Source organism: Electrophorus electricus, chromosome 4 (assembly GCF_013358815.1).
Source record: "Electrophorus electricus isolate fEleEle1 chromosome 4, fEleEle1.pri, whole genome shotgun sequence".
Lineage (NCBI taxonomy): Eukaryota > Metazoa > Chordata > Actinopteri > Gymnotiformes > Gymnotidae > Electrophorus > Electrophorus electricus.
The window spans coordinates 19,686,706-19,830,884 of record NC_049538.1 but is presented as its reverse complement, the minus strand read 5'-3'; the positions used below and the strand labels follow the sequence as shown (position 1 = coordinate 19,830,884).

Below are 144,179 nucleotides of genomic sequence, written 5' to 3'. Positions count from 1 at the left end.
GCCATACTGTGCTCTGCTCCCCGACCTCTGCAGGCTAGTTTACAGTGCTGGTCATTACACATTCTAAATGGAAGCTGTTCACTGTACGACTTGGTGAAATACACATAAGGTGTTTTTCAACCCTAGGAAATGAAGGAGTTAGTGCCCATAGCAACAACTATAGCACTCGGTCAATACACAAGGTCAATACACAAGGTCAATACACAAGGCGCTACAGCTTCGGGGAAGTTCTAAGCTCCATCGATTCAAATAATAAAAGACAAAAACAAATTTTTACCCCAAACCAGTTACTGCTTGAGTAATCTTCATCTTTAGCATGAGTTTTAAATCTGTGTGATCTGTTAATGCATGCACATGTGTGTGTGTGCGTGCACGCGCACGCACACACACACACACACACACACACACACACACACACACACACACACACACACACACACACACACCTAAAAGTTCTGCTAGCCGCTGCCAAAAGTTCAACCAGCCGTACTTGCATCAGCCAGAGCTCCCTTCATGCCATAATCAAAGGATATGTGAAAATATAAACACATAATCCACATATAGTAATAACAAAGTTTGTGTCAGCAAAAAATACATTTCAGCCATAAATTGCATCAGTCAAATATGCACACAGACCCACATAAATATATAGAACAATACATATTTTATGCAAAATTCAACAGGACCCTAAAGCAGAACCTTAGCAGAGGCTTAATTAAATATTTTCATTCTAATAAAAAACCCTTTATGCAGTGCATATATGTGTTCATAAAAACAGCAGCAAAATTACAACAGTTATTACAGAAACTGAATGCTCTGTGAAAAGCCAACTTTGAAAATGCACCACACATACATAACATCTTAATTAATTCAGGCATACAGATAATATTTTTTTTTCCAAATTTAATCATTTATTTCTCAAATGCAAACACAAACCTAAAAGTGACCATATCAAATGTTATTTGAATTTTTAAAGGTGTGTCTTTCCAAGTGTTCCTGATTGTGCATTCTGAAAAAAAAAGTGTCATAATTTTCCATAACAAGCAGAGCAGGAGGCTGACCAGCTAATCAGGGCAGATTAGAGGCTTACGGCTGATGCAGTTAGACAGGTAGACAGCGGAGCTGGAAGAACTGATCAGGAGTGGTTCAGAATGAGAGATGGATGGCCTACCTTCACTGCAGGTGTCCGTCAGTCTGTGCTGTCACCTCCGTTTGTCAGGCCTGGCTAACAGCGGTGTGTCTGGGAGGGGAGGCTGTGTTCCTTTCTGAAACTTCTCTGGAGCCCCCTGAGAGTCTCCTGCCAGAGCTACTCTCACGCCTGCACAGCACAGCACATCTGGGCTCACATAAATGTTAGCCCAAGGGTTTTCAATGCACTCCTCAACAACCCTCCCATTACCACCACCATCACCACCCTGCGATTTGTGTTACATTCTGTTTACTAAAAGACTTGAATTAGATCCGTCTGCCGTCTTTGATTACCTGACTGAGTTAGCCAGTACTCATGGCCAACCAGCCATTTGTTAGTTTCAAGCTGACAATTCATCTTCAAGCTGTAATGGTTTCATCTTCAGTGCAATCATATTTTAACTGTGAAATTTGTCACTGTGCACAGCCATTAGTTGTTCAGAGCTTCCAGCTTCTGCTGGTCAATACGCCCTGGTGAGGGAGCCACACTGCTCTACCCAGCAGAGCAGCTGGAAGCGGCCAGTGAGGAATCCATAAAGGTTGCTCACATCCTGATGACAAATGTGTCTGGCTGACAAAGTAAACATCAACAGAAGCTGTGAGCCTTGTGAGCAAGGGAATGCAATTCCTGATGACATCAGAGAGCGAGGGCCGGTAGTGATCAGACACCGTGTTGCCCTTCCAACACACTGGCAGTAGGAGAGAAAGAATACCTGAAGCTTTTAACATCAAGGCCTGCTGCTTCTAACTTGTGTTCTTGTGAATATATGTCCAGCAGAAACACTTGGATGAATGCCTGGTTACGTAAAACACCTCTCCCTTTTGAGACAGAAGTTTTACATAACCAGGCATTCGTCCAAGTGTTTAAGTAGAACACATATTCATGAGGACAAAGGTTTGAAGCTGCAGACCTTGGCTGAAAAGGGTTCTGGGAATTCTCTCGCTCTGTTTCTCCCTCTTTTTCTCTCCCTCTCTCTAATTCTGTCTCTGTCTTTGCCAGCACATTGACTCAGCGGGGTTCCAGCTCGTCTCTTGTGTTTAGGTGAGTGCATCAGAGATCCCGGCGTGCAAAGATGTGACACACGGCACATCACAGGCTTGAACCTAAGTTAAAAGCATGGGGCAAGGGTGGAGCGTCAGTGGATTTATAGCACTTGGAACTCATCCAACCCTTTTAAAGACTGGTGCCCTTGTGTTTCAGTCTCAATCTCCTCGCCAACGCGCCCCCTGCCCTCTCGCTTCCCCGCCCCCTCCTTTGAATCATCTACAAAAATAGACAAGGCACACAAGTGCCCCTGGGCAGATGTCCTGTGACTCAGTGTTTGCTCCCTGGCATGGCCAAGCCACTTCGTTCAGTGCAAACGCTTGTGACTTGGATGCACATGCACTGGGGTATTGTTGACCCAGAGCCTCAGCTCTGCATGTGCTGAGTATCACTTTGGCTAAGACAAGACAAGCACTGTTTGTGACCTTGTTCTCTTTTTTGGTAGCGCAGTGACGAGAACAGGAGGAGGCGGGGGGCAGCTACCGACGACTCCCTGCCGGTCCCGACTGACGCCCCTGCCAGGAGAATGAAAATGCATTAAAAATACATGTCCCGGAGGAGGACGCCAGGCTCGGACAGCACACAAAGGTGGCCATAAATCAATACCTGAGGGCTGTGATTTCTTCATCATCACTTTTCCCCTCAGCATTAAGCTGAATGGACGGTGAAAAGAGTGACTGACCAGACGCTTCTATTTCTGCTAAAGCTGAAGACTAAGTACTATTCACAAAATATTCTGCAGGGCTGAAGAGGGAAAAATCCGTTTTGCTCCTTGCAGTATTTGTGTGGCTCATACTTCTTTCAACAGTCTGTGACTGGTTTTCTAGGGCATCTTTTTGTCTCAGGTTGTTTGCTTATTTCTTCTCTCTTTGACTGTTCTGCCAGGGCAAAATAAAAGGACAACATCCATAAAGCAAGTTTTCTGACATCAAGTGTATATTCTCATCATCTTTGGGTTTTTTTTATAAGATAGCACTATTTTTGTTGTAACCATCTGCTTTGCATTTAAATCAAAGTCCTGTACCTTGTTCACAGAAGTACATTATAATACATTTTGATTAGCATTTAGAACGGACAGTCAATCTGAGCCCTTTAAGGACGTTTGCAGTTGAGGCTCTCTTTCCCAGCAGTGTTGCAGTGCTAATCAAGGCATTCTATCACCGATATTGACTTCCGTCTTCTGCCATGCAAAGTGAAGTTCATTAGCATATTCATAAGTCCCAGATTTCATCCCATCATGTGAAATGTGTGACAGAGGCCCTGCATTCAGCCATCGTTGGTGGCAACAAATAGCTTCTGACGTGAAGAAAACGAAATGCGAAAGAAACCAAGGAGCTCAAAGACACGACGAGAAACAACCTTCCTCCTGAGACAACCTTGGTGAACAAGGGTGGAGTGGGAGGGGGGCATGCTTGCATCTCTCTCGATTCTGCTGCCGCCGTCATGATCCTCATCACTAGCTGCAGCCTAAGAACAAGTGATGCCATATTGCAAAAATTTTACATTTGCATTAACGATGGATTATTGTTGGTCCATTAAGGCCAGTGCACCTGCTGCTCTGGAATAAAGCCCACCGAACTGCACCTGAGGGACATCCACAGTCTACCTGGTGGGGGTGACGTCTCTTGTTAAAGTGGTCGACTCGTGTCTGTTCACATTCCTCCAAAACACAATGGAGAGTCTGGATGAACTGGAGCATCCACTTCTGGCTGACAGCCCCAACCACTCGAACCGAATGGGAAATGGCACCTGTGGCGGTGGACTCTTTAAGGGAATTTTAGTAAGGTGCGAGGAGGAAAAGAGGGCACCCTCTCTGGGGTGGAGGAATTACTGCACTTCTGCAGATATGCGTCATCAGCAGCTGCTGGATCCGTGTTCCCTGCCCAGCACGCTGGAATCCTTTTACCCTACGGCTCCAATATGGAGTCCTGCTGAGCCTCTGGGCCTCCATGCCAAGGAGTACCTGGAAACCACATTTGTGGACATCAGGCCTGGCTCATCCCTGGAGCGGAAGCTGCTGGCAGAAACCAGAGACGTCCACAGCGTGTCTTACAGCATAGAGGATGAGGACGACCTCCTGCCAGACTTTGAGGTGAGGGGTATAGATCTGTCTCCAATTTGTCTCATGTACACCTCTCCCTTTTCTCCTACACACATGCAATCACATACCATTGGGTCACATGGCACTGACAGGCTTGCTGTTATCTCTTGAGCCAGGCTCGCCAAAATGCAAAATCGAACAAGGTTCAGTCGTGTATGTCGGCACAACATGAGCACAAGGCAGCCTGCGGCCCAACACGGCTCAGCCCATTTCCTTCCCTGGCCTGCCCTCTTCTTGTTTGTCATGCTCGCATCATGAAAGAATGGGGTGAAGCAATGTTAGGTAACCCACTATTTTGAAGAAACTCCAAGAGTTGTTGCAGTTCCGAGACACAAGGGAGAAGAGGATGGCAAAGGATGAAGTTTTTAAATTGAAAATTCAAAAACCATGAATAGAAGATGGACAGGCAAGCTTGGACAGCCACAAACACATCCAGAACAATTAAGCTCAGTTCCAACTGGGTTGTAGATAATAACACGTCAGCACTAACAGGACCCATGCCAACTTCTATTTCATACACCAGTACACAAGGTCTGGCAGAGTAAAATAGTGACTCAGATGTTGAATTCATCTTTCAGTTTATCAACAAACATGTTAAGACAGAAAGATGTGACCAGTTTTGGCCTGCTTTGGAAAGTAGCAACAGAGGGTAAGCAAAACCCCATTATGCACCTGACTCACATTTTGCTTCTGACGCATCAAGCAGTTCGAACAGACACACAGCAACACTTGAGTGTCTACATCTGGAAAAGAAAAGAACTCATCACAGTGTCAGTCAGTAAAATTATCCAGTCCTTTACACAGCTGTGAACACAGCTGGTTCTTCCTGTCACTGTACATTACACATGCCAGCAGTGATACTTACTTGGACATCAAGGGTAAAACTGCTCTAGAAATGTGGGCAGGACATGGACAACATAACAGAGAGCAGAGAGAGTGTAGTGGTCTTTCTCAAACAGTGGGTCTTTATTTTATACCTGAGATACATTCCCAGTATTCCCTTCTTTAATCTCTGTGACTTATTCTCCATATCCATATACTTGTATGACGTTTACCCTGCACCAAGAATGAGCCAGAGGTGGATACTTCAGGTTCATAAGGTAGAAGTTCTCCCCAGAACCTTAATTGTTGCATGCATGTGGCTTTGCTAATTAGCTCAAGTCAGTAGGTAGCATTATTTAGTGAAATGTGCTGGGATACACCATCATGGCACAGGCAGTTTAACATCCGCAGGTAAAGTAGACTACGTGCTCCTCTTTGAAGTGCTTGTCATGACAACTCAATGTGGTTCTTTTTTTTAGTTTTCTTCTCTATTTAATTTAGTTGCATCTAATAGAAATGCCTTCACAGAGATAAAATTAACAACATGTGTAAGGTGCGGTAAATGAAACATAAGGCACATATGCTAGAAATTAAGATTAGCTCTTAGAGAGGCTAAAACAGGAAGAACTTTCAGATGAGGTCAGAGTGGAAGAGACAGAGTGAAAATGCAGCTCCTTCTGAAAGAAAATTGAGTCATGATTCACCAGCAGGCAAGCTCAGGAGGTGCACATTTGGCATAACCCCATTCCATCACATTACCCAAGAGCTACCAGAGGAAGTTTGTTCTTCGTTCCGGCAGAGGCTTTTTTAAGAAATGACGGCAAATATATGTAGTCTGCTTCACCAGGAGTCAGTAAAACACAACCAAAGTTAATCTAATTTTTTTTTTAATTACCAAGAAGATGCTGAGAAGTGAAGACTACGGCTGGTCTATTTAAAATATTTTTAAATTACATTATACAGATTGTATCTGTTAAAAAATACATTATATTTCCAAATTTGTTAAAACACGTTACTGCCATTTTAGCCCACATTTCATCCTGATTTATCAAAGTTGTGATGCTGTAGACTCAACTGATTCATGTGACTATCTCTGTCCACCAGGACTCCTCCAGTGACGACTTCAGTGACATAGACAGTGAAAACAACTTTCCATTAATGATCCCACAGGATTACCTGGGCCTTGCCTTCTTCTCCATGCTCTGTTGCTTCTGGCCTCTGGGTATTGCAGCCTTTTACCTGTCTCAGAAGGTAAGAACCCCTTTGCACCACGTCAGCGGTGCCCAACCCCACTCCTGCAGAGTTGGACTCCAGTACACTTTAGTGACTTCAATGTTATAGCAGGGAATTTCCAGTTATAACCCTATTATATGCTGTTACAGCATTTTGGGCAACTCTGCTCTGTATAGTCTCACTGTCTTTACATTTCTCAGAGTATTTTTAGCAGAATAAATACCTTTCAGTGTGTGGCTAATTTGTGTGGATAATATTTGTATGGATAATATTTGCAGTTAGTAATGGATGTGTATGGATCTGAATCTAGACCTCCTATGTACATATAGTCACACTGATGCTAGTCTTGCAGTAGTAGGTCACATATAAGTGACTACAAGTACAAACTGCTTTATCTTTTAGAGTCTGTGCTCTGGATCACCAAGGACATTAAAAACTCTCAAGTGGTTCTGTTTTCCAATAAAATATTACACAAATTTGAGACTACACAAGCGCAATGAACTAAAATGTCAAAAATAAATGAGAGTCAAAAATAGAGGGAGAGTCATAAACTATGGTTTAGGAGAGCGTCTTCTATTGCACTTTTCATTCTTCAGTACAAAGGATTATTGTGACTTCAATAAAACAGAAACATATTCATATAAAATTAAATATATTTTTTATTATAATACATTATTCTATATATTATTACATGAATGACAAATTATTTGTATTTCTATCTAGAGAACAAATAACTCAAAAAGTTAACACTAAGTTATCACTGTTAGGAGTGATCAGTCACCATCCGAATGCAGTTTTGAACCATTTTGTTTTAAATATCTCTGAGCATATGACATTATCCTCATTCTTTTAACCTATCCGGAAAGCTGAGTGGCAATTTGCCGTGGCATTTAGGGCAACAGGTGATCTTTTTAGAAAAGTACTACACCTGTGTCTTAAAACAGGATTACATCAAAATTAGCAGGATTACGCCACCAGACAATCTGTATGATGCATGATGATCTAAATCAACACCAGTCCACAAATGAAATGTCAGACTAGATTTTCTGGTTAATGTAGTGGGATGGTGAAAGGAGATCACAGGAATGGTACTTACTGCCCACTGTAAGGCTTGATTTAAGTTACAGAGTGACAGTCAATTTAGCTTTTCCATCAAATCTCCTTCTAGCTAGTTTTGTAGGGAAAATCTAAAACTAATAGCTCACACTTGTGGTAGAGGATGACAATCGTGCGTAATCTGCTCATACCCTGTGTTCTGGCTCGTCATGTTTGATGGCAACACACCGAGGTCTGTGGTGAATTTTCCATTACTAGCCTCGTGGGCTTGAATAGCAGCATGACAGCAGCCCGGTGTTTCGGTCAGTGAAATTCATTAAGGTTTTAATTAAATCCATAACGAGTCAGCCTCTGTTATGGATTTCCATTAGAGGATGAGAGGCTGTCAGACATGACAAGTATTCTAAAGAGCAATGGGGTTACAAATAAAAAATCTGATAGAAAAGGAGCCATAATCCCCCCCACCTCCCAAACCCTCTCCATAGAACTGTATAAAATGGATGTTACTGACACGGTAGCTTTGGTCGGATGACAAAATGCCATATATAAGGATTGAGATACAGATGCCGAGAGATAGATCACTTGTAATAACTGATGCCTGTACTAATCTTAACTTTTCATTGTTTCTTTCCTGCTCTCCACTGGGCGGTCATGGTCAGACGAACAAGGCATGGGCCCAGGGCGACTTCCAGGCAGCTAGCGCTGCATCTCGCCAGGCTCTCTGGCTATCCATCCTCGCCATTGTGCTGGGCATCATCACCTACGCTTGTGCTGTTGCCGCACTTATCTCCTACCTGTCTGGGAAGCCACCTTAAGGCAGTACTGAGCATCAGGCCCCTCCCCTCTTATACCACATTCCCCACCTCTTGGACCACATGCTTCCCCAAATCCACACCTTGTGACAACTGGCTTTTATTGCTACTAAGAAGTGCTTGTAGGTTTTCCTTAAGCTTCCTGAAAATATATGTGCATCCAAATAGTCTGGACTTTTTCATATCTTGAGGGATGGACACCAATAAGTCTGGTGGGAATGGAGCTCAACACAAATATTACAAATAGATAGATATAAGCTTATGAAAAGGACAAAAGAAAATACCTATTCTGGCCAAAACACAGCACTGCACCAGTGACATTACACCACTTAGCAGAAATGCTTGCATAGGTAAGAGAGCTCTGTGCCCCCAAATGAACTGATGAGTTTGAGAGCTTGTTTGAAGGGTAGAAAAAGGACAGGAAATGCAAAACTTTGCGATGGACTTCAGCTTGGAACATCAAGACAATCCTCTCCCTCTCCTGTAAACATTGGCACAGTTCTACATAGTTGCAGTGTCTCACAACCCCGTTAGGCCCCTTCTGGCACCACAGAAAAGCTGTAGTTTAAAACTAGTTTTATTAAACAGTCACAGTTATTTCTACCCTCTTCTCAAAAAGATGTGCCATTTTTTTTTAGGTTTACCTTTCCAAATGTCCATAAACAACAAAGGGAACACTACACTGCCAGCAAATGTAGGAACCAGCATGCCTCACTGCACGGTCAAAGTAAAAAAAACAGGGATGGAAAGGCTGAAATGTGGCAGGGACACACACACACACACACCCACCCAGTGTGACTTCCACTATGAGTCATACCATTAAGATACGCCTCTCCCGCGGGTATCTTTCTGCCATGCAGATCTCCACTTTCCCATCTAATAACACCACTTACTCAGCAGACCACTGCAGCAGGTGTCACCTCACATAGCTTAGCCCAACAACTTGCCCAAAATGAGTGGAAACATTTTCCACATTCAAACGAAACCCTTCCCCTATTGTGTAAGCTTTGGAGCATTTAGGAATACTTGCTGGTTGGGTAGCTGTTGACCTTGAGGTGCATCCATTTGGTTGTAGGCATGCGCTGAGCTTATGGAAATGGGAATTCTAAGCAGGATGTCCAGAAACAGCACAGTCACCATTGATACCCAATGTCGTGATCACTATGTGGGAGTCAGAGACTCTACAGTGCACCTTTAATATGTCTGTCTGCATGGAGATTACACACTGGGGACAATTTCAGAAAAAGTTCAGAAAAAGCCACACCTCAGCATAAAGCCCTCAGGGGATGTGGGCTTTTGGTTTGCCTTGATAAGCTGTATTATGTTAGTCACCCAGTATGTATCGCATAAACAACAGATAAGAGAAGTCTGACTGTGATCTCCAGTAAAGGGAATCACTGAGTACAACCATGCTAAAAACTGTTCCATTATAGTAGTATAGAATTAACTGTTACTATGTTTTGTGGTTTGACTAACTCCCATATTGTATCATTTTTGTTTGTATCAGTTCTTCATGAAAGCTGCTTTTTCTTTACAGCTCAAAGAAACAACTCATGTCAGATTTTTTGTGTATAAACATGTCTCATTATCCTTAGTGCAGCTCTGCTGGAGGAGCCCTGAAGATATGTAATTAAATGAAGTAAAAATAGGAAAGTCAATATATTTTGCTGGCTATAGACCCCATCTGTCGACCTGATACGTGCCATCATGCCCCACTCAAACGCATTTCAGTCATGTACAATCCATGTCACACAACACTTAAAAACCCTTGTTCATATTGTCTCCTCCCATTTATTCATAGACCAAAGTGGATTTATCAGGCAAAATAAATGACAGTACATAGATTTCACCTAGTTTCACCTGGTCTGTGAGTCAGGAAAGTGCATGTATCCTTAACAGGCACACCTGTTTTTTACTCAGTTTTTATCCCATTAAAGACAATAAGAGAAAAAAAACCAAAACCGATGAAGTACAATTTATAGGTGGAAAAACAAACTTTTTGTGCTTGTTAATGTTAGTGTCGGTAAGTTTTCACTTATGTCGAATGCTGACTTAAAGGTTAAAATGTCAACTGCTGAAACAGATTAGAGACAATAAGCAGTGGTCAAGCAAAACATTTCTGTCAGGTACCTTCAGAGCGCCCTGCTCCCACCCCTGCCCAGAAACCCCCGCCAGCAGCAAGGAACTGGGTCATGTCACGGCAGGGGAGAAGCCTCCACACCAGCCAGACCGGTTGCTGCTGGATAAGCAAGATAAGACAGCCTTCCGTAACATTCTCCTCCCCGTGTTAAAGTGGAGAGCATGACAAACACATACATCACACATGATATGCACATGCAGCGTGCCAGTAAACAGGTCGAGGTGCTCTGTGCACAGCTCAGCTAGTGAGTAGACAAACCCTCCATGATGAGCCTCTGGTGAGAGGCCCAGAGCCAGGAGCGGACTCCATTCTATTCATCTATTGGATCTGTTTTACAAACCTTGTGTAAATGTTTATGTATATAATTAAGATTCATGGATCTAAACCAATAAATGCACTTGGCTTAACAGGTTTGTGTATTGTTAGGACTTGTAAGTATAATATTATAGACAAAACTGGGGTACTTTAATCACTAATTATTTATCTTCATTATCTGATTATCTTCGAATGATATAATTCAAAGTATGCCTCAAGTGAAGACCAGCGAGTGCTAATGTATGCTAATATTGCAGTTTGTCTAGTGATTCAACCTGAGCAGCCTTAAGGAATGCTTCTCTATTTTAATGACTTTACTTCCCATGGTCATATCTTTTTGGACAGAGAAAATTATACCAGCAGTCCTAGATTATGTTCATATGCATCAGTAAACATGTAAATATATCTGTTTCTTATACCAGTTAACAGTATACAAAATGCTTTACACACCGCTTTCCCTATTTGAGAGACAGTATGCACACTAAGGTTACACTTTCAGCAGGATCTGATGGGAAATAATCTTAATGAAAATGTTTGGAATATACATACATATGCACCATCTGAATTATTTTTGAATAAAAGAGAACATGTTGAACCATAAAGAATTACATTTAATATGAAAACAAGAAACAGAAATAATATCATAGTATCTTGGAGTATCTCCGTTTCACAGAATCCCTATAAAACTGGAAGATGTGCTCAGAAGCCTTCTGGCTGACTGCTATACACTGCTGCAGCTGTGTGGAAGACAATAAAATCCGATATTAATCCAGTAAAAACAAAAAGAATTATTCACCATGAAGCACAGAATTAATTATACACACATACTTCAGTGCACATCTAAAACCTCAGAAGGTTTTTTGTCAAAAGCTGTAGTGAAATCTGCCCAAAAACACCACCAAATGACATTGCCTCATACTACCTTACCTCTTTGGCTGAGAAAGAACCTTTTGTTGATGACATCATGACATTCCTCTCTTTACTGTCAATTGCAAAGGTCATTAGCGCACGACTCTCCTATAAAAAAGCAAAACAAAATGCTTAGGGTTCTGGGTAACCAGCCAAAACTACATTTAAACAGTGAAGCAAAATGCATTGTACAGCAAAAAGAGACCCATGGGAGAGGCATCTCTTAATGGCATGACTCATAGTGTGTGTGTTTGTGTGTGTGTGTGTGTGTGTGTGTATGTATGTGTATGCAAGCGTGAGACACTAATAACCTTTGCTTGACTCACACACACACACACACACACACACACACACACACACACACACACACACACACACACACACACACACTTGAAACAAGGACACAGGATCTGTGTATTCTGCTCTTGGATAAAGGCACATTTACATTTACAGCAGTTGGTACTAGTCCTTGTCAAGAACGATTTACAGAAGTGAAGGCACCTCACCTTCTCCTGTTGAGCCGTGGGGTCAGCAATGATGAAGCCCTCTGAGTCAATAGCACAAGTCACACCGCAGAAGAGGTGTCCCATGGGCAGCCCAGCGTCCAGCAGTGCCATGCAGGCAGCATTTAGGCAGCACGACAACAGCTGAGAACCAGATAAGGACTCAACCAGTGAGAAGCAGAGACCCTGCCTATTACAGTCATATCCAAGTGCAACTCACACAAACAAAGACAAACAAAGAACAGCTCATCTTAGGAATGGTTTTGGTCTCGAAGGATACTGAGCCATCATCATGCACCACTTGAAGGACGAGTGTGAGAGAGGAACGAGGATGAAGGGTGGAGAGCAGAGTGGCCTCACATGTCTCCCGCACACACTGCTCCCTTGCGCGCTCCCTGACACCTAATGAACCAGGTCAGGAGAATTGTCTGAGGACGTCCAACGGGCGAACACAGAATTTTGCCTTTATGTGACTGCCACCTTGTGGTGAGAAGAGGTACTACAAGATTCAGTGCAAAGTCAAACAAATATTCATTCTGCTTCTTTATAATGTAACGAGTAGCTGTTAAAATCATTTAAAATATACTGACATTTGGCTGTCTAACTCAGGTCACGAAAGACCAGCCTTGTAAAGACCAGCCTTGTAAAGACCAGCCTTGTAAAGACCAGCCTTGTAAAGACCAGCCTTGATAAAAACAAAAATACAGGACAAACAATCAAAAATGTATTAACTGGCCTTTAATTTCATGGAGTTTGGCCAATAGGTTAAGTAGGAGCAATTTCAGCATACACTGTAAAACTGCATTCCACCGTTATTTTCTTAATCTAAAATCTACTACTGCTTTCTTTATCACAGCAGCCACACTACCATCTATTATGTAGCTACATGCATCATCAGTTTTTTATAAATAGCTAATCAGGATTTTTAAATACTTGAATTCTAATTCAGTACAAGTCTTTGAAACAGATGCAACTCCACGGACATCTGTCACAGTCTGTATTGCAATTTTTTTTTTTTCCTTTTCTTACATACCAGTTTCCACTTACTGAATTGTTGGTAATTATTTGACGTGTTGAATTAGCCATATTACAAAGGTAAGTGTCTATAGTGCAGTGCAGCTAGTGATCTAAGTTAGGTCTGGGACCTGTGTATTTCTGACATCATATTTCTTTTATTTAGCTTGCACTAGTAGATGGTTAGATGGCAGGATTAAATTGTCCGCACTTGCACTGAATACTTGATGACTGTAATTATTTTCTAAATAATATATATATATTAAAAAAAAAATAAAATAAAAACATACTTGTCACCCCCACTTTGGGATGGATGAGAACCTCCAAAGTTGCCCGATCATAGATCTCCTTACTAACTTTTACTTCAGCTGGCCCATATACTCCTGCACACACACTGGTGTCCCCTGAAAACACATTTTCACTTTACGGCCGACATAACTAAAACCAACAGAATTGTAGTTAGATAGACAGATAGACAGATAGACAGATAGATAGATAGATAGATAGATAGATAGATAGCCAAGATACATTTAAGACCTAGCAAGTAGCTATCAGTCATAACTAGTTAAATAGCACTGGGTTTCTGGCCTTATTTTTAACTCTAATTTTAATTATTCTAATGCACTGAGAAACAGTATAATACATACCTTGAACAAATGTGGCTGAACCGTCTGGCTTGGATAACAAATTCTGCTCACTGCCAAATTCCCTCAAAACTTGACTACTAACATTTGGATCCATCGTGGTTTGTCCATTGACTAATTGTTTGTCGCATTTTCAATCGTCATTATTTCTAGCGCTCACTGATGACGAAAGAACAGAAAATTGGTCCAAATTCTGGTTGGGGTCTCTACGACTTTTATTTCAATTGTTCATCTGTGGCACTGCTTAAAGACTAATAATAATTTTTAAAACGTTTAAAAAGTCATTAAAGAAATAATAAACGTTTTTTCTGAAAAAACACTATTTAATTTTGAGGAATTAAATTTGGCTAATCTTCTCATACAGTCACCCCTTAACGAGGTGGTGGGGATGATCTTAAAGATGGCGGCTGTGAGGAGGATGATGAAATTGTATGGACTCGGTTTCCATGCAATTCGTCAACAAACATCTCTGAGAGCATCCAGAGTCCCCCAGCAAAGGGCATTCCACGTCAATGTAAGACCAGTTCTTAACTCGCGTGCAATGAGGGATTTTTGACATTTGTATATTTCTTTTCATGTGCATTAATTTACAATAACTAACGTTCGCTATCTAGCTAACTAGCTAGATAACGTTAGTGCGGTTCTTTTAGCAACACAGTACATACTGGTTATCTTATTTTGTTGTTTTATAGAGTGGATATGATATCTAGCTGTGTAGGTACGTAGCCTGTGTGTATGGTTAAATTCGGGAAAGTGTGGATGGTTCGGGGAATGAATCTATCCCTAGCTAGCTGTCCTTGTACCGGTTGTTTTGGGAGGTTTTGGACAACCAGCAGTGAAGGGACGTTGTATTTGTGGTTGTTGTTATATCTTTGATATTTCTAATTCATGAATTATATTACTATGAACTTGCCACGAAGGTTATAGCTACAGAATTCAGAGGATTTGTTTCTGTGTAAACAAATATATGCGTATCATGTTTGCCGATAGCCAAGTCGTGCATTTCAACCTTGACGAGGCGCTGCCATTTCCATAAGCGCTGATTGGTCAATTTTAGAGGGTGTGGAAAATAAGACTGCTTAACTACTGACTGTGTAGGAATGTATTTCTGGCACAATAAGTAAGGTATTGCTTCTCAGGCTTTTTTCTTCTTTTTTAAAAATGTACAACTCTTCTTTTATTAGTGTTTTAGCAGAAAAAATCGAATTTGTGGCTGTTTATAGTAAATGTGATCACTCTCTTTTTCCATAAATGGTACAATTGTGTCTTGTAAGTTTAGAGGTAACCAGCATTTATATGGAGCCTGTAGTCTATTTATTTACATCTTTCTATGAATATATGTTAAACAATAAGCACAGGAAGTGAATTATGAATTGGAAAATTATTTAATATTACTAGTTGCTGATTAGTCGTGGCATGTGCATGTTTGGATAGTGTATGTCATTCTACCTTTACTTAACATTATAAAATGAGTACAAAGTGTGAATCCACAACAATTCAAATGTGAAACTAACGTAACAATGGTCGTACATATACATGGTGCAAATATCACCTTAAGTAAGTATCTGTTATTAATTTCATTAATTTCATTCCTTAATGTTCATTAATTTAGAGTCTCCCTGGTAGCCTGACCTCTAAATATTTTAGTATATCCTTTGTTGCTATTTACCTTAAATAAACCTTTAATTTTGAAGGTAAACAGCAACAAATGATATACTGCAATTCTTCCACAGATATTATATTCATAAAAGCTAACCTTAAATAACTCGTGTTTATTATATTCAAACAAACAAGCAAATAAATAAATAACCATCCATTTACTGTTTTGCAAGCCTACATATAGGGCCATGTGTTCAGTTTCAGGTGTCACAGTCAAATGTCTCCTTGAGGACATAGGTAGTTTGTCAGCCAGCTTTTACCCCATTCATCACTGGTCTGTTTTACACACCAGGATCAAATGTTATTTGGGTTGCTTACCATAGCAACTGGAGTATGATTAATGCTAAAAACTAGAAGTCTTTGAAAAGATACTGAATTTTTAAAGAATAAAGCCAGACAACCTCTCACATATAAAGAATATATAATCAAAGACTATGATTTTGCAAATACTGGGGATCTTGCAGGGTCGCTGTTCGCTAGACTGCAGTAAGATTCCTTTTCAGATTATTTCCCATCATGCTTTTGTTGGAAATTTACAAGAAGAAAAACTCCTGAATAAATTATCAGAAAGAGAAACCGGTTGTGTGTGCACAGTGGTTTGTTCTGAAAAAACAAAATACAAGGAAAAATAAATAAATACAAGAAGCATAGCTTCCAAGGCCTCCCTGGAGTCTCCTCCATGTCTCATGTCTCATCTTTCTGTACCTGCTTTGCTGCTTCCTGTTTAGTGCACGGAGTGAGCGCTCCTATTGATTGTTGACAATGTCGCACCACTGTTTGCATGAGCCAAGACACAACTTGTGATATTGCACATGGTTGATTTTCTCAGTACCTCAAGACAGGGAAAAGACATGCCAAAAACAGCTATCCTGATTTACTCACCCGCTTAAGTTAAAAGATTGATGACTGGAGCGCAGCACAACTCTCTCAAAACTCTCATGATTTTATTCCAACATTCAGACTTGTCTGTGACTTGAAAAGTCATTTGGTGTAAGGCCAGCATAACGCAAGCTGTTTCCCTCAATGCTGTAATTTTCTGCTGTATAGAACATAATATGCCTTTGTGTATGTGTAAAATAGAATTAGGTATTGGCAGCTTTATTTATTATATTAAAATGCTACATTTAGCAAAATTTCTTTTAGTTATTCACTGTAGTATGTAAGATGAAAAAGCAATACCAAATTATTGTTATTCTCATAAAAATAGTCATTCCTCTGCCGGTGTATCAGTGTACTGTTGGACAAATTGCCTGAATTTGTAGTTGGATTCTATAGTTCCATTTTCTTCTTTTTTCGTGGCTATGTGAAGAGCAGCTAGAGGTCTATGGTATTTTTAAACATGCACAAGTCCTGATTGGTCAGTTGACATTCCTGGGTGGGGCATTGTCCTGTGCCAGGGAGCCCAGCGACAGCAGCCGTTTGATTCGTCGGTGGAGAAGCCTCAGTTCCCTGGGGCCTCTGCTGAGTTTGTTGATCAGCTCGAGTTCATCAAGCCCAATGTGATCTCGGGAATCCCAATCTACAGAGTCATGGACAGACAGGGACAGATCATCAGGCCCACAGAAGATCCGCAGGTAATGAGTTTAAGTGCACCCCACCATATGAATATAGGTAGACTTGAGTTAAAATACGTATTTTGCCCAGTGTGTAAGGATAAAACGAAAATTTTAGTGCAGACTGAATTGTGGAACAAATTTTACAAAGCTATTACTAATAGGTTGTGTTAAGGTGCTTTACAAAAGTTTGTGTGTGCTTGTTTCACCTCATTTATTTTATTTTATATTCCATGTACTTTTCTATACTCCTGTTGCTTCTTAGCTTTCAAAAGATACAGTGCTAAATTTCTATCAGAAGATGACACTCCTCAACACAATGGATCGCATTCTGTATGAGTCCCAGCGGCAGGTAAGAGCTGACCTGACCTGCTCCGATCCCAGGTTTCATTTTCTTTCCTCAAAACCTTTGATTGGAGCACAGTGGGGAGTTAGGACTCCCAACGTGCACTTGATTAATGTCTTTTTCTGGTTTCCAGGGTCGCATCTCATTTTACATGACGAACTATGGTGAGGAAGGCACACACATAGGAAGTGCTGCAGCTCTCAACCCCAACGACTTAGTCTTTGGGCAGTATCGAGAAGCAGGTGAGGCTCAGCTTGACAAAATCTATGCCTTCTGTATCTCTGAAATCTGGTTTGTCCTTTGGCTTAGCAATTCATGGTCAGCACAATGAGGCAGTAAATGGAATTGTAATTATTTCTATCTCTGAGAGAACAGTTGATGAAATGTCTGTAATAAAGATTTTTTATTACAGGAAATGGTAAAATGAACTATGCAGTTAATGGTGCTCTCTGCTATGCTTTCTCTGTATTGTAGGAGTGCTGATGTTCCGAGGTTTTCCGCTGGATCTGTTTATGGCTCAGTGCTACGCCAATGCAGATGACCTTGGCAAGGGCCGACAGATGCCCGTCCATTACGGCTCCAGAGATCTTAACTTTGTCACCATCTCTTCACCTCTTGCCACTCAGCTCCCCCAAGGTAAGACTCAACAACAGTGCAACACTTTTACAATCTAAAATATAGTCTCTAGCAACTAATGACTGCACACTGTTGAGCAGAAAGCGCCTAGAGTAGAATGTTGTAATTAGGCACACATCTTATACCATGGAATTTCAGGAAGCACAGATTTAATGAGAATTTTTAAGCTGGAGAAATGATATAGGCCCATTCCAAATGCTTGTTTTTGTTTTTTTTTCTGCATGAGCAATATCCCCATGGAAACAAAGTGACTTTGACTATGACTCCTGTTTTTTTGTTTTTGTTTTTGTTTTTTTTTTAAACCCAAATTTTGTTTTCCACTGTTTTTTTGCCTTGCTGCAATGATTTATTAAGCATGCATCATCCTACACATTCCACATTACACTCAGTAATTATGCTTTTGCACGGATCTAACATCTATTATGTAGCTACACACATCAGTAATTTCTAAATTGCTAATCAGGAGCCAGTGTCCCTAAAACATTGAAGCATAAGATCATAGAGAGTGTTCACTTTAAAGCCAATGCTACCATTTACCCATGATCTTTTGGCTACAGTTATTTTGGGAAACCTGCCCAGTGTTGTCTGCCCTACTGCCAGACATGAATGCGTTTAAAGCTCAACATTTATTTTAAAATTCAAAGTCAAAATAACTGACTGCAGAAGTGACAGACTGATGCCAGGTCTTGCACAGATCACAGAGAAAAACAACTTAGCTAGTTTGCCAGTCTGGTATAACGGCCATTAATAACTACCTTTCACATCATTCAGTAATTTGAGAGAAGCCTTTCCCCACCATGAACAACAATCAGTGGATGGCGAATTTACCTCGAGTTACTTAATAGAATGTCAGTACCGGTACTTGGTACTTTATTTAAGTCTTTTCCAGGGTGTTATCCTTGATGTTCAATCCCTTTGGCTTGCAGAACTGACATGAGTGAATATTCTCAGAACACTGTAGATACATGATCAACTGATCACTCCATTTTTAAAGGAGCACACAGTTGAGTCTGGCATCTAAAACTACACACCCTAACTACAGCTTTAATTAGAGAGCTCTAGAACTCAATCAGATGCAGGAATCAGTAACTGGTTATAAAATCCACAACACCCATGGATTGAACCAGTAGTTACATAGCTGGGAAAAAAAGATCTACCCTGGCTAAAAGTAAAGGGAGTAAATGAATCCTTGTGTACTTGTCCACATGTATTGTAGCTGCGGGAGCGGCGTATGCTCTGAAGCGGGAGAACTCGAACCGAGCCGTGATCTGCTACTTCGGCGAGGGTGCAGCCAGCGAGGGCGATGCCCACGCTGGGTTCAACTTCGCCGCAACTCTCGAGTGCCCCCTCATCTTCTTCTGCCGTAACAACGGCTACGCCATCTCCACCCCCACCAACGAACAGTACAGGGGTGATGGAATCGGTAAGCCAGGCTCCACCCTATCACGCACAGCCTGCTGTTAGCACCTGCTGTTCGTGACGTCCACTTCAGTTCTGCTAAGTTAATTGTTCTTTTGTGACCTCTTGAGCTGGCGCTGATCTCCAAGATGCACTGTAGACCTCATACGAGGGCTATAGGGGATTGGGCCTCACAGTGTCCTAGGCATATTTAAGCGCATGTTCTTCTTTCCCTGCTTATAGCTGCTCGAGGCCCAGGTTACGGTATGATGTCAATCCGCGTGGACGGTAATGATGTGTTTGCCGTGTACAACGCCACTAAGGAAGCACGACGGAGAGCAGTGGCCGAGAACCAGCCTTTCCTCATCGAAGCAATGACCTACAGGTATGACTGCTTTCTTATATAGCTCATAAGCTCTGGAACAGTCAGCAATCCAGGATATAAAGATGTTGTTAAAATCGAAATGTATTGTAGGCTGGCTTACACTTATTTTATTGGATCCTTTTATATTTTATTGCATTATTAATTTTTATTTTAGAATAAATATTTGTCAAACTTCACTCTAATGTAAAGCACTTTGACCTTTTGGAACTAAAATGAAAAGTGCTTTATAAATTCTTACAAGATTATTAATAATAATAATAATATAAATATTATTATTATTATTATTATTATTAAATAAGCTGTACATGCTCACCCAGCTCCATTACCATCCCTCCTTCGCCTTATTCTTGGTGCCTTTTCCACTGCCCCTAGGATCGGCCACCACAGCACCAGTGATGACAGCTCGGCCTACCGCTCCGTGGATGAGGTGAACTACTGGGACAAGCAGGACCACCCCATCTCCCGCCTGCGCCACTACATGACTGCGCACGGCTGGTGGGGCGAGGATGAGGAGCGCGCCTGGAGGAAGCAGTCCCGCAAGCTGGTCATGGAGGCTTTCGAGAGGGCAGAACGGAGGCTCAAGCCTCACCCGGACCTGATGTTCACTGACGTGTACGAGGAGATGAACCCCGGCCTGCAGAAGCAGAAGGAGTCCATGTGGAGGCACATCCAGCAGTATAAGGAGCACTATCCGCTGGACCTCTACGACAAGTAAACTGCAGAGGAGGAAGGGAGAGAGGGAATCCAGACAGGATCTGGTCCCATTCAAAATGAAAATGAAGAGCCCTACTACCCATGGCCTTTTCTTTTTTTGGGAACACCATTTAGGTGATGCAGGGGTGAACGGATATCACTTTTATGAGTTTGTAACTTTTGATAGCTGCTGCTGGTGAATGAAGCCACATGTTTTCAGAAACGCCCGACACTAAGAGTAGTTACAGTTAATGATGCATGTTGCTCTGTCCTGCCATCTGTGCAGAGTGCTGAGCGGTAGAGAACGTGGGAGGTGAGGGTATGTAGGGGATTTCTGTTTTCTTTTGGCTTGGGATCAGCTCAGACAGTGAGAAGGTGCAAGGAAGCAATGGGATATGACAGTTGCACGGGGGGGAATTATTATGCATTAGGTTTTTAGTAATTAAGTCATTCACGTAAAGCTGGGATGTGTGTAAAGATGGATGTATTTTGTTGTTGGCAGTAGGGGGCACCCTATTGTACTTTTGAATTATAGACTAATGTGGTGTCCGAGGTAAGATATTTGGAGCTCTGTGATACAGTGTGCTTCAGCTGAGAATCTACCACTACAATTGAAGGTATTAACTGTGTGTTGACTTTGATCTGTGTAAATCTGGTAAAAATGCCCATAATCCTTGTTTTTAAAGATGATCATCACATTTAACAATCACATCTGATTCAAATAAATTGAATTGTATTCATACTTAATTTAAACCATATTTTGAAAGGCTGTAGAACTACGGTGATAATACATCTGTATATTCATGTTTTCGGCTTGGGTATGATGTATAAGTCTCTTTCTAAATCCGTTTGAGTGTTTTGTGAAGTAAAATAAAAAGGCTCCTGTGTCTTCTGACAACTCTGCTGTTTCAGAGGGAGGTTTGGTATTATTTTATTCAGATTTTTTTGTTTGTCTTTTGTTGGTAACTTGTTTGTTTTTATTGCCATCCAGATTGCTGATGATAATTTTGGTTTCTGATGAAAGATGAACATACTGCTGCTCTTCCAGATTTCGTTAACTGTTACATTTGTTTAGGATAATTGAATGATTGGTGTGTGAGGGTGGGAGAGTAAAGATTGAAACATCAATAAAATGTTTGTGAAACATGGTCATGCCTTTGACTGTGTGCTTTAACATACGTCCATGAGACTGTTTGTTTGGCTTTACTCTGTAATAACCACTATACTCACAGTAGGCTTGAACTATTACTTGTAAGTTAGAAAATATCTGAACTATCTGTATCTAACAAAATTAATACTGCAGCTAATTTGTTTCCATTGATCCAGAAATATTTACTCAGATGTAGGTGTCCTTGATGTAATGTGCACATTGGAAAGCTGTAACACAAGATCATTAAAAATGAGTGAATCATTTAAGAAAGAAAGCATCAGATCATTGACAATAACAAGTTGGGGTATTTTGAATTAATATACCATCAAACTAAGAGTGTGTGTATAATATTTTCATTGTGCCCTGGTGAATCATCTTGCTCATTGCTTATGATCCTTAGCAGATATGTAGTATTTTCCAGCCGTGCCACTGCTTGTTGAGTTGAATGGGACTGAATAAATGTTCCCATGCACTTGGAAGTTCCTGCTTGCTTAAAATGGGAGTGTTAGTGGGTTAAAAATGTCTCAGCATTTTTACAATAGTTTTTTACTGTGCAAACTATTGTTCCACCATTAAACCCTAGCTAACAAAGTTGTAAACATAATTTGATCTAATGTCTGCTATAATTAAACAGCAAATGTATCAGGGTCTTATATTAATCTGCTCCCCAAGTGGGACTAGTGCTTGTATTTGGAGCAGGAGACAGATCAAGTCGTCTGTTGATGGGTAACTCATTTAATGCTGAATTTATTTCTTATGGTGCCTTGGTTGTTTTTTTTTCCTTGTTCTTAATAGGACAAAATCATGTTTCTCCTTCACTGCCCCTCTTCTACCTGCCAGAGAAACAGGCTCCCCTGAGGAGCTAATCAAGTAAGGGCTTTTCTCTAGCTGCTCAATTGTTTTTCATTATCTCAATGCCCCTGATTCAATTTGAATCTGAAATTACGTGTGTCACAATGTATTTATTTGTTACAGAGGCAATGGGCCATTAATCAGAATGGTAAAGGGGCTTGTTTTGAAGAGGGTACAAATGGGGAAATTGGGATTAATACAGAATGACATGGAGTCTTTAAAACTGTAGTCTAACTAAAAAAAAAGGGCTGTTTGATAAATGATATAAGATGTTGCCTTTGTAAAGCCTAGTGACAAATCCAGCCTCACAGATCTTTCTGATTGACTTCAAGGGATGAGTCTGAGTTCCTAGTTGAGGCATAGTATTTTGAAACCGATTCTACCACCTTCACTGGGTCATGGGCTTTAGGTGCACACACTTGCTCCTCAGGTGGACTAAAATATAAAAAAACTAATAAAAAATGTGTAGCTTGCTGACTGCATACATGTCCCATGACATTTTAATCTAAGAGTAGCATAATCTGATTATGCAGTTTAAGTGCACACTATGGATTTTTGTTGTGTATATAAGGCTTGAGGCATCTGATCAGCTAATTAATACCAGAGGGTCCTAATCCTTCATGGTCTTTGAACTTGTAAGAAAGAGCACCAGACTGATGAGAATAAATAAGGATCCTAGATAGACAGGTCAGTTGAGTCAGCATCAGAACAATAATAGTTCATTTAGCAATTTCACTTTACATTTGGGGCCTGCAAGTAGCCTTAATTAGATCTACATTGTGTTTAATATGTATGTATGAACAGTTATTAGTGTGCTAATAGTATGTTATACATGAAATTAATTAAGTCAATGTATTACAGTTATGAAAATCGTATATATTGGAATATTAAGCCTATGATCTCACACATCACAGAAAGGTAATTAACAAGAAACTCATTTTGTGTCATTCAACAACAAAAAAGTAATTTAATGTACCACAGCAAAAATGTAGTATGTGTTCAACTTTCTAAGTCAGAGAATTGCAATTTTAAAAGATATGACTTTTGTGTAACTTTGATCGTTCCACTCAATTAAGTAGAAAGCAGTTTTTGTTATGGTAGATCACTCACAGCTGTGTGATCATCAATCCATGGTGGCAAATGAACCACTGAATGACCATGCAGTCCAAAGCTTTTTTAGAAATACTGGACATATTTGCAAACTTTTAAGACTTCTTTGGGTTAGAAATTGCTAGCACATCTTTTTGAACATGAGAGTAGCTCAGCATCATGTGCTCATGTGCAGATTTGATTGATTGGTACATCATCTGGGACAAGGGAAGTAATGTGGAGGCTTCTGTTCTTCTCAGTAGGAAAGGTTCTAAATGGGATTATATGGGGAGTTGACTTTAGGTTGTCATTCTTTTCTGAAAACATTTCCTTGGTTTCTATAGGAAATAATGTTGAAAGCAGACCTATAAAGAGGAGGGCAGACGATGCTGTTGAAGTACCACTTCTGGTATTACACAAATTACAAAAGCCCAACTAAGGTAGGTCTTTGTAGACTAGCAGTGCATATGGTTTTGCTTATGTAGTGTAGAATTGCCATAGAGCCTTGTATACATCACAGTGGCACCACATTGACAATTACTGTGCAACTGTGCTTTTCTGGCCATTGTACTGTAAGTGTAGTAATTCAATTGTACATTAGGGGGAGGTATAACATTTTTGCTTTTCTGCGCTTGACCTCTGGCTTTGCTTGACCATAAACCACTCATTCCTTCTCACTTGATAGAGACATGGGAAGAACAAAGCTTATCGCTCTTATATTGTACCTAGGTCGTCTACAGTTTAACATTAGATTTTACAGTGTGCTCTAAAATGTGTCCATGTTTCAGACAGAAGTCTCATGATCAAGGTCTGCTGTTTTCCCAGTAAAATCCTTGTCTTCAGAGTTTGTTTCCCAATTCCCACTGAATCTTTTATTCACTCTGCCTTTTTCCTTGTAACACACAACACAATACTGCAAGTCAATGTAATCATTTCCTCATAATAAACTCACCTTTTTTGTTTAAAAAAAAAAAAAACGGTTTCCACTCACCTTTGTGATGTCTGAGACTGCTGTCACAAAGCCCATCGACATGAGCAGGCATGGTGCCCAGGCCACGTCTTCCAGTGTCTCTGATGGAATATCTTTGAGATTAGGATGCCACATTATCCCAGTGAAGGGATTTACAGCAGTGAGTGCTGTCTTCTGACAAATCCATTCACCTTCTTTCACAGTAAGAGCTGTTGGAGGCGGAATGCAAATCGCTTTTGTGCCTTGCCTCTTTGGCATACTGCTGATCATGTTGGCCCTTTGAGGAAAAACAGTGTTGCTGCTCGGCTGTGGCAGAGACTGTTACAGCCGATCAATGGCTGTTAGGGGGTCAGTAATAGTGCAACATGTATTTTGATATTATTAGTGGAAATTCACTTTAGACTTACAAGAGTTCAAGCAAAGTATGATGACCAGAAAAGAGTCATCTGAGCCTCTTTTGTAAAGGAGTGACCAAAGTCATCTAAAGTCTCTGGAATGACTATGTAATAGTATATCTAGTTTTTTTAAACAGACTATTCTAACTGAATTGCAGACTGAATTTGGACTCTGCCAATAAACCGCACTGCATTCTAGGTTACTTGTTATTGAGCCAGGGGAACATTTCAGTCCTCTACTAACACTGCTTACTACTTTCCCCTCTCTTCTGTTGCTTTGCACAGGAATACATGTGATCCCATTAAAAATCACCAATGGAATTCAGGTAAAGGGATACACATAATACATTAGGTCATTCTGCAACTGGAGTGTAGAAGGCAGTACATGTGGAATGTTCTCTCTGCTCCTATTCAAGAGTGTTTACACCTTATATCTGACTAGCCTAATGCATCTTCTTCCAAATCTCAGTATATATTTATTTCACTTTCTCTTTAAATAACATGGCTTGAGGACTTGTTCTTCTCTAATGATGTAAGACTGTAGAGCCTTAAAACAGTGTTTTGTTAAGCCTTTACCACAGCCTAAAAATTCAGCAGTGACTTCACAGTACAATGATCAAAAAAGCTGAAATTGAGGTAGAAAAAAAGGTCCAGTCTAAAACTGATGTCTGATTGAAATGGCTCATACATAGAAAGCATTTTTGCAGTCTGAACCAGGCCAATAAGGTCTTATGACTGAAAAATGAATGCAAAACTACTGAACATCAAACTTGAAGACTGCAGTGTAAAAATTATATTGACTGTATAACAGTAGGCAGATTGTAAGAAAAGGAAAATAACTACAAATGTATTTTTAAAATATAAGAATGCAAAAAGGGCATTGAGTGTTTATAAATGCACCACTTGCAATAGATCTGAAAATTTGAGTTCTGATTAGACTGGTCACACAACCTATTCTGTAACAGCACATACACTACACTTAAGTGTAGTTTTACTATCACTCATCAAACCTGTTGTCAGAAGGCTATTAAATACTATTAAATACTATAAATGACACAATTCTCTTGAAATGTTTATTGTTTTCTGTCACTTTATTGTCTTTCTCTCTGAAATGAGCCATGGTGTATAAAAAGAACATTTACAAGAGTAACATGCAAAAATGCTTCGTGTTGTGTTTAAAACAGGAGAAATTTGGACGTGTTGTATGTATATGATAACGCCCACAAAGGATACTCTGCATTAGTGAGATGTTGCAATATACTGTGCATTTAATGTCAGTGACCACACCAAACATCTTTTTTTTTTCTTTAAGTAATATAATGGCTTGTCGTTGGTTAATAATTGTATACTACCAATACAGGGAGTGTGAAAAGCTTCAAAGCAAGAGGTGGTGGAAAAAAAATCAAAAATCAAAGTAACAACAAAGCACCTCACAGCAAGGCAAGTGCTACATGGCCTTAAAGAACCTGGTGATTCCTTACCTGACTCACCCACAGACCTGTACAGATGTACCATCTCAAAATCTCAAATTCTTTATTTATAGTAGAACCATTTCAGGAAGAAAGCATCTTACCTAACCAGTTCCACAAGCACTGTGTGATCATTCCAAAGAAATGTATGGATTAAAGCATCAGAACTGAGCTGAGATCACGCAAATACTTGAGTGAGGAGATTTCCATGTAAAATAAATACAATAAATAAATATATCAATATAGAATAAATACAAAAACCTTACATGGCATTTTTTTTTACAGTGTACTAAACAAACAGGGGTTGTTGCACCATCTCAGTCAAACTGGATTTTGCCGTGCAACATAACTTGGGTCAAGAAAGCTGCAATATGAGGAACATACCCTTCATTCTAAAGCGTCCTTGTAACTGTAAAACCTAGTTTCAAGTGTTTTTTCTGTTATTTTATATGAACCAGTGAGGTTTGTCTTGCAGAAGATGACATTGAAGAGATATGTGTTTTTGTTCCTAGTAACAGTTACCAGGCAATTGGCTAACGCATTTCTAATTTCATTGCTGTGTAGGCAACTCACACAGAACACTGCAGCCTCTATGCTGCCCAAAATGTAGGACAAAAACCTGCACCAGAAACGCAAATATTATGTGCTAATGAGGTGAAGGCAGACAGCTGAAAATAAGCAGATCACTTACTGTAGATAAATAAGCTTCAGGAGCTTACTGCAAGTAATTTGTATAAAGTTATCTCAAGCCTATTCCAAGTTGCTAATGCCACAGACAAAGGAGGTACCAAAAATGATCAATTGAGTGTGAAGTCAAATTAATACTATGTCAAGTGTCAAATGAAAAGAATTTTTTTTTTACAAGGTTCTCAACTTCTCATCTATTCTTTCATGAGCGGAAATGTTTCATCATGCAGGTAGATGGATGTGCTATTGAAGCAGTAAAGCAAGGCTGAGTGTTTGACACACCTGTGAAGATTGTTTTTTTTTTCTCCTGCTTGCCTGCAGCTCTCTCACGTTGTTCATTAGTCTGCTGGAACAGATGCTTTGTGAGGAGTGCTCGGGAGCTCTCCATCAGCTCGAGAGCCTTTTGAAATGCAGCAGGACTGCAGAGCTTTATCAGGACTGGAGGAAAGTGCAGAAGACTGAACTGGATGTGGGTTCAGTCAAATCCCTTGATTCCTCAACAACTGAGACTCTTATAGGAGGATGTCTTATTTCAGTAGTCCCATGGCAACTCACATGGAAAATGAGTTGTATGCTATATTGTTGAGGCCTAATTTAATGAAGCCTTGTGACTGAACACTCAACACATAACTTGGCCTTTATGTTTAAAATTATATACAGTGTATAAATGAGCATTTTTTTAAAAAGAAAAAGCTTACTGGTGTCCTTGGAGATGAACCTTGATGCTGCATTGAAACAACATTGATGATGTGTTGTAAGTATGAGGGACTAACCATGTTTTTGCCTCACAATTTTTACAAGATCAGAATCTGTTGTGCTTGAATAACTGTTTTGCTCGGTACTGCTGATAGTAGTCAGAAATTGTGCAACAGAACTGACTTTTACCTGTAAAAATTGGTTCCAATCAGGACAGCAAAGGGAGAGGAGCTTCTGTCACATGCATGTAATATGAAACTTATTGAATGTTGTACTTGTGAAGACTAAAGGACACTGATGCTTAAGCATTTGGTTCTGAGTTCTGTTCTTGACACTATGACATACATGTGCCATTTTTTTTTTTTTTTTTTACAATCTAGAGATGTGACCATTTCCTGTTAATTATGCTAATTTAATACCAAAAAATCACCCATTACATAAGCTATAAACTACAGTGCGAGTAAATTTCCTCACATTGTAAGAATCTCCCTAGCAATAATCCTTCAGACATTTATTGCAGACCCCCATGACCTGCTGCTAGTCTAATATTAGCTTTACATCTTCTCCTGACAGGCCTCTGGTGAAGACTCAGAGTCCATGGCTTTCATCTGATACATGAGATACAGCTGATATTTACCGGCGTGCTTTTCATCAAAACATCTCCTCCTCTCCACTACCACCTTATTTAACCATGGCGAGGCCATGTGTTGTTGTACCGTCCGGAACCTCCCCGCACCCGCCTGTCCCTCACCCTCACTGTGCATGTGCAAAGTCTTATGCTGTAGTATGTGGATGTCCTAGCAAATTATTCTTCAGTCTTAACTCTACACTGAATTATAAATACAGTAGTTACAATGCTTGCTTGGTTTACTGCTAGACCATCTCAAAGCCTAGGATTGTTCACTTTTAAGTATTTACAATGCAGCATCCACACTGGAACACTGGACATGACATTTAAGTGTTGTTTGTATTCATTTAGAATGTAGTCATAAGGAGAGTGTTATATACTCACTCAGTGCCAGATTTAACATAGCTGCTAGGCTCAGTATGTGAGTAATATCGCAATGACGCTTCAAAAACACTTTGAGAACCTGTATTTCAGTTGAGGCAACAAGAATCCAGAACCAATTCAACACTTCTGAGCTAGCAAGACAGCGAACGCAAACAACATATGAACATTAAATTAAGAGCAGACATTGTGTTACGTTAAAAAAAGAAAGACATTCCCTTCTAAATATGCGCTAATCTCTGAAGAGTCTAATCCGAGAGATTATTTATTTGAAGTTCCATTTGTCGGTTACCAAAACTGAACATCAGCAGTGAAGGAGACGCCTGAATCTGTGTCCCTTGGACAACTCCCAACCCTATGGGTATGCTCAAGTCAATGTGGACTCCTGCACTGCTCGTCCAGGCACATAACCATGCGCTGGGCAAGGTCTTAGACCATCAGCCGGGTGTGCGGTTTCTCCCTGGTTCCTCACTGTGCTGTCTCCTGTGAGCAGACGATAAGGCCATCGCACAGAGGTGCCATGGTTTCCTTTTCTTGTTTTTGTGACAAGCCCGCTTTTCATGACTGCTCTTAAAAAATATTGCCTTGTTTATCCAATCTGTGCTTTGAAAGATACGCTGTAGTATTAAGATTAGTTATAGTTACTAGCGACAAGAATTCTTATCTCAAGGTTTGTTTCTGAGGTACGCTTTCTGTATATTCCCCTTGGACCTCAGCTTAGTCAAGTGCCTGAAAGACATATTAGTACAGCCAGTGAACAAACACACATTTAAAGACCTATCAAAATAATAAACTAGCTTTACTCACATGACTTCAGTAAATCTAGTGCTAATAAGCATATACTTGTAATGAATGTGAATTAGACATACTTTAACAATAGGCAAACTCAAAAACTGTGTGACTAAGTTACCACTTAAGCAGCATCAGTGAATGTCTGTGATAAACTTTGTCACTGTGGATTTAGCTGGAACTGGACACTGCAGCAGGTTCAAAGTGAGCCTCTGACTGAGTGAAAGTGGCTAGCCATAAACAGTGTTATGTGATTTCTTGCTTGTTTACCAGTGTTAAGGTGGACATCAAATCTCCACATTTGGGTCTGTGAAGCCTTTCTTGCCTTCATTCACCAGGACAGGCTTTTCCGTCCTTGTGTGCCACACAAGAATCTGCCAGGTATGAGAAAACTTTAACCACAATTTGTAGAAAATCGAGAACATAATTTCCTTTAGTTTCTTTGTGCACTGTAGTGTAAACACTCACGGATTCACAGGTGTAAATTAATGATGCTTTTGTGTGGGAATTGTTTTCTAACCCTCACCCCATACCACGAAATTCTAAAGTACTATAGTGTTGTGGGACGCACTTATTCAAACACACACATAAAATGTCATACACACACATGCATGCACACACATGCGGGCAAACACTCACTCACTCTCTCTCTCTCTCTCTCTCTCTCTCTCTCTTGTTCTCTCGTTCTCTCTCTCTCTCAGAGCTCTCTGCAGAGGTGCACCAGAGAAATCAATGTGTGAAATCACCATGTAGTTTATTTGGTGTGTCTGTGTTTTCATCTTATATAGGAACAAATCTCTCAAGAGAGATTTGGCACATAATAATTAACTACCTGCTTATGAATGCTAGATTTCAATACCTCAAGCCTTTGATTGGAGAGTGTTCAGAAATAATGATGATATATGTGCATCATTGCGCTTCCTCGTAACTCCTGAACGCTTGTTATTGTTCTGCATAGCAAGTTGCACAGCAGCTGCAGTGTTTGGGTCATGGAAGTCACCAATAGCAACTGCTCCTCTGGAGACAGCTCTTCATACAAATTATTCCTAAAGGATGAGATAACCCTCATCTTTCCTCCCTCAGCTCTTTCTTTTCTCAAAGTACCACTGCAATCACTGGCTGCCTCCCCCTTCTTTCTCACTGTTCCTCATGAATAATGCATACATATGTGCGATCTGGGTCCATGCCCACTTAACCAGGTAGAATAGGCTAACTGAAGGCATTTGGCTTCTGAGAAGTGGATAATTGTGTGTATATGTGTTCCCTTTCTAGTTAAATGACATCTCAGAACTTAGTAAAAGAAAAATGACAGTGCCCATAACACTATTTGAAATAACAGAATTTTAGGTAGCTACAGTACTATCGTAAAGTCTGCCAAAGCATTCTCCTTGTATTGGCACCACTTGCAGATGAAAACGCAAGTTTTCTTACCTTAGTGCAATTGGCTGCTTTAGGCTCTAGGTCATTCAGAGTGACAAGCTCTTTGAGCAGGCTGCTCTCCTGGTAACCCCCTTTAACCCCACGCAGTTTGAAGTAGGCCTGGGGTTTGAACAGGATGAGGCGCAGGTTGATGGCAAAACCTGCCATGTCAATGGCGAAGGGCCGGTGAGGGTCAAAGACTGTTTTCCAGCCATACACCTTGCCCGCAGCATTGACCTTGGGTGACTCGTACCGCAACCCTCCAACAAACGCTACAGGCCACACGGACACCTTGCGGGTGGAGCGCATCTGCAGAGCAACAGAAAGGGACGAGGAGTGGGTGTTAAAAAGGCTGAACATTTTAATCATTTGTAGTTTTGATATATATGTTTCTCTACTGAAGAAGGTAAATACTTGAGGTTTTCCCCCCACATTTTTGCTTTGTATTTTAGTAGACCACACAATAATTAGCAACCTTAATAACTCCTAATGTGACATTGCAATTGCTGTTAATATTTTTTTAGACACCAAAACCAACTATCTGTACTTTGTGGTGAGCTCTCCCCCTCTAAAATGTTGTCTACCTAATGGCTAAAGTGGATGGCTTGTGAACAGAACCCATTAGGAACACCCAGGAGGTGCATGTGCCCTGCGCTCAGAGGAGAGGTGACAGCCCTTACGGAAGAACAGAGCGGCAAGATCGAATGTAAGCAGGTCGTCTGAGGAAATCCAACTGTGAGGGGGGGGGGGGGGGGGGGGGGGGGGGGGGGCAAAGGACTCTTTAATCTTCCTGCTTCAAACACTCCCTCCCTGCATCCAAGCTTTTTGTGCGCTACTGAACACAAGCGGTCCACATCATAAAAGGAAATTGATTAATGAATGGTAAAGGGGGTTTGGTTGTGGTCTGAGGGATGCTGTTGTCACTCTCCTTGTACCTAATGCACCAGCCAGTGGTACCAAGCAATTTTCTAAAGGACTCCCATTTTTATGTCTTCCCACCTTTACCATGTCTTCCAGATAATCTTTCTCCAAAGTATTTTTATTTTGCAACAAATGATACTGATTTTCTTTTCATTCCAGAAAGAAGGACCTAAATTTCCCATTGCCTTAATAAACATATATGTAGTCTATGCATACAGCTCTCTGTGGTTCCTGGCTTGAGCGAGCAGTGTAAAGGGAGTGCTAACAGTGGCAGCCTGGCCTAGTTTACTGTACAGCCGGCTGCTTTCTTCTCTTGCCTCCCATTGCCTAAGCTGAAAGCTGTTCTTTCTGTTCTGTTTTGCTGCAGCAAGAGAGGAGAGCCAGAGCTGCACTTCTGAAGTCGGGGCCACAACAAGAGAGATGAACCTGCATAGTCTGAGGGAAGATTGACATTTGGCAAATGTAAAAGGGTGAGGCCAAAGAAACAAAGAGGCAGTGAATTGCTAAAATGACCAGTAATCAACAAGAGACATGTATAAAGGGTCAGCTGAGCTTCCAGAATTATGACATAACCAGAATAACTGAGTCCTGATCCTGTTTACATTTGCATTGTTTGTGGAGATGAGGAATGACTGGATCTACTGGTTCACCACCTGAAGAAAGTATTGCTTTAGGGCCTAGGTTGATTCAAGAAAGACCAATTGGCCCATGGACGTTTTATTCAAGTGGTGCACTGGTGAAAATGACCAGAAAACAGAGCAACCTAGGCAGTGTGACATGCCATCTATGGGATAAAGTTCTGAATTTGGCACTACTCAAACATTTACTACTGCTTTTACAGAATAATGTACTGATTCAGTTAGATATGTAATTCTGCTTGTCATGTACCCCTTCTCCAAGCATGATGAGACAGTCAGCAGAAATGCAGAAGACCATTGACCTCCTGTGTTCTGTATCCTGTGAGAAGTGGGTTATTATCATATGATGTGGGGAGAGCACTGAATGAGCACTGAAAATGACATTTAGGTGAAATGTACAAGCACATAAATATAGGTTAAAAATTATCTCTTTGTACAGAGGCATGCTGTACCCCAGTGCTGAAGGAGAGGGTAAAAATAGATAAGTTCTGTAAATAAGGCCTGCTGCAAACCATTGCCTACATAAGCAGTTTTATTAAAAGCTCTGTAATTAATACACCTATCCCAGTAGTACTGTTTCAAACAGAAACTAATGCATATTTCATAAGAGAAACAGTGAGAGAGACAAAGAGTAAGCGATAGAGAGAGTGAGCGAGATATTCTCCTGTCTGCGCTGTTATTTCTCTAGTTCAAATTGCATGTCAAACAGACTTGTGATATTAGTGTTTTCAAAAAAGGTTAGGATGTTCAGGCACTGGTTAAACTGTAATATATGGTAAACAATTAATACTAGATTGACCTCAGAAAAACCACTATAGAGGTAATATATCAGAACAAAGAACAGCTGCAGTAATTAATGATATAACATGCCAATGTACCTTTAATTATTCTGAAGGCAGGAAATATAACCTATGCAGGATACAAGTTACTGATACAAGATACAGATAAGGAGAAATATTGTAGCACAACTACGTTCACAACCATGTTATTAGAAATATTAATTAGAAAGATATTGTTGATGCATAGTTAGAGACAATATCCCATCTGCTGCCCTGCACAGCTTGTTCTTGTCTTTAATAGTAAATTTCTGACTATAGGACCTGGAGTGGTTCGATATGTTGGATAAGTAGTGGCACACTACTCTTAACACAGCAGTAACACTGACATGTAAAACCCCCAGCAACACCGCTGTGTCTGACACACTCATACCAGCAAAAAACCCACTACGATGCTAGTGCCATCACTGCTGTGTTGAGAAAAGTCTGAGTCAGCATTGGTCAGAAACTGACTAGTGATGTATGGGGTAAAGGTAAGGCTGAAAAATTGTACATGGCAAGAAAGATGCTTTAGTCATTTCAATTGAAACTGTACTACCTAAATGAAAACTTTATTTTAAAGGAACATTTTTCTTGTTCTTGTTCTTAACTCAAAAAATGCCAAATTAGATTCTTATAAATGTACAATTTTTTCACTATGCATTAAGCTTGTTACTATGCATTAATGACCTATATCAGTACATAATGTATGGTCTGCTGTGTAACAACAACGAATAATTGCATTATTAATGGCAACAATGCAGAATGTTAGAACCTTGTTATATAACCTCTTGAACATAAATAAATAATCTAAATTCAAATAGTTATATCTGGCAACATGTTTTTCCTATATTCTAGGAAGCAAAAGACTGGATTCGATTGATTTAGTGTTAATAAGAGTTTAGTAATGAACTAAGTTCCATAAAATTTGTAATAAATCAACTTGCATTCAATAATACCTTATCAGTATTTCATACACAGGGATTAACTGAATTACTTGGAAAATAATAAACATTTTAAAGAAAATATTCTTATTTCATGTAAACATAAATACATGTCTTCTTGATATCACTTATTTTTTATCCAAAAAGAGCAGACCTCAAGGAATGAAGGCTATTTTCATTCTGATTATGTAGTATCAATGTGATCATGCTATCAAAAGATTGGATGCACATACTTTTTTTCTACATTTTAGAAAATAACAATAACAGTCAAAACAATAAAATAACACGTGACCATGCTGTGAGAAACAAATATTGACTGTGTGAGATGTTAGATTCTTCAAAATAGCCACTCTTTACTGTGATGACATCTTTGCATGCGCTTGTGTTCCCTTAAGCCTCTGAAGTCTGAGGGCATTTTCTCTGTTTTGGTATATTTTTAAAAATTCACTTCAAGGGTCTTACTTATAGAACAATACCCATATGTTTCATATAAACATTTTCTGAATAATCTCAGCTCTCTTCCTAATGAGGTACCATTTCATCTAGAGTACTGCATAAAGAAATAATATGGCCGTAAACATGAAAATATGAGGTCCAATTTTAGAAAGCTATCATATTTCATGTGAAAACATGTATACGCTGTCTTATTGCAAATATATTAATAAAAACATTGCGAAACATTGACGCCAATGCGCCATTGCGGGTGTTGACTACAACAGGTTATCCAGCTAAGGCAGCCACATATGATGATTTTCCATCAGTCTGATATATACTGAGCACTTGCACAATGAGATTTGAATTCATTTATGAAAAAAACAGATTAAAATGCCTTTACGACTACGAAAACCATATATTCAGTCACATTTTCAAACTTCTAACTGTAATGGATAAAACATTTTTACAGACATGAAATAAATTCAAGCAATTTTATTATGCTGTTAGAGGTATATTCAATTTTGGAAAGGACAAACTGGATTGATTTTTTAACTGTCAATCCACAAACTGGAGGCCACCAAATATCCCTAAATGACAATTGGTTTCTTAGCCCATCAGAAATATTTATAATAAATAAAACAGGTTTGTTTTATGTAGGTTTGAACAAATGAACTGGAAAAAGGTCACAATCAAATAAATGAATGAATGAAGGAATGAGTGAATGGCCCAGGGAACGTAAATCTGTTTTCCTGCTAATTAGGCTAGTCTTGCTCTTCTGAGAACATGATGTACATATACAAGGTGCGATCTCCGAATACTTTTCCAAAGTCAAGAATTTCACCCCTTGAAATGTAAAACAGAAAGCCTTTATGCTGTATTCACTCAGTCACAAAGATGATGTCCCTCTCATATACTCTGCTTCCTGCTCTCCCCGAGTCTAAGCAACCTAGCTAGGGAAGCTATCTATTGAACAAAAGTCATATTTACAGTATAATTTGCAACTATGGGATGGGTATAAGGGAACACAGCTTTACTGTCAAATTGAAACATCAATTGTAAAGTTTGTACACATGGATCAATATACTTTAGAGCTGGTCTTGGAGTAAGAGTCTATGCACACCTAACACTGTTTCATCCTGGTGACACTAAGACTGCATCTTGTAATGTAACAGGTTGAATGGGACCTATTATGGTAATTTTCAATGTTAATAATAGTATTTTGGGGGTCTACTAGAATAGGTTTACATGCTTTGATGTTCCAAAACCACATTTCTTTTTATACTGTACATTTCTTTCACCTTCTGTCTGAAATATTCTGTTACAGCTCCTGTGTCTGAAGGCCCCCCTTCAGATGAGCTCAGTCTTCTCTCTGATTGGTTGTCATAGTTCCGCACCTTGTTGTGGTTCCTGTGGCAACTAGCCATGTGTGCCTTTGTTTTGGTTTTCCTCCTTGTTCTGCCCTTTGTCGTGTATTTTCCCACCCTTCATTGATGCCATGTCTAGTTTTTGTTAAGGGCTTTAACTACCCGAGTTTGCTTCTCCAGCTGACATTAAATTACTTTCCTTCACTGCAGATACAGTATTAAATTAAATTACTTTCCCTTCACTGTATTTACTATATTTATACCCCACATTTCCCTGTGTAGTTCAAAGTTTATTTATTTGTCAGTCTTTGTACATAACTTCCTTGTGCTAGTGTTCTGTGGCTTAATTCCTTTGTACTGCTATCTGTTTCTGTTTTTTTTATGTTTCTTGTTTCAATTGATTTTGATTTGTTTCCTGTTTTCCATTTGCTGTATTTTCTAGTTTGTCTCTCTCCCTCGGGACTGTATTAAGGATGATTATGAATTCACCCTAAATAAACTTAGTTTGCCTATGCACCTGTGTTTTGCCTCACTGGTCAGATTTTTACATTGGTCAGCTCGCCCACTCTGTGTTTACTGGCCAACCACCAGTGCAGCTCCACCCTCCATGTGTTCCCGCCTAGTCTTCCATGCAGACTGTTTAAAAATTATGCAAAATTATTTTTAAGCTTTTCAAAGATAATAAATGATAATATGTTTGACTGAAAAAGATTTAGACTCTGGGATTGGGATTTTCTATAGGCTAGGTAAGTATTTTGGCTTCTTAGAGATATCCACTCTATAGCTAACTTGCTCCTTCTAGCTAATGTCAAGTACATTTCTACTTTATATTTTATCAGTAAGACATAACTCAGAATCTTAGAACCTACAGCCAATAATGCCACACTTGAACACCCATAGTAGTTTAATCATCACAATTCCACAAATAATAATGCATACTTACAGGTTGTGAACCTGAATCTTCCATTGGGCCACAGAAAGATGAAACTCTCCAGTCCTTTAGGACTAAAATAAGCAAAACTCCAAGATCAAACTGTGCAGTTTTTAATGCTGTCCTCCATAAAGTACATTTTGACAAGGTGGGACAAATTGTCGGAACACTGCACACACAGTAAAACAATTGGAACCACTGTGATTCTACCTTTAACAGACCACACAAAGGAGGTTTCCCTTCACAATGCAGAGCACATTGTCTTCTCCACATAACTAGGTACAAAATTGAACAAACTCTTCCCAATGTCCAGTACTTGCTATGTGCTATGTGAGGGTGTGCTAAGTTTGACGGTAGGCGGGCAATATGCAAAGTGTTACATGACTACATCACTGTGTAACAAGAAAATGGCAGAAATTCCAACAAGCTGTTTTAGGCAGCTGTAAAAAAATGCTTTCTTTGGGAGAGAATTACTCACTCTGGCCTGTACATTGGTCTTTGTAACTTTGCAGACTGTTTACATGCACAACAAGCAAAATGGAAGGGAACATGGGAATATAAATGAAATGGAAAAAAAGAAAGGCATAACAGGTCCCCATTAACTTTGAACATATCAAAAAGAGCATTATATTAAGCTACACTAACATTATCTACAAAAAAATTGAGGTAGCCAGTACTAGCTATTTTAAAGTTTCTCATCATCCACAGAATTAGCACTTAGTGTCTAAACTTATAGTATAGTTTTCATTATGATACAAAACATAAAATCCATTAGCACCTGTGGATGGGGCTTATCTGGTGCCTGAATTATATTCATCCGTAGATCTTTATATTTACTATTGTGTTACTCCGATTCTCCCTCAGTGAGCCATTATATTCAGTTTCTTGAGTAATGTAACAGGCTGTGAGTCTGTGACAGCAGGCTGTCAATCTAGCATGCTTATTAGAATATTAGGGTAACACCTACAGTGTTCACAGCTTGGACTAATGAATTAATTTGGATTGGTTTTTGGATTAATGTTTATATAATACTCTAGTTCCCTGGGTCTTTAAGAAGGACAGATAACAATCGTGAACAGATGACAATCTACAGTTTGAAATTAACTAGCAAATGGAAACAAGTTGGCCTTTGTGTCCTTAATCTTCTTCATTCTTCTGTGATGTGGACTGAACCTTTTTCTTTTCAATATATTTTTTAGTTTTCAATTGTAAGTTCTGGAATGGCTGCAGTAAAAGCAATTCTGCTTTAAACATTATGGTCGGAATCCAATTTACCGTACAGACTTCAAACATCACTACAAAGTGGCTGACACACTATATAGTTCACTATTTCTGTAATAGGGGAACAATTTCAAAAATGCAAATTCAAAAACTAACTTCTGCCAAAAAGCAAAATAAATATATAAAAAGTGAAACCCTTGCTGCTATTGGGTGGTTTCAATTTGCTATAGTTATATCACTGTCAATCACTGTGCGGTCTGAAACACCTACCCAGATGTGTGTTTAAGCAGAGAAGAGTTTTTAGATCTTTTAGCTTGAAAAGTAATGTTGGAGTGTTAGAATTCTTTTATGGAATACATACTTGAATATTAATGAAATTTCTAATCTATCTGGCTACCAAAATACAATTAATATATCCTGAAATTTCCATATAGGTTAACTTGCATTGAGCATATTTGATAAAACTTTTTTCTATTTTTTCGCTTACCTTTACAAGCAAATTAATTAAAAAAACAAAACAAAAACAAACAAACAAACAAAAAAACAGGTAAAGTATTCAACTATTACGGACTACAAAAACGCATACTGGCTTTTCACAAACCTGCCTGGTACTTTCTAATCTAATTAAAAAATTACTTTAGAATATGGAACACAGCTTGAAGAATTAGTCAATTATTAGTCCATTAATGCTCAAGTACTAAACTCCAGTCACTTTATTCTACCTAGAACCTACAGGAATAGCATGTTGCCAATTACATACTAATTACCTATAATTTTTGAATATTTACTCATGTTCAGTAATTTGCATGATAAGCATAACAATGTATTTGTCACAGACTGCTCCCAGTCCTACTGGTCACGTGGCTGCATGATGTGGGAGTTTCGTGAGTTTTTCCGTTTGTAACCACGCCCATGTTTGCACACCTGCACCGGCTTCTGCGTCTAATGTTTGCATGTATTTAAACCTTTCCAGGAGAGTACAGGGTTGTCGGTCTGTGTTCATGTTCATGATAGTATCACGTGTTATGTTTGTAACCTGTTGTCTGTGTTCACCTACCTGGTTTTCTTTGAGTGCCAATATGTTTGTCCTTTGTGTGTGTTTAATAAATGTCTGTCTACATCAAGAGAGCCTGTGTGTCCCACTCTTCACCCTGCGGCACTTGAGCCGTCACAGAAAGACCAACTGCCACAGGACGCCTACTCTCTTGACATGTAACCGACTTCTCATGGGGATGTGTGCAGGGGACTCTTGCCGACATCCCAAGTTGCTGCCTGGATTCCTGGATATTGGGAGGAGGACCATGACCAGAGCTCACGGCCATGCCAAAGGAAGAGAAGAGAGCCCGCTCCAGACAAGGAGGGGACGCCCCCTGTAATTTCCTGGGGGGAGCTAAGGCTACCGAGCCGAGACCACAGATAGCCGAAGGTCTCCACTGGAACCGCTATGTTGGCTAGGTCCCTAGCTAGCCTGTGTTCTCCCACTCCCGAGTGTAGGCTATGAGTACTGGAAGGGTCCGCCCAAAGCCCTGGAGGAGGACTGCCTCAGGTGCTCTCCCTGGGTGGCTGGTGTCAGGTGGGCTGTAGTCCGTGGCAGCACGTCTGGACCCAGGGTGGATGTGCCCCTCTGCGCGTCCTGTAGGGCCAGGGACACGTCTCCAGTGCCTGTCCTTTCGGTAGAGACTGCGTCTCAGCGCTTTTGTTTGTGTTCAGGCGCATCTGCTCATTGTTGTGTATGTTGTGTATTTAGGTTGGGTCCCTACGAGGGGGTGGTCGCTGCTGGACGTTGTAGTTGCGCCTTCCAAACCGGTGGACCTGCCAAGGAGCGTTTCTGGACTGCCCTGGGAGAGGCACGGACTCCACCTTTCCCCCTTGTGTGTCGAGAGGCCTCCCTGGGTGAAGGCTACCAGCCCGCCTTGTGTTGGGTGGTCACTAGGCATTGCTGTTTGTTGTGCGTGTTTCTGTGTACATGTATACACGGCGACCTGGTGTTCGCAGGCCCAAGAAGGATGCGTTGGGAGCCGTGCCCCTTGGAGGGGGATTCTGTCACGGACTGCTCCCAGTCCCACTGGTCAGTCACGTGGTACAGCCTGTCGCGTGATGTGGGAGTTTGTCTTTTTATTTGTAACCACACCCAGGTTTGCACACCTGCACCGGCTTCTGTGTCTAATGTTTGCATGTATTTAAACTGTTGCAGGTGAGTACAGGGTTGTCAGCCTTTGTTCATGTTCATGTTCACCGGAGTATCGTGTGTTTTGTTTGTAACCTGTTGTCCGTGTTCACCTACCTGGTTTTCTGTGAGTGCCAATATGCTTGTCCTTCATGTGTGTATAATAAATGTCTGTCAAGAGAGCCTGTGTGTCCCACTCCTCACCCTGCAGCACTCAGGCAGTTACAGTATTGTATATTAATATAATTAATAATACAATATTAATTATTTTTATCCAACAGACCTCCAATTATGCACTGATACAAGTCATAATAAATAAAGCTTAATGGATAGCGAATAAACTATGTGGAAGGGTACATTTACACTGCAGGTAAAAGTGTCCTGTCACGGCATGGCCCCCTCCTCCTAGGCTTCTCCCCCTGTGTGTGTGTCTAGCACCACTCTCCTACCATATTCATTAATCCTGTCGCACCTGTCTATAGTTATGTTCCTTGTTAGCACACATATTTAAAACCTTGTTTTATTCTTGTTGGTGTTTGACCCTAAGTATGCTATGTACCAACTGCTTTGTTGTGCGTTAAGGTTTCATTTTGTCGTGTGGACCATAGTTACCTGTGCGTCGGGCCTAGTCTCCCACATCACATGTCCCGAATCTGATTTAATGCTCAAATCCATTTTTTTTTTTTTTGCTGTTGACTTGTTCATAATATCTTCTAAATATGGCCTATACCTAGCATTAGTCTGAATAGATCACACACATTAACTGACACTCAGCTCAACTGACACTTATCCAGATGTAAACAATCAGTCAACCATAGCAACCACAAGTCTATTGCTCATTTTAATGTAAATTGGAGGCTGACTGTGAATTTGGCAACAAATTATAATGAGTCTGAAGAGGCGGAAGAGGGCCCAGATTTTAATGACGGCTCTCTGTTGAGTTACAGCAGCTACTTCACTGTAGAGGAATATTTGGATGTTGTTATCAATCTTACCTTCCTGCCTGCACGAAATTATGATGAATGTCAAACTGTATTGACATAAAAGTCACATGAATGTGACCATTCAAACTGCATGCCACAAACTGAACATGCATCGGATTTCAGTACCACATATAAAAGTGGCCTAAATCAAAATTGAAAAAGTCAAATTGAAAAAGAGTCGATATGTTTATGGCTGTTCACACTGTAAACCAAATGGGAAATGTTTGGGTCACTGCAGAGAGAACATAGCCAACGTATCTAATTAAATCAAGCATCTTCTTGAGTAAATATATAACAGAACGCTTAAAATTAAATTTACATTAGGTTCATGTATTTGTGGGGATAGGGTGCCTTAGTGTATTCTAGTACAGTTCTTTTAAATGGACACTGTTCACAAAATTTATATGTGTTGGACTGTGTTGACCTTCTCTCCCACTAGCTAGAGGCTTTTAGCAGGCAGATGCAGTGAAGGAAAGCCATTTAATGTCAGCTGGAGCAGCAAACTCCAGTAGTTAAAGCCCTTAACGATCAGTTAAATGAGAAAACAAGAGTGTCTCAAAGAGCTTCGCTACAAAGACCCTCTGAAGGTTCGGGAACTGTCTGGGTCAAAGCTTTATGGGTGATCCCAAGGCAAAGATAATGACAGCATTACAATACAGCAGTGAGAGCCATTTACTCATACTCTATCTAAACAACAGCATATCCTATCGATATCCAACGTATGGATCCTCTATAATCTGTTCAGGTAATGTACTGCAAAGGCCTTTGGTCTGTAATCAGTGTGGAAAAGTTCCCATAGAAATTTATAACATCTTCTGTTGGGGAAACTGCAATCATGTGTCACAATTCGAAATTATCTACTTACCTCCTCAAAGAGCTCCAAGCTGTATGTGTTGTCGTCATCGGCGAAGTAGACGATGCCAGCCTGACTGTTATTGGGACTGAAGGTCTCTCGGAGCCAGCGCAGGGCCAGGTTCCTTTGCATGGTTCCACGCGGTATCCTGGGGTCTCGCACATCCCCTCGCAGTTTGTAGTTGCGTGGCGTCTCCACGTTGAGGTGTGTGTAGTTGAGACCTGTCTCCCTCAGCAGCCGCGTCACTAGCGGCGTCCTCCGCTGCGAATCCTCCACCAGGATCCAGTGCAGGTTGGGTACGTGCAAGAAAGTATTGGCCAGGCGTGTCAGCTCCGCCTTCTGCACGGGCCGGCTATACGTGGGTGTGATTACGTGGATAGTGGGCAGCACGTCAGACCAGGGCGGCGGCCTTGTGTACACATACTCGGTGCGCACCACCTCCACTATGTCCTTGTCGGGTGAGCAGTACTCCTTTGAGTCAGTGGCCGGGCCTGCCTCATGCCGGCCCTCAGGTCCGTCATCTACAGTGCAGAGAAGGAGAATTGAGGCATTAGCACATCCCGGGGCTGCTCTCGCTATGTCTGACACATGCCAAGAGGCCGAGAGGAGTACCTGCCAGGCGGTGCCGCTGGATCATTAGCCGCTCTGGTATGATAAAGATCTCTTTTACTAGATGGTGACAAGCTGGAAAGAGGGAGAGCAGGTGCCATGAGAGGGCAACACAGCTGCTGTACCATGAGTTTCAAACCAAGCTCTATACCTTGGTTTCAAACTCCAACCAGCCCCCACCCATAATCTTCACTCATCTTTTCCGGAAAGCACAACTCAACAAATAGGCATTCAAAACAGTAATGCGTTACTCTGATCAATAAAAAATGTTTAAAAATTTGATAAAACTCAAGTGAAATATTATATGGTATACTGCTTATGAACTATTTCAGCAAAGTACGTGTCATTAAGGACACGAAACATTTTCCTAATGGAGACACTCGATATCACTTAATATCGCTCTCTTAACGCCCTCTTCTCACTTCAGATGTTAGAGTGAAAACTTTCCCTCCTCCTACATTAGCATACACCACTAACATAACAGCTGTTTGCTGCTTATAAGACACTACAAAGGCCAGTGTGATGACACTGTTAACAGACATGTCATTATTATTATTTTTACCTCCCTACAGATGCATTTATGGATGTTAAGAGTTTGTGTCATGTTGTAAACGCAATACCCCAAAGAGAGAAAGATCCCACTATCACAAAAAGAACATTTTAATATTTCAAAACTGTCCTAGACATGTAACTCCAAAGTTACATGTTTCCAAAGTGATAGCAAATATGAAAATTAATTGGGGGCTCAGGAGTTCAATATTAGAAGATCATGGACAGAGTAAGAGAGCTGACCTCGGATCAGCATTGCACTTTGAACTTCTTTAAGAGGCCCTGATACCTTGATTATATATATATATATATATATATATATATATATATATATATATATATATATATATATATATATGTGATATAAAGGACAGTCAGGTGTGTGCAAACCAAACCTGACCTTATCACCAAGATTTCACTGTTTTTCACAATACTCCCCATAACTCACAAAATAGAACTGAATAAATGATCAGGAAACTTTATTAGAGCAAGTATTTAGAGACGTATGACTCACAGAAGTTCTCAGGAATAAAACAATTGCAGTTGCCCACATACTTTATTTTCCTGTATAATATGAATGCCTCAGTTATTGATCCCTCATAAGGCACTAGAATATTGAATTAAAAGGTTTATTTCAAAAGCTTCTAAAAGAAGTAAGCAAATTCCTCCAAAGATCTAAAAAAATGCACTTATAGTGCATTTTTGCTTATTTATGTACTCTTAAGCATGTACTAGTATGTGCAGGCTTTAAAAGAGAAAAAGCAGAGAAAGGCAGAGGTTACCCTTTCGGATGGCAAGCAGAGGGGCAATGGCGCTCTGGTGCCACACAGTAATGAGCAGGGTCCAGGGTAACACGATCAACACGATGGCAAGAATGTCTCTTCTCTTCGGCATCTCCAGGGCTGGCTCTATGCCTGGTCATTACCTAGAAATGGATATTAAATTACATCAGAGAAAGAACAGAAGTGAATGAAAGAGACACAGAAGGAGAAAGAGAGGAAAGGGAGAGAATACAGTCCTGCTAAGAAGAAACTTGGGCTTGGTGCTAAACAGAACTGGGCATGCTGATTCTGTTTATTGTCCTTGACCATAAGCACTACATTCTGCTATCAGTCAAGTGGAGGGCTCTAGAGTGTTAATTTAACTATCACTAAGCCTTCCTCTGGTAAGATGTGAACTGAAAATGTAATATATCTGAGGATTGAGAAGTGAGACTTTTACACTTGTGCATCTAGGTTAGTGTAGGTCAAAGGCACTAAGTGTGCTCTATAAGACTCAGTGTTAATGGAATATATTAACACCACAGTGCACTCACAAAACTCACAAAATCTCTTCCCACCTTATTTGCAATGTACAGCTAAATTGTGTGTGTGTGTGTGTGTGTGTGCGTGCGTGCCTGTGTGTATGTGTGTGTGTGTGTGTGTGCATGCGTGTTTCTCTACAGTCTTCTTACCTGTGGTTATGCGTGCTGGACAGGCATGTGTTTGAGACGCAGCTGCAGAAGCCGCTTTCTAGGGACCAGACACTGAGCCATCATTGCCCACGTCATCACATACAGTAGACCACAAAACCTACAATGCACACAATACAATTATACCACTTCTGTATTGTCAAGTTAACATGTACACTATGAGGTAAGCTATGTACATTACATTTCCAAACACATCCAAAAAAAAAGAAAAGAAGTGAAACTCTCAGCTCTGTCACGAATATTTATTATATTAAATAAAATAAAATTGTGTTGCTGCCACAAAAGCTTTGAGTAACATAAATGATAATAGTGATAAAATCACATAGTTCTGAGCACAGTCCATTGTGCTGAGCCTCCCTGTTACAAAACAATTAACCCTGAGACATATCCAGACACACATATGAAAGACAGAGTTGATGCATTGCCTTGAAGCAAGGCTGTGTGTGTCTGTCTGTTTGCATGTTGTGTGGGCAGACTACAGTGCAAATGCTGATTGACTGCAGATGACACAGTGCATTTTTAGTTGTTCTGTGGAGGATGAGAGATGAAACAAAATGGAAAGAATATTTTTGATGTTTTTAAACATAGAGAACAACAGGTGCCTCTGGCTAACACTAAGGTAAGACAGAGCTATACACTGACTCAGAATATAACATAGTACACTTGGGGTGACCAGAAAAGCTACCATATCAAGTTTGGCGTATTGTTAAAAATTAATAATGTATTACTAAAAACAAACAAACAAACGAGTAAACGAAATCCTTATTAATTAGCTTAGTTTTGGGCACTCTGGCCACTAGAACCCCAATCAGGAAGCACTAAAGCACCACAATAGAAACCGTGGAAACTGAGCAGCAGGCCTGGGTTTTTTTGTTTTTTGGGGGGGTATTGTTTGCCAGCACTAAAGCATGCCTGTGGTAAAAATTACACTACATGTACAAAATAGTAAATTCTTCTTCTTGCTTGCAGGCCTACTAAAAAAAGGTCATCAGAAAATCCTGCTCTGAGTCTGCAAATGGCCACATCATTCAACTGAAAGGACAACTAACCGGCTTAAAAACACTGCTTCACCGAGAATGCTAAACAACTCAGGCAGCATCAGCTGATGTCTTAGAGGGCAGCCTCACTGTAAATCAACCACACCTAACCAGCCATGAACTGAACACAGACAGCACGCTGAGTGCCATAATACTTTCAAAAGTCCTGTGTTCAGGTCAACACCAGGAGAAATCACCATAACAGTTCTGGTATGACACTGCGGCAGAAGCTTGTGTACAAGATGTGCATCACACTTCATACGCATACATTACTGGTCTACGAAGAGGACAGTTTAACGCGGACAGAATCACAACGACTAATTTATCAGTGATGATTTTGCTGTGTATGCTTGGGCATAACATGGAGACAAGATTCTGCATCTCATGGAGAAGATAAGCTTGGTGACTCCTCTCAAATATCAATGTCTCATCTACAGTGTGTCCTTAGAACATGCTAATTGGAATGCATTTGCTGGTGTTTAGGCACAGAACAAAGGGGAGCTTAATATAGAGCTGTCTGGCTTGTCTGATTATTCATTCACTCCTTTCCTAAGCACTAGCTGCAGCTTTGAACATGCCTTGATAATGACTAGAGGAGTCACAATAGGTCATTATTGATGCACCTGTCACTGTCCACAAAACTAACTTACCTGCAGGCATCAGCAAAAGTAAATTCCGAACGTAATGTATTGATTGCAGATTCTAGTGGCGTTAATTGCTAAAGGAATAGCCAAGCAAACGAAGGCAAAGTTGGTTTAACAGGGAAGTGAAGCTATATACAGTAATGAGCACAACTGTCCATTGCAATGTGATTAGAAAGTATACTCAGAAAAGAGCTTTTGGAGGTCTGTTTAATTTTCCTTTGCCCTTGTATACTTCATACATAACTGCAAAGTTTTCAGTTTTAATATCTGTGCAAATGATGATACACAGCAGAATACAAAACAAGAAGACATGCAGAAACATATGCAAGGCATAGGAGCTGGACCCCCCAAAGGAGGGGAGCCAGAAAAATGGTGGAGAACAACAAAGCTAAGCTCTTGTAAGCAAGTAATGGAGAACAAACCAGAAATTTTGATAGTAGATAAGATTCAGAAAACAGCAGTGGTAATAGATGTGGCAGTCTCAAGTGATGGAAACATCCAAACTAATGAATATGAAGACTTGGAGCAATACCAGAGACTGAAAGAGGAAATAGTGAGAATGTGGAATATTAACACCAACGTTGTCCCAGTGGTGATAGAGGCTGTGAGCCCTAAAGGAGTGGCTCCAACAGATAATAGCAACATACAAGTACGTTCAGCTCATGACATCAATAATCTCAGTCCAGAGGAGTGCAAACTGAAGAACAGCAAAAGTACTATGCCGCACCTACAAACTCCCAGGTCTGAAGGCTGGAGTGTGTGAAAAAAACATATGAACACTCACTGGAAGGAGGCAGGTACACACACACACACACACACACACACACACACACACACACACACACACACACACACAAACAAACAAGAATTTTATTTCATTTAAAAACTATACTAAGAGTTAGAACCTTGCTAATAATACTATATGGTAGGAAACTGACCCTGCTTTAATTATTTCATAGCTAGACTACTGTAATATATTGTTTACTGAATTGCCAGCAATCACAAAGCCTGGCTGTCTGTTTCTTTTAGAAATGATTTAGGATTCCTTCACTAGCTTTTTGAGCTCTTAATGGTCTAGCAACATTATACACTTCAGAGTGCCTGACAGATTATGTTCAAAAAGGTTTTATATCATGCTGGATGGTTAAACTTACCTAGAATGAAGTACAAAAAATCAGTGAAGCTGCCTTTTGCTACTATGCACAAACTCCTTACCTTCAAAATTCATTAGGCACCCACAACTGCAGTGAAAAATGCATTTACTTATCTTAGCTATTTATTAGCATTTGCATTATTTACTAGCACTGCTTTTCACTAGCACTTTACTAGCAATTTCTGTGTCTTTAATATTGTACATACATTATATTTATTAATGTTCTTATACTATTTTATTTACATTATTTTAATACTATATGTATTTTCATGACTCCCAGTCATCATGCACATATTTATAATCTTTCCTTTGGCATAGCAGGTCTCCATATACCTTGTTTAAAGGAAACCAGAGGGAAGGGTCCCGGAACATGATTCACTCTGAACCTTTTGGAACACAAACTTAAAAATCAAATAGGCAAAAACAGACATAAGTCACATGGGGCAAACTAGGGAGAGAGCTTTCAGCTGGAGGCTTCACTCAAAATGTGGCCCCGGCTGCTCAGAGGAGACCACAGGGTGGATGAGATCCTAAAGCACTAAATAAATAAAGATGGGTAAATACACTGTTAGGCTTACAGGTGCAGTATATTCTCCGAACACATTATAATTCAATAGAGGAACTTGCCAACCCATTAACTCAGTGAAAACCAGACATGAATAATTTTGGAAGCTTTTTGGAAGCTTTATTTTCAACATTTTCACAATAGACAAACTGGCCACACACACACACACACACACACACACACACACACACACACACAAACACACACACACACACACACACACACACACACACACACAAAGATTATATAATCTTTGCACTGGAGTAGCGATGAGCAATATTAAGACAATGGAATCCAGCATATGACCAGCAATTAAAAACTCCAGCTAATATAATACTAAACACTGCATAGAATCACATCCTTGAAATTACACTGTATGGCATTTAGCCACAGTGATGAATGCCCATATTGCCCCACTTTAACAGACAATTATTATCATGCTTTTTTGACATGTCCCCTTGTCCAGCAGTTTTGGTCGGAGGTCATGCACAGGCTGAGATTTGGGGACTTATCCTTTTCTGTCCCATTATAGCTCTACTTAATGATCTCTTTATTCTCAGCACCCAATCACCACAAATCTTTTATATTAATATCACTTACAATGGCTAAAAAAAAGTTACACTGTTGAATTGGAAGGACAGAACAGATATTTCAATAAATCATTGTCTTAACCTCCTTACAGATCATTCCTACTTAGACTCAGAACAAACTTCAAAGAGTACGAAAGCATTTGAGTAAACCTGATCTCAATTTTTATGATATATTGAGAGCTGACTCCTCTTTCCACACTTTTTAAAGAAAGATGAAAAATATACACAGCATTTAACAAACACTCACTATCTTATCACAATGGGCAGTGATAGCACAGTGAATAAGGTACTTGACTTGTAAGTGGAAGGTTGCTTGTTCAAGCTGGTGGGCCCCTGAGCAAGACCCTCAAGTTGTACTCAGTCATAACTGTAAGTCACTTTGGATAAAAGTGTCAGCTAATGTAAGTGTATCTTAGTGTGCAAAAATGAGGGTTGGTAGTGTGGGAATATTATTACTTATCAAGTGCTTCTGAATGTTTGTCCTGTCTTATCCAGTTTGCTTTTCAGTTCTCTATTTCTTTCCTTTCCTTTCGCAAGGAGGCCGCTGTAGAGGAGGAGGGTGCAGGGGAGGGAGGCTAAGCGTTTGTGGTACCTTATCACTTTTATATCTGTATACAAACCATGAACTGTGTGACATTACTAATGAAAAGGTAAAAATAACATTTAAAGTCACTGTCCGTATAGGGTGGAGGTCGGTGCAGGCAAGAATACTGGTCCAGGTTTTTTTTTTTTTTAAAAAAGGCAGTAGAATCAAATCTGGCAACAGAAAAATTCCGCAGTCTGTTACTACCTTTGTTTGAGGATCATACCCTTTCTTAAAGAACAATACTATATTCTTATTTTCTAAATAGATACTATAATACATTAAATCACAACACCTTTTACTTCACAGACAGCCTAAGAATTAAAACATATTTGTCAGGTGCAGACATGGTATGCTATGTAATTCCAGTACTCACTCAGCTAGATGCACATTTACATTTATTTATTTACTCTATATCAGGCCAGCAGTCTGTCCAGTTCAGTACTGTTTGATATCGTAATCATGCTGAAGGCCGTTGCAGCTCTGATTTACAAGGGAACATCTTTTTTATTCTCAGGAAAAGGTAAGTAAGTCATTTGTGGAGCACGGCAGTACTGATTGATAGTGAGGGTCTTGTCTTTGCCTCACTGCCTCTGCACTGATGAAAGATTTACAGGGACAGCAGAGCCCCGGGCTGAAGATGCTGCACTGAAAACCAGCTGTCCTCTATCCCACACATTTTTATTTCGTTTTCTTATTCCAGAAAACTTTCTAAACTCTTGATCCACACACGAGGGAGCTGAGGGAGTGGCGATCAGAAAAGAAATTTTGACACATTTTTTTCATCTTTATTCATATTAAGAATATGTGCTGACCTGAAATTACAGCAATTTTAAATTAATTGCATAGGGGATAATGTTGGATTCAGCATATTTGATACATTTTTCTAAGTAGACTGCTTGAACCATATCCTTTTTTTTAATATGATGCCATTAATCTGATTAATCTAATGAACACTAATTTTATGAGATATAGGAAACTATCTACCATAGAATCAGTAGGTCTTTTAGACATCTAACTGAGAATATTAAATTGATTTTCTGATGGACTACATCTGCATTCTAGAACAGATATTCTTCATTTTGGACTTTGGTTATAGGAAAGGAAATGAAATCTTCAGTGAAAGGCAAATTAGTTTCCGTTCTTCCATCTGGATTCTTCCACCATTGTTTATTACACTAAGGGCTGGCAGGTGCAAAGTCATCTTTGTACATTCATCACTGCATGAGAGAGAACCAGTTTCTGGTGGCACATGTACATTTCACATTTACTGTGATATTTTTATTCTTATTATGTATATGCTCTAGCTGAGGGTATAACTGTATATTACAATAAGCACATGCATTGTATATTAGAGAACCAAACAGAGAAAACTCCATATAACATTACATTTTGATTCCTATATACATGCTAATGCAAAAACTTGAATACCTGAACTCAAATTATTTTTCAATATTTTTCAAGTACTATTATCAAGTTAGTCATTCTCACGGATTGGTGCATATCTTTTCCTGCTGCGTTAACCAACATAGATTTACTGGCATGAGTTACAAATTATTTAGGCACTTTTTTTCTGCAAAATAGATACATATTTTTCCTCCATCACCTTCGTCACCTTGAATGGATGGTATGTCTCCATTGACTCCCATTGTGAATTTCTGAAACCACCAAGATGGCCTACAAATGGGAGCTGCCATCTTGTGTGCACTTGTGCAATAGATAAAAATTGGAGCTACAGTATGCACAGTAGAGATTTTGGGCAGGACAGTATCTCTGTCCAAACTCTGGCCAATTGTTAATGTATGCCCCCTCTCTTAATGTCAGGAGCAAACAACACCACAACAGAACATGGTCTTATACATTAGCTAGTAGTCCATAATCATCAGTAAATATGTGCCTTCATTTCCAGTTTTGGAATGAAAATGGTATGAAGAGACCACATTCTAGAACAAACTCTACATTTCTTCATCACAAAAATATGGCAAAATATCTGACATTTAACATTAGCTAGCTAGCTAAATGAATGAATAAATATTCACATTATTTAATTTAATGTGACACAATGAACAATATTTAATATTCAACCCGTCTGATGTTAAATGCATCAGCAGCATTTTGACAAACTAACTGTGCTATCTAGTTTGTTTGCTATGTTAAGGAAGTTAACACTAGGAGCTAGCCAATGCTAGCTACCTTAAAAAACTAAAAAGAACTCGATCCTGAGGGTCTGTTACAACAATTTACTGCGGAAAAAATGTCAAATCAAAGTCATTAACACAATGTTAAAAAAAAAAGAAGCTTATTATAACCTATTCAATGGCCAAATATTATTAGATGTGTAATTTGAAATGAAGTTTATTTCAAACAGAACTTATTACAAGTCTATACTAGCTATGGCTAGTAGCCTTTGCAGAAATGAGAGGTTTCTCTAATAAGACAGATGTGTGAATTATTTTTCGGATGATTCTCCGGTGTCCCTGAATCCCCTCTACACTTGTGTGTAGACAAAAATACACAATTATGAATCTGATCATTATTACAATTATTATTAATATTATTATTGCTAATTATGAATAATAATAATCATTATTATTATAATAACTTTAATTTATATTGTGCCTTTCTCAACCTCAAGGTCGCTTTACAATAACAATACAGATGGAGAAAAAAAACAATTGAACCACAAGAAAATAACCCAAGGCTGGGAAAGGGACTTGTATCTTTGATTACTAATTGCCATATAGATATCAATGAGCGGTATGCTCATAGATCCATATCCCTCTACAGGAGCAGGAAATTGTTATATACTTATATTTGATTTATTGTCCACTTTAAATAACATAGCATTTTGGAAACAATATTTCTAATAATGCTGCAAGTAGTTACTACATATTGAAATATGCTTTGCAATGTATTTAAAAACACCACTGAAACCTGCATTACTTTGACCACTATCTGTTTAATCGTGTAAATGTTGAAACACTTACTAAACACTGTGGAATGGTCTGAAATTGGTGAAGATGCTCATAACACACAATAAAAAAGGGCTCATTGTATATTGCAGCCTTCTGCAAAATCAGTATTGCAAAGGCCAATACTGAGATAATGATTAACAAACTATACATTGGAGCCCTAGTTTTTGACATGCTTACTGCTGCCACAGAGGCTTTTGTTGCATTCAATTCTAAAGCTCTGCAATATCACTTCACACCAAAGTGCTGCTTAATTGCTGACTGTAAAATGATTAAAGGATTTATTGCAAAACCTACTTTTCAGTATGTAGGTAGATTGTCTTCTGGCTATCAGCATAAATGACAAGCATACTAGCATAAATTCAATATGCATTTTTTCCCATTAACTTACTTTTGCAGTACTGTCAAAGTGTTTTCTGCCAGGAAAATAGCAAAATGCTCATAATCCATTCCAGAAATGAAGTATACTATTTTCAAGGAATATTCAAATTGTTTATAAAACTATAAAATTTCAGTAGTCTTCCACTTCTCAAGAGTGGCTTTACTAGGAAACTTTAAAATGTCCTGTACTGCAAATCATCATAAACCCAAGAGTACTAACATGTCAGTTACAATAAAGCACCATTAATTTTCTTCAATAGTAAAAGTCAGTCAAGCCTATGAATGGAGTAGATTTTAAAACCGCAGTAATGTGTTGCCAGAATATTATGAGTAATTTTGCTTTGGCCTATGAAAATGGAAACAGCCTTTGAGAGTTGCAAAAGGCTTTGAAATTCTCTACCAGTTTCAGCTATGCATCTACCTCAATGAGTTTGCGTGCTGTAGGAGTAACATGGGGCTAAAGAACAAATGTGATACATTAAGAAAGAAATGTGTTAAGCAACACTGTAAATGATAGGTGTGTGAAATATAAATTCTAAAAGAATTTTAGCATAGAAGAAAATGAGTTTATCTTTGTAAACTCATAATTTGCAAGTATCATAACATTGCACTATTCCGCTCTAATACCATGCAATTAAATTATACAGCCAAACATCAATACAACCATGTTGTTTATTTAGTTGTATAATTATTCAGATTGTTGATGGGTGTGATTTATTCCTTTGACATACTGTCACTAGCTTTGAACTTGTTACCACAAACCAAGGGAACAAATTCACAACTTATTCTGGGTTAGTCATTTAAAGTGCAGATGCACATGGTCTGGCAGTGTCTTATTATTCAAGTGCACTAATCTGACCGCTGTACATACAAAACTCCTTTTAAACACACATTCTGAATTGAGAGTGTAAAGGACACAAAGCTGACTGTACCTTGAAATGTCACAGGAAATAAAGAATATGTGTCTTCATGCAATGAGCCACTGACATTCGTACTGTTAAAAAAAGTGGTTTCAGATAAGCCTAACATAAAAGATCTTATGAACTTAAGACTATCTACCAAACCCATATTCATCTATTCATGTATTAAAGGAATGAACATCCAACACACTCCAACTAATGCTACACTAGTTGTACACTAATTGATCAGCATGATTCACACATCAGACCACCCAAACTATAACTGTGCCATGCATTTTTGTATGATGTAGGCTTAGTTATACTCTATAGAACAACTCACAGAACTTCATCAAACCAAGCAAATCAAGAGAAGACCACTAAAGGAAAGTCTTTCTGTCTTTGCTTCTGTCTTTCTGTCTTTGATGTTTCTTTCTTCCTTCTTTTTATGGCTTTATAGTTTACATACAATTATTTGGAAATGGCAATTTTACCATATCATAAATCACATTTAAAATCAATATATACCACTGTTTTGTCATAAAAGTGCCAAATAACCTTTACAATCCACACACATCAACAGGCCTGGACTGCAGTAGTTGGAGCATTGACATTTGATATTTAAATGTTCTTGACAAGTGAAGTGTAAAAGGACTCATCCCACTTAACTACAGACATGATCCAAGAGATTAGACTGCTCTCATACAGAGAGGCATGCCAGAGGTCACCAGAGTGATCTTACCAGGCAGGAAAATGTAATACAGCTGCATCTGTGTCTGTTTTGACCTTGGAGGACCATACAGCCTCCCTAACATTAACTGACATTTTATACCAGTGTCTGCTCACTCTCAAACTGAAAAGTGCCATGCTGAAAAGCTGAGTGGCAGCAGAGGGGAAACACTAACACACAGTACTGCTTGATATAACCTGCTATGAAGGTGCTGTGTCATAGCTTCAGAGTTTGAGGGATGATTTTGCTGAGAAGCCTGACTTTTGACTGGCTGCTTAGCCGACTACAGCAACACTACCAATGTCATCTCTTAAGAGCTCTGACATTGAACAAGTGAGTATAGCAAGGGAAAAATAGTCAGACATGAAAAGGGCTACGTAACCTAAATTCAGGGGACAGGAAGCATAGAGGGGAAAATGGGGCATAAGGGACTGTGAGGTTTAAAAAAAAAACCCTAAACACATTTCTCAAGATTTGGATGGATTTAGTACTAGCTACTCGATGAACTGTAGGATTTTGCTTAAATACACGAGCTTCTGAACTTGCATTCAAGCGTCTCAAGTGCAAATATATTTAATCCACTTTATGCACAACATGAACCAAGAGTCTCAGCTACAAAGTCTAATAATGCAGCAACAAGACAAACCCATTTCTGAATTTGTATTGCATCTGTGCTGTACTTTTTGACCACTCTCACCAATTCGGTTGCTAAATCCGGTATCATTGTTTCTGCATTTTGCCTTGCTGCCTTATTTTTTATGGGGGGCAGGGGAAACCCTTGCAGTCCAAAGCCTTGACAGCATTAGGGTAAAAAGGTTGCATTTATATTAAAAGGGGGGGCAGGGGGGGAAATTAATCCTAATGAACACGCATGGGACAGAGCTGCAATACAAGCAATACATATGGAAATGCCTCCAATTAGGCTGGCCCCTGGTAGATTTCTGGGGAAGTGAAGCGAAAGCTAGAGCCCTTGGCTTTAATGGAATCAGTGAGGTCACAGATATGACAGAGGTGACTGTAATCATGTGTCATCAGCAGCATATTCATAGATCAAGACTTCCAAATCAGAAGCCTCTTGTTAGGGTACACTAAAGGGAGGGAGGAGGCTCCTCTGATTGGCCACATCAAACTTATACACCACACAAAGGAAGTTGCCTTTTTTCCTTTAACAAGCATTTGGGGTTGCAATGATAGCAGACAATCTGTGACTTTGTGACCCATTTAAATCTGTACAAACGTTTCATTCATCCCCAGAAAGATACAGTCGGGGCCATAAGGTTGTACTCTTTTGATTACAGTTTTCTTCTGCACAAGCTCTAATAAAACATTAGAAGTTTGAATATCTTGCTCGCAGTGTAAAGCTGCCTTGTGGGTTTTAAAGTTTCAATGATAGCCTAGGTTCCATATTTTTCAAGCACATCTACTTTCCATGACTTTATTATGTTGTTGGAATGTTCCTGTTCATCTCAGATACTCACTTGGATAAGAAGAATATTTTGTGACAGAAGCAAAACTCATTGAAAGAGTACAATTCAGGTTTAAATGGCAAAGCTACAAATGCAATGATTATTTAGGACAATTTATAACATTTAAACATGTTCAGCTTTGCAACTTTTAAGCAATACTGATTCAGTCTGCTGTTTCAACTTACAAGCTACAATAAACCTTTATTCATTCCAAAATCACTGATCAAACTTAATAATCCATACATTAATTTTGTATGATTTTATTGGTGCAACACCTGGTGCAACATTAACTCCCACTGTAAGTTTGTAAGATAACATTAGGGCACCTAAACATCAAAATAATGGGAGAAGTAATGCTGATAGCATAAAAAGTTTTATTAAAAAATACGCTATCCTTTAACCAAACTAGGACGTCATTACAAGTAAACCATCCACACTGCATGAAATAAGCTCATTTAGCAAACAAAGGCTAAATGCATTTCATTTGTGTTCCTGTCTTACTTTTATATATGAAAAATAAATATGCGAATAATTACTACAGAGATTACTTTACAGCTACTGACTAGTGGACTCACAGCAACAGATGACTGTTTACTTCACTCCCTCATAAAGCTGTAAGATTGCTATTGGAATAGTAAAGGGATGTAATGCGCACACTGTGTACAACTGATGTAAATCTGAAATAGCTAACCAGACTGGACAGAAAATATTGATTATGCACAGCCACAAGATCGAAATCCAGCCAAGAATGAACTACACTCAAAACTTTAAGATATGACAATTATTTAAGATCATGCTCACTATCTGCATTAAAAACATGCCCAAATAGCCTGTTACTCACATTTATTTTGATGCCTGTGATTCTGACATGCCAAAGCACATATCATGTTAATGTATTACATATCGTAGTCTCCAATCTATAGAGTAGGCTATACACTAAAAGATAACACTATGGGATTGCCATGTAATTGCTGATTTTATTTTGCATTATGCTAGCAGAGATCATAAACCAGTGCCAAAGAAAACTACAGGAAGTCATCTTAAAATGTTTCTCATGCCCTTGGTCCTTCTATGGTGTGCACGCCTGGTTGACTAGTTAGCACACCTAGGTACCAGTGGAACAGCATTTTCCCACATCATAATGCAGCTAGATATTGCTAGGTATTATATTTAAGACGATGGACGATGCCACCCCGACACCGACAGCAGGTGCACCCTGTCTGCTATAATTTCAGTATAATTCTGCTATAACGTAGAAACCTATAGTTAACTTATTACAATAATTATTACAAACAACAGCTAACTTATTAAAGCAAATTATTTACAATGAAAAAACATAGTTATATCAGCCACTTCCCATTTTTCTGTAAACAGTTATTTTAGTTTACTTCATTCATGCAGCTAGGCATTTAAAAAATAAGACTTACAATAATACTTTATATGATTGTATATACAATGTATATCCAGTACCAAAATTTACTTGTGCCAGTGGAAACGTTTTTCCACATGAGCACACATTTAAATTGAGAAAATGCATGAGACCATTTTATTTTAAAATTGAGGACAACAAACAATGTCATCCCAGATTTAACTGATTTTTACTGTCACATATATGGGTTTTAATTTAAAAGAGTTCAATTACCACTAATAGTAATTAGCATAATGTAGTAATGTAATTAACTAAATAGTCATTGAAATAGTCATTGAAATTCCGAGGTAAGTATATTAAAATATATAGACAAAATACCACATTGCTGGGACAAAATTATGTTAACAAAGGCTACTCACATGATACAGCCCAGTTCAGCGTCAAAAAAGTAGAAGACACAGGCTAACATGTACCACAAACTTCAAATATGAAAATACAGTATGTGAAACTCCTGTTACATTATTATAATATACTACTTTAATCTCTACCAAGAAAGGTACAGCTAACATAAGTAAACCAGTAGCTATAGCATTCTGCATATTCCTCACCACTTCCTAACATTAAATTCATGTTGCTTGTAAGTAAGATAGCTACATGAGCTTTTACTCTCCCTTAGTTCAGTGTTTTCTTCTTCCCATGGGAACTAAAATAACAGAATTTTATGAACATTCTAGGCCATCAAAAAGGACCAATCACAGAGTGTGAGAACTACCAACATTCTTAGTCTTTCTGGACGCACATGCACTCACACAGACAAACAATAGGCACCGGCTATCAGTATCCATAATAATCCCTTTGACTTTTACAGCCTGTTTCTCAAACAAAAACACCTTTTTCAGCAAATCCAACAGTGAAAGAATTGTTACATTTCAGTTTGCACACATTTCAGTTTTGACCCATACTATCCTAAATTTGGCATCACCCTGTTCAACCTAATTCAACTTTGAATTTTAAATATCAAAATGTTAAAAGATGAAAAGATGTACACAGTGTCTTGCAAAACTATTAAATCCCCTTATTAATCATTAGATTTGTCTTGACTGAAAATCACAATTACAAAAACAGTATTTTGGGTGCAAGCCAATGTGTTAAATTCTACTTGCAAAAGTTTCCTTTTCATATCTTGTTCATGTCTATAATTTTATTTCTAATTTGCTTAGTCTGCTGGGTAAGTTCCTACCAGTGCTTTTCTTTGTGGCATGTTTGCTTCAGGTGGTTCAGGTTGTGAACCATCACTTTTACACAGTGCCACAGATTGTTGTTTGCATTGAAACTTAGACTTTGACTTGGCCATTGCAAAATATTTTAAAGTAAAGATAAATAAATAGGATATACTCCTGAACAATACTTCTGATGTGCTGAATCCACTAAGGAAGGAATCACTAAGTAGGAGTGGCCGAACAGCACTCTTATAATATGTAGTTTATTTGATTCAGGACAAAACACAAATGTTTTTGGACCATATGCATTCATCAGCGTCCTTCATCCCAAGCATGTTGATCAATGCCTGAGGGCCAAAACATTTGTGTTTTGTCCTGAGTTGAATAAACTACTACATATTATATAAGTGCTGCCTGACTACTTCTACTACTTACAGAACACACATTTTTGTTGTTCAACTACTCCTTTTTTACTCTGGCCTTGTGCTTGGGCTCACTGTTCTGCTAAAATGTAAAGGTTTCTCCCGAGTTTTACTTTTTTAGCTAAAGAAGATTGTCTTTAGGTATCTACCTGTACTTTACACCATTCATCCTTCTTCAGTTTCAACACTATCTGCCCATTATCTGCTAAGGAAAACATCCCCACAACATGATACTTCCTGCCACCCCTACCACTCATACCACTGTTAGGATGATATTTGTTGAGGAATGGGCAGTGTTTGGCTTGTGCAACAAAGGCTTGAATTTTGGTCAAAAACCTCAATTTTTGTCTCGACTGACAACAAAACTTTATTCCACATTTTATAAGGGTCACTCTGTGTTTTTTTCTTCAGTAATTGCGTCCTTCTAGTTACCCTCCCATACATACCAGCTGTTTTCAGAGCTCTTGAAATCGCTGACTCCTGCACCTTCACTCCAGCCACTGAACTCCTTCAAAGCGATTGTTGGCCTCTCTGGGGCTTCCCACACACATCCCCTTCTTGCTCTGATGCTGAGCTTTGAAAGATAGCATTATCTAGGTAGCTTCCATTTACAGTGATAATTGGGATGTCCAAACACTAGGAAATAATTTTGCAGCCATATCTTATGCATATCCATTTTTTCCCATTAGTTTTCATTTTCACAACTTTTTTCCTGATGCATGTTTTTTTTGGTCACACATTTTTTCAGCTTTCCAATACTTGTGCATCACTTTTAAAAAAATAACGAGGGTGGTATTTGAAAAAACATTTTTCTTAACATATTTTACTGGCTACATGCAGTAAATATTAACAGCTCTGCACAGTGCAATTATAAGCAGACTGACAGCCTGCACAGCTGCAGACATAAAATCACTACTGCTGTTTGCACTCTCCCAGATTCTGATTAGTCAGAATTTAGGTTGTGTACAGTCACACAAGATTTGTCAGTACATAAACTTGCTGACAAGTGATTTTGTAAAGCATAAGTATGTTTACTTGAGATTTTTCCATTTACACTTACTTCACACAAGTACTTTCCTGAAGGAGCTCTTTCTTTTACTTCAGCTGAGAAACATAACTTGAATACAGTTTTCAGTAATGTTTTCACCATGCTAGCACAACAATGTCTTTTTTCCTGGAATCTAGAGCAACTAAACAGCTTTAGGGGGGATTGTGACCACTGCTGTATTGCCTTAGGGGTTACAACTGCTGAACATTTGTACATCCATATCACATATCCCCACAGAGGGCTGTGGAAATCCGAGAGTCTATTCTTTGCAATTGTAGGCGCTCTTCCTTCTCATCCTCATGGAGGCTCCTCACTGACATATGTCTTTAAACAGGAAGCATGTGGAACATTTTTTTTAGAATCTTTTCTCTTCTGATTGCCTAGGCCAGTGATTCTTAATCCCAGTCTTGGGGATTACACATACTGCACATTTTAGTGTTTGCTCTGTTCTAATAAACCTGGTTCAACTCATCTGGTTATTATCGAGCCCTACAATTCTGTGTATTGGGGAGGAAAAACAACAATATGCAGTGTAAATATTTTAGTGGACTCTGCCTCAGAACCACTCATATAGACAATCATTCTTTTGGTGCATTGCCATAAATATAATAGGCAACATCATCTCATTAGACCACACTATGGCTACATACATACTCCAATGCCCAGGTTTAATTTCAACCATGAGCAAAAATATTTCTAACAGACCCAGAGAAGTGTCATGTGTGGCCATGTCTGAGCCACTGTGCACAACTTCTTTTACTACTGAGCAGCACTGTTATAACAACCACCGCAGCAGTAGTTGTGTGAGTGTGGCAGGTATGTAAATGGCACAGAGTATTTTTTTAATACAGCAGTGGACATGCGCATAATGACAGGACCACTTTAATGGGAAAAGCCAAAGTGCGGAGCAAGGGGAAAAAGATTAAGAGTGGATTTGTTAAACATGAGAATCGTGCATGCTAGGAAAGCCATGTTACAGCTAAATGCCTTCAGTTCTTATGAACACACACATACATGCGCACACACACACACACACACACACACACACACACACACAAGATTTTGTTTTTGCATTTAAAAACTACAGTAAGAGTTAGAACCTTGCCACATACTAGGAAACCGTCCCTGCTTTCATTATTTCATAGCTAGACAACTGTAAGTCAAAGAATTTTGAGTTGCACCAGAGAAATCTAAAAGCATTCTACACTAAAACATGCAAAGAGATGCGAGGTAACATCATTTTCTGTCGATATCCAAAAGGTCATGGTCAAAGAGGTTACACCCTGTTCCCTGTTCAAAAAATGAAAGCATTCTTTCTGTCCTTTAATGAATAGACAATGCAGAGCCTATCAATAGAGATCTCAGAGGCTGAAACTGGAATTGATCTGTGTGGATGGACTGTCTTCAAACATACAGATTCAACAATGTTTCATAATTGCATGCTATTCATTGACAAAAAGGATATTCAATTGCATAAAAGTGAGGTATGAACACAGCAGAAAACAGAAATGAATTGTTTCTATAGCTTTACAGAGGTCAGTACAAATTTATTAGGCTACATTTCACGGTAGACAATATGTGAGAATAAAAAAGGCTTTATAATTCTAATAGAATCCCTGACAGATGAAAGATGAGAGAGGATTATGAGGAAAAATAGACAATGTAATAGGCAACTCACACACACACACACACACACACACACACACACACACGTATTCATGTATGTATCTGATTGATATCAAGTCGATATCAGCAAAACATACTGTACTAGATATTGGGATACTGTCACAAATCCAGCCAGAAAATAGCACAGCAGTCTTTTGAGGCAGCTCACCGCAGGTCATGGGATAACAACCAGGGTAGTCTGAGTAGGTCACAGTAGAACATTTTGAACACAATTTATACACAGCTGTAGAGTTTTTAACAATTAAAACTATTATTTTGAAATACAACTATTCACGCGCTCGCATGAAATACAACTTTTCACGCGCTCGATAACCCAATGTGGGTGAACAGGTTATTTGCTTTCTAATGAAAGCATTCAAATGAAACAAAATAGCATCTTAGCACTGTTGACTGCCACAGATACATGACCAACAATGGAAGTAAAAATAGACTTTAGTCTTTAAAGTTTATAAAGTTGTCACGGTCGTAGAACGTGCAGGAAAAGAAAGGAAGCAAATGCCAGTCTCCAACTGAAGAGTTGAATGAAACGAATGAAAACAAAAACAAATATAAAATTGCACTAAATGGAGCAAAAGAAAGTCAACATAATGACAAATAGTCATGGAAACAAAGAGGTTAATAAAAGGCACAACATCCCCTAGGTGTTGTGGTGAATGGGGCACACTACACACCACCTGAGGGAGCCGTGGCTAGAAAGCAAAATAAACACCACGTGCAACAAAAGATAAAAACATAAACAAAAGTCATGTGCAATGCCACTGCCGTGTAACAGAGGCTATTTTTTTTAAATAATTTTGTTTATATTTCATAATATAAATATGTGTCATATCCATTCATGATATCTGTAAACTATAGATTCTACAATACATCTTACACAAAAAAATCCCCAACAATCTAAATTTCACCCAAACCACTGAATCACAAATCCATGGTAGCTTTAATGAAAAACATATCGTCTCGGTATTGAGCAGTATTCAAATGCAAGATTTTGGTATTGAAAAATATCTGTTAAAGTGCCATGTCTAATTTACATACATATAATTACTGCAGTACCTAACAGCAGATCTGCTCCCTGTCACCATCTGAAACTTGCATCAGCCAAAAGGTTAATAACTGAAATGCCATTCCAAATGGGGGAGATGGCATCAACACACCAGCTTGTGCAGAATGTGACTATCAAGCCATGTATTTCTTCATGTATGAGATACAAACGTCTTCTGCTCTAAAACAAGTTCGGATTGCTTCTCTGCACCCTGCTTGGAACAAGATGATTGACAGGAAGGAGCGTTTTCTCTAAGAAATACAAATTAAGCATGTCAGAGGGTCCAGCATAAACCATGCATAGGTCTGCTTGAAAATACTGAGGAAGTTCATGGACATGATGTTTCCAAGATGGAAAAAAACACCCATGCTCCTGGAAGAAATTCTCTTTTTATTATTCATGTTCCAATTACAAGCTCCATAAAAAAGTGAAGAAAATGTAAAAAAAATAAAACAAAAAAACCCCCCAAAAAAACAGTTCAAGGTCTAGATCTTATTTACTGCAGATGAGGGAAGGAGCATTTGCATGCTGCTCTGTGGAAGGCTGCATGAAAGGCAAGAGTGCATCGACCAATCAGTGACCTGATACTGGGTAGCGCCAAAGAGAAAGGCTCTTTGGTAGTGAATAGTGACCTCTGGGAAGTGATCAGTCTTGCATGGGCAGTATGGACAGATGACTTCCTATCTCTACAGGACAATGACAGTTCAAAGTCATGGCATTTCTGCTGTTTTCTAGGTACAACTTTCTCTTTCCATGCAAGCACATTTTCTAGTAGCCTGATGTTACAAAGACAGAGCAAGCTATATTTTTCAGGACACTGATAAATAATAGGAAATATAATGTGTAAATGCATGAAACATGAATGATTATAGATATACAGTGACATTGATAAGGAACATACACACCACACCACTCAAAACTGAAGTGAGAGGCTTTCATTATTGATCTTGAATTCCTAGTCAATAAAAACTATTTCCCTGGGGTACAGGGTACCATCCAATTTGTTGCATGCACCCTGATTTAAATGACTTTTTAGTGACCGGTTTAGGTGTTTTTATTATTAGGCAAGTCTATCAAATCTAAATTAATTTAAAATTGCTCAATAAAAAGCAGTAACCATAGTACTCATATTACTCTTCATTGTTCAATTATACTAGCTGTTATAGCCCTATATTCATTTAAAGATTTTTGATGAAGAAAATATATGATGATCTGAAGTCTCATTTTACCTTTTCAAACCCAGTTTGTGTGCATCTTTGTATTTGTGTGTGTGTGTGTGTGTGTGTGTGTGCGCGCGTGCGCGCACGTGCACATGCATATGTGCTTGTACTGAAACCAGTCTCATTTAGTTACTCCTGTCTCAGCAGTGCTCACAGATTGAGTAAGCATTCAGCGGAGCTCTGCCAGACACAGGATCTATAGGGATCGGTGGTTAGATCAGGAAAATGCATGATTAGACATCTATCCTCTTAGGAAATTAGTTTTATAGCTTTATCAATACTTCCTGTTTACCAAAGCAGGAGCAACAGGTGCTCTTTCTCCCCTTCTCTCAATTCATCAGTATTATATCATGACATATATTTGCTAACCGAATAGCTTTCAGTAGTAATTTACTTGAAACATCATAAGCAAGTAACAAACAAATACTCAAAATGTATTAGACCCTCACTGTCTTTCTCACTACATCGGGCAGAAGCAACAACATCCCCGAGCAAATCAAGACTGCATTGCTCATGTTCCAAAAGAAGTACATCAAAAACATACAAACCAAATACACAGCCTGTTTATTGTAGTTGATTATCACTTTTTGAATAAGACTTCAACCAAACCATTCGCTGCTGTCTTCATCTCCATTAGCCAACTTAAGTCAAAAGAGCCATCAGAGTGTTTTTGTTTCACTTTAGGAGCCCTTAACAGCTGCAGTTTGCTTGAGTCACCGAAGGATACAGCACTTGAATTCTATTTCCAGTTTTGAACGTTTGTCCACAACAACATCTGGAACATCTTCTACCAGCCTCTTGTATTCAAGTGACCCAGCCACGCTATTACATACACATAAGCAACCACCACTCCAAGTCTAAAGCATGCTGCAGTAATCAAGGCCATGTTGCACAGATGGTTCAAATGTGTAAATGTGTTAATGCTCTCCGTGCCTGTCAAGATCCTAATCCCTTCATCTTGACCTCAGTGAAATTAAAAACTTCAGAGAGGCTGAACAGTGACAGAGTGACCACATTTTAACCAAAACACAAACTTACGCACTTTGCTCTTGTGAACTACATATTATTCTACAGTCAAATTAAATTATGGTTATCTGATGGTACACCACCAGTCAAACAAACATAAACATGCTTGTCACATTGGCCCTGAGTCTTGTCCTTAGCAACATGTAGTCAAAACTTATGTCATGCTGCAAGTACCTCTGATAATCCCGCATGTTACATTAGACTGCTCTCTATTTACAAGTACTTCCCAAGAGTTTAGTTTAGACATATTTGAATACAACACAGTGCTTGGCAATTTCTTATCCCATCCCCCCCCCCCCCCCCCCCCATCAATATTAAACATTAATTTCCATTTCAAAACCTCATTAGTCATAACTCAGTCAGAATATCCCCTGCTTCAGCCTACCGATCCGAATCAACAGAGCTTTTATTGCAAGGGTAAGGCAGAGAGATATAGTGACAGAGGGGTACTCACAAGCAATGGTATGTCTCTCCTCCTGTAACTGATGCCCACGTTTCACTAATCCTGAAGCTTAATCCTCACACATCCCTAAATGGGGTGGAGGGTGAAGGGGTGACAGCAGTGTGGAGGGTTGCGGGTACGCTCCTCACAGGAGCCGAGCCGGCACAGGGCTCAGAGGGCCAGCTGCTGGTCTCCGCACCACGTGTCCAGTCACGTCCTCAGAGCAGGCGGCTGTGAACACAAGAGGGCTCATCTGTTAGAGGGAGAAAGGGCCATTCTCATCTGCAGACAAAGGCTCACATTGAGACAGAAGGCCAGGCCCCTTGAAGGGTCAATGGGAGGGAAAAGGGGAAAGCTATCCACTGCCATACACATGGCAGGATCTAGCAAGACAACCAGCAAGCATGGTTGGATGCGTTCTTACTTGGTCAACGTGTAGATACTGTACACACGGACAAAGTGTCATGATGCTCTTAGTTATATCAACACATGTAACATTATCATAACAAGTCTGTAGAAACAAAATTATTGTTTTGATACACCAGTAAGGAAATGTTATGCTGACTGCAATGTCATATCTTAAGCATAAAAACAGGTGATGCCAAGTTGATTTGCCACGAAAAAAGAAATACTGTCTTGGGTACCTTGGGTTTCACTAGGATAAGAGAAGAAGATTATTCTAATTAAATCACATGTATCAATTCCAGATCACCAAACATATACTAATAGTACAAGTTACTAATACTATGAGCAATTAATGTGTTCACCCAAATTCATACATTTTACTCGCCTGTATTTAAAAATATATTACATTACTTCTGATCACCAGACTCAGTTGGTGGGTGTTCAAAGAATGTTGCAGAACATGGAAGGAAAGTTCTCCCACTCTGAAGCAGCCCTGACAGAAACAAATCCACCTCTGAGGCCTGCCCCCAGTAAGTAGAACTGCAAGAAGTCCACTTCAAAAGGAAGCAGCCTAAAACATTGCAAGCAGTCTTTATTTGGGGCTGATTCAGCTCCATCCATGTGCTGTTGATGAAGCTGAATAGGTCTTGTGCTTCTGTAAAGAGTATCTGGCTGCACTGTCCAGACAGCATCAGTAAAACATATGCTGCAGCAGAGGACATGATTTATGGATACAGTAAAATAGGAAACATGATTTTCAAGTCTCTAATAGGTTGCAGCCGTGACTACAAAAGTCATACAGTTTACCAGAGCAATCCAAATCCACTGAAATCGGAAGCTGCACTCAAAAGCTGGTCCATAAAATCTATTTCAAGATATGGGAAACAATAGCAACAAACACAACTCATCAAAAACAAATTTCAAGAATTTGCATGGCTTTCATGCTACTGGACATATCTCTGTAACAGGTAATCTTCTAAGGTAAAGGCCAGTGTACCATTTTTACAACCATAGCACCTAACCAGCCAAGAGCAGCCCCTATATGCGGCTGCTTCATAAACTCATGGTTATTGATGTGGCCATATTCATGAAGAGTGTTAAAGAGGTCCCTCTGGAGGGTCATTCTCTGCACTCTTATGTGCTGACTGAGAGAAATAGGTGGCTGAATGTGACCTATGGGAGATCAGTGGATTAGTATTGATCGAATGTGCCAGCCAACAGGCACCAGGGATGAATCAACACCTTATCGGTCTATATCTGTCCGAGTATACTCATAGTGATCCCAACTCGAGCCCACAGTCAGTGAGAGTCTCCTTATAATGGCATCATAAAAACAGAACCAGATGAGGTGTATGTGTGTGAGTTTGGTAGGGCTGCTCAATACTGACAAAAACACTATATTGTCATTATATTGCTATATGTCTTGCATCATATTACATGGCTTGCTTTGCAGATTATCTTATTATTTTGACCAAAGTTCTTGATCATCTTTGATTCATCAGGTGGTCACACATATACACAAAAGCACAACTGTACTGATGGTAGTGGTATAATGGGTAAATGCAGTGGTAATGCAGAATGTCATTTGTAAATAAGGTACATTGCTTTATAACATTTTTGTAATTTATTAAAAAAATTGAAAGTATTTTCTTACACATGAAAACAATTTTAACCCCTGCACCAAGTATAGCTAATTATTTTCCTAAATGTCTTTTTGTACTGGATTAACTGGATAAACTGGATTTGGCCTGTACTAAAATGCCTTTGACCAAGAATTAAAGTCCATGCACTTCAGTAATGATTCCAAATACAAGGAAAAAAGAAATACTCATTTTTCATTTTGGATATGCATTACAACCATTTTGGTTATACAGATATAATTTTACTTTGGACCCTAGTGGTCACTACGTTTTTATTAGAAAATGGTGTGGATTTTTAATCAGTGTTCTTCCTTGGATGGCCTTGGTGGCTTGATAAAATTAGGCGTTACCAACGGCTAAATGATTCATTCTCTGGCTTAACATAGTTATATATAAAATGTGTAGACACTAAAGGTCATTGCCTGTCCTATCATAATATCTACAGGTAAATTCTAATTACTAATCATTCCATACTTGTACATAGAACATTAAAAGCCAACGTTCATGTCAAACTCACTGAATGGTGGACACACACCACTATGCTCATCTCATACCACGATATACGGGACTAGGTCTGTCGCCATGGTAACGGATTTCACCTCTACATGGACATGGCTGAAGGGGGATCTGTAGTGTATGTGAGAGAATGAGGGAGAGAGAGAGAGCGCAAGAGAGAGAGAGCACTGCACATAAAAATAATCCCTCTGCGTGGCTGCCTTTCTGACTCATCTCTGTCTCTGGGGCAGAAGTAGTGCAGTACAAACATTGCACGGGGTACACTGGTTTACAGTGACCTTGTGATAATATTTTCTTGTACCTAAAATAGTACCACATTTATTCATTTATTTTAATTTACGTTTAACAATTAAGAATCCTGCTAGTTTGTGGGGGTTTTAAATGTACTATGAGATTACCTCAGGTTCTCTTCAAACAAGCGAAACCCTAGTAGACTTACCTCAACAGGGTGAGGCTTACGCAGGGTTAAACAAGTGTGGGCACAAAATGTGGCACAAAATGCCTTCAATCACCTAACTAAATCAGGGCTTCATTCAGTACCTCACATTGTGTATGTAGCATTTTTTGACTCTGTTTTACAAAAGTCTCTCTCTCGCGCTCTCTCTTTCTGTCTGTTTTTCTATCTATCTCTTTCTCTATGTCTTTCTGTCTCTCATTCTCTTTCACTGGCCTTGCATTGTATATTGCCCAAAATTACAAAAGGAAACATGGCTTTTATGTTTCGTTCTACTTCTTCCCCTTTCACGTTTTTCGCTTTTCATTTTTTGTTCCATTTTTCCCTTTAGAGAAAAATTTGGATTAGTGGTTGAAGGTCTGTTTCTGAGGTCTGTAAAGTCTTACATCTTTTACTATAGCTCATTGCAGTTACTCACCTTAAACCTTCTTCGGATTTATAGTTCAGAAACTTGAGGCGTGAAAACACGCAAACAGCATAACTAGATGAAAATATTGGGGGGAAAAAAGGTCAAATTCTGCATAACTCAAAAATCAAGGTTCCTCAACTGTTTATGCTGTATTTATTTATTTGCTTTTAAGCCATGCATACATGCTGTGGATAAATGCATACATATTTTGCTCTGATCGAAAAACAATGATCAAATATAATGAGTATGGAGTCTTTTTTTGTATTTCTGTTGTTTTGTCATGCAGCAGCTAATATTGATATGTTCCAGCTCCTTTCATCAAGTCCCATTATGGAACCCAATGATCAGCGTCAATTAATTCTGCCACTGAGCATGTTTGAGGCGTAAGTGTCGACGGGCACAATTGGAATGCTGATGTCAAAATGGCACGGTGTGTGCCTTTATGCAGCGGGTGGAAAATGCAGTGGTACAGGACAACAAAAGCCTGTCTGCTGAATCTTTGATGAGCAGTAAAGTGATGCTGCAGATAACAGCTGAATCCAGGCTCGCTGGAGAGATGTCATTTAACGAAAAAAAAAAATGGTGGGTTTGCAGTGAAAGAATTTGCCATGCATCTTGTGCCACCATTATGATTAATTCAGGCACAACTTAAATGGAGTAAATGCGTCTTTATTTTCTCTTAAGTGGCAGCTATCAATAATTCACTGGTGGCCAAGTTCAGCATATATCCCTACAAAGTTCAGCTCTTGCGCTGGCCACAGGAGATAGGGATATGGAGAAGGGTTGAGCCACAGAGAGCCCTGGCTGATGGATGGAGAGACAGAGAGAAAGGGAGAGAGACAGACAGACCGAAAGAATCTCTCAGAGAGAGAGAGAGAGAGAGTGAGAGTGCGAGAGAGAGTGAGAGAGAGAGAGAGAGAGAGAGAGAGAGAGAGAGGGAGAGAGAAAGGGGGTGGGGAGACAGATAGGGTTGACAGCTGGGTTTTCATCCAACCATATAAAAAAGGTGTGGGATGGAAATATAAAATGTTAATAGATTTAAGAAATGTTAAAGTTTGGGTAGTATACAAAATAGACCAAATCAGTCTTGTGTCAGTAAAAGAAGGTGTTGTATGAATGCTGTAGTAATATGTAATGTTGTAGTGCGTAACATTGCTGCCCCTCTTGTGGGGGACTGGATTTCAATCCTCATATGGGCGAGTGCTCTATGCTATATCAGTAATAATCCTTGGGCAAGACTCCTAACACTACACTCACCTATCTCTGTAACAGGATTGAAAATTGCAAGTCGCTCTGGATAAGAAGGTCTGCCAAATGTGTTAAATATAGGCCTACTGACTTCAATTCACATCCAAATTATGGGAACACCACACGTCCATGTGAAATGAAACAAATGTAATTTGAGTAGTAATTATCAGCAAGAACCTCAAGCAAATAACAATAAGCCCAACATCCACGCTGTGGCTTGCACCCATTTCCACACTTCACAAAACCAGCTTATTGTTTGATTAACACATTGTTCACTCACTTTTCACCTGCATGAAACACTACTGGAACCTACATAAACAAACCCACATGTATTTCATAGAGAATGCCCCTGGTATCACAAGCAGCAATACAAAAGAGATATGCTCTTATCTCTGGGCATTTAGTTAATGGTATAGCCCACCATTTTTCTTTATAAGGATAACTCTGGACAGCACCTTCCCATCTACAACTGGAGAACACCTATTGCACATACAGTGGTTAAGAAGGCCATTTATAATATAGTCTACTCCTGATCAAATTGCAACAAATACACTGGATTCCTAACCTGCTGAATATTCAGCCTCTTTAAAGTTCATCAGCTTTTTTTTTATTTTGTTGAATAAGAATAAAACCATTCATTGAAAAGTTGAATATCTACGTAAATAGCAAACAAACAAGCCCATTCATGTGTACTTGTAGCAGGATCAGTGGGTGTCAACAAAAGAACTCAGTCACACTGTACTGCATATTGCCATACAAATGAGGAATTAATTATACTGGCTCCTCTCAAGGGCTTGGGTGCCATTATTTTACTGTTTTTCTCCGCCTTCATTGCTGTGGAATGAAGAAAACATTCCTTGCTTAACCAAGAGAAGGAAAAAAAAAACACACACACACACACATGCACAGACACACACAAACACACACACACAAATTTACACAACCTGTGGTTGTCATGACAACAAGTTAACTTATCCCTCTACAACCAGAGAGTGGTGTGTGTGTGTGTGTGTGTGTGTGTGTGTCTGTGTGTGCTGGGGGGCATCAGAAGCAGAAATGAGCATCGTAGCTAAGTGACTGTGCCGAAAGTGAACCACTCACGAACGTGCTTGCTTGTGTTTACGGAGCTATGAAACAATAAGATGAAGTGGGGGAACAGTGATGACCCTAACCCAGGAGGCCTGCCAGACATGCAGTGCAGTCTGGTTTCCAAGATACCTTGTGATTGCACACAGGTAGAGGGGTTGTCACCTTCTGTGATGGGGAAATTGAAACAGGGAGGACGCATGATTGAGTGCACTGCGCTGAAGAACTCCCACTGCCACGTCTGAGCCACATCTACAGCACCGGCAACCTGTGACAGCTACTGGCCACTGAGTTAACAGTCCATTCTGGGATTTCCTCCAAACAGAGGTTTACCTGCCAGACTAAGCCCCTGTGCTTACTTAGATTATATTTACCTACCATTGGACAATCACTCATTTCTTGCACATATTGCTTTGCACTGATGTCCCAAGATCCGTTTGAGGCCTGTGCAGTCTCTGTGTTGGCTCAAAGACCAAAGCCAAATTGTTCCGACTGCTCCTTCATGGTAAGTTCTTTGCGAAAGGTTTTTCCATTAGAGAAAGGTCTCTGCTAAAGCCAGCAGCTGCAGTCACACAGATAGCAGCCGGACCTGGGTATTAGCAGAAACCTCAGCCCCTCCCCAGCTGCATCATGTTATGCTCCCCACTGGTAGAGGACAGGTTTCACACAGCCCCCATCAGCTCAGTCATAATATTCTCCAGAGCTATATCTGATCATTTCCCAAACACACACACACACACCCACCTCTGACCATTGAAAACAGATATGCCGATGCGTGCAGAAAGTGCTACTGGGAAAACACAGACTAAAGATGTGTGTTAGCAGTCTCACACTTGGACTCCTAAAGGATTTGATTGCGTTACACATTTCCATTCCATCCTCCCAAAAAGCATTATACTCTGTAATGTACAAATTTGCATCTTTCTCCAGGAGTAATACTTAGGAGTAATAGCTGTTGTCTCAGCACCCTTTAAAACAGTTTCCAAAGCCCATCAAGTGAACTTACAATGTTTTCTCAGTAAATCTCTGCTGAGATGCTTTGTCAAACTCTTCACAATGGTGTTACACAGTGCAGAGCCCTTTAAAAAGGCATGCCTTATTCATCTCTAGATGCTGTCAGTCAACCTCCCAGTCACTTTAACTGCCACAAGGATTCAATTAATCCTAGCACGAGAGGTACTCCAGTTCATTTTCACCCCTGTAAAGTGGCTCACCATTGTTCTGTGTATTCATTCATTCATTCATTCTCTCTCTCTCTCTCTCTCTCTCTCTCTCTCTCTCTCTCTCTCTCTCTCTCTCTCTCTCTCTCTCTCTCTCTCTCGTTGCCCAAATAACATTCACCCTTTCAAATCAATTGTTTGGTTTGTTGGCAGGTATTTTTTTCTTATTTTAATACTTAGTGGAACAAACTAAATAATGCAGACTTCTTAAACAGAGAAATAAAAAATACATTCAAGAAAAAATAAATTAATTATTCATTGATTCCTAATATTAATAAATCTGTTAATCAAGATATTCAAGATGGAACTGATCCAGTGACTATCTTACTCTTCCACATAGCTTTTAACAGCACATTCTTGTTACTACGTGAGCAGAAAAATTTAATAAACTGAGTTCTCACCTACACACATCTCACACCTACAGTCACTTTACTCTCCTTCATACTTACAACAGAGTCCCTAAAAATGGAACAACAGCTTTGTGAAGACACCATAGCTTCTTCTTGCCTTCTTGATAAAGAAAACAGGGAAGCAATATCAACCTCTTCAGTACAATGTGGATTAGCTAAGATAGAATGTAAAATCAATATGAAATGCTCTCTGTTATAAGGGCGTTCTTTATTACTTATTCATACCAGCCTAACAGCAAAAAAGCACTGTAGTTCATAAAGAAGGTCTAGACTATAGTCCATACCACCCACCTATTAATACACACAACTGATATCATTTGCCTCGTATGAAACTGACCTTTTCAGTATGGCAGATAACATGACATGAAATACAAATCTTTACAGTGTGACCTCTAATCATGCATAACTTTACAATCTGTGTATATAATGGAATGTGGCTGACTGGGCGAAAAAGAAAGCCTAACCACAGGTGCAGTCATTCAAACAATGAGCACTCCCATTAACATGCTCCAGCAATCGAAATGAATGAGAGAGGAAATTACGCTACATGTAGCTCTCTGAGCCCCATGACTGGATGGCTAAAGAGGTAGTGCACCTTCTGCTAGAACTGAAAATCACTTGGCACCATCTGCATGCCTCTATAATTACAGTCACTGGGGGACAGTAGGAGGCCCATGCTAACTATTTCATTACAGCTTCAATAATATGCCGGAAATGGGTGGTATTTCATGGGGTCTCAGGCAGCAGTGATATGTGTATTATCCAGTGGCTGAACCCAGAAAACCTTGGCCAAAATTCAAAAACACATAGCTAATTTCTCACTGAGGCAAAAAAAAAATGCAAAGCATTGAAAATCAGACTGAGAATATTAGAGAATAATCGATTAATAATCTTAAATGTGGCTTGTAGATGAGAGGCTGGTTACTATACTGACATTAGGGCTATATTTGTGAGAAACAACATTTTGTTATTGTACTGACTTCCAGCAAGGAATAACTTAACTTTAAACATATTTTTAATGTACTTACTAAATATGAACAGATATCCAAGGCAATGATGATGAGCTGATACAACACAAAATACATTTACAAAATGGGAATTATTTTACGTTAATTTGGGTTAGAATATTCTAATTATTACTGTTATTAGTGCTTCAGTAATTTGAAAAGGGTAATGTTAACATATAGCCATTAGCAAATTCTGTCAAATCAGCTTAATTTCATCAATGCTGCTGACCTATGTGTGATCATGGACTCCAGCATAGAAATAAAGTTTAATTTAACTTCTGTAGAATCTTCATAATCAACACTGGAAATAATGATTTCAGAGAATACCAACCCAATGACCTCTATAGTCTTTATAAATAAATTCCAAAAGGACTTCAACTTGATATTATAGCTATATATTTGAGGTGCTTCACCATTGCTCCATAGTGCAGAACATATCATAGCTTCCAGGATTCATTTTTGAGACAAAATTTATTTTTTAATTTGACTTTTCAGACTAAAAAAAAAAGAGGCAAAAGATTTGTTTTTGGCTACATGCAGAATTCTACAACTTTGTCAAGAACCATTTAAGAACCCATCAGTCTTTCCTTCACTTCAACAAAAAGACATCTCTTAATGCACCTGTACTATTAACTTGCAGAAGAAACCCTATTCAACCCAAACCCTGCTCAATGAACTGTCAAAAGCCACAAGTGAGATGAGAGTGGTCTTTTTTAGGCCAGAGTGTGGAAAAGTGTATCAATGAAATACCACATTGCTATAGAAGGACAAGGCACTTTCATTTCTTGACTGCCAGCACCAACATCTTCCAGGCTTCTGTTTAGTTCCCTCTGAACAGTGTTACATGAGTAGTGCACAATATGCCCCCCCCCCCACGCACACACACACACTCAATATTCCATACACAACATTTATTGTATAGTCAGACAGTGAACAAACAAGCATCTATATTTTTTGAAAAACATGTATCCCAATCAGAATGGTGTTGTTGCAGACATAAGTAATAATTGTGGACAGATCGGGGACATGCAGTAAATTCTGCAAAAGCAGTGTTACTAAGGAAACAGCATCTGCCAAAATCCAGAAGAAAATCATTCATGCTGATGGATCAAGGCACTGTGTAAATATTTAACTGTAAGCTGAGTTAGCAAAAACCAAGGCATGTCTAAACATTTGATTGCTAGTCTGCTTTAAAGAAAACTCCACAATGTTTTCATTCTTCTACTATGCTTCATTTTCTTGCTCTTTCATTCTTAATTTGATTCTCAATTCTTTTCCATCTACAAGTCTTTTCTCCCAGCAGCCGCATATGGAATTCAATCAGGATTCAGCCACCATTGCAGTCCATCGCAATCGTGTGCCAAGGCTTTCACTATAACTACCGTGGAGGTGCTTGTCAAGACTGTTCTGTCCACAGCTGAAAGAGAAGGCCTGCAACTGACAGAGAGAGAGAACGAGAAAGAGGGAAAGACAAAGAGAAAGCAAGAGCAAGAGAGATAAAGGGCAAGAGCAAAGGGAGACAGAGAGGAAGAGTGAGAGAAAGAAAGAGCAGCAGACAAAGTGAAAAAGAGGGGTTTCGACTCTTGATGAGATTGCCTCCATCTGTGCCATGAAGGAGCCTGGGAAATGAGTCTGTCCCCTTCACTGTGTACTTCTCCACTCACTTCACTCACTCTTCCCATGATGATCCGCTTCGTCAGTTTCTAGAGAAGGTCTTCCTGGCACGTGAGTTTCAGTTTGCTCACTGGGTTTTAGTTTTCAGTTTTTTTCCCTCACTTAGAAACTTGTTTATGTCTGCGTGCATGTTCTTGTTTAGTGTGTTCTTACTCTGAAAATTATTAGGAAGTGGACTGACCTTTCACAGTTCTGCACAAGCTTACCGTGCCTCTTTCTCTCTCTCTTTAGCAAAGCGTATTGATGCCAAGCATCCATTTGGAGTTTTCCATGCTACTACAGAAATAACTATAATTGTGTTAACACTGAAAAATTATAGTAACAAGTTAACAAAATTACATGACAAGACAGAGTGTCAGTAAAAAGGTACTGTATCTAAATTCATATTGCAAGTGCAGACTATGCTTTCAGTAGTGGTCAGGAGGGTGGTGATAATATAACTGTGAGAGGGGGGAGAACTCAGACAAACTCTAAGCCGAGTTTGTTCCGTAACAGGAGGACAAACTGAAATGGAATCTGAATGAAAATAGCAAGAGCAATATAGCAACAAGGGTGAGAGATACAAGGCTCATGTCATGCAAAGTCACTGCACAAATTTATCATAGAGGAAGACGGGGGAGTTAGGTAGTATAAATAGGGAGAAGAAGGAGTTTCAGGTGTAATCTTTCGCCCAAACTTCACTCAATCCATAACTTCATTAAATAACAAATGAATTGCAAAACAAATATTGTCCAAATATCCAACTATTTTGATTGTGAGAAAGAACCTCTTACAATTTCCTTGTGTTGTGTTCCTTGTGTTGTGAGAAAGTCAAGGGAGAGTAGTGGTACAGTATAGCAACATTCTTCCTAAACTGAAGTTTAGTTAATTGGTGTGTGTCAAACATATGCATACTCAAATGAATGCGCTGAGTGCATTTTTTGCTGATAAAACCCACTTTCCTACTTTTGTCTCGATACTTATCACAGGTACTGCACGGAAGCCTACGCAATGACTGTTAATCACACTGTCCTGTGTATGCTATCTCATCTCAAACTAAACAGGTCTGAGATAACACGTCACCCAGGACTCCTAACAGGCTGCTCTTCTAAGCATTTTTCGTGATGTTTCTTTTTTAATTTTAATCTTCAAAGAGCCAAATCATGTACATACCCCAATCATTGGCTGAGATTTCTGCCCTCTGAGATGAAGGCAACCCAAGATGAAGTGAGAGCTCCAGACCTGTCCCTTCACGCACTGAACCAACCATGTGTCGTTTACTTAAAGGATACACAGAGGAAAGACATCATTGCCATGCATGGCAGAGCTACATCCACACTGCTATGATTGTGGGCAGACAGGCAGGCAACATCTTGCATTGGTCTTCACACACTTATATGCTTTCAGACAGGTGCATATATAGTCTTGCTTAATTTTCACCACAAGGCAAGCAAGGTATAAATTTTCACTACACTTGGAACAAGGAATGCTATTTTTTAAATAAATGTATGGCTTTTTTCCAGCAAATGGAAAAGCCAATGGCTCGGAGGTTTTGCAATTCCATAAGATTTTTCATAACCCTGCAGTCAATGCACAACAATTAGGCTAAAGGTTTGATTAAAAGAGAGAACAAAGCTGAATTTGCCATGAATGCAATAAATCAATTTATTCTTTCCAGCACTATGAGCGCTCAGGAGAAATCAACAACATATGCAAACGCCCAAACAAACACCAGTCACAAATCACTATCCATAAAACAAACACAAAGCAGGGACAAACAGAGAAATTAGTTTAGCCACAGATTCAGCTATTATCTCTGCCTGTGAACACAAATTTCTCCACACTGCAACAGGGTAGAATTTAGCGGGCAAATGAGACACAGATGAATAATGAAAGAACATGACCTGCGTATGGCTTCTTTTGTTCTTTTAGTCGACTGTTACTGCTGAGAGGCTCAAGCAGTCTTATCATATGCTCTTCAATTCTGGCATAATTACAGCATGCACATGTAAAGGCATCTTAGCTTCCAGTCAAACAGACGGCCCATGCTTTTTTTAGGTGTATCACTCATAATGCCCATTGACTGTCCTGTGCTCCACCAGGAGTTATTAACTGAGGACATGAAATGGAGTCAGGGATTCATGGGTGTTGACACCAAACCCAAATCCTACAAGCAGCAGTATCATAGCAATAAAATCTGCTCAGGCACAGATGGAGCTGCACATTGCAATGTAAGCAAGGATATTTTTAGAGAGGTTAGACGGTGCTTGCAATGACCTGATATGCAGGCTGGCAAACCTCTTTGAAATGGTCTAGGAAGATTCTGACTTTCTCCTTTAGCTCAAGAGACCTGTATATATTCAGTCAGATTCTGGTGTCGACAGATACGATAGGTACTGAGTATGTGTGAGTCAGCTTCACCAGTTACCAGTTGCAAACAGAACCAATCTATAATTTGTTCTGTCTGTGAATTCCAATGCATCAATACATCATTGTCATAAAATTATTGATGATTAAACATGTATTTTCAGTGTTCTATTTGTGCAATTAGAACATTAATGCGTAACAAATGCAAATGGTGCATTTACAAATATTTGTAATTCTAGCATTTTATGACACCTTCCATGAAAGTGAATGTAAATTTTTAGACCAGAATGTAAGTCTTCGTCTACGTCTACCTGTTTAACCTCAGAAGTCGTGTCAATAACCAGAACATCAAAGTCATGAAAAACTGAGAAAATTGGGCTTTTATGAAAACCATTGAAAACCACAGATAAGGTCAGAAAATTCTGCTTGCAGCTCTATGATAGTTCCTCACAGTTCTAGCCAGAATATAGTAGCTTACACACTGTTCTCAACAGGAAAGATGCTTCAGTTAACCAGATAACTCAGATGTAAAAGCACTTTGTATAGCTTTGTATAGGGAAATGGTTTAATGGTCAGATAATTCTATGGGGGTTTATGCTACTTAGAAACCCTTTTTGAAACACATAGGAACCATGGAGCAATTATATAATGGAGATATTTTTAGATATATCCTGGCATCTCTCTGATAACATCTATTCACATTAAAGCAGTCAGTACCTAAATTCAATAAAGGTATCCACTCAAACCTCTATCCTTATCACAGGCTGCCTATGATATTAGCTCCATTCATTCTGTTTACTACTGCAGTTTGAAATATAAGAATTCAAATTTCTTTAACCTAATTTTCCACAGCCTACTTCAATGAAATACCATATTCTTACCAAATCATTTAAGATGTAATTTTTCTGCTCTGAGCTAGTCTTACTGAAGCCAGCTAAAAGCAGAGGGAGCTATGTGTCATGCATTACATAGCCAGTCGGCGGTTTGCAGATTAGCTGGCATAGTTTATGAACTAGGAGCATGGGAAATGAGGGATCAGGTGCTATAATACAGAAAATTCATATTAGATTTGTCCTCCTGGTGCCACTTCAGGTTTGAGAATGGTTGTCTGGCTAAGACTAATGCACAAGAGAGCTCACTAGTTCCTGTGTGATCCATCTGCCTTTAGAGATGTCCAGGGTAACACATTGGTGGCCATGACAATAGTCAGGACATTTCGGGACAATGGCTTGCAATTCACTCTTAATTCTCAAGAGTGAATTACAAGGTATTGTCCCGAATTCTAACCAGGATTCAAACAGAGGAACCAGAAGAAAATTAGTTGACTATGCAGACACACTGCAAACTACTGCGGCTTGGCTCAGACTGTTTATACCCCTAATTCCACCTTCATGGAATAAATAATTTACACAATCTGAAAATGAAATTTGGAATTAATCCTAATAATCCACAAAAAGCACATAAATCCTAGCAAAAGCCTAAATGTAAGAGAAGCGTTATTAGTTTTCTCTACCTTGTCATTGTTCTTAATTTGAGTATAAACTTTTGACGCAAGGAATTAAGATTCTCTTGCAATTGCAAAGCAATACCACTCTATATCCTCTTCACTGTAACACATTCCTTATGTGCATTTGTGCACTTGTGTCAATCAGGAGACTTCATATTCCTTAAGGGACCTCTCTGCCATGTCCATACCTCAATCCATAGCTTTGAAATAGTGCTCTTCTGTAACAAACCATTACTAGAAGGGCTGTCTTACTCAGGCAAAGACACCAAAGCTCTAAATAAACTCTTCATCCTCTTTACTGGTGTCTCATTTTGCCAAAACATCTAGTACTGCAACCACCTCACTTTTTTTTTCTATCCCATTCCAGATATAGTTCAATTCCATTCCAGATATAGGAAATTTTTAGGCCCGTGAGCTCAGCTGTATTATGGGCTGCATCAACAATCTCATTAAAATGAGGCTCCTGTCAAACAAATCACATGCTAAACACATTTTTCCAGAATGCCTCCTTGTGAAGTTTACTGACATTTTCTAGACTGTTTTTCTATTTAATCATTGTTATTCAAATCAGAACATTTTTAACAAGCCATTGTTTCATAAGTCTCCACTGTTCTCCACACCTGGGGACATTTTTGTTTTAAATCAAACCATAACAACCCACTAATTAGAAGACTGTCATTGTTATTAAAAAGCACTGGCAGAGTACCTACCAAAGTACCTAACACTGATAAGTTGAAATGAAATATTTTGTAATTTTATAGTTTATTAGTACTCATGTGTTATTTTATTCCCTGTCTATTTAATTAGGCTTTAACTGTAAAACTGTACAAATGTTTTAAATAGAAAATTTAATCTTCACTGACATTTATATATATATATTTTATCATGAGCAAAAAAAATCATGTAATTCATGCAATGGTGTCCTACATAGAACAGAAACAGAAACACCTTGAAGCACCCTCTCCTGCTGTCTTTTTACTGAGGATTTAAGGTCCTTCTTTAAAAAGACATAAACATACCTTTTCTAGATGATGGATCCTTTTAGATTAGCTCAATTTCCCAAATAAATATGTGGAAGGAACATTTATAAATGGGTGTACTTTGGGAATGGATAATCAAGGAAAAAGCAGTAAAAAAGAAGAAAAAAGATCCTTGGACTCACATACTGAATGAAGAATTTACTCCCTGTATTTATATAATGATCTGTACTACATATCTGTACATGTGAATATCATGATCATTGGTTAATTCTAGTCCTTTCCACTAAGGTTATATAGTGTGTCACCCTTTCTTTTTATATATATATATATATATATATATATATATATATATATATATATACATATATATATATATATATACATATATATATATATATATATATATATATATATATATATATATATATATATATATATATATATATAGCTTTATCTACTACACTCAAATCAAACGGTAAAAAGACCTAGCCCCTTATCAGATTTGTGTTTAGCCCACCACATTTTCAGGCCTCTACTCTCTTTGTTCGTTTAAACAGCTTTATATCATTTAAGTGCCCTTGGAGGATAGACTTTATCTGGGCTTCTCCCTTTGCAGCAAGACTGGAAACTGGACTGGAGAATGGGGGGCGGGAGCATTGGCGATGGGGAAGCCAGTATAGTGCAATACAGAAAGCCAGTATAGTGCAATCCATCAAAAAATGTCACTGTTCAAAGATTGCTCTATACTTCAAAAGCAGTAGCAAGAACTAATTGTTAGATGCCAAAGCACCAAGACAAAACATAGCTATATTATGTCTACAACTCCTTAAAGTTAATGTGTGAATTTCCTTACTTGCTCAGTGTGGATAACATTTACCTATCCAAACAATGAGCATGAAACATGGCCCTAGGCAGACTAGGGGTTGTGATGTGGCCAGGTCTTATGATTGTATGTAAGAGCCTGGGCCTCCTAACACACCAGCATTGGAAACCAAGCTGACAGTCATTTGACCGTGGCAATTTAAGATCCAGCTAGAGAACACTGCAGAAAATGACAAATTTTACTCACTGCTACATGTGTTTCATCCACTGATCAACTCTAAGGCTGGAAATTATGTTTGTTACATGAAAAATGCAGGGTCTAGGGAAACAGCATGAATTATGAGAAGGAATATGGTTTTCTTTTATATTTTATCAAAGTGTTTCAATTTTAATTTTTAAAAAGTAGGCTTTTAAAAATTTTAATTATTGTAAAATCTGATTTGTTTTTACTTGAAATTGTATGACCTTTAATTTAGAATGCACTGTAGGAGTTTGTTCTTATCTTAAACTATAAATTATCAACAGAAGAAAAAAAATACCACAATAACAGAAGGTAACAGAGTAGTAACAGAAAGAGCCAGGAATAATGCATTGTCTGATGTCTGATTTTAAATATCAAACCATATTTCCTCAGATACGTTGTACCATATTAAGATAATGGTTTACATATTTCAAATGTAAAAGTACAGACATTAAGTATAGTATTTCAGGAATACAAAAAGACAAAATTTGTCTTCTTTTACACCTATAGTAATACATCCCTTTATCTACTTTTAGAGGATTATTTTTATATCCATTACCAGATCTACTTAAAATCTATGATAAAACTTGGTTCTTACAAATGCTGCAGAATTTTGCTACAAGATAATAACTCTCACATTTATACATTTATGCCTCTCTTCTTATTACAATGCAGCTGCTCAAAGCTCCTTTTCTAGGAGTGAGTCAGATGAAAACAACAACCAGATTGTGTCTAATGAGGATCAACAGCATGAAGATGAGGATGATGAAGCTGTGCTTCTCCTGGCCCCTGAGCCATCCAGGTCTGTGGTTTGATTAAAAGCAGCACTGCATCCGTGCAGTCTCGGGAGAGAGAATGATCCACAGCCAGCATCTGGCTCTGTCAGCTTAATCGTCACTAGAACCCACACAGCTGGAAACTCAGTGAGCAATTTGCACTTATTTCACCCAGAGAATAGAGAGAGATGCTGATGAAGAAATGACAAAAAAAGAAAAAGATATAAATGGCAATGTGCAGTAAGTAGTTCCCCACCTCTCCCCATGTAAGTGAGCAGCTGGTACACAGGCTACAGCACATTACCTGACACAAAGAAAGGAGACACTGCTGCAAAACGCTAGAGAGACAAAACTTTTTGGTCATATAATAGAGCATTTGTTTACAGCATGATGCAGTACACCTAGGGTTCTGCCTCCAACTGCTTCCTACTTTCTCTCACACCGATGCAAAGAAGTTAGGGCACTATGCTGTCTTAATGAGAACTCCACGGAAGCAAATTTCTCCGAATTGGCTCTAACCACAGCGAATATGAACCGTGAACTGCACAGGAACTGCCTCATGTTTGCTCCCTCTCCACCCTATAAGTGTTCTGGGAGAGAAACCACACGTAGCTCGTTGCCATGGAAACAGGAGGAACAAACCAAATGTGCCAGTCAGCGTAGCTGTGCCAAGGTCTGGCCCCAGCCTGGCATGGTGCACCTCTCCTCGCCTACAATCACATTAGAGCCAGGCAGGCAGGGCACCTCCAGATCGGAGCTCCCACAGGAGCCCAGACCCCCAGGGAATTCAGACCCACAGAGGCATCTCCTCATCTTCGCTGGGCAGAGTGAGATATGTAGTTTATCTCCACACTGTAGAACTCTAGTCTATTTTCCTTTTCGGAACAAAAGAGGTGTTTCTACCACTTCTTTTCTCCAACAAGCAGTATTCCCACAGCCTTTAAGCACATAAGGCATGACTGCCCATCAAAAATGAGTCAACAAGACAGCCGACAAAGAATCAACAAGATACATTTGTTTCCCTGAAATGAAATGAATAGGTGGCAAGACAATGCACCAGTGCAGCAATCAGAATGCTATACTGAATGACATTAATGACCTTATCTGTGGTCTTCCTTAATCCAAAAACAATTTTGTTTTGATAGGTAAAGAACAAAGATTTTTAAGTAAAATGCTTTATCTGTCAGCCACTAGTCTCTACCACAACAAGCCTAAAAAGATAAAAATTGTGATGCGTTTTCAACTGGTGAATTTAAAAATCATGATTGGAACACTTGAAGCAACTATTCAAAATAACTTGTATGATTACATTTCATCACAAACCTGAAACATCATTATCACAACCATGTATACTGTATTTAAAAGCAAGGAATAAAACATGAGGAACAATTAGAAATCCATACCTATTATCATCTTGCGTGGGCTTTTCATTGGCTAAACTGTGCCTGGTATAGAGCTCTATTGATTTTTTCCTTCCATCTCTCTTTGTGGGAAGCAAAAAGCTCATCCCCTCACAGTTTTCGATTCATCTCGCAATGTTCTGTTGAGCACAAAAGTGCTCATATGAACCGACACTTTACAACGGACATCTTTAATAACAGGATGGTGATGTTAATTCTATAGACTCTTAGACAGATGTTTAAGTTATCACTATGATTAAAACATAAGGTGTATTCCATGTGATGCATGTTTAGCCTAATACGATTTAATACTCTGCGATGGAATGGTTTGAATGAAACTACTGTCAAACTGGATGACTGACCACAAAAATAACTTGATATTAAGTGCAAATATATCAGTATGTATTATTCTGAAAAGGATAATAACAATATCACATTTATTTACTGAATTTTAGTATAAAGCACTAAAAGTAGAATATAGTGATGGGGAATATCAGCTGCTATACAGCTGCTGCAGTCCACAGAACCTACTACACATTGCAAGCTGGGCTGATGCTACATACCCATACGTCACAGAAGCCACATTCTCCCTCAAGCCAACTGTTCGTTGAGTGAGCACAACGAACATGGTGGACTTTAATTGGCTGCTGTTTTGACAGTTCTTTCAGTGAGTTAGGCTGATGACGTGGACGGTGTAGGGGAATGCTTCCCCATGAGACTTGAGAGCAGAGGCAGGAGTCGCAGGCTGGAATAGTCTGAAAGATATACCCCCCACCCCCCACCCCCAAATGCAAGAAAGCTGTTTGGAAAGGAAACTTCTCTGAATTGCATACAGACTGCCTTCTATTATAGGGCTTTTATTTTCTGTTTCATTTAGACAATTTAATGGATAAGTTTCCGTTTACATTCCTATAACAAGGTTTTTTGTACTTTTCAGTGCCTAACATGGTAATAATTGGGCTGAATGCAGCATTTATGCTATTGCAATCCTTTTGTCATCTCTACCCCTGTCCCTGTCTTTTTATCCCTGTGAATAAGGCTAATGACTCACTTCTACCTGTTATTTGGCACATATAATAGAGGTCAAATTTTCTACAGCACAATGACTGCACACAGCCTTAACGGTTAGCTGTCGTGGGCCTACACATTCTAGCCAGAAAACACCTTACATTTAAATAAAGTCAAAAGTAGAATAAATAATATTTATAAAATATAAACACAAGGATCATGTTTTTATGTTTGGAAATTGTACATGATATATGATACATCCACACAGGTTTCCTTTGAAACTTTCCCTTTACCAGAAGGACAATATAAGAGTGAGATTTTGTGAAGACTATTATGTCAGCATTTTTATCATGGGAGGCACATCACTCCTTGACACTAATAGCATTCCGCTGTGATTTGCCCTCCTTATAGTGTGCTGATGCTGTACAATGCAACACAACATTGACTCCTTAAGGTAATACAAACCCAAAACGGCTGATGCGACAAGTCATTTGCCTGAACAAACAAGTATGTGCATAAGGCAGTTGTAAACTTAAGATTTGTACTATAAATATTAAGATCATTCAGAGTTAAAATATTTAATTCTTATAAAGATTTTAGATGTTACATTACAATAATGTTTTTGTTTGTTTCTTAAAGTTAGGATTATCTTTAGTGTCATATTAGAAAAGCTAGTTTTACTATTATGACAGATGTCAAACACATAAAGGAGAACATCCTTTGATTGCTCATTATTTTGACGATTAGCAAATGCAGGCCTACCACTTTTTTACACAACAGTCCAAAATGAGTTATCCAGTCAATTTTCTGCTTGTGCCATGCATATCTACTTAACCCAATTTATTTCTTTAAAGTCACCCTGCTAAAACCAGGGAACTTTAACTGGTTAAGCATGGAATTGACACATCAGGGTAGCCTACATCAGCCTCATAGGCTGATTTTATTGTACTGATGCTCATGACAGCAGAATGGCTGCCAAATACAGAGTTTTAGACTTTTAGCCCTTGCTGGTCTGAAAGCTAAAGGATTCAGGACAGTGGAATAACAAGTCTGTGATTCTTTTTACTGCTAGAAGCACTACAGCCTAGTTTTTCATTCCCTCTGGTTCCAAGCTGTGTTTATAACTCATTTAACATGACTGCAGTGGTGAGAAAAGAACCAGAGAGGAATATAAAGGAAATCCCTTAGTCTCCGACCAGCAGGCTAACTCAGGGCTGGAGCATCGACAATAGGACGACACAGCTACTGAGGCATGAACTGATAGGTTAATATATCTGGCTCTCAAACCCAAAAATAGGGCCAATTATAACAAATATAGTTCTTAAATAATTATAACAATAAAATGTATAACAATACCATGATCTCCCTTGTACATCTCCATACCTTTCACCTAGCCTGCAGACACATTTTATGTTACATAAGAGTAATATACAATACAGATGAAACGTATTTTGGTTTTATTGCTAACTACGGAAGAAGAAGCAACAAAAAAACTAGCCAAAATTTAATTGTTAGTTAGTTGTCAGATAACCCAATATTACAGTGATGCCCAGAGAATAATAAACCCTGGACAGGATGCATTTTAAGCCATACAGCCGCATTTTGGCACTTCATCAAGAGATCATTCCACCATTATTTGAAGAGCAAGTACAATGCACATGGTCCTATCCACACCCAACATATCCCTTCAGGGCCTCACCTCTCTGGAGGGAAATTACCACCAGCTGCTCAATACTCCTGTGTAAACATCATTTGTGCAACTGATGGACTTTAATGGGATTTGTCCGCCATTCATTAAGCTGCAATAGCCGTATCAGGAACGCGTGCAACTTCTGTCTCAGTAGCTAGTGGACGAATTTTGGTGGGGGCTAATGTGTCCAGGGGTGGACAAATCAAAAATGAAAAGCCACATTGGTAAAGCGAGGACGGCTCATCACAGCCTGGGCACAAAAATCAATAGCCACATATAGAGAGTTGCCAGCTTAAATACAACATACAGTAGGTTTTAACATGGTCTAAGCAATGGGGGAAATTAGTTTCATTTGTATCCAGTCATCTAGAGATTAGCAGAGCAAGAATGATCCATCCCTGCCATGTGAACAGGGGTAGCAGATAAAATAAGTGGTATCATTTTGTAAATTCCTGCTGTTAATATCCACTGTCCACAACAAAATAGATATCCTAGACCCATAGTAACAGCTGCCATAACGTGCATGGCACGTTTGGATGATACTGTCATATCTGAACAGTAAATTGTACTCAATCAGTACTATACTAGCCTGTGTCTTTTCTAGGATATTGAAATTTAAGCATATATTTAAGTATGATAAACAATATGTACAGCACAGTCCTTAAACAATTGATTGGATAAGTGGTTGGTTTGGGTCACTGTCCTGCTGCAAGATCACTGAGGTTGGAGGGACAATGGTGCTAGGTATCTTATGTGCATATTTTAAGGACTCAGTATACCTGTTAAAAGCCTAGAGCCAACTTGCTCATTAGGGATCCGGACCCATACATTTGGAAAGCTTTTTTGGGACAATGTATGTTATAAAAAGTGCTATATAAATGAATTTGACAGACTAGGTTCAAGAGAATGTTGTTGTAAGTTGTTAATTACATATAAAACGTTTTTTTTGTTTTCAAATGGTAAGTTACTTTCACACTTGTGATTGAGTAGTACATTATTTTCAAACTGAAGTTAGATTCATGTTACATAACATTCCTTTTACATTAAAGGTTGCCCTAAGAAAGACAGAGACTGTGGAATACATCTCATCTGCTACAGTGCTTACAGTACTTCTTGGATGAGTAAACTGAAATTACTCCCATTGTGTTCCTCAACTGCTTCAAGCAATTCTCACTACAATATTGCTGTGACTGCAAATATGTGTAAGACCATGGTCAATCACACTGGGAACTGTCTTAGATTTGCTTTTGGATCCAGAGAAACCTTTAGTCTGTAAAGAAAAGTATTTTTCCCACAATGCTAATCAATGGCAACTACAAAAGTGTCACAATGAAATACTGTGACTTTGTGTAATAATCGTATTACCCATTACATAATAAGAACATTAAGAGCCCTGACCATAGGTCACACCATTGTACTCACCATTAAAAATGCATAAATTACATCCATTTTTTCCAGCTACATGCATAAATGTATTTAATTAATAATGTAGCACCACTTAATTAATATTTTGCTGATACTATTTCTTGAGGCAAACCATAGAATGCAGTTGCCTGTCCAAAACAATTCATACACAAAGAGCATACACAGTTAGAGGAGTGTGAAATACCAGGCCAGGGCTACAAAACAGCCCTCAGTGAATAGTGCTCTCTGTACATTAAATGGCCTTTGAGAAGCTAATGAAAGTGTGGCCTGTGGCTAGTCTCCCAGTCATGGACTGCAATGTCAGAGCCACTGTTGTCTAGAAGACAGGCCTGGAACATAGACATCTGGCCAAGTTCTGCTGTAACTAGATGTGTGTGCCACATACAAATTAATATCTATTAGTTTGATATTTTATAGCTGATACTGCAGTAATGTGAAATATTTTCTCCTACCAGTATAATATGCTGAACATGTATGATATAGACATCATCAGCTACAAGTGCGAGGTTTTTCATTTAAAGTTGTGCACATGGGGTATTGATAATGAAGGTCTATACTTTGTGATGACTCAGAGACAAATAAACCTTAGGTTCTCAGCCCAGGTTTTAATGGTCTACAATTTTGTTCTATTCCTGCTCTATACCTGAACAGCTAATCAAAGGTTGCTGAATGAAAAATACATGGATAAGGTGTCTGGGGACCTAGAATAGAACAAAAATGTGAACAGTCTGTCAGGACCAGGCTGAGAACCCCCTAATTTTTCATCCATCATGTCTCATCTTTATGCAAAGTCATGAAGCTGAATACATTAACTAAGCAATTGTTGAAAAGCAAGACCAGGTAGACTATACAAGGTAAAGTCTAAGGACCAGTCCATTCTGAGATGGGGAGAAACCTCTGGTAACCACTAGTGCATAACTCCTCCATGAAACAGGTGGCTTACTGTCAAATGTGTCTGAAATCTAAATAAGATGCTTAAATGAATTCAGTTTTGCTGCACTACTCATGGTGCATACTTTTAATAATGCATATTAAAGGCACTGTACTGTTTTCCACAAAGCATTTTAGGAACATTACAGTGGGAACACAATTTCAAAATTTATACAACCAACTATGGATAAGTATTGACTCATGTTAAACTGCAGTTTTCTACAAGTGATTCGTTTTAACCCAATGAGTAATGTATGCTCTTCACACTTATTCACATTCACATTTATGCTGCTAAAAACTGTAATAGAGTCTCTACCCCATAGTGAAGGAGCTTACTTATTTCATCCAAGGCCAAGTAGGTTGAGGTTGACTGAGCAGTCCTCCTTTCCTAAAGAGTCAATTAAAGCCAAGGGCAAGAGGCAGCAACTGCGTAATACATGGTGACATATCTGAACCCTCATATTTATGCTAAAATATCAGCTACATTTCAAGGATTGACAATTACATGCACGCAGATCAGTATGCATTTGTAATGAATTCAAGTATAATAATGCAGTATGCATTTGTAATACAGTCAAGTCAATGTAGTAAAGCCTGATCACTGAAAACAAGACAAACTTAGAGCGACATCCCCAGATACTTTTTGCACTTTTGATAAAATACAATTCTCTACCAAGCATCTTAGTGTGCCCTGGCATCTGGATAATTTAACCTTGACCCAGATACAAAACAGTAAAGAAAGCTTTAGGAGAATCCCCATTACATGAAATATATGAGGTGGCTTACTGTTATGTGTGTCTGAAATCTGAATAAGATGCCTGTATACGCATTTACTCACACCATTGTGATAGTATGAAACATTCTGATAAAGGAATTAGTAGAAATAATAAATAACATACTTTCATTGCGAATATGGCTACAATTATATTTCAGTGTGGGTTAAGAGCAATGAAGCAGGACTATGAAGCACTTATCTATAATGGTGACTGAATAACAAATTTTATTTTCATCCTGACCAAACAACATATGCTGACAGCATGCCAGTTAGGAATTATTATTACAAATGTGGTGTCTGCATTTAATGCACCTCCCCAACACAATCACACACATACACATTTGCATACTCACAAACATACAGAGAGCGAGAGACAGAGAGAGAAACGCAAGAAACCCCACAGGAGAAATAATTTGAACCAGAAACTCTGCTATGCCAATCCTATTTCATACTATGTGATGGATGTGATTGAGGCCCTGAATTATATGTGAATGTATACAGTGCCAGTGGATGAACCAGTCTTAGTCATGATAAAGTGGGTCTAAAGGATTAGAAAATCTGATTGGTCTCAGACATTTCACAATGCCACTATCGCAGGTACAGTGCTGCCAAATCAGCTTCTGGACTGGGGCTCTTGCTATCATTGGCTGTAAGATTGACTATAACAGGTGGGAGTTTAGGCCTAGGTTAAGAACAGCCTTTCTATTACTAGAACTACTGCATAGTACAGGCAGAGAAGGGATCAACTAAATGGAATTACATTTTGCCAAAAAGAGGCTTTGTTGTTTTTAAAGATCATTTACTTTTGTATCTCATGATGGTTTTCAGTTCTCTTATGGCATGTTTGTCATAAGAGGGGGGTGGGGGGATGGGGGGAGGGTTCTCATGACTTAACCGCCCATGGAAATTTCCTACTATTTTCACTTTACAAAACACAGAAATATATAACTAACTTAAATAAACTAGCTCTAAAACATATTTGTCTGAAAATGTACTTTCAACCCCACATGAAAAAAATAGGTCGACATTTACGCTAGCGAAACGTTTTTGTTCCCAGGCAATTCCATGTAAAAGGTCAACCTATCCATGAAATTCTTAGGTATTCGACGGAATTTTTAGATATTAGTGATGGGAACTACCTCAGGAGGTAACTATCTAACCTAACTAGCTAGGTAGCTATGAATAGTTCCCCACTTGTATGGGCACTTGTACAAATACAAAATTTGTGGCTGGTTGGTTTCAGCATTATGGATGTCTCATTTGGACTACCACTGTTAGGTTAAACAAAATGCCTGTGAGAAAGCTGTCAGTGAATTAGCAAACGTTAGCTAGGTAGCTAATTAGCTAGCTATTTCCCATAACCTTTAATAAACTCTGTAGCTGAATACAGGCAAATCCTAAAAAATTGATGTAATCATTTATATACTAAATAGCGTTATGGATGTGATATCTGTAGTGAACTGTCTAGCTAGCTATCTTAACTATTCCAGTTTAGACATTCATACCGCTCGATGTCTTCCTCAGGTGGATAGCTAGCATTAGCACTACGTTAGTTAACTGTCTGGGTCTTAAAGGAATAACATTTACATATAACCTAACTTACCTAAAGTGGCCGTACAATAAAAATTTAGCTTTCCTCGCAGCATGTGTCCAAATACGATTGAATAGATGATTATGGCTTTATCCAACAAGAGTATTTTAGATAATCAGCTATCCATCTAATGAATGGTTAACTTGCTGCAAAACAGCGGGAGGTTCAAATATTACCACTATTATCTCGATAGCTTCAAAAAGGGCAAGAGAAAATTATGAAAACTTCATCATGTTATTAATGTACATTTAGCATGCACAAGTGGGAATAAGAAAGACCAAGAAGAAGGCTGTGATGGGTCAGCAGCATGAAGGTCATTAGTTGCCATTAGTTTGAAATTATAAAAGGAGTGTAAGTAATTTAATTTTTTTTAAAGTTTCATTTTTATTGTGACTCTTCTTACATGAAAAACATCTAGACCCATACACACATATAATAAACACATATAATAGGATGCACAGGAAACATAATAAAAGCATATTTTATCTTATAAAGAAAGAAACAAAACATGCAGAAGTGATAAAATGACAGTGAAGGAAATGACAAACAAAAAAAGATGGGGGGCGGGGGGGCTAATATCAAAGTCATATGTACACAAAAGACTTGGGGTAGCCTGAAGCCCACTACTGTTTTCTATTTGAAGCAGTTTAATTTAGATGCAAAACAGTAAATTTATGGTGTGGATTCTGACAATGAAAAAAACATGCAGTCATTTTGCTTATAGAATTCGCTATAAACTATAAATGAATCTGCTTTTTAAACATATTTGAGGATCAGGTTTGCCAAGCCATAAGCAAATCTGATTGATTACGCAGAAGCTTTATGCCAAGTTCAGTGCTTCTATCATGACAGCCCTAAGAGCTTTAATGTCCAGATGTTCAAAGGAAGATTAAGTATTGGAGCTGAAAAGGAATTTCGATGCTCTAGGTTTTGTCAGGCTAACCCAATTAGGAGGCCTAGACAAATTTAAATACAAAGGCGCCAACAAACTCTTACTGACATTTACATTACTGATCTGTGTATAAGAAAGAAGCAGTTATGGGTGGTGCCAACCAAATCAGACAGGAGGGTCTGCTGCCACACTACAGAACCACAGTATCATTCTGTTTACATAAAAGGGAGGGTTGTTTTATTGTGGGACCCAGACGGGCACGTATTATCCTCTCACTGTGTGTGTATGCTTGTGTGCATGTGATGTTTTCGCCTGTTCATAATATGTAACAGACATGCAACGCTGATGGATGTGGACATCAGTGACATTATGCAACCATCGCCCTCTCACACATGAACAAACTTATCACACTCGCACAAGAGCACATTTTCACATATTATTGCTGTGTCCCTTTTTATTTTGTAATCTCTAACTCACAGCCCTATGAGAACATGCAAGTACAAATAGGAAATAAGCATAATGACATTATACACTAAACCTGCCAAATTCCATTGGAGAAAAAGGTGAGTTATATAATAATGAATGGGTAACTGTGTCTAGCACTATGAAAATGGTTGTCCATATGGTTCTCTGTTAAAGAGAGTTGTTCTGGCTACCTGAACTGAGCTGCACGTCCTCATTGGCAACTATGACCCAAAATCTTCTGGAGTAACAGCTGCTGTCCCTGGGGGTATTATGGCTCAGTGATAACATGGGGTGTGTTTGTGTGCACATGTGTGTGTGTTATTGTGTGAGTACCCAACAAATGTAGGCTGGACATGTCAGCCAAACACAAGCTTAAAGCCCTGCAGTGCAGAATTCAAGACGCCACAATAACACCCCAGCTTGGGGCCTGGCAATCTGCTCTCTGGCTTTCTCCTCTCTTCCTCCACTCTTATTCCGCTACCCAGCTGTTCGTTAACTGACCATTGAAGAGAGTGCTATGGGTTTAGTTGAAGTGTGTGCGGAGCTCCTCCCTGCTCTCTCAGAGCTGGTACAGGGTTGTTCTTGCCTTGGTCTGGTGTAACTCAGTGGCAGCGTAAGAATGGATGAATAATGCATTCATGGTAGCGTCACTCAGGGAACAATTGTGCTTGTTAATATTCACAGCATGCAGACTCAGAGGCCCTCATGAAAAACATAACTGTTTTTATAGGAGTGGGACTCTACCAGGACCCTAATATCCTAACATGTTAACACAAGTTTTTTACATAGATATTCAGAAAACAGAGAAATGGGAGGGGTGTGTGTGTGTGTGTGTGTGTGTGTGAGAGAGAGTGAGAGTGAGTGAGTGAGTGAGTTGGAGAATGCCTGAAGCAAGTGTCTGTCTGAATTACACTTCAAACATTCATCAGCCTGGTTTCAGCAGACATTAATATTGCAATTTCACCAACAGGCGCAAAACATTAAATCTCAGATATTTAGTTGCTACTCCAGTGTACTACATGCTGGGCTTATGAAATCCTGTTTCCTATAAGTGCACTTCTCAAGCTGAAGAGTTCATTGGGAAACTAGTACCTTCTTTTCATTCTTTCACACTAGAAGCTTGTCCTTTGGCATGCAGTGAGGGGATGTATAATAAATCACCCATTATCTCTCAGTAAAAGATCCTTGTAGCAGGATGACTGCATTTACAGTTTGAATGTGAACAGACTCCTGTGTGTAAGTTGAAATGCAAGCCATGTAGTGCTACACAAGATCTCTATATGCCATGTGCTGACACATACTGAATCAGAGCAGGGGGTTAAAAATGCCTCACTAGGCTCTCACCATCCTATGAGACAACTAAACAGCAAAGCCAGGCATAGCCACAAGACGAGCAGATTTGTTTGTGATCTGTAGTGTGCTGGATGCTGACAATTGACAATTTACATTGAAGATGGCAGCAGTAGCTGTGAGGCTGATGTGAGGCCCCTTAGACTTTTATCTTACAATGAGGGAAGTCATAAAATAATAATTTAACAAATGAGCCTGAAAAGGATATTTACTGTCTGCTTCTGTCAGTAGCCAAAGGCTTGCTTTAAACAGACGTTTGCTTGTTTTCCATGAAAACTTGTTTGTTTAGAATCACTGATGTCATGGTGGAACCAAGCCTGCTTTGACCATAGCCATCCCAAGTTTTCCAGTGAGAGTTGCCCAAAGTGTTCTGATCAGGGATTCTGGACATGAGACAACATCCAAGGGATTGCAGCCACATCGAGCAGGATTTTCCAGAGACACTGTTACACATCTCTGCTAATAGCTTTCTAGTCCTGCCCAGAAATGACACCATCATCTCTTATGTAATGATTTGCGTAGTTTTAGCATTAACACTTAACACATCTGAAACGTAAACGTAAAAGTGCCATGTTAACATGCCGAAAGGGAGTTAACTTGATTTGATGACACTGAGATTTTCTGAAGTTCTCCCAGGTTAATTAGCGTACCACGTAATGCGTACTTTCCTCCGTGTCAGTACATGCATTGTTCGTTGGATTGTTTTTATTGTGTGGAGTTCACTGCCTCTCTGGGTCAGGTTGAGGGAAGGGCGCAGATTGTGCTAAGCCTGTAATGACTGAACACCCAGAACACCCAGGTGCAGATTAGCAAGTGCTAACCAAGTCAAGCTAAAGATTGCCATGATAAATGTACTGTCTTTTTATCTTATACTATATAGACTCAGACTCAAATGAGGTAAAACTTATTTTGACCTTAAGTTATCAGTAATAGATATTAGTAATAGGTATTAATACTTTTAATAATTGATATTAAATCAGTTCTCTGAAGTAAAATGTTTGTACCAGTATGATGACATCATTATAAGATGAATTTGTGCATATTGCAGCAATTATGTTAATTGACCATACGGAACCTGAACACGCACATTGCTGTGCGTTGGCTCACAGATTTACGCAATGACATGATTGTTCTCGAGGTTGGCAGCTGGGGACCGAGTCCAACTCACTGAAACCTCAGTGCTTTGTGTGCTACTTCAATGAGGACAATCAATCATCTCCCTTCTCTCAGCTTAAGGTCCCTGTCGCTAACCCATGCATGTAGGCAGCTTAACAAACGGCTGCTTCATTTCCACATGAACAACATCCATATAACGGTGGCTTTTATCTCTCTGGCTTGCATACACACACGTGAGAGAGTTGGCAGTCTAAGACTCTAATTACAAGCTGAGCATTGCTGAGCATTTCTGCAACTCATATTATCCACATTGTCCTATAACCTCTCAGTCTGAATGAGATATGTGTGTGCAGTGAGAGAAAACTCAGTCTGTAAAAGCTATGCGTGTGCAATGAAAGAAAAGCTCATTCCTACCTTGTGCACAGACTGCTATTCCCTCCTCATGCTGCTGTGAGGACACTGCTTCATTCATTTAAACCATCTCTCTTTTTTTGCCTTTTCTGCTCTCTTTTGTTTTTCTCTTCAAATCGTTGGATGCACGCTCATTGTGCCTTTATTTATGTCTTGCTGTGGCAGCAGTAGATGTATAGATGTACCGGATTCAGGGCTGGGAGATCATCTTGAAGGAAGGGGCATCTGATGCTCTGAGACAGAAACTGCCGGCGTATTCTCCTGCTTTTGCTGTCTCCTCTTCTGGCAGATGTGCTCTCTCTCCAGATCACGACTAGAAATGAGGGATGTATATAAGAAAGACGGCTGTCATGGGTTGAAGCTTAGACCTCTCTCTCGCTGTTTCTCCTCTTTACTCTCTCTGATTAGTGAAATGGCTTCGGCACAGGCAGGCTGTCAGGATGCTTGGAGAGACATCTGTGAATGTGTTTATGTGGCTCCAAAGTAGCCTCTTCACCAGTTCTGAGACCCCCCCCCCCCCCCCTCCATTTGAGATGGGCTTGCTATTGGCATGTACCATTGCAGCTCAGAGGAGGGTTGGCTGTCGGATAAAGAGGAGGAGGGGACAGAGAAAGAAAATGAGAGACGGGGATGAAGGAGGGGGTTGAAGACTGTATGAAGGCAGTCAGATCCTGTGTGTGTGTGTGTGTGTGTGTGTGTGTGTGTGTGTGTGTGTTTGTATGTTAGTGTGTGTGTGTGTGTGTGTGTGTAAGGAGGTACCTCACTTTCTCTCCCTTCAACTCTTTCTCCTTTCTCCATCCTGTCATACAGCAGAGAAGGACCCCTGCAGTAATTCAAAAATGGCGCTACTTCCAGACCATGTCTCCTTTGTCCTCTGTACGTGTACACAGTGAGCTGTGACAATGTCAGAGGCAGGGTTATCTTATTACAGCATTTCCACAGTTTGCCTCTGCAGTTACTGATGTCCATGAACTTTTTAGCTGAGATATTTTTTTGGATCCCTCCTGGGTGGGTTTCCCCGCAACTCAGGACAGTGTTAAAGTTCTTAGAGAATATTACATAATAAAACATGTCGATATTAGAACTATCCCTAATACATGGAACAGATGGACCTTTGCATGCTGGGATTTTTTTTGATCAACTCTAGGCTGAAGTATCACCTCTGACAGACTTATTGTGACAAACTTACATCTGATTTTGCACTCATGAATGATGCATAAACAAGCACAAACTAATTAATCCTTAATAAATTATTCCATCAAGCAGTTAGCTCTGAAGTCCCATCAGCAGACCCTTGATTCACAGCTGATGATACAGACTGCATGGGAATATGACTCTAATGACTCCACTGAGCATAGGTTTTGGTAAACAAGCACTCTATGCATAATTCTACCAGAGACAGGAAGAGGGACATAGACACACCCTGCATCTTGGACAAGTACAGACATGAGAGAAATTGCAGAAGTTCATTACATTTTATTAGTTCATCCACTATTCAGTATGAATATGAGGACAGAGTCCAAGTCTTTATTTGCTGTGCCTCACCCAGTATAACAGACATGATTCATAAGTGACAAATGTGATGACTGACAACAACCACTGACGTCTCTAGTACCCTGCAGAGTGGCAACCACAGAATGTTCTTGATACAGAAAGAGAGAAAAGAATCCAACAACAATAGGAATTATATAAAACCACTCTTCTAAATACATTGAGTCCTTAGTTTATGGGGTGATAACTATAGCCTGATATCAAGTGATATCTAATACCATAGTCAGCTTTTTTTTATTTTCAGCTCATGGTTTATTATTAAAATTGTTGCTTCCCATCGTCACCTCAGTGTAGTTTTAGTACTGAAAATCCAGTCCTTGGGAGCTTCTCACTGACCTGAAACACAGTCCCGAGTGTCACTCATATAAGCCATTAAAACGGTGATGAATATTCTTTTTGAACATGTGAAACTCACAGTATAGTTATGCTGCAATACATTTGTATGTCATCATGCTAAAAATGATGAGAAACAACTAATTCAGCCAGGTGTGTCTGAAAGCCTTTAAATGGAAACACTGACTTTTATTGTTTTGTTGTTGTTAAAACATAAATAATAGTAATAATACATTTTATTTATAACATACTTTTCTAACACTGAAAGCACCAATGTACCATGGGAGGATGATGAATATTGAAGAGTTAGCTTGGTTTCTCCTTTATCTTCATAGAACACCCTAAAACACAAAACCTGGAGTTGGATGGACATGGACAACGCAAAACAAAATGGTGCTACTCAGAATGACATCGTGCAAGGTTAGCTCCAGTAAAGCAAGCTTTCAAATGATCTAGCGCCTGCTTGTTACATTTGGCTGAAGAGTGTTATGCAGTATTTTGGGGACGATTCTGTCATGGCCTTTACAGCCTTCCAATGTGAGTCATGGATCTGTGAGCATGAAGGCCACCAAGCTGCAGGCGCCAAGGCTACAGCTGAGGCTTTAGTTTTTTTACCAAACCCTGAAGGTAGGCTAAACAAGTCGTCTGTGGTTAGTGCATGAAAGATTGATCTCACAACCTGTAAATATTTATCCCATTGCAATACCAGTATCCATTGTAAAACAGATATGAATATGTACCTTTGAAATGATGTTTGTCTGTAGCAGACACCCATACAGAAAATGATCAAGTTTCATTATGTGACATCAAAGCTGCTTATAGGAAGGGAGAACAGAACTGCCAGTGGAAGCAACAGTGTACTGCTTTAGCAATCAGCATCGCACTTTTTATGGTGGCCATATACTAACTATAAGCCAAGCTGTAGCCAAGCCTGAAACTGAGGTGAGACTGCACTGCAGACCACCAGCTCCTAAACCCCCATTCCCAGCTGTAGCCAATGGTGGGACCAATATATGTTTGGATGTTGTGTGGATGAGGAGTATGTGTGTCCTTGCAGTCATGTCCATCTGCTTTCTTGAAGATAATGAATGTAAAAACAGGCAAGACGTCAAAGAGAACAGGAGGGCTTGGCCCTTACAGCTTAAGAAGAAGGAAGCTCCCAGTCAGCAGCTTTAATAGCCAGTAGGAGATATTAAAGCCTCAAGCTGAGGGTGAGCCATACATTGATGTCTGAACGAAAGTAGCAGCAACCTTTGATGAGCTGGACAGTAAAGCCAGGCTGTAAGTAAGCACAGCACTTGACAGATGGAAAGTGTGCACCCTATTTACAACTTCTAGCATTTGTGTGTGGGCCTGTGTGGTGGGAGAAAATTTTGGCCCGTATGGCTGTTGTGGTGAGGCTGACTGATGAATGAGTCAATGTGTGATGATTATGAGCTGCTGGGGTGAAGCATGAAGTTCAGAAATATCTCATGTGATGGCCTCTTCAGCCTTGGGCTTTGTCATTAATGAAGAGTCGGTGTGTTTCCTGTTGACTTCCTCTGTCTCAACACTGCACAGAAATGTTAAGCAAGTATATTAGGCCAAGTAAAATACTGTGTGAAGTATAAAAACACCATATTCGATCTGCATTATTTATAAGTATGTAGTGTTATTTATTGTTTTAAATCAAAATTAGTTTATTATCTAATCAATCATTTTAATGACAAATTTACATTCATTTAATTGAAAAAACATTTTCTCAGTTCTAAATTACATATATATTTTAGGTATAATTGATACAGTTTAATGATTGTAAGAACTTCCCAGTTTTTGATTGGCAGGAGCAAAATATACCTGTAAAGATGGCTTACATGGAATAACACTCACCAGGAGAGTGCTGTCTGTTTTATTCATTGTTTGGCTAAGCATGTCTCCTTGATGCCTTTTTATATATTAGACTTTTGATACACAGAAAAAGGAAAAATGATAGGCGAGGCAGCTACACTGTTTGCACATGGCTGAGTGAAGGCAAATTCTCAATATGGTACAGCGTCTGCTTGCTTTGAATTGAGCCTTTGAATTAGGTGGCAAATCAAGGGAACAGTGTAATTTAGCAATTAAGTCATCCAGCTTGTTGTTCTCCTGTCACTGAATGAAGTTGGCATTTGAGTAAGATCAGTTATCAGACACAGGACTAACACATAGCTGTAAATTTAAACTATTCTGCAGTGGCAAAGCAAAATGCTCTAAATCCAAGTTACTGTTTTCGCTACACAACCCCAACCTGCTCCCACACCTAAACAAATGATGTTACATCAATGCAACTAGACAAACGGAAAACTGCGGTTCTGCTCCCATGCCTCTGAATTTTTTAAGAAAATAAGAAATCACGTGCACGGTTTGAGTTTTCACGGACAAACATTGGTCAGATATTGACCCACATAAAAACAGACCAGCAAACAACCTCATTCAGTGCCTTGGTGGATTAAGGCTTCAGAAAATTATAGATTGAAAGTTGCTGTGCATGTGAGGAGAGACTGGAAGCAAAACCACATTCTAATTTCAAACAACAGTTTTGCAGCCACCATTGATTCAAGCATGTGAAAAAAAACAAACAAAAAAACTTTTGGTGAAGTAAATTAGCAAAGAACCTGGTTCAAAACAAGCATCCTTAGCCTTTAATTCAACAATGAAATATTAACAAAATGGGTAATTACAAACATATTTTCTGAGTCTTGAGACTTTATCTTACAGCATAGCTTTATAATTCCAACACAGATGCATAACATAAAAAAAATAAACATTTCTAAAGGTGAAGGGAGAAAGGCTGTTTCCTTTTTCAAAAAATGCTGTGTGAAGCTAGATGCACTTAGCAGAACCCAGTGTCGAAGTTCCACTGTCATACCTCTTTTTGTGTGATATATCATGACTATAGATTTTTTGTGATTTTTTGTTCAGCAATATCCAAATCCTAACAAATCCTTAACCAGTACATCTTTGAAAGGAGTAGTGATAGCTCACAAGTGTTAGCTTCCAAGTCTCCAAAGGGACACGGATTAATATTTTAAAATGCAAAAACCAAAAGTGCATTTTCGCTTATTTGTGCAAGTTGGCTTATACTGTATATTCAAAGGTAGGTCTTTCCCTAGTGAATGAATAAGTAAAAGAGAGAGAGAGAACTGAACATAAACAAAGATCATTTGAATACTCTTGACATTTCCATGATGATGGCACTGTCTGTGGCAGCCACAAATTAACCGAGGCTGAAGTGAGGTGCCATTTTAATTAACCACCAGTAACTACATAGAAGAATGTGGATTCTTATTAGCGTTCACTATAATACAGAAGAAACAACTTTTTTTCTGACAGCATATTTTATTTGTACATATAGCTGACACGATTGTCGATGTCGCACTTCTGATTTTCTCAGTGTTTTGCTACCGTGTATGCATTTCAGATGAAGTAATGTATAACATATTTTTGTCACCTCAGTACAATGGACCTGCTTTACTTATCTTTTATAAATCCATGAATGTAACTAGGGAGAGGGCAAAGAACATGTAATTCCAGTTGTAAGTTGTTACACAAATTATATGTATGACTGGTGAAAAGCTTTTCTATTTTCATTTAGTTACTGCATTATCCAAACTAAGTTGCAGTCTAGAGGTTACAGACTTCCCCAAGACAAAATTCAAGCCATGCTTAAACCAGTTACACAGGCAGTTTTCCGATTGGCCTTTCTTATAAGAAGACAGATACTACCTTTAATTCAGCATGTAATGTCTCTGAAACCTCTCAGTTTAGCCACAAAAACCTTTAAGGTCCTTAACCTGTCCTTACAATTGAGTGCACTATTTATGCATTTCAGTAAATACTGTATACCATTCAAAATAAAATGCCAGTTTTGGAATGGCTGATTGCAAGTTCCTAATTCCTTGGCCCTAATTAGGACAGAGTTCTTTTGAAGCACGAATTCTCTGAGTAATGCTGCCATGCTAATTGGCATCCTCATTAATGTGTGTTTTAGAGGAACAATAAATAAGTGCAGTAAGGCCGTTACATAGGGAGATGGGGCCATTTGTCTTACACTGTACCTCTATTAAGCTAAGCCCCCACTTATTGAGAATTTGACCACTGGTTAGGAAAGATAGGGATGCGGTTCTCTGCCACACAATGGCTTGCAGTCAGTCCCAGTGAACCAATATGGACAGCACTTTAATGCCTTTATGGAATATTTCTATGAGTGCATTATCCTAGATACAAAAGTGCACTGTAAGTGGACATGCAAGATCATTGCAGTTTCCCCTGAACTGTGGATCTGCTCAAATTTCACCACTCACAGTGAGGCTCTGCCTGAGCATGCTGATAGGACTGTGGCATGCTGGTAGGGACAATGGTGCAGTGCAGGATTTCTTTTTTATTTTTGTGTAAGTTTAATCTATATGGCAGTTTAAGGACTGGGCCACATGCATTAAACAAGATCAGCACTCAAAAAAAGCACTACTCAGTTAGGATCCCCTGCATTTTTGAATACTATTTTACAATAGTGCTTTACAACAGCAGCTTTACAGAAATCCTGACTCAGACACTGGTTAGTAAACCAGAGGCTGGTAGTGGAAAGAGACCATTCTTTGAGATGACACAAGGAAGACTACCTTTAGAGGAGCTCAAACTAGACAATCTTGAATTAGTTTTCACCATCTTCATCCTAAGTGTCACCATTTTACTCAAAGATAATACTCATGGTCCATCCTTAGTAATGTGTAGAGCACATTTACGTAAATACATTTACTTAAATAAAATATATGTGGATTTTGTACTTTTCTGACTATTTTGAAATGATAACACTTTTACTGATACTCAGTATATTTGCAAGGAAATTAACCTAATTATTTCTCAGTTTCATTGAGGTCAATAAACATTTAGGTACTAATTCATTTTTTGTTTAATTTTATCGTACTGATAAAAACAGTTCCTATGCAAACAGGTGCAGTTACTAAGAAGTGACATGGCAATTCTTTATGTAACTCAGTATCTCAGAACATTTTAACCTGATTCTTTTGTAGTCCTCTTTTGTTATGTTTTTCTTTGCGTTCTTTCCTTCTGTCTTTTTGATACCTTACTTTTCCTTGTACCTGAGTGCTCATTTAATTGGAGCAATGCTTTTACTTGAGAATGGTTTAAGGCCACCTTTACTCACCAGCTGTGATGACTGTGAATTTCCCCACTCAGTCTTCACAGAGTCAAAGGGCAAGACAAATGACAAGCAACAAGCCATTACCTGTGTGTTCATGAAAATGTCAAGCATGGAAACACTAATTCAGCTAGTGATGGAACAACATCAACTTAAATGTAAAATAAAGGTCAACGACTGGTCCTTCCACAGATGTACTGTCTGGGAAATAGGACTCTGTCTGGATCTGTATCCCTAGATTATACATGTAGGGCTATTCATGTGAAAGGCAGTTAGGTTTTGTTCAATCAACACTCCAGAGGTACTTCAGAATTCAGAATTTATATCTCCTGATTACCAGTGTGGGACTCATACCTATGGGTCCTCTCTTACTACACCAGCATCAGATAAAAACAAGGCGTAGTCTACAAAGGTTATGGTAGGGCTAATTCACACAAACCACATATTTTAGAAGTGTATTTAAAAAGTGTTTCTGCAAATATAATTTGTAACGACACATTCTACTAAAATCTAGTGAGAGTTTCGAAAGTGGCAGTGGGAGATCTCTGTATTAGACAGAGCAGCATGTCCTCTGGAAAGACAGAGTACCATGTCTTTCCTTACACTGTCAGTGAAATTCTTAGAAAAATTGGGATGTAACTGGCCCTCTGGGCATCACAGCACCAGTGTGCAGTAACAAACAGTCATTCATTGTGTGTAGGCCAATCACTGTGGAAGTAGAGATAACCAGCAAAAGTTCACACAGTGGGAGGGACATTGAATAACGTAGATAATGTTGTCACAGCTGTGCATGGCGCTAGTTGCCTTCGGGCATATTTCTTCTTTTCCTATGGGAACAGCATGTTCACAGCTGCATATTTACAGCATATATTTCAGTTTGCAGATCAATTCACAACAACCCAAGTCAGGCAACTGTACAGTTAATAAAAGATGCTCTAGTAGAACCATGCTGTGCTCCTCCAGTAAACATGCTATCACAACTGAGTGGAATGAGTCTTCAGCAGACACTCCTCTATTTCTTTCCAATCAAAAATGTCTGTTCCTCACTTAAGTTAATGTTATTCTCACTGAATAAAAAACCCTCTCTGTGTGTTTCTTTTTGGGGTGTAAGGTATAACATTTTGAGCTGACTGCAGGGATCCCTGGGGCTTAGGGCGTAATGTCAGCTTCCCACCTACACTGACTGAAGCATGGTGCGTGATAGCATGGTTTTTAACTGCAGTGACATCACAGGTAACACTTGGCAGAAATTGCATTCATATTCTGTGTCAACAGCAGACATGTTGAAAGTATAACTGTATCACATAAGTTTTTGTATTGCATAGATGCAACAATGGAATGTAAAGCATAGAACAAGGATTGTAGGTGCTAGATGTGTACATGTGAAGTAAATTATTTGGGCTTTTGCAGGAATTGATGTCAGCGGGGTGGTATGGTCAAGAGCATGGGCAGTGTCATCACAGGCCAATTTATACTTGCATACATGGCAGGCAAAAGCAAAAAAAGAGAAAAACAAGAACTAGAAACAATGAACAAATAACTGTTTAGTACATTGACAAGTCTTTACAAAACAGGAATAGAAATTTGGATATTTATATGTTAGTCCTGGTGAGACCATGAACAAGGAACAGGTGATTCTCTGAGCATGTCACCTCAAGTGACATTCCTATAAAAAAGACAGAAATAACTAAAATATTTTTCCAAGACTATTTTATCTACCTACTAGATTTTTTGACCTCTTCCCCACTCAAGTCTTCATCTGGACCTATACCAAAGCTGGGAATAGAATTTAGCTATTTTAGCCAACTGTTTTCAACTCGCCTCAACATGTGCATATAGCATATTACTTCACCGGGGCCAAAATGACCACAAATCTGCTTCACAGGGTTATGCATTATGATACACACAAATAATGGCAATTACTACTGAATATGCCCCCAGTCTCTTATCAGATCGATCATGTCACAATCTCAAAAACTGTCAATCTGTTTTCTCTCTCTAAGGTTTTATCAGTTGCCTTTTACTTCCCCTAAAAGGTTTAGCACCCTGCTTAATACTACCCAGTCAGATTCCTTGAATAACACATCCCACTTGTCTGCTTATTTTGTTTCTTCTTCTCCCTGGTATACCTCTGAACTTCACTATATGAAATAGAATTGTTGATTAGAAAGTCTGGCGAAGAAATCTATAGGATAACTCTAGTTTCACTGTACACAATTAGGCTTAAAAGCAGCATCTATCATCCTGTAGAGAGGCATTGCTTGTTGCCAGATCGGCCTATTTCTCTAGTCACTGGATTTAACAACAACTCATACTTTTTTTTAAGTTAAAAAATTTCTCGAACCCTACAATAAAATCTTAACGATCCTACTGCATCTCCAACGCTCCTCCACTGCTTCCATTTGTTCATTTTTCTAGGTACATCTCCAGCTTCGAACATGTTGAACCTGAGCAAATTTCTGACATTATTGCTTCCTCGAAAACTACATGTTCACTTGACCGCCTACCAACTACTCTAAAGAAAGTCTGTTGTCCTGTCCTCTGTCCCTGTCTTGCTGTTCTCGTCAACCAGTCATTCTCACCTGTTCGTACTCCAACTGAAATTTAGTTGCAGTTATTTCTGTTCTGAAAGAGGTCCATTTCTTGCTATAAGTAGTTATCATCTCATCTTTAACCTCTCCTTCTTCTTGAAGCAAGTGTTTGTCGTTACATTTTCTTTCCTTTCATAAATTCAACAGTCTGTACATCTTCGGTATAGTTTCTGTGCACTCCACAGCACAGACACTGCCATGGTTAAGGTAAACGATGACTTACTTGCTGTTAACTCAGAGGCTATTAACATCCTCATCTTACTAGATATGAATGCTGCCTTCGACATGATGTGTCGCTCTATTCTGTTAGACTGCGTAAGCTGAAAATTATCTGCACTGCACCAGATTGGTTAACTTCATATCTGATTGACAGAAAGCACTTCATTACCCATCTGGCTATAATTCTCCCATCCCCATTATTGCACAGAGGGTCCTTCAAGGCTCAGTTTTTGGTTTACTGCTATTTGTAACATATATACTTCCTCTTGAGGACATCATTAGACAGTTAAATCTCAACTTTCACTGATACGTTGATGTCATTCAAATGTATTTTTGTACAACTTTTCTGCATACCTTTTCTTGTGCGTCTGAATTTGAGATGTCAACTTTTTCAATCATAATAGTCACAAGACAAAACTCAGCTCATGGCATTCCACTTTGACAGCTGTCTCTCCTCCTTCTGTTCTTATACTTGGAGTCATTTTTTACTTTACGCTCTCTTTTGATTCTCACATAAATAAAAAAAATGAAAACTTCCTTGCTTCATCTTCAAAACACAGCAAAATTCAGATCTTGTCTGTCTTTTTCTATTACTGAATCCCATATCCATGCCTTTTTTCCTAGCCATCTGGACTATTGCAACTTTTCTTTCAGATTCTGTAATATATAAACTCCAAGTTCCTCCATAATATTTTTGGCTTTTGATGGTTAGCTCTTCACTAACACTTCTTTCAAACACCATATTACACAGATGCTTCATGATCTTCACTGGCCCCCAGTAAATTGAGTTAAATATATGTTAGTACAGTAACACAGCACATTCACTTGAAAATTCTCCTCCTCAGTTATAAAGCACTTAGCAACTCTCTCCTATCCTTCCAGTATTCTTTCTCTTTACCAACTAGGTTGCACCTTGCTTCAGAAACAGAGCCTTATGTAGAGATACAACTCTGGAATTCTCTTTCCCTTCACTATTAGACCCTCCTCATCACTCTCTGAATTCAAAACCTGCCTTAAATCCTGTTGCCCAGACCTGTCTGCTACCTTAACCATCACGAATTGTCATTGTTGTCATTATAGCTGTGGCTGCTATTGTTCTTAATATGTTTCCCCTTCTAATTTTATATATTTATTTATTTATGAATCTACTGTAAAGCATATTTGGGTCTCTGAAAGCAATTCATAAAGCAAATGCATTATCATTATTTCCACCTTGATAAGTCTTTGGAGCCTATTACTAATCATTTGACAGGTTTATTTAACTTATTTGATCTTAAACAGCATGTTACAGGCTTTATACATATTTCTAATCATATCTCTCTCTAATATATATATATATATATATATATATATATATATATATATATATATATATATATACACATAATACACATACACATATTTCACACAGTGGTGCGAAAAAGTGTTTGCCCCCTTCCTGATATCTTATTTTTTTGCATGTTTGTCACAGTTAAATGTTTCAGATCATAAAACAAATTTAAATATTAGACAAAGCTAACACAAGTAAACACAAAGTGCAGTTTTTAAATTAAAGATTTAAATTTAAATTTTTAAATTTAAAGATTTTTATTATTACGGGAAAAACAATCCACACCTACATGGCCCTGTGTGAAAAAGTGACTGCACCCTAAACCTAATAACTGGTTGGGCCACCCTTAGCAGTAACAACTGCAATCAAGTGTTTGCAATAACTGGCAATGAGTCTTTTACAGCGCTGTGGAGGAATTTTGGCCCACTCATCTTTGCAGAATTGCTGTAATGCAGCCACATTGGAGGGTTTTCAAACATGAACCGTCTTTTTAAGGTCATGCCACAGCATCTCAGTCGGACTCAGGTCAGGACTTTTGACTAGGCCACTTTTGTCTGGTCAGTCCACAGAGTGTTTTCCCAAAAGTCTTGGGGATCATCAAGATGTTTTCTGGCAAAACTGAGATGAACCTTTATGTTCTTTTTGCACAGCAGTGGTTTTTGTCTTGGAACTCGGCCATGCAGGCCAATTTTGCCCAGTCTATTTCTTATGGTGGTCTGTCTTTTGGTCTACTTCACTTTGTCAGGCAGGTCCTATTTAAGTGATTTCTTGATTGAGAACAGGTGTGGCAGTAATCAGGCCTGGGTTTGGCTAGAGTAATTGAACTCAGCTTTCAAAGATCTAATAAATCACAGTTAATTTATGGGGTTTTTTGGGGGGGGGGGGCAATCACTTTTTCACACAGGGCCATGTAGGTTTGGATTTTTTTTTCCCTTAATAAAAACCTTCATTTAAAAACTACACTTTGTGTTTACTTGTGTTAGCTTTATCTAATATTTAAATTTGTTTGATGATCTGAAACATTTAAGTGTGACAAACATGCAAAAAATAAGATATCAGGAAGGGGGCAAGCACTTTTTCACACCACATCAGGCCTCATTAACAGTCATAAAGACAACATTAAATTTCTCTTTACCACAATCAAAAGGTTAAATAAGCATATGCCTCATGCCCCATCAGAACTCTTAAATGAGAAATACAATGGGTGTGCTGACTTTCTCATAGCCAAATATATAGCAAATGATTATGGCCTACCTATAGATGTCCCAGTCCAATATGTGTCAGGAAGCAGGAAGTAAAAAACATTTTAACACCACTACCTGTCCTCTTCGTCCTGTAACTTTCAACAAGTATTGGATTACTCTCAAGTGATATACTAGACATTGTTAATTAGTGACTTCATTTTTATCCACAACGTCCTAAGGCAGCTGATATTTTGACCCATTTATTCTCAGCAGTTATGGATCAATTTCAAATGTTCCCTTCCTAGGCAAAATCATTGAAAAGGTGGTCAGTATTCAATTATATGATTATCTCCATTCAGACAGCCTAAATTAGTATTTCAGTCTACATCATAGTTGTAAAGGACAAAGCAGCCAGGCACAAGGGGCAGATTAATATCCTCCAGAGGTATTTCATTTATTCAAAATGAAATCCAAAATATAAATTCATGAAAGACTTATAATAAAAACATAATTCTAACAAAGCAAGAATTATTTTCAATTCATAAAAGAAGTCCACTAAGCAAACTCAAACAAATGATGAGGAAAACCATAATTACAATTGAACAGCACAAACAGAGCATAGACTTTAAACACCACATTATTCACTAGGAGTTAACCCTATGTCAACTGAGTTTTCAGTTAATAGTTAATGAAGCCACAGACAAAACCTAATAAATTACACATGTAATTCAACTGGAAAAACAAAAGAAGCACAAAAGTAACTTTCCTTCTCCATGGCATAAAACCCACTAGGGTCACTTTTGGACTTTTATTGTTGCAATTTGCAAGACACCTGTTTTTTGCCAGTTGGACTGGAGGCAGCAGAATAGCAGCAACATTGCAGCAGCCCACAGAACCACAGACTTACTGGACCACAGCACCTTTCCACAAGCCTCAAATGATATTATTTCTTAGAAAATAATTTAATGAAATAGTGACAACACTATTGTCTGATTGTGTGTACTCATTCAGAACAACGAAATATCACTAATAAACTTAAAACAACCATCTCCTGTGTCATAAATTCAATATATAAATAACTAACTACATAGAGTGGCTATGGCCATTAGACTCTCCCTCTCTTCTGAATTTTGCTTGGGCAGTGAGAAAGGTAGTCTGCTGTATCATTGTCCCTGTCAGGAATGTGATGGGTCATAAAGCTAAAGGCTTCATCGCTAGTGACCAGCATGTGATACTTCCACTTTCATTTTGCTCAACCACTGATGTGCCTTGTTTTCTGTCTCCAAAATGCCAGTTGTTCATTTTCTACTATAGAATATCAAACCTCTCTTTGGTATAGTTTGCATAATAGCTTGCAAAGTCTACTGGGCAATGATTATCTATTGGCCCCTGTAGCAACACTACCCCATTTTCCCTCTCTGAAGTATGTTTGTTATATAATATATTAGTCAAAATCTGGACTAGGATTGGTCAAATCTAGAGGATGGAGTTCCTACTCAGAGCTTGTTGAATGTCCCAAAAAACAGCCACCGCTGTATCTGTCTGCTGAGGCTGGTTGGGTCGTCTTGGACAGATAAGTCTGTAGTGCTGCTCTGGCTGAGCTGATACCAATGATAAAACCCTGTCATACCAATGAATGGCTCAAGCAGTCTGTATCGCATATGAACCTTGGGGATTTTATTAACCTCCATGTCATTCTCTCATATTTCTTTAAACAGAGTCAGAGAACAGAAGATAGAAAAGCCATTGATCCCATTTCAAATCAGTACCATGAATGTATGGAAACGGAGTTGTAATGTTGAGTGATAAGGAGGCGGACGCATGTGCTGAGAGGAGCGAGATTTAATAGGGGCAAATCCAAAATCAAGGTCATTAAGGCAGTCCAGGGTCACAGAGCCGACACGGAGAGTACTGGGGAACATTACAAAACAAAAACACACGAAGGCTAACTAGGGAAGCAGGCTAGGAACTAAGGCTAGGGAACACTCAGGATTAGGAAACACGAAGGCTAACTAGGGAAGTAGGCTAGGAACTAAGGCTAGGGAACACTCAGGACTAGGAAACACGAAAGCTAAGATAAACACAAAGACAGGGAGCACAAAGAAAACAACCCTCAAACATTCAAGCAGTAATTCAAACCATGAAACAGTGAAACACACAAACAATGAATAGCCATGACCAAGGCACACAACAGGGTTTAAATACATGAACTCGAAACGAGGGACAGGTGTATGCAATCAAACAACATGAGGACAAAACAAAACTATGGAATGGAACTACACATGACAGAGAAAACACGGAACATGGAAGGGACTGATCGTGACAGGAGCATCTGCTTGAGCATTTGATAAAATGTTCTGCAAGTCTATACATCTTGGGATACTAGGGAGTTGCTCACACATGATAGCTAGCACTTCGTACACCTGCTTCAGAAGTGCAGACATAAAGATATGGTACATTGACATTGTGGTGACTTGAGGCAAATTTAGCTCCACCTCCCATTAATTTCTATGGAGACGTGGTGGTTGCCCTGAGGATTAGGGGAGCAAGTGTGTTGTAAACCAAGTGAAGAGAACGTTGAAAAGTTGAGCTTTATGCAAACTTTATGCAACTTTATGCAAATGGGAAACGTGTTTTGCTAGATGGCAGCCAATCAGCACCTCGTGGTATATTTCGCTGTGTCACAAAGAAGCCATAGGCTGAAATATATGTTGTGGCTAGATGGAGGAGAGGATTATCATTGCGGTGTCAGGTTTTCCTGTATTTTTGTTACAACTGTAGGAATATATACAGTGCATCTGGAAAGTATTCACAGCGCTTCACTTTTTCCACGTTTTGTTGTTACAGCCTTATTCCAAAATGGATTCAATTCATTTTTTTCCCTCGAAATTCTACGCTCAATACACCATAATGACAAAGTGAAAAAAGTTTGTTTGGAATTGTTGCAAATTTATTAAAAATAAAACCCCCAAAAAATCACATGTACATAAGTATTCACAGCCTTCGTCATGATACTCAAATTTGAGCTCAGGTGCATCCTGTTTCCACTGATCATCCTTCAGTTGTTTTGACAACTTGATTGGAGTCCATCTGTGGTAAATCCAGTTGATTGGACATGATTTGGAAAGGTACACACCTGTATATATAAGGTCCCATAGTTGACTGTACATGTCAGAGCACAAACCAAGCCATGAAGTCCAAGGAATTGTCTGTAGACCTCAGAGACAGGATTGTATCAAGGCACAGATCAGGGGAAAGGTACAGAAAAACTTCTGCAGTATTGAAGGTCCGAATGAGCACAGTACCCTCCATCATCCATAAATGGAAGAAGTTTGGAACCACCAGGACTCTTCCTAGAGCTGGCCGCCTGGCCAATCTGAGTGATTGGGGTAGAAGGACCTTAGTCAGGGAGGTGACCAAGAACCCAAGGGTCACAGCTTCAGTGTTGCTCTGTGGAGAGAGGATAACCTTCCAGAAGGACAACCATTTCTGCAGCACTCCACCAATCAGGCCTGTATGGTAGAGTGGCCAGACAGAAGCCACTCCTCAGTAAAAGGCACAAGACAACTCGCTTGGAGTTTGCCAAAAGGCACCTGGAGCACATTCAGAACATGAGAAACAAATTTCTCTGGTTTCATTCTCTGATGAAACAAAGATTGAACTCTTTGGCCTGAATGCCAAGCGTCATGTCTGGAGGAAACCAGGCAAAGCTCATCACCTGGCCAATACCATCCCTACAGTGAAGCGTGGTGGTGGTAGCATCATGCTGTGAGGTTGTTTTTTGACAGCAGGAACTGGAAGACTACTGCAGCAATGTACAAAAACATCCTTGAAGAAAACCTGCTCCAGAGCACTCTGGACCTCAGACTGGGTGAAGGTTCATCTTCCAACAGCACAACGAACCTAAGCACACAGCTAAGATAACAAAGGAGTGGCTTCGGGACAACTCTGTGAATGTTCTTGAGTGGCCCAGCCAGAGCCCAGACTTGAACCCAATTGAACATCTCTGGAGAGATCTGAAAATGGCTGTGCCCCAATGCTCCCCATCCAACCTGATGGAGCTTGAGAGGTTCTGCAAAGAAAAATGCGAGAAACTGCTCAAAAATAGATGTGCCAAGCTTGTAGCATCATACTAAAAAAGATTTGAGGCTGTAATTGCTGCCAAAGGTGCTTCACAGCCTTTGCTCAATATTTTGTTGAATACTTATATACATGATTATTTAATTTCTTTGGTTTTTTATTTTTAATAAATTTGCAACAGTTCCAAATAAACTTTTTCCACTTTGTCATTATGGGGTATTGTGTGTAGAATTTTGAGGGGAAAACATGAATTGAATCCATTTTGGAATAAGGCTGTAACATAACAAAATGTGGAAAAAGTGAAGCACTGTGAATACTTTCCGGATGCACTGTAGAATGGAAAACATTTAGAAAGGAATTGAACATATGATGGTTAACATATCTGTGAGCTGGTTTAAGTAGTTTTTGGGATGGATTTACTGTGAACAGCAAGTGACCCCCAAAGCAGCCAGCAGGAGGTGAATTGAGCATTATGCTTTGCTGTATTGTAAATGTACTATTAGTCCCATGATCTGTAAAAAACGTACTGGAAAATTTGACTCTATTCTAAGTAAAAAGCCACATATTTTTCCTTAAGTGATTTCAAAGAATAAACCTTTGGGTTCATAAACCCATTCCTTGCTTTACTCTTCTCTAAAGGGCCAACAATGTGTCACGTTGTAAAGTGTTAGAGGCAGGATGCTGAAGTGAACTTCATCACGTAAACACTGTGTTTATTGGACACACAACAAAAACCGGATCAAAACACAAAGAATGCTACTGAATGTTAAACAAATACGAAAGCGATAACGGTATGGAAAACACCACAAAGGACCACAGGCAGAATACAACAGAGCAGCTGAAGAACAGCATATGTAAGGTCAAACACAAAAACAAACAAAGGGTTTTAAATACACAAGATAACAAGGAGTAAAACTAGATACATAGGCAACAAATGACAGACTAATAAGGAGGAGAACACACACACACACACAAACCACAACTGCAATCAACAAGATGCTACGTAGACTTGGGGGGAGGAGTTGAGGAGAAGGGGGCCATTACAGGAGGGCCCCCCCCCCCAAAAAAAGGCACGACTTCCTGGTGCGCCAAGTTACCAAGCCTTGAACCCCAGGCCAACACCATATGGCAAGACCTGATGGCTCAGTGGCTTTGGGCGTGATAGTATGGGCAGAATAGGTGGGAGGACAATGGGAACAAGGACAATAACTGGAACAGAGATGGACACACTAATGGCAAGGGGCATGGACACAAAAGGAGACAAAGGGACCGGCAGAGTGATGATGGGGACAGGAACGGTGCCTGATAGGGAAATAAATAATTGGTCCATTGGAAAGGGCAGAAGGAAGTCCAGTGACTGGCCAGGAAGAGATACTGGCTGGTCCTCCTGGCGCTGATTGGGGTGAAGTCTGGTGTGTCCATGGAGCGCCCACCGCCAACTTGGGTAGTGATGCATCCTCCGGCTTCTGGCTTCCTCCATTTGAGGGTCCCCTGAGCAATTGGACTCTGCTTCTGAGCTAGGGCTGTAGAGATCATCATACTCCACACCATAGCCATCATTTTCATTGCCGTCTCTATAGGAGTCCAGGGAGAGCAGGTAGGATCCTGTTGAGTCCAACCCTGGCCCATCAGGCCCCCAAAAAATTTCCCAGGGGGGTTTTACTGCTCTTTACCAGCATGGAGTGTGCCCACCAGAATGAAGGGTTCCTCCACACAGGCTGGGTTAGGGCGGCAATGTCGTTGTTCTCTTTTCCTTCTTCTTTTCACACAAACCATGAGTTTATTGGGCACACAACAATAACAGAACAAAAACACAAAGAATACTATTGAATGTTAGCAAAACAAATACAATAAGCGATAAAAGCGATGGAAAACACGTCAAATGACCACAGGCAGAATACAACAAAGGACTGGTGGAAACTCCTACAATATTGGGCAACATCTCCCCATAAGCCAGGCCAGTAAAAATAATGCTTAATATGGGCTATGCTTTTATGGGTTTTTTAATATTATATTTTCTTTCTAGTCAGAATAGTGATAATAGAATGCTTCTGTTACACTCAGTCAGAACAATTGAGAAAAACATCCCCACCACCCCCACCAATGCCTTTATGATATTTGTGCATATTTTAGAGTGGTATCACTGAAGGACAAAAAGGTTTTGTGTATTTCAACCTCAAAAAGCCCAACACATCCTGGGACCAACACTAAATTATATATGCTTCCATTAGCCAGGATAATTAATAACTGCAGAATTTCCTTCCATCTGTAGGCTGATGATACACAGCTGTATATGTCCCTAGTCACTGACCCTCAAATGTCTGTTAGCTCCCTGTTTGATTGTGTAGATGAAATTAAATCATGGATGTGCCTGAAGCTAAGCAAAAGCAAAACTGAATTTCTTGTTAATGGAAATAGTGAACCAGGAAACGTTTTGTATGTATATATATATATATATATATATATATATAAATATATATATATATATATACACATGGAGTAGCCATGGGTAGAGGAAAATGCATTAGAAACCTGTGTCAGAGCATGTTATTTTTTACAGTGACCTTAGCTTTAATAACCATATGAATAATGTTTCTAAAACAACATTCTACCACCTGAGAAATATACCCAAGCTCCCTGACATCCTCCCAAGACTCGCCAGTGAACATTTACACATGCTTTTGTCTCTCATCTGGTCTACTAAAGAGCTCTATCTCTAGCTTGCAGAGAGAGCAAAACACTGCGGGAAGAATTTTGACACAGATGAGAATAAGGGAATAATTTTTCATCTGTTCTTAGACAGGTACACTGGCTACCTGGTTTTTAGAATTGATTTTAAGATCCCTTTAATGACCCTCAAATACCTTCATGGTCTTGCCCTACTGTACCTCTGTGAACTGATTCTTAGTTATGTTCCCACAAGAGCTCTTAGATCTGTCAATATAAATATTCTAGTCATACCAGCTACTAGCCACTCAAGTCAAAAGTGGCTGGGCAGGCTTTTCTGAGTATTTTATTCTTTGATTATTATCTTATTTATATTGCATTTCTAACCCTATGTTTTGTAAACGTTCTATATATAATAATGCTTGTTATTACCTTAACCACTGAACTACCATTATGAAGGCAGTGGTAGCTCAGTGGTTAAAGTACTTAACTAGTAATCAGATGATTATCAGTTCAATCCACAGCCAGGTTGTTACAGTTGGGCTGCTGAGCAAGACACTTAACCTTCAGTTGCTCAAGATGTGTTCAGTCAGAATTGTAAGTTGCTTTGGGTAAATGTACTATTACAAGGGCAGAACTGGAATTTTTGGGCCAATCAGCAAAGAGACTAATTAAGCCTGTCAATTTATTGACTATTAAAAGGTGCATGAACTTGACAGTTTTATGCTTTGCCCATTGCCAAAATGTATTTACAATAGGTTTAAATATTATCAGTACATACCTATTATCAAAACCAAAATGGATCATTTGGATATCTCTAGTGGAGCTGACAGTGAAGAGTAGGAAGGAGACAAATATATAAATATCAGAATTGTCTTTTTACTGCAGTGGCAAAATTCTTGCAGAAATATATTCCAGCAAATAACATACATATTCTCAAGTTTAAATAATTCATACTGTTTAGGCAAAATGCCTATAATGCCATTAATACTACTTAATGAAGTAAGAAGAGATAACTGATTTAACTAATCTGACAACTTTGTCTGTTTTCATGTCTCACATTTTCCTTTACAGGGTTCATTTACTCCATAATTTACTCCAGAGTACGGATAAGACAATGGAGATCATGGTGGAGCATGTGTCACAAGAGTCCTTTATTCTAGGTTTGGCTGTGAGGTTTCCTATGCTTCCTACTGTGTGCCTTCTTCATTTCACATTACCATGAATCTGGACCAGCGCCAGCTTTGATCACGGGGATCAAAAGGCAGCCGCGTACACTGAACAGGGGGCAGGTGTTTCAAATGCATTGTATGCCTCAGTTGATGCATTATGCAGTAACCACTACTAAATCTCTATCCCTTCCAAACATTATAACTACTTGTCTCAAACTCACCCCAGCTAGAGTTTTTAAAAAGTGCAACAAAGATGGAAATGAAGAGTTAATGTTAATAAAAATGTGAATAATAAAATGAGTATGATCTTTGGCAAAGTAGTGAGGTGAGGAAATGCATCTATAATTGGAGAGTAATTAATAAATATTTGTCATTATATATGTTGCCACATATTTAACAGGCAACTCCAACAAAAAATACATTACATTTGAAGTTTTTTTTTTCCTACCTCTGAACACAGCCTAAAAATGAAGCTGCACTAAGTCCCTGCTTAACAGATTAACCAAAGGAAGACCAGTTGTTTTTGCCTTTTTCTGTGGATCTTTATAAGTCATTTAATCATTTCAGATAAACAGTAGTGTCTCTCAATTATGCTGTAACAGAGAGTAACAAATCTCATGAAAAATGCTCTTTTTAAACAGAACCCACAGTCAGAATTCGTAGTGTTTTACCAGTGAAGGAAGACATGCTAGTATGTGGACAGTTATTTCTGGGGAGCTTCAAGTGACATGGTGTAAGATTCCAATACAGGAACTTATGAATTTTGCTCAAGGACACTTGTTTTCCCTTGGTCGCTCCTAATGGATGAAAATTGGTCCAATCAATCATGTTTCAGCCCCAACTGAGACCAGACGTTATTAGGTCAACAGCTAGGATACCAATCATCATTGCTTCCAATAGCTACTTGTTTGGATGCTACATTTACTCAGTGCTGTGAGCAACACAGGAGTTCTGCAGTGCCTAATGATGATGATGCCAGATGATGTGGTACAGTCTGGCCTGCCACTAATGAGACACACAAGAAACGTGACTGAGTTCAGATCTAACTGCCACTACTGTCTTGCCAGGGGATAACTAGGTACATTTACATGATTGAATAAGTGACTATATTGGTTGGAGATGGCTGTAAATTTGTTGGTAAATGCCAAACCAGTTCCAGCTCACTGGACATCTCTTTAAATAACAGAAAACACAGTCTGAGTCTCGTGTAATCTCTGCCAACATCCTACACAAGTGAAGAGGAGGAGATGCAGTTTTGTGCTGCCATAAATGTCCTGTTGTTAAATTGTAATAGGAAACACAAGTTTATACTGGATTACATACATATATACACAACCATATACATTGTACATTGTGTATATAAACATAATATACATATATTGTACATACATTGCTAATATATTTTTGTACATATATAGAATATATATTCCTCTATGCACCCCTGTTTTTCTTTTTCCTCAGTTAGGACAGAGCACTCTCAACCATTTCACTACGAGTTATACTGTGTATGACTATGTATATGACAAATAAACCAAACTTGAACTTGATTTAGAGTGATCATCCATACATCCTCAAGTCCTGACTACTGTAGTTATGCATGCTTGCACATATTGCAGTTCACGATCCTGATCCCATCATATCCTCTCCCTCTCTCTCTCGCTCTCTCTCTCTCTATCAAGCTTATTCAAACAAACTCTAACTCTACCCGCATTTTTTTCTGTGCCATGCCCAGCTCAGCTTTTCACTGCCTCCTGCCTCTCAGCTGTCCTCCCCAACAGTCTGACGATGGGGAACTGACCATCATTTTCCTCCTGAGTGAGCAATTTCCCAGTACTCAGCCAGCACCGCCAGCCAAACGCTGTAGGGACTCAAGACTTTCTGTTTGTGCAAAGCCTAAAATGTGTAGGCGCGTATGCACAGGGGTCCGTTCTCATTATTGTTTGTATGTTCCTGTTACATTTTATATGAGCATGTTAAGTACAGTTTTTTCTCTTAATTGTTACAATACTTTGTAGTATTTCTTGTTTGAAAAAGCAGAAGCTTTAAAGTTATCCTCATGGATCTACCTTTTGGGCCAGTTGCACTGTGTTGATATGCTGTTATTTGACTTGTGTTGTTCTGGTGCACTCATATCTAAACATCAAAACTGCTCTACTGTAGTGTTTACACAGAAGCCCACTGCTGCACTGCCTTAATGTAGTAAAAAATAAATAAATTGAAAGAGACCCATTTTTTGGCAGATCACACCCCAGTGCGGTCAGTAGCAGTTCCTCAGTGACTATGTGCAGGCTGTCATGACTACCTAATGCAATGCCCTTGGCACATTCTATCATGGCACTTTAATGGCTAGGTGAGCTCCAGCTTACAGGTTTTCACTGGTGGTAATGACGGTTATATGGATCAGCATCATTTCAGCCTCCTGCAAGTACACAATGAATAAACTAAGCTTACATAGGGCAATTTAAATATGAAAATATTGATATATATGATGTCTCATATGTCATGTTTCTATATTTTAAAAACTGCTGGTATTACATGGTCAGCAAGGAAAGGTCCAATTTGTGAGTTTTATGCTCCTATAGAGTAGGTAGAGCAAGGTGCTGGTAACACCAAGATCATGGGATCATGTTGTTAAAAATGTAAGTCTCCCCAGATAGTCTGCCAAAATGAGCAAATGATAGTTCTGTATTTATCAAGTGATAATTAGGATGAATCACATTTATAAGTGTGTTATATAAGTGCTAATGATCATATCTAGTCAGTGCTGTACAGCATTTCCCTAGAATTGTCCATTCGATGCTGAAACTATACTGATTTTTCTCAATTACCCACAAAAACAGCCTTAGCCGCAGGCTTCCCATAATCTCCTGCTGTTGGTTTTGATTACTCATTACCGTGGCAGGATGTCATGGATGTGGTCTCTGGGGAGAATAGTTTTTCAGATGCTGAGACAGATTTGCTGACATGGCTAGCCCAAAGGTCACACCTCAGGTACTAAGGTATATAAAATCGGTCAGTCTGCACCAACTACCTTTAACTTCCAGCTGCCTTCATTACTCCAAGGAACTCCAGCATTTCATTCTCTTATACTCACTGGGTCAAGTTCTTAACACATCTATTATACATGTGATGGGTACCAGTTTTCCTGTTTCCTTTTGAAACTTGCATCTAGCAGTATTTACTCTGGTCTCAAGATTTCATGCAAATAGTCGAGTGTCAAATGCTCTTAAGGTTAGGTGGCTCTTAAGGTTAAGGGTAGTGTTACACTTCTTTTAAAAATTGCAGTGTTTTGCACTTTTAACATTCATGTTGCTTTTTATTATTTCTCACTCTGTGCTCCAGAGACCAGGCCATACTAATTGCTCTGAGCAACCAAACAGGCGAGTCTCTGCTCTGCATTGTTGTGTCAAGACGGGTGTGGCTAATGAAGCACTGAGCTTGTTTACAGTTTATTCTGAGAAAGACGTTGGGGAACCAATCAGTGAACTTTGTGTAGCTCCTCTATGGGAGGGAAGGGATCGTGGAGCAGTTTGGTTGGGATTTAGCATCTTAACTCTCCTCTCTGCACCAGGCCTACAGATTATTTCTAGGTCAGGTTATTTAGCTAATCAAAGTGTAAAGCATGTCTGTTAATTTCATTTCAGGGCTCACCACAGCAAAAGTATATTTAATGGGCTAAATGAGATGTGATGAAGGTTTGAAGTAGTGAAAAGCTTATAATTTTTTTTTTGGTTCCATTTATTTGTGCCTTATCTTACACAGAATTTTAGCAAAAATAATTTTGTAAGATTAGCTCACTGAGATGAAACTGGTTTGATCATTTAAAATATTGCAGTCTATACATTTATGTAAATGTTAACAAACCATTATGCTCACAATATGCCCATGTTCCAACTAAAGTGCATTTCACAAAAATAATCAATTGATTTTAGTCACATATCCTAAATAACCTATATTCACAATGGACTGTGAATGCAGCTGGGAAACTGCTCAGTGTGGACTATCAAGACCACACAACCTTAAATTGGTGGCTTTCTTTTCAGTCCCCATTTATTCATTCCACTATATATCAAACTGATCATATAATATGAACTACTATGGAGCTCAAAAAATCCATTATATAATTTTTTAACCGAATAGTAGAGCCTCCAAACTATTCGACTACTGTGGGACCTCTGCATATACATTTTTTTCTGAATATATATTTTTAGTACAGGGACACATGCAAAAGGACTATAAAAACCCCATAAGGATTACCCTTGCCACTTAATAATAAAAACATACATAACCACCATTAACAGCTGCTTATATAACAGGTATCATATTCTTTACTTTTTCTTTTTTTTTTTCTTCTTTTTTTTTTTTGTTAGACCATAAGGATTGTGAAGATTTTTCTTTTAAAAAATCTCACTTCAGGCCCTCAGATCAAACACATCACACTTTTGAATTCCCATTTTTTTGCCTGCATGCTCTAATCAGTATGCATTCAGCACAGGCCTGTGAACAAACATGCCTCATTCTCCATGGTCCTGTTTAGATGAAAAACTGGCATGGACCCCAGCGGCAAAACAGAAGACAGGAGGCAGAAGAGAACAAGTCGGTAATGCATGTGTTTCCAGGCAAAAGGGGACACAAAGAATAATGTGGTGGTGTGACTTTGCCCTGAGCGAGCAAGCGCTCCTGCTTTTTGTCCCACAGATCAAACAGAGGCATCCAGGAGACAAGCAGCTCAACTGCATACAGAGTGGTCTACTGAGACAGAGAGAGAGAGAGTGCAGAGACATAGACAGAGAGAAAGACAGACAAAAGAGCAGGAAAGATCACAGCATGGCTCAAATAGAATACACAATGTGCACCTTACTCCACTACTCTGCCCATTGTCATTACACATCTTCCTCCAAACACAACATCAAACACCAAAACAAAAATACACACTAACCACTTTGTTACAAGCACTATTTTATTTGTATGATCACTTAAACTGAAACACTTTGTAGGTGCCTGTTACCATGTACAATTTAGTATGAGCCATCCTTTAGTCCTTTATGGGGGATTTCTGCTGGATAGATATCTTTGGGTTGTGGATAAATGCAGCAGTGACACTATTACATAGAAAACCCCCAGCAACACTACTGTGCCTGCTGAACGTGTATCATCTCAGCAAATCCACTACTATGTCAGTGTTAATGACGTGTTAAGAATGCTAACAAAGTGACCAGTGAGAGTAAGTACTGGGTAAGTGTTTCTAATAAAGTGGCTGGCAGCAGTCTAGTCATTAACACTTTTTGTCCAATTTGTAGTTTGAAGTAAACTGAAGTGATCTGATTAAGTTCAACAAATGTTCACTGGGCACTGTTACAACAAAATTGCTGCCTTCACAAATGATGTGAATACTGTGGTGCGTAAAATCCCCTACTGCATCAACAGGCAGGGCACAGACCAAGAGAGGAAGCTTATCTTACAAAGTGTCTCATATATATATATATATATATATATATATATATATATATATATATATATATATATATATATATATATATATATAGTAAGCCTAGAATTTACAATCCATCTCCAAACACAATTATGAGGTATATTTCTATATTGCGCTGCAAAGTCCCTAGTGTTGAATTAACTCATTGTTCATTTGTGTCTATAGACTTAAATTAATTACTAGCTGTTAATTCAACACCTTCAATTCAGGTGTTAATTCAACACTAGAGATTTTTGCTATATATGATGATAAGTTGATTGGGGGGAGAGTACTTCAAAATGGGGGTACACAGTGCAGACCATGTATTCCTCTCAGAGAAATAGGACATATGGGTCACAACAGCATTTAAATGGTCTGGTCAGATAAAATCCTTTCAAGTAGTGGGTGACCTAGAGGCTGGGAAGAGACTGGCCCAATTGCTGGCCCAATTCCAGCTCAAAAGGGCAATAACCTCCTATGAGACAATGGATCAATTTGACTGAAGCTTTAAACACTGCAAATCAGAGTACAATGATGTGTAATGTTTGTTCAATGGATGAGTGATCCAGCTTTAAACACTGCAAAACAAGCACTGTATCATTTTTTTGTTCATTGCATGACTGATCTAGCCTTAAACACACCCAAATAAGGAATAGTATAGTTTAGTATTTCTTTCCTATATGACAGATACAGCTTTAAATATCACAAAGCAAACACAGTATAATGATTTGTAGCATTTGTACACTTTATGATCAACCACCCCTTTACATTTGAAACATTTCACATAGGAAATTAGCCCAGGTTAGCTATGGAAGAGCCTATGCAGAGATATAACTGTTTGTGAAGACTCTGGTGTTACTCTGATTGAAATGGAATCAAGAATATACAGCCACACATTATACAAAAGATTTTAAACCTGTCTCTATCCTGCATAAAACACGGTAAGGATTTACCATGGAAGTGACTGTCATATAATAGAAGACCAAAGCAATGCATATCAGAATGCACATGATGCACATTGGAAGTGGATAAAAAAAAATTCATATTACACCTGGACAGATGAAAATAAGCCATGATGAATCTCCTACCTTTCATTTCCTCTGTAGCATTGGATATAAAAATACCCATTACTGATATACCAGGACAGATATATGGGAGCCATTGACCTTTAAAGCTCTTGTCCCGGATGTACAGAACCTCATTTAGCCTGCATCCTGTCCAGCTGTGCGTAAAAGTGAAAGAAGGACCCCTTCATCTTACTCCAGAAACATCCCCTCATTTGAGGCTTGGTCACTTTTCTCTCTTGTCTTGCAAGAACAATTGCTATTTTCATCTAAAATCTTGGCAGCAGCTGGCACTTAGCAAAGTGGGATAGAATATATGAAGTCCTTATTGTAGGGTTTAGAGAAATGCACCCTCAAGCTTTGTGTGAGAAAGTAACTGACAGTAGCTGCTTAGTTTTTGTCTTTTTCTGCCTTGATCTAGTAGGAGCCTGTCTTGATCTAACACAAGATCAAGCAGTCAAGTTAAGAGTGAGCTGCACACTTTAGATTCGCTTGAAGACAGAAAAATAGCTATGTGCTTGAGTGAAATGGTGAGGTGAATGTTCAGAAGGTACATTTGAGAGTTAGACTCTCATTAGTGTCTATGATGACAAAGCTAAGGCTTTCAGGCTCATAGTGATAAACAATAGCTCTGAGTTTGCCATAATTAATGGATGTGATGCAATGGGATGTGTGTTTCTTCTTGAAGAATGGCTTTGTGGGTTGTAGATTAAGCACACAATCCACTTACTATGGCACCCAGAAAGTGCTGGGCCTCATCACCTCTGATCTGTACTGCAAGTCTATGACTCCCCATTGGGGACATGTCCTCATCTTCTCTTTGTCACAAGTGCAGCTGACTGCAGAAGTTTTTACCCCAGCAGTTGATTGGTCCAGTTTGTGCATAACACTGTAGTTTTGCCATGCTTTCATCCTGCCCTAGTTTAGGAGCCAGTCTTCAATGAATCCATTAAATTTAATTATATTACATACATTTGAAATATGTTTTTGTTTGGAGATGATTGTCACTAAGAGAGGAAGAAGACAACGGCAGATTTTTGTACCAGGCAGACGATACTGCAACACTCATCTGTGATGAATCAGAGTTTATACAACTGTACAAATAACTGGGAAATGTCTTTGGTGATAAATTCAGATTAGTAGCATCCCATCAGCAAGAGGCAGCAGCCAAGTCAGTACCTTCTAAGAAAATGCACCTCCTCCACAGGAGACTAACTGTAATCAGCTAATTAACTATTAGCCCAATGACTTCTATACTGACTTATATAGCATTCTATGCTACACACCATATTGCACAACATATTGCATTTAGAATTTTAAAATTAAAATTTTTTAGGTTTCTTTTGCTTTATAAGCATTAACACTAAAAATAAAATTGTATGAATAATAGTGGCAATTAAAAAAAATATACTTAGGAGCTTTTGTATTTTCAGGAATAATATTTAGACAGTGTCATTGTCTCTGTAGTGTCCTTATACTTGGGGGTCTAATTAGCATGCGACACTGCTTCAGTGATTGTCACTGACAGCTAAAACCAGTATAGGCTACTGAACTTTACATTACCGTAAGGAAAAGGATATACATATGTTCAATTTTATCACCCTAAATCTTTTTCTGCACTAATTTTGTCTACACTCACTTATTTTAGCAACACCTGTACATTTATGTAATTATTCAGTCAGCCATGTGACAGCAGTGTACTGAATACAGACTTAAGAGCTTCAATTAATGTTCGCATCAAACATCAGAATGGAGAACAAAGTGATATGAGTCAATTTTACCATGTTATGCTTGTTAGTGCCAAACAAATGGGCTTGAATATTTCTGAAATTGATGAACTGGGATTTTCATACATGAGTTTCTAGAATTTACACAGAACAAGAAAGCATCCAGTTATGTGGGTAAAAAATGCTTTTTTGATGAGAGAGGTCAGAGTAGAATGTCTAGACTGGTTTGAGCTGAGAGAAAGATAATGACAACTCAAATAACCAATCTTTACAACCCTGCTGAGAACAACAGCATCTCTGAATATATAACACAGCAAACACTGACGTGGATAGGCTGCAGCACAGCCCATCAGGTTCCACCTCTGTCAGCCAAGAACAGGAATATTTTTCTTGTTTATTAAAAAAATGTCGTTAGGTCAAGTTGGCACATTTAGAGGAGCTTGAAGAATAGTGGAACTGTTTTTCAAAATGGTTGCATAATGTCTATCCTCTGTATTTGTACTTCAGAATAGCTGAAGCACAAATTCTAAGCAAGTCGCTCATAACAAAGGAGTACTCTCTATAAAGTCAATCTGCTTGCGATTCTCTGAGCTGCAGGGGGTCTTCAAATCATCAGGACAATCATCAAAAGGCTTCCCAGGAAGCAAGCGTGTAGTCTTTCATAACATCTAATTATTCCACAAATGGTGGCTCAGAAATGGCAAAACAATTTTTTTTTCTCTTTTTTGACATCTGATGGTGTTTAGAACTGATGCAGGGAGTTGAGATATAAAACAACACATGGTGCTGACAAAAGAAACAACTTGACAGCACGAGTGTTAACTGAAATCAGTGTGACAAAACTGTGGGCATATAAATGTGTTAGCCTGTACACTACTATTTTTTTCCATCAAAAAATCAGCATAGATACTCTAAAATATTCTAATTTTCCATGTGTCATGCAATATTTAAGCCAGTTAATTTTCTATGATTCACAAGAGTGTCCTTCAGTGGAAGAAGGTCTGAGGTCTTGATGAGTTCCTTCCATAGTTATTGAAGGGCAGTGCAGAGAACATAGCTCCAGTAATAACTCATTTATTGAAGATTGATAATCAGTATGCCCACTATCAGTATCAGTCAAATCATTATGATTACCTCCCTAAATAGGAGTTGGGTTTAGATAGAGATCAAAATAAAGCAATTAAGTTTATGGAAAAAAAAACCAACCTTCTTTTACAGTCAAGAGCTGAACAAAAACTACAAAATCTTGTAAATGACATGTTTGACTCAGGTCAACCATTTGAAGAGTAAAAGCTCCACAGCCTACATAGGTGATCAAAATGAACTCACATATATTGCTCCCTGGACAAGTCATGAACAAAGTCATTAGACTTTTAAACAGTGAACTGCCAATTTTTATTTTTTTTTCACTTTGTATTATGTAAAAGTATTTGATGGATTTTGAATGGTATTCTGATACTGCATACTTAATTTCAGGTTTTGTAACTGTGATGCAGAGATGGAAAAGGTAGGCCAGCACACAGCAGGGAATGGAACACAAGGACAATGCCATGCCTTTCCATGTAGTGCATCCGAGGACATTTCAAGGACCGCTGCATATTAACAGGCATTGTTTTTCCTGGATGTAAGCCAGCTGGTGGGTCTCACTGAATATTTAATCAACATTACCATGGCTGGCATCTTCACACACACACACACACACACACACACAAGAGTGGGGGTGGAGGGTCATAGATTGCCACTACATCCTCATGTACAGACAACACAAAATAAAAATTCCTTATTCAGACAGAGAAATGTTGGAATGGTTGCTTTGCTTCACTCTTGATGGAAAACTTTTTAATGCAAAAGGCTGTGAATGAAAACCATAGGCAGTATATCAGCATAAACAATGTGTAGATGACATGCACTGATCTTGCACTGAATATGTTTCAGGTTTTGCATGCAGAAGTGCAGTTGCATGCAGGTTAAAAGTAATGGGTTTAATGTAGTAGCTCACATGGTAATCCAAAATCGGTGTCAAGAACCAGGCAAAGTTCACAAACTGGAAAGGCAATAAAGCAGGCTAAGGACAGGCAAAAGGGCAAAAATTGAGAAAATAGGCATTGGTAAAAACAGATTGTAAATGCTAGACATACACTAACCCAGTCTTCGCAAAGACAAGCAAAAGCAGGTAGGTATTTATAGATAGAGATATGGGGAATGACAAGACATAGGTAAAACTAATAATTAGGTGATTGGGAACAAACAGGGGGGTTATGGGCAATGTAGTTTAGTGGAGACAAGCTGGAGGTTGCGACGGTCAGTGAAGCCAAACGACCACAAGGATGGGACAAAGAGGTTTTTCAGGATGAGCTCTGTGGAAGTCCAGAAGAAATGGATCCAGGTAGTTCCTTCACGTAACCCAGCAACACTCCTCTGTACCATAGCCCTCCCAAATGACAAGATACTAGATTTTGTTACCTCAAAATCTAGGAACCAGTATCTTTCATACTATGTAAGCTGGAGAGCTATTATTATCCAAGGGTGGGGGAGCCTCCTGAGCACCCTGACTGTACAGTAGACCTGTAACATAAGGCTTAAGGAGAGACACATTGAGGAATGGGGAGACAATAGGTACTTGACAACTTCAGCCTGTAAGTGATGTTGGTCTTTTTCTCAATCACGAAGAGATCCAGATATTAGGGCTTCAGCTTACCACTCTCCTTGAGGTGTAGGTCCTTGATTGGACAACCAAACTCAATCCCCTGGATTGTATGATTGAGCAGGAGCATGTCTGTTGTCTGCAGGCCACTTTATCTGACAGCCTGCTCTAGATGCTGGGGAGACTTCTCCCAGATGTGCTCACAATTCTTAATCCAAGCATCAACAGCCGGAGAGGAGGAAGGCTTGGGATCCCCAGGCACAAAGGGAAGCTTGAAACCTGAGACGCTGGGGAGTAAGCCCCATGGTGCAGTGGACTATTGAATTTTGTACATATATAGCACAAGGGAGGTAATGAGACCACTCACTCTGTTGATCCCTAAAGTATAATCTGAAGAATTTCTACAGCTCTTGATTTACCCTCTCAACCCAACCACTACTCTGGGGATGAGAATGTTTACCCTTAATATCTCTATAAAAGACTGAAACACTTGGGAGGTAAACTACGGTCCTCAGCCAGATAAAATATCCTCAGGTATGCTGTTACTTCTAAACACCTACTGAAGTAAAACCTCAGCAGTTTCAAAAGCTGATGGAACAGCAGGTAGCAGAGCAAACCTCACAGCCTTTGATATCTGATCCACTATTTCCTCTTCCCAAATCAATAGCAATATGAGACCAAGGTCATTCAGAAATTGGCAGGGGAGCCAAGTTACAGACTGACAGAGAGCAAGGGGTATTAGACTGTGCACAATCAGAACAAGAAGCCATGAAGGTATGTATGCCTTATCATAGGCTCCCACCCATATCTGCATGTTAATAGTTGTTTGATCATCATCAACATTCCTGTCCAGAGGAGAAATGAGCCCAGCTAATCAGTCTATCACAAAAAGGCAGGCAGCACATAAAGCTTTCCCTCGTAGCAGGAGGTAGAACTGGATTTGTGTGACGATCTCCTTAGGTCTTCATCAAAGTCTCACTGATTGGCTCCTTCAACACTCAGAGGGAAGAATGGATAAGGAATCAGACTCATGATCTGATTGGTACAGATCTTGAACACAGGAGAGGGCATCCACCTTACTATTTTTGGAACCTGTTCTAAAAGGTGATCTGAAGCTGAAATCAGTTTTTTAAAAAGGGATCAGTAGGCCCAAGTTCTTGTGGTGAGTTGGGAGAAAAAAAAGCGTGATTAGCACCCTCTAACCAATGACACCATTCCTCTAATGTCAACTTAATGGGCAACAGCTCCCCATTGCCCATATCATAATTTCTATTCACAGGAGACAATTTGCAAAACATAAGGGCTGTGGGGTGTTATTTTGGGGGAGAACCCAATCATTGGGATGGAACAGATCCTACTCCTGACACATCCACCTCCACAAGCATTCCTTGGGGTCAGTATGCTTCAAGACAGGAGCACTAGTGAAATCCTTCTTTAGAGCAACAATATCCTGGTCAGCTTGGGAGTTCCAGCACAGTATTCAAGGTTTTCCTTTGAGTAGTGCAGCTAGTACTGAACATTTGCAAAACCCAAATCTGCTGTAGCTCCTTTGGGGTGTGGAAGTGGCCAAATAAGTACCACCTTAAAATTTTTATCCTACATTGTGAGCACTGTAGAGCTAATCACACACCCTAAAAAAGATGCATTTTGAGGTAGAAAGCACTGTTTACATACAGGTTGTTCTGTAGCAACCTTATGTGCTTGGACAGCATGGGGGGAACAGAGAAGATAGCGAGATATTTGCATGCTCTCAGGTTGTTGACCTGTACCTCATCAGTGTCTCCCAGGCATAGGTGAGACCACTTAGGTAGTTATGTGTGATTAGCTCCTTTTCTCTCAAAGGAGGTGATCCATGCATATTGAGAGGGAGAAGAGCTCTTTCAACATCTTTGAATTATAGCAGGCAAGCTCCATAATCAAACCTGAATTTAAGCCCTGTTGATATGTGGTTAACAGAGCAACTTTGTTCCATCCGCTTCTGGCTGCTAGGGCGCAGAATTCAAGGGCACAGTCTGAAGCGGAGCGTAAGCTCTGCTTTAGAGAAAAAAGAAGTTCACCAGTAACTTTGCCCTCAAAAGGATTATCATAAAACAGAAATGGAAAGAAAAACAATTATAGTTTAACAGTCTCTCCTCCTTGGTTCCAAATGGTTGCAGCCCACTCTAATGCTCTACTCCATAGCAGCAAAACAGTAAGGAATATGCATACATCTGAGCACAGTGGTTGGTAAGCAAAATACAAAGAACACTGCAGCAAGAAACCTTAGCTTGATTGCAATCATATTTTTCAGGCAATGCAATACAAAAGAGAAAGGAGTTCTTGGCTGGTGAGGAAAAAACAGCAGCATCAGAAGCTTTCATTTCACCAGATATTATAGATGAAAGGCAATGTAATAGCTACTGTGGGAACCAGAGTGGTCAGCTTCTGAGCTTGCCTCAGTCATTTCTCCAACAAACCACCTAACACACAGGTGGTGTTGACCCATTAATTTGCCCTAGACTTCTAGGATGCCTGTTGACTCCATAAGTTGGTGAAGTCTTCTGTCAGGTATGCAGAAGCTGAGTTGCATGCAGGTTAAAAGTAACAGGTTTATAGTAGCTCAAAGAGTAAATCAAAATCAGTGTCAAAACCAAGCAAAGTTCAATAAAAAGAAGGGTAATAAACCATGTAAATGAAACAGACTAGGGACAGACAAAGGGGCAACAATACACAAAAAGGTACACACTAAACACTTTAAAATTCAAACCAGAACTTTGCAAAGACGAACAGGAAGGTATTTATAAACAGAGATATAGGGAATAACTAGACACAGGTGAAACTAATAATCAGTGGACTGGGAATGGACAAGAGCATTATGGGGAATGTAGTTCGATGGAGGCCTGGAAGTTGCAGATGTGACAATATGAACCCTAGCCTGGTTTCAAACTACTTCTCTGAAATTATTATTAAGTATTCATTAGTGCCTTGTGGTGTAATAACAAGCACTTTAGTGTGTGCTCATTACTTGGACAGGGAGTACATGTTTGATCGCTAAATCTGTAACTATTTTGAAATATAAAAATAGTATGAAGGATGATCACTGTCTAGTCCAGCAATGGTCTGCATTAGTGTTGTAATATGTAAATAAATTATTTTTACTTTCATTTTACAAATAACAAAGCTTATCACAGATCCAAACATTGCTATCTACCTGCAGTCTTGGGGCAAATGAGCAGTATAAATATTTAATACTAAATACCCCCATTACACATGCACACACACACACACACACACACACACACACACACACACACACACACACACACACACACACACACACACACAAACACACATACACAAACATTTGAAAGGGTAATCTGGTATATTTGCAGTCTTCCCAGGGATATTGAAGGAGTTTGAAGCACGTAATCTTTCTCTGATAGGAAGCCAGGCTGGAGACACAGCTCTCCCTCCATGGGTCAGCAGATGGTGAGGTTTGTCTTGTGGAGGTAATCTTTTGCCATGGAGAAAAAAAAGAGCTGCATGTTGGAGATGAAACAGGTTTAATACCATACAATGCAAAGGTTCTAGCCATGCTTATGTGATGGCACACATATGGATCAACATCTGGGAAGCTGAGTACTCACCCCAGTAGAGATTGAAGAGTACTCGTTCACCATGCTGTCGAGACTTCCTCATTTTATCTCACTGCCTCACTGTAGGATCTGGTTAGAATGCAAGTATGAACTGTTTTCTGGGGTTTTCCTGTTCCCATAAATTGCAATTTGTGCTTGTGTGTCTGAATCCAGAACAGAAACTTTGTTTCTAAGGGGCTTTATCCTACAGCAACATTATAAACAACTGAAATTGAATGCAGCCCACTCTAAAGGTCTGGTTATATTTACAGCATGCTCTATGGTCTATAGTCACCTTTAAAGGGGAGTGCATAAAAGTAAAACCTTGTTATCCAAAGGCAAAGTTTCTTGAAATCAATGTGATAATTCAGCATATGAGAAATGGTTCAGAGAGTCAGAAAGCAGGAATCTTTGTGAGAAGACATGTTCCAGCAATCCCTATGCATCTTCTTCAAGCCATTGTTACTGTTTGATTATTTATTTCCAAAGGAGGTGCCAGAAGATCACATGGCAGTCTTGAATTGTAGTTGGCACATTTGGTACACTGACTGGAAGAACATTAAAAGAGAGAAGATTCAATTTCATCTGCTTTTCTCACCTGTTTTTCTTGCTGCTTTTTCTCGCTGACAGCACTAGCCTTGCATATTACCCATGGGTGATCTCAGCCCTCTGGTTACAGAAAGAGTTCTGTGGTTGTAGACACACTGCTCCCTCCACTCTCCAAGGTCATGGAATTTTCCCACCTCTTCACAGTTTTGCATCTCATTAAATGTAAGCTATACTTTACTTGTACACTGTGGACACATTTAAAGATTGCTTGCTTGCCTTTACTAATACACCTATGAAATGATAAAAGTTTTATATTTTCGAAGCATATTTTATGGCTATTTACACAACTGACCACAACACATGATGCAATATATAAGCAATTCACAAAATATATAAACACATGTGTTTTTTATTTTCTCAGTTTCTCAGACTGTTAAATTGTTTCCCTTATATTTTACTAACACATTTTGTTGTTGATCATATTTGCAGATATGCTAATAACAACCCAATGGCTTCTTCGAATGTGAATAGTTTGTGGAAGTAATGCTTCAAGGGAATTTATCTGTCAATAAAGTAGTTCAGTGATCTGGTGCTATTTTGTCTACACACCAGCAAGGGTAAGCATGACTCTGAAGCATTTTAGTACTAGGGAGACATTAATATTATAGTCTTGCTTCTTTACAAATTTGATATCTTTGAAAAATCCTAAACCCTAATTAAAATTTTCTATGGTAATTTTCTTGGTGATGATGTTATATATATATATATATATATATATATATATATATATATATATATATATATATATATATATATATATATATAATGAACACTGCTCTCATTGGCTGCATCTGTATAAGCACAGGCTGGACTTTGAACACTGAATTTGCCCATAGGGAACTCCAGGTCTAACAGGTTTGTCTCGAAAAAATTGACTTAATCACACCCTGTGATAAATAAATATGTTTAAACCCTGTTACATTTTGTCCTACATACTCTTTTATCTCAAATCCATGAATTACCGGATTGTTAAGAAGCTGAAATATAAATATAAGTACAAATTAATGCTACTTCACTTTGAAATTATATCAGTGAGTCATTTGCATGTAAGGTGAAGGTGATGCATGTATGACGATCATATGACTCTGTGGTTTGTCAGCCTTTTGACGATGCTCTTTTGAGGATGACCAGAGGACTATTAAAAACAGTGGGGTGAAAACTACTTTCAGTCAGGTCATACTGAGCAGTGTAGTTTGAGTGCAGGTCAGCTAGTAGGGCTTGTCAAAGCAAGATATGAACAAAAGGGAAAGGTCTGAATCATGTATCAGATGAAGAAATGTAGCTAACTATCCATATTACCTCTTAAAAGGAAAGCTACTGAGAACTGAATTTTCTTTTAGGTGTCCTGACACTGTACATGGAAACACATAACAATGGAATTATAATAAAACATAGTATGCTATAGACAGATACACTATGTGGCCATGTGTTTGTGGACCCCTGCTTACCTAGTGTTTCCTTTCAGATCAAGGGTATTAATGGGGTTTGTCCTGTTACTTTGCTGAAGTAACAGCTTTTGCTCTTCTTGGAAGGCTTTGCACTAGATGTTGGAACATTACTGGAACATTACTGGGAGATCAGATTGCTTTCAGCCCAGAGAGCATGAGGTCAGGGAGTAGCAGGTTGGATCATTAGTTCTGGATCATAAACAGCACTCCAACTCATCCCAGGTACTTGATGGCGCTCCCACACTCCAGAGAACACAGTTCCACTACTACATAACGGAGGCCACACTAGGGTGCTTTAGAGCCCTCTCAATGATGCTTAGCACTGGGCAAGGTGACCCTAGGCTCATGTGCAATGGCTCCAGAACTTCCCGTTCTACTGGCAATGCTATCCTATGGAGACTGTATAAGTCTACCCTGTTGATAGTAACCATGTTAACCCTGGTAGATTGCAGATTCTGGAAGTTATTTTAGGAACTTTATAATAAACACTGGCAACATGTAGATGAAAAGAGAAGAATAGTTAATTTGGTACAACTGGCCAGCAGAGAGAACACCAGCAACATGTGAGGATATGCTTTAGTATTCCCTACGAACTGTAATGTGGCCTGACTTTTTATACAGTTCTAATTGGAAGTGTTATTGATAGGTGAGAAGTGGGGGCCCCAGATAGTCCAGACAGTTGACGTTGATCAGACACAATGTATAGTGTCTTTTCCTGCCATATTGGTGGAATTACAATGGAGAAGACATCCTGCCTGAATTTAAATTGAACAAAGAGAAATACAAAATCTAACAACTCCAGGGAACCATTTGGGTGAAACAGTAAAACAGAAGAACACTTAATTAAACATACACCACATATTTACACACAGTGCAAAGACATCTGTGTAACAACATAGACTTATACATTCACCCTCACTGGTGTGTTGGATGCAAAGTATCGTGGGTTAATCTAAAAACATTTCAGAAATAATATAACTCCACAACTATAATAATTTCAATGAACCTACCATCCTACACTTTCCACACCACAACAATTATAAAACTAATACTATAATTACACAGCAATACTATTAACAACAGCTGATCAGATTGTATTACTGCAAGTGTAGTAGCTACTCAGCAACTACATGAATAAAGCTAGAAGACATTGTTCATGTTATATCAATTAAATGCATAATCAGTTTACCTTACTTGAAGCCAACTCATTACCAACCTCATAATTGAAAAGACCAAGTGATATTTGGGACAAAAATGTATGTTTGGAAAAAAAACACATCCAGTTTGGAACTTTTTTTGATTACAGGGCATGGCAGAGGTCAATTTTCAAAACACTATTTTCTTCATTGACAAAAAAAACCCTTTAGACCCAGAGTTCCTTAAATTGGTCATAAGAGCATGGTGCTGATGATAAAATGGGGATATAGCTCCAGAGGTCTATTGTTTAGTGGTGGAGAGCGCTGCAATATTTACAGAAGTGAACTGAAATTATAACTGCAGAGTAGGAATGTTTTTTTGAGTGGCTGTACAATTGCTTGATGTGAAATCACATCCAGCAGCAAAATTCATCAACTTGTAGAATTGCATGTAATCCTGTAAAAAGAGCAAAGAGCCATTTATTGTTTCACAGTTTCTCACTTGGTAGATAGAATGACAAGCAATGTATACATGAACTGGCAAAGAACATACCATTTTGTGCATGTCTCTTTTAAGCAGTAGAGAGAATTTTCAGTGTGTTATTATGTTTCTGAGATCTTTGAAAGTTTGACCCTTCATCAAAAAGAGGGGCTACCATCACCCGCTAAGATCTATGTTTAAAATGTCAGTGATGTCTATTTTCTTTTCTTCTATATTAAAAGCTTCTCTCTGATTTTTTTCATCGACTGTAAAAAGAAAAAAAAATCATGAGACATGATATATAAATTTGTGTTGGGGTGCTATTTATGTGCAAACCTGTGGAGAAAAATATAGATAGATATGACAATAAAAGAACATTCCACTTAAAGCCCATGATTTATCCTGTGATTTGTTGATGTGAAAGCAGTTTCATTCATATATGTGATGTGTATGTGCACTGACAAATTACACAATACATTGTTGATATTGAATTGAACAGACAACCTAAGAAAAAGATTTAATGGCAATGTTACAATATAACGTCATAGGTTTATATATATATATATATATAGCAAAGCAGAGAGACCAAAATTAAACCTTGACACAACAAAGGCATTGTTGCTCATATTGGTGTTGTTTTGTGTGACTGGGTTAGGGTTTAAAAGAACTATGAGCAAGCCATGTTTGTTTGTTTGTTTGTTTGCTTGCTTGTTTGTCTCTTGGGTATAAGTACCTATTTCATATTTGGAATTGGTGTCAGTAACATGACAGGATGTTGAAAAGACAGAGTCAGTCATTGAGAAACACATTTAGGGATGAGGGTTCTCAGCCGATAGCACGATGCCGCAGAGGTGGGACCCTGTCTGAGTGATGCTAATATGACACAGTGGTGCAGTTTATGCATTCGCCAGCCATAAATGCCAATCCAAGAAGGTATTAAAGCAGAGACCTGTCTCCAAACCCTTGAATAAGTTATTGATAGGATATGTGCAATCACAAAGAAAATGACATTTATAGTTCTTTCATGGGAATGAATATCACCTCTCATTATTCCATAGCTCTGAAGCTGTACTTTCAGCTCACCGTCAGGGTGTCCTCTCTTATTCTCTCCTGACTTTAAGTCTGTTAAAGCAGTGAAGTAAAAAGGCTTTATCAGATTGCCAGGAGCCAGCTCACAGATGTAAGGCTTATTATCCCATTAATGCTGAGTGAGAACAGTGCATGTCTGGAAAGTAGACTAGCAATATGTGTGCACACAGCTACAACAGTGTATTTGGGAGAACTTGGGGATCCATATTTTTCTCTGACAATAAGATTCTGTATTGTGGGATTTGGCATGCTATGTTCTGATTTTTTTTTCTGTCCCTGTTGTGCCATCATCATTATACAATGGCAGTATTACACAATTTACTTATACATAATAAAAGGGTTGCGATTTTTCAGCTAACCATCTCTGTAGAATATCCATCAACTGAATATTATATAGTTTTTATCATTTACTGTGAGTCGGTTTGCAGTTCTTGATTAAAAGTGCTTTGAGCAAAGTAAAAAAGCTGCAATTTTCTAGTGTGGTAAGCAGGTCAAACAGATGGGTTAGGCTAAGTGGCATGCCAGAGGGAAGAGGGCAGATCTCTTAGCCCAGTGGCCCTGGACCATATGGAGCTTGGAGGGCGTAGAAGAGTCCATTAGTATAACATTATTTTTATACCCATCATATGGCCTCACACTTCTAAAGGCCACAAAAGTATTTCATGTTCTGGTGGCTTACTATATCTGCAGTGCTTTTTCCAAGGCTGTGCTGTGATACACGGCTTGAATGGGCCGGAGCCTTAAAGCAGAGCAAAGTCCTTCAAGCAAGAACTCACGCAGCAGATGAGCTGAAAGTCTTTGGGCGATGTGCCTCTTCAGCCGAGTGGGCATTGCATCATGAGAGAGCAACACTCTCAAAACTCACAGACAAACAAGATTTAATGTATCCTCAACTTGAGGGCCCAAACGTCTTTGGCAGGACTTTATCTTGCATCCCCGTTGACCTTCAGGTTGTCCACTGGTTTTAGAGGTCGTCCTCTGTCTCTCACACCTCATTTGACACCAAATACATGCAGGAAGCACCATTGATTTTCCTGTGGGATCAGTGTTTTTTTTCTTCTGTGAAAGAAAGCTTTATGTGTTAGAAACTGTGAAGTCTGACACACTTTTTTTTGCCACAACCTCCATCTACTGGCTGCTTTGCAAATGGAGTCACTGATTGCTGCCTGTCATCCTCTGTCACCCTCTGTTTCTTTCTCCATCCCTACTTTATGTCTTCAAGATATTGAAAATGTAAACTTTGTGTCTTTAAAAAATACTGCATGTATATTGGCTCTCCTCACTTTTAAACACTAGGCATTAAATCACATGTTCTGATCATGCAGCACCAGGCTGCAGCTTAACTTTATGATATGGCGTGAAATATCACAAGCTCTAATGAGTCACACTGAGTTACAGAGTGGTGTGTTTAACTCGGTCCTTATGGGTCAAGGTTTGATCATGGGTTTCAGTCACACTAGCACAAGCGTGTTTGACGCCCACTGAAAACTATTAAAGTGCACCTCCATAAGTAGTTTGCTGTTTATGTGATGGTGAATTATATAGATATTTGATGTGTGCTTCATACATAGCGCTGCAAAGAAACTTTTTTTATTCATGGTAAGTAATAAGTATAGGTACTGTATGTAAAATGTGCTTCTATATATACATTTACAGTTGTATATGTAGCTGAATGCATTTATTTGCACATTTAAAAAAAACACATAATGGGAACAACATTTCAGTACCATACCACATGCGAATAAGAATGTATTGTATGCCATTTGTACTATTAGTGTTGCTTTAGAAGCTCTTTGGTTTTATATTATGCTGAATGCATTGGCTGTAGAACAAGGCATTACATAAATAATCAGTCAGAGCATACATATATGTAGGATAAAGGGCTGTTACTGGAATAACACAGCCAGATGGATTGGTATGCCCACAGGGCCTTTGCATATTGTAAAGCTACTTGGATGCTGAGATGCTAGTGCATGGGTAAAGCCATACTGTGGGTAGGAGTGGTTTAGTACTTCTCCACATGGTAGAGTGTGTTTCGTATAAGCAGACATCAAGGATCATGTAAATGCTGTAACATCCATGACTAACATGGAGCATTATATTTTTTGTCTTAGTTGGGTTATATCGTATTGAACCATCTGTTGCATCATTGATTATTAAGTACACCGTAAATACTGTACTACATAGAGACCATGATTGTAGCATTACACTACGGTATATACTAGCTCTGTGTTCAGAGCTACTGAAAATGGATGTATGGAAAGTGCATTCTGTAGGCTCTGTCGTCTTGTGTATTTCCCTTTGTTAACTCTGGTTTGAGATTAACTCAGCATCTCCATCATCACGCAGTATATTACTTACACTTTGTGTAAAATATAAAAAGTCGCCTCATGTTTACAGCATGCGTTATAAGCACATCTTTAAAATGAGCAGCGTGAAAGAAAACGATTTTAGTCTTAATTGCCTGGAGTCTTCTCTTCCCCAAAGCATCCTCACAAGCAGCAGTCCTTGGGAAAGCTCCATTTTGATCTACGCTCCAAACACCGAGGTGACGGCAACACAAAGAATTTTCAAAGGAATGATTCAGTTCACACTTGAGCCATGAGGAACAAAGCCCTGGGCATTTTAATGTGTGTTACACACAGGCGCTACTGTGGCCGTGACTGTGCTGCTACTTTTAAGACTTACATCGGACTGCCTCTCCCTCCCTGTCCATAGTCATGTTTAGCCCTCGGGTGTGAGAGCAGTGTATTAAAACTGTTATGTAGAGACTATAGTCTCATCGGTGGAGTGTCATGCTAAAATTGTGCATCCGGCCGGAATGAAGAGCATCCTTACCTTATTTTCTGCTTCTCATCATAGGAGGGCTCACATTATCACATCACCTTGTTTAAATGTTAATGTTGCACTATGTTCTCTGCCAGAAACACTGGTAGAGTTTCTGCCAGTGTCACTGGTGTCTATGTATATTGTCACTATTACAGCTGTAGTGCCTCGAAGAACTAAAAAAAAGGTGAGGGGTGGGGTTTGGGGGTTGGAGGGTGGTTGCGCTTTGTTGCTCATCAACTTCATCTACACTAAAAGTATGATATCTAACTTCCCATCATTCGTAATCTGTCTGTTTTCTTCAGAATGTTAACTGCTCATCAAGTTACATTCACAGCTTGTTTCAAATATGCATATGAATTTTATACCTAAATTTGATATAGTATATGTATGTAATTATAAAATGCATCAAAAATGCCTCTCTAGATCCAGATAGGGTGGGTTTAAGAATATCATTTTGCATTGCGAGTTTCTAGGCACAAATGTTTTCTTGAGCAAGGTGGAACAAAATCCATAGAAATTTTAGCTTTTAGTTTATGAACCTGATCTGTTGACTTATCCTGTCCTAACCGTGTTCATATATCTTCATTTACACAAAGAAAGCTCGATCTATAAAAAGGTTCTCTTTGTCAGGGGAAAGCTGAACTCTTTTCTCTGTAACCTAATTACTGGTTATTTGTACTTGTTTATATTTTATATAAATCATTTATATTTATAACTAATCCTTATTTTATATTTTCTGTTGGTTCTCAAGCTTGTTAACACTTGCCATTGTCATTTAATAGAATTCAGAAAATAGCCATGATATTTAATTAGAATTAGCTGTCACATTATCTAAATTGGTGATCATTAGTCTCTTTACTTCAATGTGAAAAAAACATCTAGTAAATTAGATTGTATTGGAGATGAGAATAAACACACAATCACATGCATAAGAACATACACACACACACACACACACACACACACACACACACACACATAAATCCAAATGCTCTCTTACTAAAGAAAAAAACCTGGAGGTCTTTACACAAAATTGCAATCTCTAATATGACCTTCATGCTTGTCATAAAACCGAGCTGGTTGCCATAGAGACCACAGTCCAAGGAGCAACCTCCAGTGACAGGGAGAAGCAAATTGAAGTCAGTGTGTGTGTGTGTGTGTGTATGCATGCATGTGTGTATGTGTATGTGTGCGTGCGTGTGTGTGTGTGTGTGTGTGTGTGTGTGTGTGTGTGTGTGTGTGTATACGCGACTGGGTGGGTGGGGGCATATGCACATGCATTCTACCATAACAGCAGAAAATCTGCAAATAAAAGTCTCTACCACTGCTTCAGGTACTGCTGAAGCAACATGCAGAAACTGCAGAGCCTGGCCGCAAGAGAGGTTCAGCACTGGAAATGACCCAGTGTCTCTCTGACCAATCACACAAGACTAAACCGTGCACCCCCTGTTCTTTACCAAATAAATGAGGGGAAATCACTGATGGAATTGTCCTGTATTATTTAGAGGCTGTCTAGAGAGGTAGATTAAGAACAGAAGTATATAAAAGGACTTTTCTTTTGTGTGTACCAATGTGACAGCCAATTTGTAGATAACACTGCCTCTTGGTCTGCGTGAACTTTGCGCCAATCAAACTCCACCGCCAGTCTTTCAGAACAGAAATTTGCCTGATGTCTTCAAATAAATTCAAATACAGCCTTTTCTGCTTGAATGCCAGTTTGTAAAGAGCAGAAAATGTCTGACAGTTCAACTTACCTTTAATTCGAGTGAGGACCCGTCTGTCCTGTCTGCCATTTTTCTTCAGATCAGTCTGAGCACCACAGAGACTGAGTGAGATTAAGGCTCTTCTTGAATGGAAATTTGTCAACAAGATCTTTGATGCACTGTCAAAGTGTTAAAAAAGGGTTTTTCCAGTATATATGTTCTGAGACATGCACTGAAGAGGCAGTGAGAGTTGGGGTATGTTAGACGGAACAGAGAGGAGACACAAGTCTTTGAAGGGGTGCCGGCATGGAGTCACTTTGGCTAGTCACACATGGCAGTGGACAAATTAAGTCTCTCCACATGCTGTTGCTTGAGACAGTCATACCAAATTCAAAGACATATTAAGAAAAAATTAATTTCTTGAAAATTTCTGCTATTATTTAGGCTATCGACTGTGTTGGGTATATAGTTTATTTATTTAAGACTTCCCCTTTCTGCAGCTGTATTCAGCAGTTAATAGTTGTAGTTTTCTGAAGAGTTACAGCATAGCCTACTTTGAGAAGGCATGACATAGCTGAATACAAATGAATTCAACAATGTAGCTCAAACTTTGTATGCATAGATAGAAACTACTTCTGTCATTCACTCTCTGTGCATGTGTGTGTGTGTGTGTGTGTGTGTGTGTGTGTGTGTGTGTGTGTGTGTGAGAGAGTGTGTGTGCGTATGAGTGTGAGAGTGTGTGTGAGAGTGTGTGTGTGTGTGTGTGTGTGTGTGTGTGTGTGTGTGTGTGTGTGTGTGTGCATATGTGCATGCTTTCTTTGTTTTACAGCTAATAGCAAGGGGAAACTCACTGGGCTGATTCAATTTTCTAAGTCACATAATAAGGCCTGTGTAATTTGCTGCACCTGATTTATGCAGTATCCTCACGCAAATTCAAACAACAGCCCCCAAACACATGGTTGCAGTTGCAGTCAGTTCAATACAGACTGCCTGCTACATCTCTCCCCATTATAAAGCAAGGCTTCTTTCACATCCCCAGAGCACACATTTACTCTGATTACAGGCCTTAGGCATGTTGAACATCTTTAATAGGTGGTGCTAAACCTATGCCATGACGCTGCTACCTGGGTATCCTCACCTGTCGTTCACACCTTGCACTATCACTGTGAGATGGAAATACACTTTAGTCCCAGAGATCATGTTGTGCAGCTCCACTGGACATGGTCATGATCTGTACAAGAGTACTAGCAAAGCCAGTGTATTTAGATGCTATTATTTTAACCTCATCTCTTTATTTTTTTTTTCTGATCATTAGCTTTTTTGATAAGGGATTTCAAACACTATTGTGAATAAATGAAGTGTGTTAGATTACATTGCAATAAGAAATACCCCTTTTTATTTCAGAGGACATATTTCATCTGTTGAAGCGATGTGCCTCAGTCCTGGGCTCTTTTACACTTCAGTGGAATCACACAAGTGGCTCCTCATTGCTGTATTGGGTCTACATAATCTGGCAGTTGTGCAGATGAGACACGCTAAATGTTCTCTGCCATGTGTAGTCAGATGCATCTGTTCTTTTCACTGTGAAAATAACATAAAAATAGATCTTCAGTGAACTTACCAGAGTAATAATGAATAATGACACAACTTAGGAGTGTAAAAAGATTGTTGCTGAGGGTTGTCAATCTGTAACTTGTGACTTGCTTGTGCACTGCGCTTCAGTAAAAACAGTAACACAAGGAAAGTGCCCTGCACCAGACAAATAATGGCTGTGAGTTGCAAAAGACTTAATACCTTTCCACATAATTTTAAAAAGAGTGTCTGTTCATGAATTAATGCTGCTTGGATCTGCCTGAATGCCTCCTGCAGCTAGGATTCTGTGCAGCTGCTGTAGCTTTGGAGTGATTGAAGGATGTTACATCCACTGGAGAATGGAGTTACATCCACTGGAGAATGGAGTTACATCCACTGGAGAATGGAGTTACATCCACTGGCACTGACAGCAATGCTAACAGCAGAGCTGTTTTGCATTGACCAATTTTGAACTGGACAATTTGAACTGAGTGGTCTACTGAGTTTAGAGGTTCCATATGTACCTCAGCAACACACTGAAGAAGATGTGTCAACATTTCACTTATCTGAAAGAACCACTGTGATGAGGACATAGTTCTGATGCACAGTTCCATCACCAAGGACAGGGTAACACCCTGCGACTGTGCCATGTGAATAGTGAGTTACAGATTACCAGGTTGGTCATGGAGAGGACCAGCAGGTATGCTTAACCTTAGGAGGTTACGTAGCACCACAGCCATCCTAGAAGACAAGGAAACCTGTACAAGACAAAAGATTGTATGTGCCTGAATTGACAATCTAAAATGTATATACCAGTAATGTCATGTAAATATTCATAAGTGAATGTTTAGTGTTTGTATGTGTATACACATGACACATCTGAAAAGATCTTTAAATCGGTCTGTCTGCTTTTAACCTGTAATGCTGCAATGGATTATTATAGGGGCTAGATGCATAAAAGCACCCAGCTAAACAAGCAAGGTAGAATTGCTACTTCTCTGGTGATAGAAATTGATTGTATTTTTGTGGCCTTATGGCTAACAGATTTATTATTTTACTAGAGAAAGTTAAGGACTTTGGGACCCCGTGAGTCATTTGAGAGTAGGTTGGTGGTCATTTGATTGATGATTGATCTTGTAAATACTCTTTTTACACACCAGTTCACTGTTGGGAACCTCTGTTACTACTCGAAAACTGTATTCCACACTACCAAAACACCGCAATCACAAAACAGAGAATTGTTTAAATCAGGTCTAATGTTGCTACATTGCCCCAAAATATTTTATGTACTATGTATTCCTCACTGAAAAAGACTGTCATCATGGTCTAATGGGAACTGTCTTTGTCCATCCATTTCAAAGGCGCCCAAGAAGACGACCCAGGGTTGCTTTTGCTGAATAGTAAGGGATCATCTACTAATGAGGGTCAGAAGGGAATCAGCATGCCTGCAGTTAGCTTGGCATTTTGATAACATCTACTATGAAATCCACATCTATAATGCATGGTAGAGCCATGCATTATATATTATAGCACAGCTACAATTCAGAATAGGGTGAGTGAAAAGAACCTTTGCTTGTTTTTCATTTTAATTTCCAAAATTAAATTCCAAAATTCATTCCATTCTTAAGTTAGGACTGAGTTTAACAGCAAAGGATGTGTAATTCAAGAGCATTCTTGCTTAGGGGGAAGCAGGGTGGATAAAATTAAAGTCAAACAATGTACCTTAAGTCAGATGAAGGAAATATTTACTGTAATAATAGACCTGGATCAATGCTTAATTGACAGATATAGCATAGGAAACAGATTAGGTCTCTCTTCTCTACAGTATAAAGGATGCTCTCATTGTTTCAGAGACAGTAGTAGTCTTCAACAAACTGACCAAGACTGATTATAAAGTTAAGTACTGAAGAAATAATTTGCCTTGATCTGGCAAAGGATAAACAAACACAGATCAACGATATTTGGGCAATAGTGAGTGACAAACCACAGTAATTCTGTGTTGCAAAATGAAGCCAACATGATTACTCTCATCCAGAGCATAGGCAACTCACAATAACCATAGTACAGAGTGTTTGAAAAATGTTTAGCTGTGTCTTACAGAGTTACAATATATTTGTATTGTAACAAGCCGACTTGAAGATGGCCTCACTGGCAAAAACCCATGGCTGGTGATTGGTTACATATTAGGCATACATGTCAAGTAATGTCTAAGGCTGATGTTTAAAAGCTGGTCTAGTAGAAGGGATATTAGACAAGACCCACCCTCCATTACAGTTTTCTTAATACAGAGAAGTAATATAGCCAGCAATTCACAATGGAATTATTGTTTTTTTAGAACATTGTAGTGAGGACAAAAGATGCTGAAATTGATTCCAGACTGCACAATACTTTTCTGCTCTCAACATAACTAACTGTTTCATCATGCCTAAACTGTGGTACTCCTGTGTTTTAATGTAGAATTTCATCTGAGCTGGATATTCCACACATTGGTATTTGAAAAGTCAAGGAGATACCAGCTGGTTTTGCTCATTTTCACTTTCACATAAAATTACACTGACCTCTCTATGCATTCATAACACAAAATTCATATTTGCTTAGTATCAAACCGATGTCTCCAAGCACATTATACACTGTTATGAATAAGACTCCCTGGGATGTTCCATACTATGTTTTCATGCTCTATGCCTGGTAAACAAGCACTCTGGTTATATTGCCCCTGGGTTCCCCATACCCCTTTTCCCACCACCTGCAACACACCAAACTTCTACTGTGTTCTACTGTGAACTTCTACTTGCTCCCCTGAAACAGATAGAGGTTTTCACTCTGCATTGCACACTATATTTGGAAATGTTTTGTGTATTTGCTGACCTATTGCATATAAACTGGAGAATAAACCCATCCTGAGCATACCTGCTTGCATGTAATAGGTCATGCAAAGCATTTTTCTGTGCAACCCAAAATATATGCAGCCTTCCTCAGGATAATGCAGCAGAAATCCCTCGGTTCCATGTTTATTGAGCCTGAAATGCTACCTCTCTCACTCCACTGATCAGTCTTATTGAAATCAATGAAAGTATTTGGGCCATTAATTTGCCACTATCAAGCTGGCACTTGGTGGCTAACCTAAGAGCGCAAACAACTGCTGTTGTCTTCTTTTGTGTTCATTTTACCACCTGAGGGTGCAAGGAGAATACGGATGAGCCATTTTGCCTGAAAGTTGGAATACAGGGCAGGTGCACTGCTTTTTTTGTTGTCACTGACAGATATAAAGTTATTCAAGCTTTGAAAATCCATTCCAGTGCTCCTGCATTCATGGATTTACTGCA

At 39.1% G+C, this 144,179-nt stretch overlaps 4 protein-coding genes across 11 annotated transcripts in view; 2 read left to right on the top strand and 2 right to left on the bottom strand.

The window, feature by feature from the left end:
- Positions 1-10,804, top strand: part of tmem91 (transmembrane protein 91) — a 15,496-nt gene extending 4,692 nt beyond the window's left edge. The window contains exons 2-5 of one of the 3 annotated variants that reach the window (XM_027029305.2): positions 2,189-2,230; positions 2,679-4,325; positions 6,261-6,407; positions 8,105-10,804. In XM_027029305.2, coding sequence (XP_026885106.1) covers positions 3,906-4,325; positions 6,261-6,407; positions 8,105-8,260 — 723 coding nt within the window. In that variant the 5' untranslated portion in view covers positions 2,189-2,230; positions 2,679-3,905 and the 3' untranslated portion in view covers positions 8,261-10,804. The remainder of the gene's footprint in view (positions 1-2,188; positions 2,231-2,678; positions 4,326-6,260; positions 6,408-8,104) is intronic. The other 2 variants (XM_027029307.2, XM_027029306.2) reach the window with 2 other exon arrangements.
- Positions 10,805-11,302: 498 nt separating this feature from the next.
- On the bottom strand, positions 11,303-13,968 carry exosc5 (exosome component 5). The gene is made up of 6 exons (XM_027029304.2): positions 13,786-13,968; positions 13,429-13,542; positions 12,405-12,526; positions 12,128-12,268; positions 11,640-11,729; positions 11,303-11,449 (listed from the first exon to the last, which is right to left on the bottom strand). The coding sequence occupies exons 1-6, from the start codon at positions 13,877-13,879 to the stop codon at positions 11,354-11,356; spliced, it is 657 nt and encodes a 218-aa protein (XP_026885105.2). The 5' UTR covers positions 13,880-13,968; the 3' UTR covers positions 11,303-11,353.
- A 78-nt stretch (positions 13,969-14,046) lies between these two features.
- Positions 14,047-21,626, top strand: bckdha (branched chain keto acid dehydrogenase E1 subunit alpha). The gene is made up of 8 exons (XM_027029303.2): positions 14,047-14,296; positions 16,839-17,015; positions 17,260-17,346; positions 17,474-17,582; positions 17,815-17,976; positions 19,193-19,399; positions 19,618-19,759; positions 20,132-21,626. Exons 1-8 carry the CDS (start codon positions 14,171-14,173, stop codon positions 20,472-20,474), a joined length of 1,353 nt encoding a protein of 450 aa, XP_026885104.2. The 5' UTR covers positions 14,047-14,170; the 3' UTR covers positions 20,475-21,626.
- A 5,911-nt stretch (positions 21,627-27,537) lies between these two features.
- Positions 27,538-95,645, bottom strand: b3gat1a (beta-1,3-glucuronyltransferase 1 (glucuronosyltransferase P) a). 6 transcript variants are annotated; one of them, XM_035524948.1, is made up of 10 exons: positions 77,323-77,485; positions 76,592-76,698; positions 65,383-65,601; positions 44,861-44,978; positions 44,190-44,332; positions 42,862-42,933; positions 42,262-42,770; positions 30,990-31,286; positions 29,829-29,932; positions 27,538-29,498 (listed from the first exon to the last, which is right to left on the bottom strand). In XM_035524948.1, exons 5-9 carry the CDS (start codon positions 44,299-44,301, stop codon positions 29,846-29,848), a joined length of 1,077 nt encoding a protein of 358 aa, XP_035380841.1. In that variant the 5' UTR covers positions 44,302-44,332; positions 44,861-44,978; positions 65,383-65,601; positions 76,592-76,698; positions 77,323-77,485; the 3' UTR covers positions 27,538-29,498; positions 29,829-29,845. The 6 variants fall into 6 exon arrangements, with proteins under 6 accessions (XP_035380841.1, XP_035380843.1, XP_035380840.1 ...); XM_035524950.1 differs by lacking the exons at positions 76,592-76,698; positions 77,323-77,485 and adding an exon at positions 95,168-95,645; XM_035524947.1 differs by having other exon boundaries at positions 76,592-77,485.
- Positions 95,646-144,179: the final 48,534 nt, after the last annotated feature.

Coding starts and splice junctions, on each gene's coding strand:
- exosc5 (XM_027029304.2), bottom strand. CDS start 13,879: ATGGATCCAAATGTTAGTAGTCAAGTTTTGAGGGAATTTGGCAGTGAG. Junction 12,527..13,428: donor TCCCAAAGTGGGGGTGACAA/GTATGTTTTTAT, acceptor CTGGTTCATTAG/GTGTCAGGGAGCGCGCAAGG. Junction 12,269..12,404: donor TGGTGCATGATGATGGCTCA/GTATCCTTCGAG, acceptor TCTGGTTCTCAG/CTGTTGTCGTGCTGCCTAAA.
- bckdha (XM_027029303.2), top strand. CDS start 14,171: ATGATCTTAAAGATGGCGGCTGTGAGGAGGATGATGAAATTGTATGGA. Junction 14,297..16,838: donor AAAGGGCATTCCACGTCAAT/GTAAGACCAGTT, acceptor GTCCTGTGCCAG/GGAGCCCAGCGACAGCAGCC. Junction 19,400..19,617: donor GTACAGGGGTGATGGAATCG/GTAAGCCAGGCT, acceptor CCCTGCTTATAG/CTGCTCGAGGCCCAGGTTAC.
- b3gat1a (XM_035524950.1), bottom strand. CDS start 44,301: ATGCCGAAGAGAAGAGACATTCTTGCCATCGTGTTGATCGTGTTACCC. Junction 42,771..42,861: donor CCAGCGGCACCGCCTGGCAG/GTACTCCTCTCG, acceptor TCTGCACTGTAG/ATGACGGACCTGAGGGCCGG. Junction 31,287..42,261: donor GCTTGGAGCTCTTTGAGGAG/GTAAGTAGATAA, acceptor GTTGCTCTGCAG/ATGCGCTCCACCCGCAAGGT.